Genomic DNA, 141,437 nt, shown 5'->3' on the forward strand with positions numbered 1-141,437 from the left:
ATTGAGACCAGTTAATGCCCAGAGGTGGCTAGAGTCACTGACGGGGATACTGAGGCTTTCAGGAGGTACTGGAGGACATCCCAGGACCCCACTGAGTCAGGGACAGCCTGGCTCAGCCACCAGAGCTGGCTGCTAAGTCGTGCCCCATTGGTGTTGCTTCTGCGGCAGGGGCAAAGGTTCTGAGACCGCCTCCAAGCACCAGTGCAGTGTGACACAGGCGATAGGCACACGTGCCCAGGAGGCAGCTGCCTGCAGACCTGACTCAGTGCTCTGTGGTGGCGTCCAGCCACTGGATTTTCCAGGCTGCACCAGCCCAGTCTGATGTTGCAAGAACCAGAACACCCAACGTTCAGAAGAAAGGGAGCTGGTACTCATAGTCAATCAGACACTCAAAGTCAAACAGGTACTCATACAACAAAGTTAATAGCTTGGGCACTTTTTTTTTTTTTTCCTTGCAAGGTTCTAACATCTGTATGTCAACAAAGGCAATACACCAATGAGCGCGTCTTACTTACCCCCAGATTTCCTCCACACTGAACCACAGCTTGGAATTTCACAGCCTCCCAGAGACCCCTAAGCTGCTATAGCAGAGTTCATTTCTACCCCTGAGCCCTAGGAGGGAAAGTTGAAGCCACCCCTAGGGGAAAACACTGCCCACCCAAAAGTCCGGCCTCAAGTAACAAGTCTGCGGCTGGTTGTTCCTGAATGGGGCAGGTGGGAAGCCATGGGGGGAGATCCATTATGCTTTCAAAACAATTTCATGTTCTCTCTTTATCTCCATGTCCCACCCCCGCCCCCCGCAAGCTGGGCTTACTATAGTCCCTTGCTGGCTCTTCCACCATATCACACAGCCTGAACCCTCCAGCCCCCATTTAACACCAGGGAATCTTTCCCTGTAATTATCTCCCTTGCCATTCCTCAGTGAGAAAGGGGGAGGATTTATAAAAGGTGACCAGAGGCAGCCAGCTGGCCTCAGATGACAGCTGCCTGCCTGGCTATCAGGAATGCTCCACTTCTAGGGATTAGATTCCTGCTGATGACTCAGGCCAGTCCTGAAGCCACAGAAGCCTGTGTGGGGCTTCTCAGTTATCCTGAGAGAAGAAATTAAACCTCTCTCACATCATGGGCCAGCTCAGAGAATCCCTAGAGGGGACAACTCTGAGGGGAGAACTCTTAAGATTTTCCCCCAAACTATCTCCATTTGATCAGAGGTGGCTCCATTCTCCCATCTCCAAAGCAAACCCCAATCACGTAACTTCTAGCTGCCCACGCCAGGCCACGTCAAGACAGTCTCACTTTTAGGCTTTGGGATCTATCAGGCTCCAATTTTGGGCTTCCCTGGTGGCTCAGACGGTAAAGTATTTGCCTGCAATGCAGGAGACCTGGATTTGATCCCTGAGTTGGGCAGGTCCCATGGAGAAGGGCATGGCAACCCCTTCCAGTATTCTTGCCTGGAGAATCCCCATGGACAGAGGAGCCTGGCAGGCTACAGCCCATGGGGTTGCAAAGAGTCGGACACGACTGAGTGACTAAGCACAGCACAACACAGGCTCCATTTCACCTGCAAAGAGTTCTGAGGAAGTGTTGGTCTTGCTTTTAACCCACAAAATTGGACCATTTTTCTCTACCTGGCTCAGAAGTCAGCAATGGGCATGCAAGCCCTTTTCTTCTTGACCTTCACTCCAAGGGAGCTTGTTCCTCCCAGCCCTGAGCTGGATAACATGGGTAAGAAGCTGGGCAAACTCTAGACACCCAAGGCCATTTCTAACTTTCCTGAGAAGAAGGTCCCCTGGAACAAGTAAGGACCCACTCCTTGGTCCCTGCAGGTATTATTAACTGTGCACTAAAAGTGTGGTACTCAGTATGTCAGCAAATTCGGAAAATTCAGCTGTGGCCACAGTACTGGAAAAGGTCAGTTCTCATTCCAATCCCAAAGAAGGGTAACGCCAAAGAATGTTCAAACTACTGTACAAATTGCACTCATTCCACATAGTGCATAATGCATTGGAGCAAAGTGATGCTCAAAACCTTTCAAGCCAGGCTTCAGCAGTACGTGAACTGAGAACTTCCAGATGTACAAGCTGGGTTTCAAAGAAGCAGAGGAATCAAAGACCAAATTGCCAACATTCATTGGATCATGGAGAAAGCAAGGGAATTTCGGAAATTCTGCTTTATTGACTGCTAAAGCCTTTGACTGTGTGGATCACAAAAAACTGTGGAAAGTTCTTAAAGAATTTTATCTGTCTCCTGAGAAACCTGTATGCAGGTCAGGAAGCAACAGTTAGAACCAGACATGAAACAACTGGTTCAAAATTGGGAAAGACATAGGACAAGGCTGTATATTGCCACTCTGCTTATTTAACTTATATGCAGAGTACATCATGCGAAATACCTGGCTGGAATCAAGATTGCCAGGAGAAATATTAACAACCTTAGATACGCAGATGACACCACTCTAATGGCAGAAAATGAAGAGGAACTAAAGAGCCTTTTGATGAGGGTGAAAGAGGCGGGTGAGAATGCTGGCTTGAAACTCAGCGTTAAGAAAACTGAGATCATGGCATCCAGTCCCATCACTTCATGGCAAATAGATGGAGAAAAGGTGGAAAGAGTGATAGATTTTTTTTTCCCTTGGGCTCCAAAATCACTGTGGACGTTGACTGCAGCCATAAAATTTAAAGGTGCTTCCTCCTTTGAAGGAAAGCTATGACAAACCTAGACAGCACTTTAAAAAGCAGAATCATCACTTTGCCGACAAAGGTCCAGGTAGTCAAAGCTATGGGTTTTCCAGTAGTCATGTATGGATATTAGAGTTGGACCATAAAGGCTGAGTGCTGAAGAATTGATGCTTACAAATTGTGGCGCTGGAGAAGACTCTTGAGGGTCACCACAAATGAAAATCCTGTTAGGTCTCCTGTTTGGCCCCTGTCTATTTCATCTCTGAGAGGGGCCAACAGTTTCAAACTAAACTGCTGTTATTACAAGGGTGAATGCTGGTTTCAGGCAAAAAATACCTTGACTTAGATCTGACAGAGAAAGACTTCTACTCTGTTAGGCAGGCCTACGCCCGTCCACAGCAGGAAGAAGTTACAGAAGAAAGAGACCTCTGCCCCAATTCCCAAGAAGTATCTTGAGTATGAAGTCTCTCAGGGGGGAGTTGTTAGGGGAACCACACTGATTGAAACCACCCACCCTGGCCAGGCACCATAGTAACCATTTGCATGAGTTGTTTTATGACAGGAGATCCTGATAAGGAATATGGAACTAATAAGCCACCATCAACCGGAAGAGTTCCGGAAAGGTTGAAAGGAGACACCACGTGTCCGTCCACCTCCCACTAGCATCCATCTTGGCTGAGCGATGCGTGTGCCACCAGGAAAGACTCTGAATTAGAATGATTGGCCAAAGACCACCCGGAAACTAATCCCATCACCATAAAACCCAAGACTGCGAGCCACGCAGCAGAGCAGTTCTCCTGGGTTCCCTTACCCTACTGTGCTCCACCCGGGTGCCCTTTCCCAATAAAATCTCTTTCTTTGTCAACATGTGTCTCCTCAGAAAATTCTTTCCCGAGTGTTAGACAAGAGCACACTCTTGAGCCCTGTAATGGGGCCTCCCCCTTCCTACAACAACTGGCGACCAGTCCCTTGATGGCAAGGAAATCTGACTGCAGTTCAAACAGCTGTTCAGTTCAGTTCAGTTCAGTCGCTCAGGCGTGTCCAACTCTTTGCGACCCCATGAATCGCAGCATGCCAGGCCTCCCTGTCCATCACCATCTCTCGGAGTTCACTCAGACTCACGTGCATCGAGTCTGTGACGCCATCCAGCCATCTCATTCTCGGTCGTCCCCTTCTCCTCCTGCCCCCAGTCTTTTCCAAAGAGTCAACTTTCGCATGAGATGGCCAAAGTACTGGAGCTTCAGCTTTAGCATCATTCCTTCCAAAGAAATCCCAGGGTTCATCTCTTTCAGAATGGACTGGTTGGATCTCCTTGCAGTCCAAGGGACTCTCAAGAGTCTTCTCCAACACCACAGTTCAAAAGCATCAATTCTTCGGCGCTCAGCTTTCTTCATAGTCCAACTCTCACATCCATACATGACCACAGGAAAAACCATAGCCTTGACTAGATGGACCTTAGTTGGCAAAGTAATGTCTCTGCTTTTGAATATACTATCTAGGTTGGTCATAACTTTTCTTCCATGGAGTAAGCGTCTTTTAATTTCATGGCTGCAGTCACCATCTGCAGTGATTTTGGAGCCCCCCAAAATGAAGTCTGACACAGTTTCTACTGTTTCCCCATCTATTTCCCATGAAGTGATGGGACCAGATGCCATGATCTTCGTTTTCTGAATGTTGAGCTTTAAGCCAACTTTTTCGCTCTCCTCTTTCACTTTTATCAAGAGGCTTTTTAGTTTCTCTTCATTTTTGCCATAAGGGTGGTGTCATCTGCATATCTGAGGTTATTGATATTTCTCCCAGCAATCTTGATTCCAGCTTGTGTTTCTTCCAGTCCAGCATTTCTCATGATGTACTCTGCATAGAAGTTAAATAAGCAGGGTGACAATATACAGCCTTGACGTACTCCTTTTCCTATTTGGAACCAGTCTGTTGTTCCATGCCCAGTTCTAACTGTTGCTTCCTGACCTGCATACAGATTTCTCGAGAGGCAGGTCAGGTGGTCTGGTATTCCCATCTCTTTCAGAATTTCCCATAGTTGATTGTGATCCACTCAGTCAAAGGCTTTGGCATAGTCAATAAAGCAGAAGTAGGTGTTTTTCTGGAACTCTCTTGCTTTTTCCATGATCCAGCGGATGTTGGCAATTTGATCTCTGGTTCCTCTGCCTTTTCTAAAACCAGCTTGAACATCAGGGAGTTCACGGTTCACATATTTCTGAAGCCTGGCTTGGAGAATTTTGAGCATTACTCTACTAGCATGTGAGATGAGTGCAATTGTGCAGTAGTTTGAGCATTCTTTGGCATTGCCTTTCTTTGGAATTGGAATGAAAACTGACCTTTTCCGTTCCTGTGGCCACTGCTGAGTTTTCCAAATTTGCTGGCATATTGAGTGCAGCACTTTCACAGCATCATCTTTCAGGATTTGAAACAGCTCAACTGGAATTCCATCACCTCCACTAGCTTTGTTCATAGTGATGCTTTCCAAGGCCCACTTGACTTCACATTCCAAGATGTCTGGCTCTAGATGAGTGATCCGTGAAGATCTTTTTTGTACAGTTCTTCTGTATATTCTTGCCACCTCTTCTTAATATCTTCTGCTTCTGTTAGGTCCAGACCATTTCTGTCCTTTATCGAGCCCATCTTTGCATGAAATGTTCCCTTGGTATCTCTAATTTTCTTAAAGAGATCTCTAGTCTTTCCCATTCTGTTTTCCTCTATTTCTTTGCATTGATAAGACTTTCTTATCTCTTCTTGCTATTCTTTGGAACTCTGCATTCAGATGCTTATATCTTTCCTTTTCTCCTTTGCTTTTCGCCTCTCTTCTTTTCACAGCTATTTGTAAGGCCTCCCCAGACAGCCATTTTGCTTTTTTGCATTTCTTTTCCATGGTCTTGATCCCTGTCTACTGTACAATGTCATGAACCTCATTCCATAGTTCATCAGGCACTCTATCTATCAGATCTAGTCCCTTAAATCTATTTCTCACTTCCACTGTATAGTCATAAGGGATTTGATTTAGGTCATACCTGAATGGTCTAGTGGTTTTCCCCACTTTCTTCAACTTGAGTCTGAATTTGGCAATAAGGAGTTCATGATCTGAGCCACAGTCAGCTCCTGGTCTTGTTTTTGTTGACTGTATAGAGCTTCTCCATCTTTGGCTGCAAAAAATATAATCAATCTGATTTTGGTGTTGACCATCTGGTGATGTCCATGTGTAGAGTCTTCTCTTGTGTTGTTGGAAGAGGGTGTTTGCTATGACCAGTGCATTTTCTTGGCAAAATTCTATTAGCCTTTGCCCTGCTTCATTCCGTACTCCAAGGCCAAATTTGCCTGTTACTCCAGGTGTTTCTTGACTTCCTACTTTTGCATTCCAGTCCCCTATAATGAAAAGGACATCTTTTTGGGTGTTAGTTCTAAAAGGTCTTGTAGGTCTTCATAAAACCATTCAACTTCAGTTTCTTCAGTGTTACTGGTTGGGGCATAGACTTGGATTACCATGATATTGAATGGTTTGCCTTGGAAACGAACAGAGTTCATTCTGTCATTTTGAGATTGCATCCAAGTACTGCATTTCGGACTCTTTTGTTGACCACAATGGCTACTCCATTTCTTCTAAGGGATCCTGCCCATGGTAGTAGATATAATGGTCATCTGAGTTAAATTCACCCATTCCACTCACTCCAAACAGCTGACTCGTTAGAAAAGACCCTGATGCTGGGAAAGATTGGAGGAGGAGGGGACCACAGAGGATGAGATGGTTGAATGGCATCACTGGCTCAGTTGACATGAATTTGAGCAAACTCTGGGAGATAGTGGAGGACAGAGGAGCCTGGAGTGCCACAGTCCATGGGGTCACAGAGAGGTGGTGACTGAACAACAACTAGGAATACTTAGACCCTAAGCACGTTGGCCGGCTCTCTCAGCAGCTCCCATGTTGTCTCTCCCATCCCAGGCTGGGTACCACATCTTTACAAGACCCCTGGGGAGGACGAGACCTACTTCTTCAGGTATGAGGGATGCACTTAGGGGAAGTGAAAGGGAGCAGGGAAGGTGAGAAAGCCTCTTCCCCACACCACTGGTGAGGCTGCCCACCCGATTTAGGAAGGAAGGGGACAGCAGTCTTCCCTGGTGGGGATGGTGAGGAAGGAGCCTGGGGAAGATTCAGAGGCAGAGGCAGCACAAGAAGCAGCTTGCCCACTCTCCCTGGGTCCTATAAATGAAGGACTCTTGCCCAAGGCCCTCGTCACCTGGTGTTGTAAACACCTGGGATGTGCCCGGCAGCTGTCCTCTGCCTCCTCTCAGCACAGGACCCACCAAAGGAGACAAGACCAGACTCTAGATTGGAGAAATGAAACTGAGGGGGAGGGAGGTTGCCATAGTGATGGGAGCTGGATGGAGGCCCTTTCCCTGCAAAGACATACAAAAATGGGGAACTGGCTCCATCTCTGGAAGCTAGTACACAGTCCAAAATGGGAGCCTGATCATCAAGTCCTTCTAAATAGGCTGAGACTCTTCTAAAGATACAAGAAATCTGGTGGAAAGCAAGAGCAGACTGATGGACACAGATGAGATGCTTCTCTGGGACTGGAACCAGGTTCACTGCGTTCACTGGACATTGACTTCAACTAGAAATGTACCTAGCATCTGGCAGGTACTCAGAGATACTTGGGTGAGTGAATGAATGAATGAAGAATATTTTGAGGAAGAGTGAGGCAAGCTAACACTGAGAAAGATGGCTTTGGGAAGCCCCACTTGTTGCAGTGAGGGGGACTAAAGAGAGCCAGCCACTTGAGTGAGGAGACAGTTGTGTTGGGTAAGGGGACCGGGCAGGCAGGGTGGTGCTCTGATGGGAGATGGGGCTGGTGCCTGTGTGGTGACACTACCAAGAGTTGAAAGGGCTCTGGCAGGAGAGAGCTGAGACAGGAGGGTGAGCCCCAGGTTCAAACGTCACCCTCTCGACATTCACGGTCTGAGACACAGGCATGTGCCTGTAAGAGCTCTGGCACCTCCTGCCCCAGCCCTTGCCTCAGCCCCTCCCTGAGCCAGCATCTCTAGCTCCTTGCCATGAAATGCCTCTCCGCTTGGCACGGAGTGGGGACAGAGATAAGACTGAGCTGAAAGTGGACATGAAGACAGCATGCCAGAGGGTCACCGCAAAAGCCAGGAGACCCCAGGACAAAGGGACCACCCAGCTTAGGAGGTTGCCCATGAGAGAGAAGCCCTTAATTTCTGTCTCGACCATCATACTGCCCACAGCCCAGAGCCCCCATAACCTATTTTGTTCCCCATTTAGTCCAGAGCAGCCACATTCCCCCCAGCAAGAAAGCTGGACTACCCTTACAGAAGTAGAATAGATTTAATCTATAACTCAGAACTGTCTAGATTAGCAGCAGCTATGGACATTGAGAGCTGGGGAGGAACCTGCCCCCCTTGAAGGCATCTTGAGGGGCAGAGGGGTTCCCTCAATTCACAGAAGTGTTGACTGGTATGTTAGCTTTGCGCTCAGCTTCAATGCAGTACTTCTCAGGAAGGCCGGTGGCTCTGCAGGGAAAACAAAGGGTGGGTGTAAGGGGTAGGGGTGGTGGGGCGCGGACCAAAGAGACAGCAGAAGCAGGCTTAAAGAACCTAGGGACCTGTATCCCTGAGCCTGGTCCCACCACTCATTCCCCAAACACATCCCTGTCAAGGCTCCAGCATCCTGCTAAGGAGTTACCCAGAGAGCCAACCAAGGAAGTCCCAGCTTCAGAACATTCTGCAGGAGCCCCCTTCAGAGGGCAACAGCCCATGTGAGCCTGGAGTCAGGCAGGAGGCCCTCCCTACACCCCTATCACCGTCCCTTCGTTCCCCTAACCCTGCACATTCCAGGCTGCCTCCCTGGGTAAGGGGAGAGCAACGGGGGAGGAGGGGACCCCAGTGCACCTCAGCTCCTCGAGCTTTTTCCTTTTGATGTCTTCAATGCGCTCATGCCGCTTCTGGGCCTCCTCCTTGAGGCGCCGGCCCTCGTCGAAGGTGGCGATCCGGGCCTGCACCTGCTTCTGCTGGTTCTCCCGCACCTGGCGCCGGAGCTCGTTGGCGTGCTGCAGGCGCCCTGTAGCCTTTTTCTCCTCCTCCAGCCGCTCCTTTTCAATCTGCTCTCGCTGGGCCCTGAAGGAGGGACATGGGCTGTTGAACGGGCTAGGCTGAGCTGGCCCAACCCAGGGAAGGGTCTGGGGGAGTTCCTGGGTGGGCTCCTCTAGGAACATGCTTGAGAGACCAAAGCCCTCCCTTACCGTGGCTCAGAGACCAAGCTCAAAGGCTGTTCCCAGCCAGGTCCAGGTTCATGGGCATGGGACTCCGTCATGGGCATGTTTAGAAGGGCCCCTTGCTTGGCCTAAGTCTCTGCTATTTTAATTTTTGAACAAAGGGCTCTACATTCTCATTTTTCACCGGGCCCTATAGATTTTGTAGCTGGCCCTACACCTGGGATTTCACCCACTGGAAACTATCTATTTATTTATTTTTGGCTTTGCTGGGTCTTCATTGCTTCTCGGGCGTTTTCTTTCTTTTCTCCAGTTGCAGCAGGCAGGGCTACCCTTCAGCTGTGGTCACAGGCTTCTCACTGCAGTGGTTTGACTTGTTGCCGAGCACAGGCTCTAGGGCAGGCAGGCTTCATCAGCCACGGCACACGGGCTCAGTAGTTGCAGCTGCCAGGCTCTAGAGCGCAGGCTCAGCAGTTGTGGCACATGGGCTTACTTGCCCCGCAGCTTGTGGGATCTTCCCAGACCAGGAATCGAACCCGAATCTCCTGCACTGGCAGTTGATTCTTTATCACTGAGCCTCCAGGGAAGCCCCAGTGGAAGCCATTGTCCTCCTCTGCTCTCTGGTAACAATGCCCGACTCCTCTCAGCTTGTTCTGAGATATCTTTCCCTCTCTCCCTTACATCCCTGCCATTATCAGTAATAATGACATTAACAAAACCAACAAAGACAATGCTTAGGAAGTTCAAAGAAGTAAAATCTGTGATGTTGGCTCTCCTTAATTGCTGGAAGAAGAAGGAACTTTGCCTGTTATCTCTTACTGCTCCAACTCTAAACTTCTTTCAGGAGCCTCTTCCACAAGAAAACTTAATTGAACCCTGACACCCAAGGGAAAATGGCCAATGTAGACCAGATATGTTCAGAAAACAAAAAAAAGCTCAAATGAAATGCACTCACATCTCAGAGGAAATGCAATCATAGGCCATCTTGAGCTAACATCTTCTTTCTTTCTCAGTGTAATCAAAAATAAAATGTAAAATCATCTTGGGCCAGGATGTCTCAACTGAGGTCACTCATACCCTAACCAAGAGCACCACTACCCTGACTCACTTCCTTCAGTCGTCTTCCAAGCTCCGCCGTGCATGGCGTGTCCTCTCAACTCCGAGCAACTGTTTTTGTTTTTTTTTATTTACTTATTTGTCTGCACCAGGTCTTAGTTGTGTATACAAGATCTGCACTGTGGCGTGCAGGATCTAGCTCCGATCAGGAATCAAACCAGGGCCCCCTGCTTTAGGAGTGTGGAGTCTTAGCCACTGGATCACCAGGGAAGTCCCCCAGCAACTCTCTTAACCATACAGATACCTCCCAAATGTCTATACCTTCTACAGAGGCTTCTCAGTTTATCAAAAGAAAACTGCTGACACTTCTATGAAAGCAGAAGACTCCCCCCCCTGCCTTGCCATTATGTTCCTGTATAGAAAACAGCTTTCTATCATTTCACATGATGTGAAACGGGGTGGAAATGGGGGACCTGTATGTGTCACCAGACAGCCCCTGAGGTGGCATGCAATTGGAAACCCGAACAGGAAGGGCCCAGTCATTCCACAGGATTGGGGCTAGGATCCTGGAGCCAGCTGCATTACCATCATCTGGGGACTTTCAGAACTACTGGTGCCTGGGCCTCATCCCAGACCCGTTCAGTGAGAATCTCTGGCTGTGGTCCCTGGGCACTAGTACCTTTTGAAAGCTGCCAGGCATTTCACTGAGTAGGGTAGGTCAGCTATTTATGCTTAGTCAACAGGCTGACAGTTAAAGGCATCCCTCTGTCCAGAAGCAGGAAGTCCATATATAAGCCATAGAGGAGGCCGTGCTTTTGAAGTAGGAAAAGCTCAATTGCTGGCCATGGCAGAGACGCTCCTAGCACTTGGAGACGCCCACCATGGTGATCACGTGGCCCTGGAGACACTAGGTCCCGATGCTAACCTAGAACAAAAGATGAGACTGAACTTCTCCAAAGGGCTGGTCTAGCGTTAATAACTGACTAGTCCATGTGCTCCAGGCAAACAAAGCCAAGAAGGGACAAATGGGTCAGTGGCAACAGTAGGGCTTTAATTTCTTTCCAACATGTATAGGGATTTCTTTGAAAGGACTGATGCTAAAGCTGAAACTCCAGTACTTTGGCCACCTCATGCGAAGAGTTGACTCATTGGAAAAGACTCTGATGTTGGGAGGGACTGGGGGCAGGAGGAGAAGAGGACGACAGAGGATGAGATGGCTGGATGGCATCACTGACTCGATGGACGTGAGTCTGAGTGAACTCCGGGTGTTGGTGATGGACAGGGAAGCCTGGCGTGCTGCGATTCATGCGGTCACAAAGAGTCAGACACGACTGAGAGACTGAACTGAACTGAACTGAACTGAACCCAACGAGGCAATGGCAACCCACTCCAGTACTCTTGCCTGGAAAATCCTATGGACGGAGAAGCCTGGTAGGCTGCAGTCCATGGGGTCGCTAAGAGTCTGACATGACCGAGTGACTTCACTTTCACTTTTCACTTTCATGCATTGGAGAAGGAAATGGCAACCCACTCCAGTGTTCTTGCCTGGAGAATCCCAGGGATGGGGGAGCCTAGTGGGCTGCCATCTATGGGGTTGCACAGAGTCGGACATGACTGAAGCAACTTAGCAACAGCAGCAGCAGTGACTGCTAAAGGCAGCCCAGATGTCTAAGAGCACAGAGGCTGGGGAGGGCAGATATCTAAAAGGCAACCTGGAGTCCAGGGGCCAAAGCTTTGGGGCCGTTAAGGAAAGTGCCATCTTTATCAGGCATCTGGAGACCATGGCATGACCCTTGAGGGCAAGGAGAGCTACAAAGCCAAAGGACATCACAGCCAATGGAGGTAGGCCGAGGGTCCAGAGTCCCATACAAGTCCAAGAACTTAGCTCCGGCAAAGACGACGATTCCTATAGACTGTTCTGTCTCTGCCCAGGAATCAAGGGGCCTGGTCTGGCATGCAACTAACTGGGGCAGTAGCAAGAAGGTCCAAGAGCATATAGACCAAGAAAGCTGGGCTGCTCCACTCAATCTCTACCTATCTGAGCATAATTCCGGGCTGCTCCACTCAGTCTCTATCTATCTGAGCATGATTTCTGCAGTTTGTACCACTCTGCCTCAATTCAAATTTCGTTTGTTTCCTTTATTTGTTTAATTTTTTTGGTTTAAGCTTGGCTGCACTTCACAGCACACAGGATCTTAATTCCCCTTGTTGGGAATTGGCAGTGACGTGCTAAGTCCTAACCACTGAACCACCAGGGGATTCCCCAGTTTGTTTCCTTTAATTTTTTTTCTTTTTTTAATCTTATAAGAGTCTGAACCAGAGTAAGAAGAGAGTCTTTCCCAGTTAGGCCAAAACAGTTAGAGCTAGGAGAACACCACCAGTCTGGTGGTGGCAGATCTAACTAGTAGAAAGTAGAGCCGCTGAGACTGCTGGCTGCCTTTGGGGAGGAGGAGGGAGACAGAGACAGTGAGAGATGTGAACACTTAACTTCCACTTACGGCTGGAATTATCACTGAGCCAACAGAGAGAACAAAAGTAAAAGGATAACAAGCTGGCAAGGCAGGAAAGATGGATGCATATAGGTGAGGTCCATCCAGATATGAGTCTCTAACATCCTTCCTACATGAATGGGCAAGGATGGTGTTTTATTCATCTCTAATATCAAGACCATAGCATCCAGCACAGAGCCTTGAATTTACGTGCTTAATATATATTTGTCAAATGAATGGCAAAGACCTCCCTTGAAGTCCTGCTCTGATGACTTGCAACCCAGAGCGTGTGAGTTCTTCTCTGTTCTCAACCTCTCCTGCTGCAGTTTCAGCCCAAACTTGCTGAGGAACATGGAGACAGAGACAGCAGAAGGGCCCAGAGTTATATCTTTATTCATACTTTTAATGCTCCTGGGTAAATAATCCCAATAATCCCCAATTCCTTAAACACTTCCAGGTGCTATTAATATATTTCCATTCTCTAATAAAATTCTTGGCTCAAGTGTCTTTGAAATATTTCAGTCACCCATCGAGGTAGAATGCCCCGCATCAGCGCGGTCAAGGTGGCTGCGCATCTGTCTATGGACATGCCAGAAGGCACCTGTCCACCAGTACGGACCGTCCCTGCCACAGTACTCGGAAAGGAAGCCGAGGGTCCCAGCCCCTCCTACCGGAGAATCCTCTCGAACTCATCCCGGTCCCGTTGCACCTGGACAGCCAGAGTGTGCTCCTTGAAAGCCACCTGTTCTAGTCGACTTTTCCGCAGCATGGCCTCTGTTTCCAGCTTCTTCTGCGCGTTTTCCTTTTCCTTTCTGCGCCACTCTCTGTCGGCAAACTCCTGATTGCGCTTGGCCCGCAGGGCATCCTGGGGAAGGAGAGGGTGGGGGAGGCCAGTGAGGGTGCAAAAAACACCCTCAGGTCCCTTTAGGACGACGCCTGCTCCAGCTGACCCAGCCTGCTTCGAGAAACCTCCGGAATTTCTCTAGCAACAAGATTATGCTAAGAGAGAACAAACGGAAACCTGTCATAGAACTTTCAGGTCAGAAGATACCCTGAAGGGTCATCTTGTCCTTCTCCCCCCGAACCCCACCAGCTTATCCCAGTTCTTCCCCTATACCTCAAACACCTCCAGGCGGTCCTGCGATTGCTTCTAATTTTAAAAACTGCTAATGATGGAGATGCCACTGTTTCCTCCTCCCGTGACACATTTCAATAGTTAGTTAAGGTTGAAAGTTCTTTATGTGGCAGCCAAAACTTTCCCTTGGATGTTAGGCAAGTAATGCACTCCTCAATGCTTGCTGCCATAGGTGTGTGAGCAGGCCCATCCCTCCATCCTCAAACTACTGAAGCTGAGGTACCTCGCATCCTCTCTTCTATACCCTCATCCTTGAGGCTATTTTACAGGCTGTCAAAGGACGAGTTAAGCAGGTATGAGGGGCTGAGGGAAGCCAAGATCGAACAGGTACCTGCTCTGCCTGGTAATCCTGGGCCTTCTCCTGCATGGCCCTCAGGCGGGCAATCTCCTTCTCTTTCTCCCTCCGGATTCTCTCCTGCTCAGCCTCAAACTCTGCTTCTCGGGCCTGCCAGGAAGAAAAGATCTCATAGAATGGCTCCCATCTGCCCCAGCCTTGCAGAAAGAAACTGAGCCCCTGTCTGTTCAGTATGCCCCCTACCCCTCCCTGACTCCGTTTTTTAAAATTTATTTATTTTTAATTGAAGGATAATTGCTTTTTAATTGAAGGATAATTGTGTGACTCCTTTTAATGTAGGGCAACATGACTAGCAATGCATAGCTATGAAACTAATCAGCATTTGTAAGATGCTTCACTGCTTACAAAATGTCTTCTCCTGTAATATCCCAGAGAGTCCTCGCAATGTCTCATGAGATAGATATTCGATATGAAGAAACTAATGCTCATAAAACTCAAGGGTCCTGTCCAAGACTGCACAGCTTGTAAACCACGAGCCAGATTCACCTACAGGTGAGCCCAGACTTCATGCTGGGTCCTCTACTTCACAATTTCCAAGTTGTAAGGCCTCTGGGCCAAGTTTCTAGAAATAGTAACTGTGGCTTCCTGCCTGTCTTATAAAGTACAGCAGGTGGAAGTTATCTCATTAGTCCTTGGGCAAATGGCCAGCCCTATGATGTCCGGTCCCCCAGTGGTTGGCAGTTACCTAAGGAGTGAGCCATCAAAATTAGTTCCCTTTGCCACCTCTCTGAAAGTGCAGACATAGCCCTAAAAGCTTTCTATACGCAGCGTCCCAACTACCATTCTGGGGTATTCATAAGACGAATGGCTTCACCTTGTTCTACCTGTCTAGACTCTGTGCACCACAGTGCGTTATCTGCTGTGAAGTGTGCATGGCTGCATGTGTGTCAAGCTGGTCTCTTTGCTCAGCGTTGCCCTATATGGCAGGGCAGGGAACTCTGGAGGCTTCCACCACCTATCTCTGCCTTCGGGGCAGCCTCAGCTGTAAGAGTGGAGACCACTGTGAGGTCAGGGAGGGGCTTGTGATATCCTTGGAGACTTATGGTGGGTTGTGGTCATGCCCAAGTGCCCAATCCCTTTACCAGTCTCCACCTCTCTCAGCTCCTTCTGCTAATGACCTTTCTGGGTAGGAAGGTCATACATTGTCCTTTCCTGGTCAGAAATCTAGGGCAATTCCTCATCATTCCACACTTGCGGTGCTGCTCAAGGTCCAAGGCCTCCCCAACAACTGCTCTCAGCTCTCCATCATCTCACCACCTCATTTCCCATCACAGCCACCAGAGACTCTCTGCTGCAGCCAATAGACCTGTTCACAACTCCTGCACGTGACTGGCTTATTATCACCACCGTCATCCACTCAGGAACAGTGGCTGACGTCCACATGAGGTACATGGTATTATTCTAGGTATGTTCAGCCTAGTCTGGTAACTGGACACACTGAGGCATTTAGGATCTTTTCCATCACTCAGTTACTAAGTTTGCAAGAAGTGAGTGATTAGATGAGACAACACACATGAAGCACTTAGCACAGAGCCCGTGCATAGACTAAGCACTTGATAAATGGTAGTGGTATGATCGTTATTATGCAGAAACCCATGTTCCAAGTCTTGCATTCTCACTGTTGCCTGCATATAGCTGGCATTCAATGAAGAAGCCAGAACCAATAAGCAAGCTTTGCTGAGCTTCATTTTCTGTGGTTTGCATTTGGAGTACTGAGGTATATCAAACCTGCCTTTTCCAACTGTACCAACACCCTCCCCCAGTAAGACTTCCTTAGAGAGGTGTGGTGTCATCACAGAAGCTCAAAGCTAGGAGGGGAGACAGGACTACCACATGAGGAACTGAGTAACTTTTCTCCCTTCTCTTCTGACAGAAATCCATGTTCACTCCATCTAGACCATGTCTAAAAGCTTTTCTTTGCCCTCCATTCCTCACAGACTCCAATCATGCCATCGCCCCAGAAAGAATCAATGCATTCGCGAGCTGCGTATCTCCCTGGAACTGTTCTCATGCATTGCTCTCTGCTCCACAGTGTATTTGTTCTGGTGGTTGAAGCCTCTGCTTTCCAAATCTAGCACCAAGTAAAGGGTGCCCAAGATAGGAATTTTCACAAGAAATTTACAGGGCAGCTGACTCATAATTACTGGAGATATAATTATCCAGGTCATGAGGAATCCACAAAATCTTCACCTTCACCAATAGTTTTAATTTTCTTCCCTACCTGAACCTGACCCTCATCCCAAATTCCAATCAAAGGTGTTAACAAGGATAACATGCTACTTAGGGTGTCCTTTGCAGGCTATTCTCTGGTAATGAACAAGGAGACTGGCCAGGTAGAAAGCAAAAGGAGCCAGGCCCTTGAACTAAGGACGTGAATTTTCAGGCTGATGACGTGACTGCCTTCTGTTGAGTTCACTCAGGACTCATGGCTACCCCTCCCTGAGACAGACATTCCATTCCTGCTCAGAAGTCCCAGGCATCAGAGGGCGGGTCCCTACCATCTTCTTCTTGGTGAACTCCATCACCATCTGGTCAGCCAGCTTCTCCTGAGCCAGCAGCTCTGCTTTCTGCCTCTGGGTTTCATCATTGATGCGTTTGATCTCAGCCTGCATCTTCAGCTTTTGCTGGTGCCTCTGTTCCAGGTCCTGCCACCAAAGGGAGAGAGCCTCAGAGAAGAAGAGAGACAGAAAGATACTGGCCTACCAGGATGGAGAGACACAGATGGAGGCAGGGAAAGAGATGCACGCTCTGCAGTCTAGTTCTCATTACTGGCCTTGATTCAAACTACTCTTTCCAGGATCATGAATGACCTCTTCTAGCCAAACAGCCCTTGGCAGTCTTCATCCACCTTGACTTTGTGGCAGCCTTGACACTGTTGATCTCTATTCAGTCTCAAGGAGTAAAGGCTCCTAAAATTCTACTCAGTGTCTCCCACATGTCAGGCAAAATCCTATCACTGGTTCATAATGTTTTCCTCTTGCCTTCAATTCCCTTCTCCTATTCTAACCCAAACTTTTGGTCTCTGTTCAATAATGATAATTAAAATAATAAAGTATGATGCTAACTGAGTACCTTTTTTGGGCCATGCCACAGTATGTTAGTTTCCTGACCAGGGAGGGAAACCTTGCGCCCTGGAGTGGAAATGCAAAGTCTTAACCACTGAACCACCAGGGAAGTCTCAGGGAAGTCTATTCTTATGAATAGAAAGTACTTTATATAACTTTATATAACCTACCTCTAATCCCTAAATGTATCCCCAAACCCTGAAAATTAGGTCTTGTTATCTTTCTCATGCAAATGGAAAAACTGAGGCCCAGAGTTTAAGTGACTTGCCCAGGTCCACAGAGCTAATAAACTCCAGAGCCCAGAATTTTGGAACCCGGTCTATCTTAATTAAAGTTCCAATTGTCTCTGGAACTCTGACTTGATTGCCCCAAGTTTTCATTCTCTCTGCATTTCTGAATTCCCTTTGCACCTAGGATGGTGATATACCTCCTGGGATTTGATTATATGCTGCTTTGTGGGGCCCACCCACTTCCTGAGTGTTCATTCTGTCCCAGCCAGAGGACAGGGACCACGAGTCACACGTCTTCTCTTTCCCGATACTGAGAGGAAAACAGCAAATACTCAATAACGAGGCAAGGAAGATGGGGAAGAAGGTGAGAGGCAAGTGAGAAAGGGGGAAAATAAAATCTCAGAAGCACAATGAGTAATGGAGATCAGAGTCCACATCATCATGAGTGACAAGATCCCTTCTAAGAAATGAGCTGGAGCCTCTGAAAGCACCCAGTGATCAGACCTCTTCTGAGCACATCCCCAGGCCCTGATGCGGAGGGGCACTGGGATCTCGGGCTGGGTCCTCCCTATCCTCTCAAACTTGGACTCCTTGCTTCAAACTCTCGTACCTGTCAACTCACCCCACCTCCCACACTGCTCCCAGACGCCTCCACATCTTCAAAGACTAACCCCTGCTGGTCTTCCAGTCCTATCTGCCCAGCTTCTGCCCTAATGCATCCCAGGCGATGCTGCTGGCCCTCCCTCAGCTTGGCTTGCTGCGCTGTTCAGGGCCCTTCCTCCAGGGAGCCTCCTGAACAGAAAAGCACAGTGCTGTCTGCCTCCCGCCAGGTCCGTGTGGCGCCTGAGTCATGACCGCCCGCACCCCCTCAGCCTCCACGCGCCAGCCTCCTGGCTCACTCCACAGCCCCTGTCCTGCTGCTCCAAATCCCACAGCCTCTCTTCCTCATCTCCCTTTCTTCCTTTACTTCTTACCTTTCTTTCCCCCATCAGTTTTAGGCCCGATATTGGTATTCAGAGTGAAAGCAAAAGTGTTAATCCTTTGTCTGGCTCTTGCAATTCTGTGGACTGTAGCCCACCGGGCTCCTCTGTCTATGGGACTATCCAGGCAAGGATCCTGGAGTGGGTTTCCATTCCCTTCTCCAGGGCATCTTCCCAACTCAGAGATCGAACCCATGTCTCTTAGGTCTGCCTACATTGGCAAGTGGGTTCTTTACCATCTGAAGGTAGTATTTAAACCCACTGACCCTCAAAGCTAGAAAAGCTGCTGACTTCTGATCTATGACATACATATAATCATATATTCATTACCTTACTTCTTTGCTTATTTACTTTTTTGGTTTGTTTTTGTGGGTTCATTTCATTTCCAAGAAACCAAAGAATTTTCTCTGTTTCTCATCTTTGAAGCCATTGCAAAGCAACCCCACATTGACTCCTGACACTCTCTCCATCTTGCTAGCAAGGTGGGAAAAACTGGTGGTTCAGCTGGTAAAGAATCCACCTGCAACGTGCAAGACCTGGGTTTGACCCCTGGGTTGGGAAGATCCCCTGGAGAAGGGAAAGGCTACCCACTCCAGTATTCCGGCCTGGAGAATTCCATGCACTGTTCGCAAAGAGTTAATGCAGTTCTAAACTGGTGAGGCAGAGGTTTCTATCTCTGCCCCATAATACTTCCTGAAGACTCAGGGAGTGCCTAGAAGGACAAGAAAGGGACAATGACATAACACCTGAGCAACTGTTGACTCAGCGACACCTGGAACTCTCTCAATGAGCCCCTGCGTGTGTTCTCAGTCGCTTTAATTGTCTCCGACTCTGTGCCACCCTATAGACTGTAGCCTGCCAGGTTCCTCTGTCCCTGGGATTCTCCAAGGCAAGAATACTGGAGTGGGTTGCCATGCCCTCCTCCAGGGGATTTTCCCAACCCAGGGATTGAACCTGTGGCGTTGCTTGCATCTTCTGCACTGCAGGCAGATTCTTTACCACTGAGCCATCTGGAAAGCCCCCTCAGTGAGCCCACCAATGCCCATTCCCCACAGCGAATTTGGGTTCTTCAGTATGCTGCATGTCTACCCCAGACCTATCCTTTCTGGCCCTTTCCTGAGCCAGGAGCTTGGCCAGGTCTTGTCTGTCTTCTTGGCCTTGTTGGTCCCCTTCTCAAGCAGCTCACGAAGTTGCCTGCCCCCTCATCTTCCCTAGCCACCCAGTGATCTGCCTCCCACTTCTCACACTGTACCTTAGACTGAAGGCGCTCTGAGAAGCCTTCATAATTATGAGGTCCCCTCCCCATGAGACCCAGCCGGGCCCCCTGTCACCCCTCACCATCAAGTGCACTGGGAGATGACGATTCAGTCATCATAAACATGGGGGAAGAGGAGAACAATAAAGGAATACAGGTTCCATGAGTTAAATGCACCATTAGGCAATAACCTGGCAAATCAGAATATGGGGCATTCTTCAAATCAGCTGGCCTGAGTACTTCAAAATATCAGTGTTATTAAAATCAGTGAATGGATAAGGAAACTCTGACATCAAAGCAGACTTAGGTGAATACAGTGTGTGAATCCTGATGATTCAATCCCTGACTGAATCCTGGTTTGGAAGAGAGAAAACCATGGCAAATACATTTTTGGAACAACCGGGTAAATTTGAATGTAGATTAAATATTAAATGATATTGTAGAATGGTCAGACTCAAAATTTTGATGGGGGGATGTGATAATGGTACTGCTGACAAGCCAATGTCTTTGTTCTTCAGAGATACAAGTTGAAGCATTTAGGCAAAGTGCCAAGATATGGGAAACTTACTTTCAAATACCTTAATAATAGCAAAATACGTATATACATCTAAAAGAGACAAGCAGCTCCATGGAATTAACAATCATTAAATACAGGGGAAGCACTGATGGGTGTGGTACAGTTCTTTGAATGTGTCTATGTGTGCAAAATGTTTCCAAAGTAAAAAAAATTGAGGGGAAAAGAATAAATGCTCCAAGTGCTGGCCATGTACCTCCTCTCTGAGCCAGGGGCTTTCATATATTGCAAAAGATCCAATAAGGCCAATAGAAGGGGATTTTTTTAAGCCTACTTAGTTTGAGTAGCTATGTTATTTATTTCTTATGCAATGGAGATGCCTACTAATTTTAGATAGGCTAACAGGAAAAAACGTTTGGCTTGTCCATACAATTAATGACACTGGGATGCAACGTACCTTGGGTGAGGTAACAGCAGAGAGCCTGGAACTAAAAGACAGCTGCTGTTCATGAACAAAGTATACAATATCCCAAGATAATTGAGGGAAGACAATAAAACATCCCTATGTTTATTTGTGCAAAGCATGCAGCAATATCTTTCCTTGGTGTGTCCATTTACACAGATATGTCAATCCTGGACCCCAAGTCCCAGGAAGGCAGGGACAGTATCTAAATCACTGCTCATCCTCATGAGGCCTCAGCCAAACAAGTGTTTCATATGGCAATAAAAAGTTGACGGTGATGATGTCGTGAAACGTGCATGTGTCTGACGGAACATCAGCCCACCGACTCCAACCCCACAGCGTCGGAGGGCTTTATTGCTGGCAGAACTTGGCATGATCTGTGCAGCCCAGTTACCCTTAGATCCTCCTCTTGGAGCTTTTCCATGTATTCCAGCATCTGCTCCTTCTCCTGCTCCCGCTGTTCAGCAAGCAGCGATCGCTCCTCCTGGTTCTTTTCCATCTGTTCCACAATGTGCCGTCTTCCTCTGGGAAGAAACAGTGCCACAGTGTCTTACACACCAAGAGTCCAGGTCTCTGTTCTAACCTCCACCCAAACAACACCCACGATGGGAGGCATTGTAGGGACAACGTGATGAGTGCCCCCTAAATAACACTATGTTCCACAAGCGGGGTCGGTCCTTTCTCTTCCAAGCTCCTAATTCTGGGGCTCACCCTTCCTGAGATTACCTCCCTTCATTTGTTTGTCCAAGAGTGTGCCCATAAGACACCTTCTCCTTTCAGTACCTGAGGTCTTCTGAAATCCTACCACCTCCCAAAACTTCCCAAAGTAATCAGAGGGAGTGACCTTCCCAAGCTGATTTCCCAGAGTTAAGAAGCCCACAGTAACTCCTTTCTCTGGAGCATCTGCTCTCACCCAGTGTATCTTGTCGTCCCACTCCATCTACCATGCCTAGTTAGCTAACTGTCCTTATATCCAATCTCATATTTTAAGACCATCGGCTGCTGGTGTACAGGGCTGAGTCTGCGGAATTCTCTACACTCAGCAGTACCCTTGCTCAACAATAGAAAGCAGAGAAACCAGATTCTAGAGTCAGTGCAGCCAGTGACTCCCTCTGTGTTATTGGGATGTCAACAACCTTGGAAGCATCTAGATCCCATGATCTCTGAGTAAAGGCTAGGAGAGTGGGAGAAGACACAGATGAGGACAAGTATCTGTGGGAAGGAGTAAGACACTGACATTCAGAGAGTACTGTTGAATGGCGTCATGACTCCCTATGAAATATACTAGAGCAAGGAGCAAAAAGAGTTACATGGAAGCAGGTTTAGACTCAGTATAAGGACCAGGTGAACTCATTAGAGCTGCCTAAAAAGGCAGGGATTTCCCCTTCCTTGGAACTGTTCGTGCAAAAGACGAAGAGCCATTTAGCCATGAAATAAACTTTTCATGGGAGCCTACTGTATGGACCAGGTACCTGCTAGAAGTACACAGATGAACGGCGCAAGAGAACAGAATACAAATGGGGAGAAAGAACTGCCATTCAGTGTGGTGCAAGGACTATTTATAGGGGTAATTCTTGTATTATATGGTTGGCATTCTAAATCTGGGACACTATGATTCTATAATTTACCTGCTTTGGGATTTGTCCTTTCCTGCAAACTGGAGGGGATTGAATTTATTCATTCTAACTTGTATTAGGCATTTACTACAGTCCAAACATTCTGGCAGGTCAGAAGCTGCAGAAACAAGACAGGGACCCTGTCCTCAGTGAGCATACAGCCTGGTGAGGGTGAGGGAGCCGCAGCACAAGGAGGGGCGTGTCAGACCACAAACACAGTGTAGGGGCCCCAGAGCAGGGAGGCTCGAAGCTTGCCCAGTGAAGTCAGGGAGGTTTCTCAGGGGAGGGGAGAGCAAGGCCACATTATGAAGGAAGAGAGAGCATTTTCCGGGGTGGGAGAGGAAAAAAGGAAAGAGAGGGTATTCAAAGCCAAGGGAACAACAAAAAATAATGAGATTATATGAAGACCTGGCATGCTGGGGGACATGAAGGAAAGCCTCCTAGAATGCATGGCAAGAAATGATGCAGAATGAGGGTGAATCAGGGCCGTACTGTGAAACACCTGTTGTGATCTTAGAAACAAGCTTTAAGACGTTCTACAGTTGTTTGGGATTGGACATGTACACACCGCTGTTTTTAAAATGGATAACCAACAAGGACCTACCATATAGCACATGGAACTCTGCTGAGTGTTGTGTGGCAGCCTGGATGCAAGGAGAGTTTAGGCGAGAATGGATATATGTGTATGTATGACTGAGTCCCTTTGTGGTTCACCTGACACTATCACAACATTGTTTGTTAACTGGCTATACTTCAATACACAATAAAAATTAAAAAGAAAAAAGAAGAAGTTCTGTGGCTTTCTGAATCATTCCATAAAGGTTTGTGATAATAACAAAGGATGATAATGACCATTTCTCATGTCCTTCTCTGCAAGGCTATATGGACCTAAAGATGCATGGAAAAGACTTAGAGAGGGAAATGCCACAACCACCTCTTTACCGGATTCTCTCCTCCCTCCTCTTTCTGTCTAGCTCCTCCTGCCTTTGAACAGATTTCTGCCGCTCCACCTCCATCATCTGATTCAACCGCTTCTCCTCTGCATCCAGTTCTTTTTGGATCAGCTGCTTCTCCAGAATCTGGGCATCCCGAATGGCATGGCACTTGGCGTTGAGGATGATCTGGAGAGTGGAATTGAACTTGCGGTACTAGGTCTGAGAGTAAGGATGGGGATGGGGGTGGGGGGTGGGGTGATACACCACAGGGATGTGGAAGCTGGAGTGGGGAGAAATGGGAGCAGAATCCTATCAAGTGTGCTCACAAACCCAGAAAAGCAATAGCATCTTTCAGGGTACTGGGTCTGGTGTTTGGGGCACAGGGGGGCGGTCATGGATCACTCTTTGGGAATAAGATGAAAGCTATGGGTCTTCTCCTCCATAAAATTCGCTTACATCTATACACACAAAATTTCCATAAAACTTTAGAAGTTCATGGTCCCCTTAGGGACCCCTGAACCTCAAATGAAGACCTCCCCCCAATTCTACTCTTCAGGAAAATAAACATTCTTGCAGAGGCCGAGCCACTGGATTTTTAAGCTAAAAGAGCCCAACCTGACACATAAGGAGATGAAAAAATCAGGAGCCATCAATAAGAGCTGTGGAGTAAAAGCTTTGGAAAATAAAAGGAAGCATTAAGGAGAGAAGATTTGCCTGAGAGACAGAAACTCTGGATGAAGAGGGTGGGGAGTCAGCATTTTTCCTTTGGCCAGGAAGTGAACCACATGCAAATGAGTAACACAATAGAATTCAAATGGGCCTCTGGTCTTTATGCTCTGGCTAACGGAAGCACTTTGAGAGCAACAAACAAAAAGAACCCCATTGTCTGCACCACCATATGTGGCCAGAATTGAAGGAGCAGGATAAAGATACAAGTAACATGTATTTTTCAACCCACAGTTCGCAGAGTATCTCTCATATATTAGCATATTTCATCCTAATAACGCTGCTTAGTAGTTTCACCACCCTCATTTCACAAACGAAGAAAGTTTGACTCAGGGAGTGCAAGTGACTTGCTGAAGGTCACACAGCAGGCACTCCACAGGCAGAGCTCTCCCCGACCCAATCTACGCCATTCGCCTGCCAAAGCCAGCCCCTCACCTTTCCACCCTGCACCCGATCTCTAGCCCATGCTTTCAGGCGTGTGAATAACAGATAAGAGGAGGGAGGGATTCCCTGGTGGGCCAGTGCTTAGGACTCTGTTCTTCCACTGCACAAGGCATGAATTCAGTCCCTGGTCAGAGAACTAAGATCCCGCACACTGAGTATGGCAAGGTCAAAAGAGAGAGAGATGAGAGCAGGGAAGGAGAATGGAGAGCCCACCTTTTTCATATCCTTCAGCTCTTCCTCCTGCTCCATCCGCAGCTGGTTGGCTCTCTGCAGAAGGTTCTGGGCCCTCTCCTTGGCTGCCTCCTCCAGGTCGCTGAGCTTCCTGTTGTTCCTCCAAACCATTTCCTTCTGTTTCATGATTTTCTTGCGTGTGGTCACTGTGTCCTACGGGAGCCACGCTGGCATCAGCGGGGACTTGCTCCAGCGCTCCGTGCCCTGGGCACTAGCCTGGCTGCCGTGGGTGACCTCAGATGAGTTTCACATCACCCCATCGCACTGTCCCAGGCCAGAGGTCTCCCAGCCTGGCGTCCTCACCCCTCCCTGGCCCCGCAGTTGCTCCCGCCAGATCTTTATTCTGTAACACATCTTCTTTAGCACATTCACACCTTGCTTCAGGGTCCCCTAACTAAAGCTCCCAGTCTTGTGGGAGGCTGGCCTCTCCCCAGCCCTTCTCGTCAACCCCCACTCTGCGAAGATGGGGTCGGGGTTAGGTACCACAATGGCTTCCTTCTCCTTCTTGAAGGCCTGCTCCCTGGCCTCGAGTTCTTCTCTAGTCAGGACGTGGGATGCCCATTTGATCCGCTCAAACTCCTCAGGGCTCAGGATAAGGGATTGCCCGGAAGGGTCCTTGGTGGGAATGCTGACACAAAGAATGAATAAAATTAGGCAGGGGTGGCGGGGGGGCGGGGGGTGCTCTTAGCACTACTCTGCAGGCTGCTCTGCTCTCTACCCCACCCTCATCACTGCCCATCCTGCCTCAGAGAATCGGGCAGGAGAGACAGCGGAATGGGTCCACTGGGGAGAAGCAGTCTCAGGCAAGGGTAGAGTAGCATCACCGGCTAAAATAGGAACATTTTAAGAACTCTGTCTCAAAGGTCCGGTCACACGTTACCTCCTCTGCACCCGCCCCCATGTACCCGTACGCATCCACCTCCTCCCCTCCGCTGTCCCTGCCTGTGCTGTGGGCAACGTCTGTTTGCCTTTCTAGATCACAAGCTCCTGCGGGATTCAGGCTCTGCCGTAATCCCACAGGCAGCCCGGTCTCTGGCTCAGCACTGGGCACAGAGTGAGGACTCAAAATAAAGCTGCCGAATTGAATTTTTAAAACAGATGATTCCTCAAGAATGACATAAAAAGGGCAAGGGCACGCCAGACGAGGATGAAGCGGAGGCCAGTGAGGAACAAAACCATCCCTGTGCCTCCAGCCCAGAGGGAAGCTTTGAACCCTAAATATTAATTAAAATCAACAATAGCCAGAGACATGTCTACAGACTTTCCTAGCTGCCCAACGCATTCAACAAACCAATAGGTAATTATAATGATTACAAACAGATGACATACATTAGCGATGGAGCAGGGGAGTGGGCATAAAGCTGCTTCTGGGTGGGGCGTCTAACAGGCACATGGTAAACAGACGCAGATGGTCTGAGGCAGGAAGTGAAACCTCATCCCATAAAACTGGTTGGGGAGAGGTGTCCAGGAGGTGGACACATGAGTAAGTGGACTTGAGGCTTAGCCAAGACTTTGTTTTTCCCTGGGCGCTGTGGCCCCAAACAGCCTGGTATCTGAAGTGACTAGGAATGATGTGAATCTGAGACAGCATCTCGTGTTGTTCTCAGAACCCTGACAAGTTACCCGAGACTTTGCCTCCAACGTGTTTTTAGGGCTGGACCAGTCCAAGAAGGAGCCCTTGGGACTTCACTGGTCATCCAGTGATTAAGAATCTGTTTGGCTTGGTAACAACCTAGAGGGGTGGGATGGGGACAGAGGTGAGGGGATGTTTAAGTGGGAGAGGCCATGCATAAACCCATGGCTGATTCATGTGCGTGTATGGTAGAAACCAGTGCAATACTATAAAGCAATTATCCTTCAATTAACAATACATTTTTAAAAAAAGACTCTGCCTTGCAATGCAGGGGACGCTGTTTCCTTCCCTGGCTGGGAACTATGACCCCACATTTGGCAGAGCGACTAAGCTTGCACACCGCAACCACTGAGCCTGCGCACGCTGGAGCGTGACATCCCTCAGGGCTCAAGGAAGATCCCGTGTGCCCCTACTAACACCCGACTCAGCTAAACACAGAAATAAATAAATAAAGAGAAGAAGCCCTTTCTTGGGCCACAAGCGTGTCTGCAGGGCCGCTACCACATCTGGCCCTTCAATGCCAGAGCTGACCAGACAGTGCTCTTGGACCTGTGGACCAGCCCTGCCTCCCCAGATCGCGACACAGGATGCATTTTCTGGGAATGCAAGTTTGTCGTGAGTGGAGCCATAGTTGGAAGAACGGTTTAGAGAATGGAGCACCAGCAGAAGAGCTGAACCTCTGAGTGACAGGGTTGGCTCCCTTCATGTGACTGAGCTGGGCCTAACCCCGCAGGAGGGGCCCAAGCAAGGGGGCTGCTGCAGTCAGGAAGCCGTGCTGAGCTAATCCCAAAGGAACCCCAGAGCTTTGGGGAATTTCCTCTTCTGGCCTCAGAGCCTGGGAAGAAGCCCTAGGACTAATTAGGCATCTGGTCAGTTTTTCCTTTGCTTCAGATTCTTGATGCGGCCAGAAGGAAATGACTCATCTGGACACCTCCCCGACCCAGTGCACTATTCAGGGCTCAGAAGGGACCCCCTCCCCCAAGAACCTACCATCTACCAGCCCCACAGGACCCACAGTAGCCAGTAGCTGGGAATCGAGGGCAGTGGTGGTAATAGATATAAGGCGGGGAGAAGCAGGTCAAAATGGAGAAGAAACAGGAAGCAAGAAACCAAAGGCAGGAAATGGATAGGAAAGAGGTGGGGTCTGCAGCGACAGGATGAGACCAGGTAGGCTCCCCCTCCCCCAACACATGTCCTCACAGAAGGGCTCCGTGCCCTGGGTACTCACATTAGCTCCCGGACCATGTCCCGGGTGATGAGCTGGATGCTCTCCGGCTTGTGGTCCAAGCCCAGCGCCGTGAGAGTTTTCCGAATGGCATGCTTGTCTCGGAGCAGCACGATGGGGCTGTCACTCCGGGTCAGGGGCTGGGGGGTCAGGAAGGGCAGCTTAGAAGCTGGTCACCCCACTTCTTGCTGGTTAGTGGAGGGTGGCATCTCCACCCCATCCAGCGTCAGGGGAAATCAGCTGGAGCCCAGACTGCAGGGGCACCCAGAGTAGCCAGGGCACGGAGCAAGCAGCGTGGCGGCCAGATGTGATATGTAACGACCGGCTCTCCGAGAGCAAGGCTTCTCTATAACTCGTGCAGATACTCCCAGAGGGATTGGAGGCCCAGGGAGAGTTTTGCTAGTGTGTGTCCATTCCTAACCTGAAACCATCAGGAATGAAAATTTGGGGTATTTTGGTTCTTCTCCCTCCATCATTTACAAAAGAAAAACTAATTAGCTCTCTTGGACCACATTGAGGGTCTTTAGCATACAGTTCCTTAGGGACATATTCAATCTATGATATTTGTTATTTTCAGTCTTTTCTAATTATTAATTTACTTTGATCCGCCCCCCCCCCAAAAAAAAAGCCCTATGGGGGAAGTTAGAAATATGGCCTGGTGGATCTGCCCTTAAATCTAATATGATGAGGCAGTCAGTGAGTTAGAATTCAGCAAGGAAAACACAAATTAGACACATGAGTTTTTTTCAACTTTCTGACCATGAAGGAGTTAGATAACAAGAACACAAAATCATTTGTTTCAGGGAATTGTCCACAGAGGAGAGGACTTCATGTGTCATGAACACAGTGTCTGCGATCCTGAGTGCAGGCAGGGGCATGGCTTAGGTGGAGCCCTTCCTGTCTGGAGACCGGCACTGCGCACACCCGTTCCCGGGGTGCTGCTGCCGCCTGGCGCCCGTCTCTGCTTCCAAGTGGCTCAACTCAGTCAGGTCACAGGCCGCTTCTGCCCTCTGCTGCCGGCTGGGAGGCTTCCGAGACTCTGGTCCAACAATAAGCCCAGAAGACTGAGCCAGGAATAGGCAGCGTGCCACCGCCCCCTTTGGCAAGCCGGCAGGACTAAATCTGGAGAAGCGGGCCATTTCCAAACCTGTCTTCACTTTAGCTAGAAGAGTCCCCATGGACTCAAGACAAATAAACAACATGACTGTAAGTGAAAGTGAATTGCTTTGATTTTTTCCCTTGTCAATAGGAAACAGCTTCTAAAGGCAGAAAGATACCCATCTGGAACAATCTGGAAAGTCCTTTTTGATTCACAGTGAGAAGACTGAAGGGTAAGGGTAGACATCAAAAAGACCCTGATGCTGGGAAAGACTGAGGGCAAGAGGAGGAGGCAACAGAGGATGAGATGGTTGGACGGCATCACTGACTCAGTGGACATGAGTTTGAGCAAACGCCCAGAGATAGTAAAGGACTAAGAAGCCTGGTGTGCTGCAGTCCGTGGGGTCACAAAGAATTGGATATAACTTAGCAACTGAACTGCAACAAAGGGGAGACATCAGCTCTTCTCTCCCTGGTCTACCTGCAGCTAGTGGTGTTCATGCCAGTGCTTAAACCACTACTGGTGTCTTTCTTCTTTTTCCCTTTCCTCTATTTTTTTCTCTCTTTTTTCCTCCCTTCAAGTTTTATTGGGACATAGTTGACCTACTGTTTCAGTTCAGTTCAGCCACTCAGTTGTGTCCGACTCTTTGCAACCCCATGAACCTCAGCACGCCAGGCCTCCTTGTCCATCACCAACTCCTGGAGTTTACTCAAACTTATGTCCATTGAGTCGGTGATGCCATAGAGCCATCTCATCCTCTGTCATCCCCTTCTCCTCCTGCCTTCAATCTTTCCCAGCACCAGGGTCTTTTCAAATGAGTCAACTCTTAGCATCAGGTGGCCAAAATATTGGAGTTTCAGCTTCAACATCAGTCCTTCCAACGAACACCCAGGACTGATTTCCTTTAGGATGGACTGGTTGGATCTCCTTGTAGTCCAAGGGGCTCTCAAGAATCTTCTCCAACACCACAGCTCAAAGGCATCAATTCTTCAGTGCTCAGCTTTCTTTACAGTCCATCTCTCACATCCATACATGACCACTGGAAAAACCATAGCCTTGTCTACATGACCCTACTGTTTAGGTTTAAGGTATAGTATAACTATTTGATTTTCCATCATGAAGTGATAATCACAGTAAGTTTAGAAAACAGCCGTCATCTCATATCGATACAAAATTGAAAAAAACAGACAAATTTTTCTGTGCTGAGAACTCTTAGGATTTACTCTCTTAACAGCTCCAACGTCCCTTTTCTTTCTCAATCTCTCACCGCTCTTCTCTCCGCATCTCATTCTCTCGTTCTCCTCCCTTCCCACCTTCTGAATGTCATGTGTAACCAAGATCGCTCCAAGTAACTCTCTGGCTCTCCTTCTCTAGTCATCAACCTCTTAGACTGGGTGATATTTGCAAATAAATATTTACTTGCTCATTTTCCAAAGCAGAGTAACTGTTTTAGCTGAGCAGCTGGGAAAGAAGGATGATTTGTGTTCTACTCTGAGCTATTCTTGGATGGAGGGGGGATTATGTTGAACAACAATTATGTTGTTCTATATCTGCAAGCCTGGGCCACCGACACTCAAACGTTTCCATCACAGGGCGTTCGCTGAGCAGAGCAGACACTGAGGGTTCAGCAGTTGAGCCTCCGTTCAGCATTATAACACATCTTCAAATGCTGCACAGATGTAAAGATCTCAAGGGTGGAGGAAACCAGGTAGCCTGTTTACATGAGCCCCACAAAGTGTCTGAGCTTGTCCACTAGAGCCTCAGAAACCCCCAATTCCTTCAGTCTGAGAGTTCCCTGGGAGAAGGGGTGACCTGTCCAGAGCTAGCTTTGTCCTGAGCCAACACTAGCCAGTTCAGGTCACTGCCTCCAGGTGACAGCTCCCTGGAGGGACTGAGTGACCATTACCTTGATAGCTCCAAAAAGGCTCTCATCCACCTCGGAGCTCAGGGCTTTGGTCCGATAGCGAGGCCTACTCCTTGACCTGTTGGAAGCAGTAGAGGCGGAGCTCAGCACGCCAGCTGTGCTTAATGGCTGCAAGGAGAGGCAGAAATTTGGGTTCATCAGTACTGACCGCCATCTATACCCCGGGCAAGGCAGACGCTTCGCCAGCCCGTGCTGAGGGAAGGTTGGGTGGGTGTTTGGGAAAGCACCTGGGTAAATCCTGAAACACAGGAGACGCCCTACAGGAGCAGTGGCTTCCCTGGACACCAGCCCAGCAAGATGGAGGACTTCTGAGGTTTCTGAGCTGAAGAAGTCCAAGCCCTTGCACAGCAGGGAAGGAAGGATGGCAGGAGGATGATTCAGTGTCAGCCCAGTTCTCGTTTCCCGCGAGCAGTCTCTTGTGAGGCCACATGGGCTCTCCTCTCCAGAAATGCAGTGTCGTCACCTCCAACCTCGCCATCTGAACACCAAGCCCCCTTCACAGCTGATGCTACCATCTGACCTCCTCCATGCCCCCACCATCTCACAAGGTTACGGTAGGGATCCAAGGACACTAATGCCGAGCAGCACCTTGCACACAGCCGGCAGGTGGTTGATGCCTGATAAACTTCAGTGGATGAACGACTGCCAGCTGCAATCAGGCAAACAGGTTCACCCTGAACTTGTGTCCACCAGGAGGCTCTGACTCTCAGGACTCCTTGAATGCGCATGTACATGCAAGCATGCTCAGCCACTTCACTCGTATTCCACTCTTGGCGACCCCATGGACTGTAGCCCGCCAGGCTACACTCGATTTTCCTGGCAAGAATACTGCAGTGGGTTGCCATGCCCTCCTCCAGGGGAACCTCCTGACCCAGTGATCGAACCCGCATCTCCCGCATTGCAGGTAGATTCTTTACCACTGAGTCACTGGGGAAACCCCTTGAACATGCCTGAGTCCGTTTTTAGCCATCCAGTACTCTTCTCGGTTGGATCCTTGTCTCTCCCATCTAATGAGCTGAAGGAGACAGGGATCATCTCCGAGCGTAGAAGCTGAAAACATCAGATAGCTGCCTTCCAAGCCTGGGCAAAGGACCTAGGTGAGCCATCAGCTCCCCCAAGCCTGACAATGAATAGAGAGCTAGTGATATAAGAAGGGGACGTGGAAACCCCTTCTGAAAAAGGCAGCAGTGGCAGTCACACCCTGTGTCTGCGACAATGCTGATAAGGGCACCAGGAGCAGCTGCCATGATAAAGTGCCAGCCCTGGGGGTGGCATCAAGGGTCTTTGCCAGGCCAGTGCCAGGTTGTGATTTGGGCCTCAGTTCTGGCTGCAGTTCCTGTGTGTTTTCATTTTCCAAGCCTAGCTGCCCAGCCTTGGCGTGAACTCTGTGCACTCTCCAAAATCCTCTCCATACATTCCCTTCTCCCTAAATTGGAGTTCTGGCTCTGTTGTTTATAACCAAGAACCCTGACTAACACAACCTCCATTCCCCAAGGTCAGTCTCGCTTCAGCTCAGCCTAAAGAGAAGTCTGTCCCCAGGGGGCGGTTTCTGTGAGGACTGTGGGACAACTCCAGGGTTACCCTAAATCTCATTCTGGAGGAGCCCCCATCTCCTGCAGTTCTCGGAGATGGAAGACCCTGGTGCAAAGGGCTGGACGCGTCAGGTCAACCAAGCCTGGGAATGAGCAGCCGTCAAGGGGACAGGGTGGACAGGGAAATGACCGTGCATTCCAGGTCACTAAACACTGGACGATATGTTTTGAATGCTCTCTCTAATCTGCCATGACCACAGAGAACTCCCTGCAGCACCTGTTCCACCTGTGGCAGGTTTTTGCAGCAAATCAGGCAATTATTCTCCGGCTGGCTCCATTCCATACAAGCATAGCTGAGTGTGCCCTTCCCTCCCAGCCTGGCACAGCCAGCAAAAGGCTCACAGAGGGCGCCTTGCTTTACAGCCTCTGTCAGCCCCAATACAGCAGAGCAGAAAAGCTTGAATTCATGAAAAGTAAATACAGGAGCCCCAAGGATGCCTAATAACAGACTCTGAAGGGTTATTACATGGAGAGTGGGGAGCAACAGTGCCCCTTTCCACCAAAAATAGAATAAGAAGGAATGAATAGAATCCACAACAGGTGGGCCTGAGGCAAAGCTTTAGGAATAACCTGAAAAGATGGAGGGCATCGGATCACAAGAGATGGTGTCAGTTCCAAGGGGAAAGGTACAGAGTCTGGCATGTAGCAGGACCTCGATATGCATTTGATGAAGAATGAATGAATGAAACCAAGCAAAATGACCTCTTGAGGTCTGCAGACCAGACTGAGGCAGAAGCCTTTCCAGAATATACCACCACTTCACATTTTCCACATCACGTATGTGGTCTGCGCTGGGGAAAATAACGTATGTGAAAGGGCTTTGGAGCACAGATGGAAAGCATGATTGTTGTTTTGCGTTTGTTTTCCTGTTTCTTTCCAAGGGCTCCTGCAGCCTTCCCCTCAGGCTTGGGCGTCCACCAGACTGGAGGATCCTCCAGCACTGGGACTGTGTCACCTCCCTCCTACGCCCTTGGTACCCAGGTCAAGAGGAAGTCACACAAGAAATACTCGACTGCCTGAGCCTCGAAGTCAGAACAGAGGAAGGAAAACAGATGTTGACCACAGAAAAGCAGCCGCTGGGCAGAGCAGAAGGAAGCGTTGAGCTCTGGGGTTGGGTGGCTGAGAAACCTCACTCGGGAAATGCTGACTTTGAAGCCACAAGCCTTACACCAGGGTTAGAATAACCAGTTTTGCCAAAAGCAACAAGAAGGATTAGGGAGGTCACTGCGTAAAAGTACTAGAAAAAATGAAGGAACAAGGAGAAATGGAAAGTTAGATCCCTCTGGGCCAGAAGCAGTAGCCAAGAGGTTCTTCCAGGAGGTGAAGGGCTGGTTTTATTTCTTGCATGACTTAACAAATTATAAATATCCCCAAGAAGCTGACCTGTGCCTAGAGTGCTCATCTTCCTTGAGGGAAGGCATCTCTGGTAGGGAAGGAAAGACCTTTGAGGAGACAAGGATGATTGGGGAAGAAGAGGATTGAGACAGAAAAAGATGCCAGCCCTAACCTTTATGTTTTCCTTTTGGTGACCTCGCTGACTCCTTAATTCTTCAAATAGCATCCCATCCTAGGTCTGTAAGAATTCAGCCCCTGCTGGGGGCTCCAGGAGAGACTCTGGTACAGAAAGATTAACTGGTTAACCAGAATACAATTTTTACATAATTATAAATGCAGGGTGATCTCCCTAATGTACTAAGTTTGAAAGAAAGCAGATTATAAGAAATATCCAAGTATTGCAGTAAAAACGCTCTTACGAAACCGAAATGTGGCACTGAAAGAAAGTTCACAAAAATGTTTAACAGTAATTTCAGGTGAGCATAGCATCTTAAGGTATTTCTCATTTTTTTGAATTATGATCTGCATTGAAAAGGTAACTCTCTTTATGGCTGAGACAGGGGAAGGGGGCACTATTTTAACTAAACAAAGCAGTGGACCTGGTGCCCTGACTCTGAACACAGAGAGTGCAGCCAGACGTCCTGAGATCCGGGATGTTCAGCTCAATTCCAACAAGACTGAGCTGGAACAGAGCTGGAATGGGGCTGGAACAGAGCGCTGTGGAGTTTCCCTGATGTAACTGTAACACCTGTCAACTGAACAAAGACGAAGCCCTGTCCTTTCCTGGGTGTGCTCTCCACTCAGGGATCTAGTTTCTTTCGTACATAGGTTCACCACCGGCTTCATGCTCTTGACCTGATTCTACCTCCTTTCGGTTACGAAGAAGGTGGGGATGCCCATGTACCAGGCATCTTGCCTTGCACTCAGGTCCTCCCTCTCCTCAAAAACAACCAGGTTGGTCATCTGTGGGGTACCATTTGAAGATGAACACCGAGGCCCTGTCCTTCCTTCTGGGGGATGTTATTTATTGTTTTTGTAAGGGTCCTAGAGGTATGCCTAATTGTGATCCTGTCTCCAACCATCACCTCTTCCCACTCCTCCAAACAGCCTGAAAAGCTAGTAAGTAGCACCACACACACACACCCCCCCACACACACACACACACACACATACACACACACACACCCCTAGCCTGCCAAAGGGCAGAGATCACTAACTTGACCCACTACTTCTCAAAGGTGCTCACATGCCCTGTCCTGTCCAAGGGACTTCAGAAGGGCTCAGTCCACAAACCAAAGCCCCACTCTGAGTGGCCCTTGGATGGGGAATCCCTGATTTGGGTGAGCTGAAGCCCACAACTCTAAACAGGTGCAACTCACTGATTCATTTGACTTGGAGATAAGACATTTTCGAAAGAGGAGAAAAAGAGAACTAACACTTCCTGTGAGCCCTTAGATGCCAAGTGCGATGCTAGGACCTCACAGACATAGCACCGGGCCCATAAACCTATGTGCAAAAGAGACACTAGATCCCCGGGTGGAGATAAATATGGACATCCAGGGATAAATATGCATCATAAAAAGCATAAGTGAAAGGAGACCCCCACTGCAACATTGCAGAAAGTCCTCAGAAGTTGGGAACTGCTCTCCTCCAGAGATTTGTTGCCTTTATCATTAACAAAGCTCTTCTAGAAACTCCAACTTGGGGACCCTGAATTTGAACCGCTTAGTCCCAGAAAAGCAGAGTGACCTCTGAGCATGAAGCGTGTCCACAAGTACATTGAAGGAGCTACCTTTGCCACAGGGTGTGCACCCAGAAATCCTAAGGTTATTTCCAGTAACCCAAGGCTCCAACACCTACCCTCTGCCCCATCTCACTTATCCCTCAGGGACCACACCATCCTCCCTGGATCCCAGACACTACTTTCTTACCTTCTCCCAGGCATGCTGTCCTTTCAAACCCTCATGTCATCCTGTCCACCCCAGGGAACTGCAGGCCTGCTAGACCAGTCTCAGTCCCTCCAACTGGGGTCTCCTGCATTGCAGGTGGATTCTTTACCAACTGAACTATCAGGGAAGCCCCAATCCCTTTCCAGGGACTTTCAAATCTGGTACCCTATCCATTCATTCACTTATTGGTTTGCAAATGTTTGTTGAGTACCTGTGAGTGACCCAGAGCCCCAATAACAAGAGAAAACTGAGGTTCGGGGATATTAGGTGACATACACATTGTCGCACTACTAGTCAGACATGGTGCCCTGACTTTGAACACAGAGAGTGCAGCCCTTAAAATACTGCAGTACCAGATGTCCTGAGAGCCTGGATGCTCAGCTCAAATCCAACAAGACAGAGCTGGCGCCCGGCTGGAACAGGGCAGGCACAGGGCCCTGTGGAGTTTCCCTGACTTAACTGTAACACCTGTCAACTGAACAAATATGAAGGCTTGTCCTTTTCCTGGGTGTGCTCTCCACCCAGGGATCTAATGTCTCTTTTGCACATAGGTTCATATAGGCAGAACATAACCTGTAATCTGGCCTCCTCACCAGTGTTTTTTCCACGTCACATCCCACAGTCCCCAGCCAGATGGGAGGGGTAAGCGGATTGGGACAGCATTTTTCCAGCTCCTCGGCTAGGCCCCAGATTACATTTCCAGGCGCGATCGACCCCACTCCTTATTTCTCTCTTGGATTCCCCCTCCGGACTTCCCTAACCTCTTCTAAGGCTGCCATCGCTGTTCCTGGACCTTCTGACCCCCACACCCAACTTCTTCCCCCCCCCCCCCCCCCCGGCTCAGATCCTCATTTTCCCCGCCCAGAACCTCATTTTCCTCGCCCAGAACCCCAACACAATTGAAAACACGTGAGGTCCCCATCCGAGGTTCTCCACACCCGGGACCTCACCATCTCAGCCGCACGCCCCAGCTCGGCGCCTCCACCGCGTCTGCAGCCCACACCACCACTTCCGCGCAGGGTGTTGACGCGTTACCATAGTAACCAAGAACGCGCTCCTCGGTCCAGGCCCCGCCCCCGTTTCGCGGAGGGGCGAGCGCAGTGGCTTCAGGAGTCCGAGCCTTTGCCTGTGTCCATTCCCGCCGGCCCTGAAGCAGGGAACCGTATCTCTGAAAGAACGACCCTCTCTGGAGCGCCCCGCTCTTCACTTTGCTTTGACTGAACTCTTAGGTCAAGATCCAAATTGTCAAGGGCCTAGCATGGGTCCGGGTCTAACTGCTGCCAGCCCCTCCAGGTTCACGATTTCCCCCCTACTCATTTAGGTTACCATGGTTACCGTTGCCCCAGTGTGCAGGAGCCAAGCCAAACCCTGATGAGAATTTAGTCTGCAGAGAAGCAAGCAGGATCCCCCTAAACAACTTTCAAAACAGCAGAGTCTGGTTTGACCAAAGAAAGGACTTCCAGCAGTGAGGATATATATGCAGTTTAAGGAGCAGTTCCTTAAAATGTTGACTTCAGACCTCCAGCTCAGAATTACCTGGGAAAGTTTATTCAAAATAAAATGTAGATTCTACCAGAGTATCTGAAATCGAAATCTATGGACCTGGCTCTAGGGAACCCGCCTTTTAACCCTTCCCGGTTTGTATGTACTGTTTTGGAAAGCTTTTTAGGAGTTTTACGATTTTCGAAGTTTGGTTTGGCACCTCTGCCTCCCAATCTTCCTGCAATGCAGGAGACCCCTGTTGGTTTCCTGGGTCGGGAAGATTCCCTGGAGACGGAAACGGCAACCCACTCCAGTATTCTTGCCTAGAGAATCCCATGGACAGAGGAGCCTGGCAGGCTACAGTGCGTAGGGTCGCAAGAGTCGGACAGGATTTAGTGACTAAACCCTACGCCCTCCCAACCTGCAGGGAGAGAATTGAACTGGTCCCCCCAGCCATACCTGCTCCAAGCCTCAAAAAAAACCCTTTTCCACCCGACCAATACACTGAACTCCTGGACCAAAAAGCAGCGATGACTGCAGTCCTATGAGCCTCTTCCCCACCCCTAGACGTCTCTCCACAGCCCACCTTTCTGGAATTTGCTCCACCCGGACTTTTGTGTTGCAGAGCCAGTCACTGCCTCCTGTGACACACTCGGGGTGAAGGATTGGCAGCGGAGTTAGGGTTGCAGAGGGCTGTTTACAAGCTTCAGGGGAGTGGGGGAAGGGAAGCCAGGTCACCCCCAGCTATTTTTAAAAGGACTCAACTCTGGCAAGCTTCACATTCCTTCCCCAGATTTCCCAGCCTTAGCTCCTTTGGGATCCTGCGGACAAATTGAGGGAGTGGGGCAGGCTGAAAGTGTTGGAGGTGAGATCAGAGGGAGGGGGAGGCAAGAATAGCTATCCTCCCAGGGACAATCCTCCCAGCTCGAGGGCCGGTGGGGGAAGGGTTTGGGCTTTCCTGCTGCTGGCACCCTTCCTTCCCCAGGCTCTTCCCTGGAGCCCAGAGAGGAAGGAAGATGAAGTAAGCAGTCCCCTGAGGATTGGATACTTCCTCTACATTTTCCACCCAGTTCTCACAGCCACATCTATATGGAGGTAGTTATTATCCCCATCACCAAAGAGGATACTAAGGGCAAGTGAGTTAACTGTCCGAACTCAAAAGTTCTCAACCCAGGCTGCCTCTCTGAGGAAAAGGACTGAGGTTGACTCAGGAAGAAGGGGGATGAAGGAATGCAAGGTAAAGGAATTGCCTCCTAGGATTTTGTCCCTGGTGGCTCAGACGGTAAAGAATCTACCTGCAATGAGGACATGCCGGTTGGATCCCTGGGTCAGGAAGATACCCTGGAGGAGAAATGGCAGCTCACTCCAGTATTCTTACCTGGAGAATCCCATGGATAGAGGAGCCTGGTGGGCTACAGTCCGTGGGGTCACAAAGAGTCAGATGTGACTGAAGCGACTTAGCATGGATGCAGCTTCAAAAGAAAGTTGAGGGAATTCCGTGGTATTCCAGTGATTAGGACTTGGAGTTTCCACTGAAGGGGCATGGGTTTGATTACTGGTCTGGGAACTAGGATCCTGCATGCCACACAGCCCCGTCAAAAAAAAAAATTGCTTGAAAAATGGACAGAGGATCTGAATCAATGTTTTTCCAGAGAAAACATACAACAGCCAACAGGTACATGAAAAGATGCTCAATATCACTATCAGGAAAATGCGAATCAAAACCACAATGAGATATCACCTCACACATGTTAGAATGACTATTATCAAAAAGACAAGAGCTAATAAAGCACTTATCCTTCAATAAAAAATAAATTAATTAAGAAAAAAGACAATAAGTGTTGCTGGGGATGTAGAGAAAAGGGAATCCTTGTTTACTGTTGTGGGAATGGAAATTGGTACAGCCTCTTTGGAAAACAGTATAGAGGTTCCTCAAATAATTAAAAATGGAACTACCGTATGATCCAACAATTCCACTTATGAGTATTTATCCAAAGGAAATGAAAACACTCCTTAAAAGGATATATGAACCCCATGTTCACTACAGCAATAGCCAAGACATGGAAGCAACCTAAATATCCATCAATGTATAAAGAGAATATGGTGCGTGTATATATACAATGGAATATTTTTCAGTTATTTGTTTAAAAAGAACTGAAATCTTGCTATTTGCAACAACATGGGTCATCCTTGAGGGCATCATGCTAAGTGAAATAAGTCAAATAGAGGAAAACAAATACAATATGGTATCTCTTATATGTGGAACCTCAAAAAGAGAGAACTCATAGGTACAGAGAACAGACCGGTGACTGTCAGAGGCAGAATAGGGGTAAAAAAATACAAACTTCCAGTTGTAAGTCCTGGGACTTCTCTGGCTGTCCAGTGGTCAAGACGCCACATCTCCACTGCAGGGGGCATAGGTTCTGTCCCTGACTGGGGGACTAAGATCCCATTCACCATGCAGCATGGCCAAAAAAATAATAAAAGTCCTGGGGATGTAATATACAGCATGGTGTCTCTCGTTAGTAATATTGTAGTGTATATTTGAAAGTTGCAGTATACCCGTGGCAGATTCATGTTGATGTATGTCAAAACTAATACAATATTGTAAAGTAATTAATCTCCAATTAAAATAAATAAATTTATATTAAAAATAAATAAAATAGACACACTAAGAAAAAAAAAGAAAGTTGCAGATCTTAAAAGTTCTCATCCTAGGAAAAAAATTATAACTATACATGGTGATGAATTATTGTGGTGATAATTTCACGATGAATACAAATATGGAACCACTGTAGTGTACTCCTGAAACTAATACAACGTTATATGTTAATTATATCTCAATAAAAGAAATTAATGGATTTATGAAACAAAAGTAATAGAAATGAACCATGAAATCAGTAGAAATTATTTTGAAATTGAGAAGCAAACTGAAACAAAAATTTTCAGATTATCAAAAAAGGTAATCCAATAAATGTTAGTCGTTCAGTTTTCCAACTCTTTGTGACCCCATGGACTGTAGCCCACCAGGCTCCTCTGTCCATGGGATTCTCCAGGCAAGAATACTGGAGTGGGTAGCCCTTCCCTTCTCCAGGGACTCTTTCCAACCCAGGAGTCAGACCTGGTTCTCCACCATTGCAGGCAGATTCTTCACCTTCTGAGTCACCTGGGAAGCCCCAATTCAATAAGAAGAATAGAAAAAATTTTGAACAGAATAAACACTAAAATGAGGTATGACAGTCTGGTCAATGAGTGCCATCAACTCAAAGAATATTTAAGATTACGTACTGAACAATCTCCTCAAATCCTACAACTCATATAAGAAATTGCACAGATTTCTCAAATTTGACAGCAGTGGAAAAACTGATACAACAAGAAACTGAAATGAATGAAACATTCTAATCTGTCGATAATAAAAGGGCTGATCAAAATCATGCCAGAGGAAAAACTGGTAGTTCTTGGCTGAGCTACCAGGGAAGCCCATTCTCTATAAAAAGTAATATTAATATTATAATGTGGAGAGACACATTGACATGTGGAGAGACAAAAAATAAGCAGCCAAAAAAAGGTAAAGGCGGAAACTCTTTTACACTTGTTTCAGGCAGCGACTCTGTTGACTTCAGTGTACAACGTGAGAATTGTGAGTTAAGTTTTACTGGGATAAAATGAGGAGCGCAGCCCAGGAGACAGCGCCTCAGATAGCTCCGAGAGACTGCTCAAAGAGGAAGAGGGGAAGGTCACAGGTATGTGATCTTGGTCAAGGAGGAACACAGGCAAGCAAGCCTGTTTATTTTTCAGAAAGGTTCTGCTAGTCTCCTGAAGCTTCTGCTAGTCACAAGAAACAGTCGTCACTATGAAGGATTTTAGTGTTTTACTAGATATGAGGAGATAGAAGAATTGGACTCAAGACCAATTTAGTCTAAAGACCTGTCCTGCCAGTTTTTCAGGAATACAGAGGGCCTCATTTCTGCTCTCCGCCTTGAAGTCCTTCAGGGGGTTGTTGAGGGTCAGCAGCTGCAGCGGCACATGATTCAGTCCTTGCAGAGGGGGATGGTGGGCACCCACGGCAAGAGTCAATTTGTGGCTGAGAAATTCACATGGCTCTTATGTTATTATTATGTATCTTATTCTTATGTATTCTTAACCTTATGTATCTTATTCTTCCAGATGTCATGATGCTTACGGTATTTGCCAGACTTTTTTTTAATGGATAATTTGTTGTGACTTACTATTCTAATTAAGTGTTTGCTGCTGCTGCTGCTGCTAAGTCACTTCAGTCGTGTCTGACTCTGTGTGACCCCATAGACGGCAGCCCACCAGGCTTCCCCATCCCTGGGATTCTCCAGGCAAGAACACTGGAGTGGGTTGCCATTTCCTTCTCCAATGCATGAAAGTGAAAAGTGAAAGGGAAGTCGCTCAGTCGTGTTCTACTCATAGCGACCCCATGGACTGCAGCCTACCAGGCTCCTCCATCCATGGGATTCGCCAGGCAAGAGTACTGGAGTGGGCTGCCATCGCCTTCTCCGAATTAAGTGTTTACTCCTCTAATTAAATTTGTATCATTTTTCTTAAAAGGGGCTTCCAAGACTTCAGGCCTCACAAAACCCAGCAGCTCTGCCCCTGATAAGTAGGAGGCAACCTTTCCCTTCTCAGAAAAACTTGGCTCAAATGCCCAACCATGTCCAATGGGACTGGGGCAGGCGCCCTTGCTCTCACCTCCCAACCTGAGCTGCTCCGCCAGCTGCTCCCTCACTACCCTCTTCCACCTTCTCCCCTGTGCCCTTCCTTTTCTTCCTCTCTTTTCTACTTGCTGTGCATCTTTGGGATTTCCCTCCTTCTGCTCTGACCCCCAAGCTCTCTATTCACTCTCCTCCTCTGCTCTGCCTCATCCAGCATTCTCCTGCCCAGCAAGCCGCCGAGGGGTGAGAACAATGAGGCACTGCTGGCTGCAGTCGCCTGAGGAAGAGGGCAGGTCTGGATTCTCTGCTCAACCCTAGCCCCACCTCTGGCTGCCTGACCCTTCCTACCAAGTCGCCACTCCCAGTGAAGTCTCAGAGTAAACCCTGGATTGTTGGCCAGGAGCCCAGAGCTGAGAGATTTGCTGGGTGCCTCGGGGCTGGGAGCAAAGCCCAAGGCTCAGGCTGGCTCCCATAGCTCCTCCTCACCCCACAGGACCTTGGGGTGCTGAGTTAGGCAGGCCCCATCCAGCTAGTCTCCTGAGATGCTCCCCGTGTTGGCTGAGGCAAGAGGGATAAGAATTTTGACTCTGTGATGAATCAGCACATTTAAATGGGAGGAGCCTGGGAGACAGGGCCCAGGGGAGCCATTTGGTTAAAATGAAAAGTCTGGCCTCTCAGTGGAACATGTCTCCTGCCTAAGAGCAGGAGAAAGGAGACTCTGATTCTTTCTCTGTCTCTTAGAAATGCATTTAGGAACCTGTACTTCTGAGCACAGGGATCAGAGTTGCAGACCCTAGACATGGGATAGTGGGGAGCAGGGCCACACGTGAACAATGGGCAAAAAAGATGGGGCTTCTGCATTCCTATAGAAGTTTTTGTGTTCAGTGCATGGAGTTGTGGGTTAGTAGGGGGTCTGCCACACTCCTGTTCTCTCTGAACTCCTTTGCTGTGTGCACGTATTCTGGCATTTCTCCAGGACCCCACTTCCCTCCTGTGGGAGCTTCTTCTCCATTCTTAGGGGTAACACCTGCCTGTGAAGGGAATTCTAGGAAGCCCACTCAGGTCTCACTAAAGCAAGACTGTTTCCTAGGCTGTTGAGAGCCTACAGTTCTATCTAGGGCAGCCTGGAGGGAGCTCTCCCCATGACCCGTGCTCCTGAGGCAGCACAGTGAAGAAGGATAGGAGTGACTACGTTTTGGGAGCCAGACCAACAGAGTTTGATCCCCAGAACAGCCGCTTATAGCTGAGAGGCCTTAGGTGACCTGCCCAACCCCCTGAGTCTTGTTTCCTCATCTAGGAGATGGATAATAGCCCAGAAGAGAGGGGCTGTGAAGGGCAAACCAGGTTCAAAACTCAGTTTGGATACTGCCTGGAGGCTTTCTTCCCCTTCCCTCCCCACAAAGCAGGGGGATATTGGGGGAGGAGGGAATGTCTTTTGTCTTCAGTGTCGTATAAACACAACCAAGAATCAGACTGTAAATCCTCTAAGTTGCAAGGAAGCCTGAGAGATTGTTTCACAACCCCCTTCTTCCTGGAATATTTGAACTCTCAAAATTGCCCCAAGTCTTTCTAAAGCAAAGTATGGCTTAAAACATAAATAAATACTTAAATGCATGAATTATTTTCTACCAGAAATTTACTGCCTTCCTGCTTTTTTCAAAACTCTCTTTCTCTTTCCCATTCTTAAAAACTGTAGAGCCTTCCTGCTACAACCTGTGAGACCAGGCAAGGGACAGGGATATGGGAGAGAGTTTGACAAGAAGAAATCTGGGCCCAAGGAGAAAGACTGTGAGCACCAAGGCAAGAGTGGGGTGGAGTGAAACTTGCGGAAGAAGATGGTTAGGGTAAGAGTGGAAGTGAGAACAGCTGGGTGATGCCTATGGCTGGTTGGAGTCCCTGAGTCTAGAAGAGGGGAGGGAAAGATGAGAGGGTACAGGCCTGTAGGGCAGTATCACCCTCTGATATTGGTGCCCTCCCCTCTATGGGCGGAACAGTGCCAGGGAGAGCCGCGTGCTGCTCATACCTCCCGATTCCCTTAACCTCCCTACCTGACCACAGTCCCCCTGGGCAGATAACTCTCAGGCCAAGAAGAAACTCATCAGTAAATCTGCAGCCTTCCCAACTTCAAAAATCTCATCTCCACCCTCCTGCCTGCCCCACGTTCTTAGGTCAGCATTGCCCTGGTGCCCTGGACACGCCTCCACATGCCTGGCACCGGCTTCCCCTCCTACGTGACCAGCACGGGCCCGGACTGGGTGGCGGACGCTGAGATAAGGCCAAGGGGGAGAAAACCGCCAAAGCCAGGAAGTTACACAGCCTGGTTCCCCTGGCAACCCAGCCACAGTCGCCAAACAGTACAGGGTGGGGGGGGTGGAGACAACTCCAGTTCACGGCACAGCCAGGGCTGGCTCAGACCTCAATTTCCTTGTTGGAGAAACTTCTCTCTCTGAATCTCCTAGGACAGTGCCACTGCCTAAGAATTACAGGGGGGAGCCAGTTTAAAATGTAAATTCAGAGCACCACCCCCGCTACCTTCACCGCAGATTCCTGGCCTAATAGGACTAACTAGAATTTGCATTTCCAAACAGTACCCCAGGGGATTTCAGTTCTTGGAGGGTGGCAGGGTTGGAGAAGATCCTGGATGGGGCCTGAGGCATTCCAACCATCCTATGTGTCTGCTGGACTCTCCAGTCAGTCCCATCCCCAAGGATGCTTGACATAAGTATTTTCAACACCTGGTGAGTGACCAGGAGTTCAAAGACCTGGATTCTAGTATATGCAGAACCAATTCAAAGCCATGAACTTGGGACGAGGTGCTTCTGGGTCTGGTACTACTGTTTTGAGAATCAGGAGCCATCTAAAGACATTTGAGGTGAGCTTTCTATTCTCAAAATCCCTGGGGCCCTGGACCATCATTTATAGTCTCTAGGTTTCAGTTTCTGTCTTCTCCCCAAAGGGTATAAAAATATTCAAGCCTTCCCAAGTGGTGACAAGGCTTCCTGTCCCTGGAATTCATAGATATGGAAGTGCCTTGAAAGCACAACTCTCAGATATTGTCCTTGTGGTTGTGGTAGCTTTTCTTGCTGGAGGGAAATGCTAGGTTGTCAGTGGGCTCCAAAAAAAATCAAGGAGCCTCAGGGACAGAAACCCCAAGTTACAGGATCAGGGGCTGGGCCTTGAGGTCTCTCCATTAGTTCATTTTTATAGCTGCCAGTTCTGCCAGTTCTTCATTTGCCTTCGAGAGGTGGCTGCTGGAGGGTTGAACTTTCTGCGCTCTTCCTAAGCCTGACCTCTCCCTTCCTCCCTGTGGCCCCAGCCTCCACCCACAGAAAAACCACAGTTCGTGCTGGCTGCAAATGGAGTCCCTCCCCAATGTCAGCCACCAAGCCAAGGAAGGAACACCATCATGGGGTGAGCAGTTAACTTGGACTTCTTCTGCCACGGGTATAAGTCCCAGTTCAGCCACCTGCTGGGTTCTGCAAGTTACTTTCATCCTCAGGTTCCCCATCTGTAAACTGGGAGAGAATAATATCCCATGTGTGTTAGTTGCTCAGTTGTGTCCGACTCTTTGTGACCCCATGGACTCTAGCCCGCCAGGCTCTCCTGTTCATGGAATTCTCCAGGCAAGAAAATTAGAATAGGTAGCCCTTCCCTTTACCAGGCGATCTTCCCAACACAGGGATCAAATCCAGGTCTCCTGCACCGCAGGCAGATTCTTTACCATCTGAGCCACCAGGGAAGCCCATATTTCATGACCCAGACCCAGACACCATTTGTTTAGTGGCTGAAGCCAGAAGCCTGTCTTTCTGGCTCCCTCTCCCCCTTCACTCTGCACAGAATACTAAACAATTTTGAAATGCAGTCTCTTCTTTCCATCTTCACTGGCCTTCCTTCCCTAGCTGCTCTCACTTCCGTCTGGACTGCTGCAGTAACCTCCTGGAGTCGATCTGCCTCACTCACTAGATAATTCTAGATAATTCTCTACCCTTCTTATGCCATTCTCTACCCTGCAGCCTAAGGAATTTGGCTAAATTGAAACCCAACTCTCATCTCTTCATCCTCCTGCTTAAAATCCTTCAGTGTCTCCCCCTTGCCCTTAATGAAAGTTCCAAAATTATTCATTTACATTGAAGCCCCTCTGATCCTGTGCATTTCTCAGCACCCACCCCTCCCACCTCTAAACACGCCCATTCTACTGTCTGGCCCTGCACATTCCCATCTCCAGCTCATGCCAGTGCTGAGCCTGGCTGAGAACACCACCCTCGTCATCACTACTGGCCTCTCCCATCTGCTTCTGCTGCTGCTGCTGCTGCTGCTAAGTTGCTTCAGTCATGGCCGACTCTGTGTGACCCCATAGATGGCAGCCCACCAGGCTACCCCGTCCCTGGGATTCTCCAGGCAAGAACACTGGAGTGGGTTGCCATCGCCTTCTAATTATCCTTAAAGCCTCAGTTCACACCTCACCTTCCAGAAATCTTCACTGACATCCCTCCCTGTGAGGCTGTGCTAAGTCTCCTCCTCTGGCTTCTCACCTAGACTCCCCTTAGCCCACCACAATTCTCCATTATACTACAACCAGCTCTCTGCTCTTCTCGCTCCTCCCAGGAGGGCACAGACTACACTTGCCTTGTTGATTGCTGTATCCTCCACCACCCAATAGATGCCTTGCCCTGAATAGGTGCTCAATAAATATTTTTTGAAATAGTGAACGGACAAATATAATATACAGGTTAAATCCTTAGCACAGTGACTAGCAGAAAAACGGTAGTGAATCAGAGTCATCATCACGACTGTGATGGTTCAGCCCCACACCAAGCTCTCATGGAAACAGAGCTCCAAACTCAGCCCTGCCAACAGTGGGGTGAAATGGTGTGACAGCCCCAGGGCCTGCGGCAACATGTGTGTGACCCCCCTCCACCAGCAACGTTGATCTGTGCCACTGCAATCCCTGGTTCTCACCCTGACTCGGACTCCTTTGCCCACCCTGATTCCGGGCAGGAAAAGAACAGCACCTTCACCCTCCACTGAAACTTGACTTCTCACCACAGAGCTAGTGACTACTCCTTTTTCTGGAGGAGCAACTCCCCTCAACAACCCCAACCGTCAGCCCCACTCCTCTGGACAGATCAGGGAGAGGATCCCTGAGACACACAGCCTCAGCTCACCACCGTATCGCCACCAGTCTCCACTCCAGAAATGATCCAGGACTGTGGGAGGTTGGCCAGTGATCCTCCCAGAGAGCCCTACTGGCATTTCTCCAAAGGCACTTATCGCTGGCTTTCTGAATTACCTTGGCTCATCCCCGTGTTTTATCTCCCCTACAGGATTATGCACTTTTTGAGCAAAGAGATCATGTGTTAATAATCTTCATATCTCCTATGCCTGGCATAGGGTAGAACCCCAATCACTGTTGAAGTAATGAATACATGAATGAAAAAATGGGTTATATATGAGTGGTTCCAGACAGAATTGGCCATTTTCCACATTAAGAAGATGAGATTTGTGGAGAAGGAAATGGCAACCCACTCCAGTATTCTTGCCTGGAAAAGTCCATGGACAGAGGAGCCTGGCGGCTGCAGTCCATGGAGTTACATGACTGGGCATGCATGCAGAGGGTGGAGGGAGATGAGTTGGTAGCAACAAACTGGTAGAACTAAAAAAAAAAAGAAAGAAGAAGAAGATGAGATTTGTACTATCAATGAAGGCATTCCTCCTGACCCTTAAGAGAATCCAGAGGCTAAAACACCTGAGTCAAGAGGATCATTTTTCCTTGCTTAAACTAAATTTCTCTGTGTGCAACTTCAGGGAATTGGCTTTTAATCTACCTCCCCAGCCACTGGGACTAAAACTCATTTCTTTGCAAAGAGCCGATTACTAATTTACTTTTAGCCTTCTCTTCAACAAGTTTAATCCCAGGCCCTTTATCGCTCCCTCCCTAGGGCCCTACTGTCCAGCCCTTTCCCTGTTTCACTGATCTGTGGGCCTTTTGCCAGGCTCTCAGAGACCTCCCTGGGCTGCGCAGGCAAGAATGGACCTACTGTTGTCCGCGGAGCCATGCACAAGGGCTCAGATGCTTACACTCTGCCTACACACACCTCTCCGCACCTCCGTCCCCAGTCCTTGGTAAACACATGCTCGCAGGCAGCCTCCACACACGGTCACTCCGTGAGCCCTTGTGCTGTGAATTCTCACACACCTGGATGCACATTCAGTACACAGGAACAGACCGTGCAGAACTGAGTTCTTTCCACACTGTGAATCTCTTCCGCTTCTCCATCTCCTGCTCCTCCTTCCCCTGCTCCCTGCCTCCCTGCTCCATCTCTCCTTCCCATCAGCCACCACAGGCCAAGCCTACTTCCCCTTTACCTACACAGTGATTCTCCACTTCAAGGCTGAACACAAGGAGTAAAGGAACCGAAGTTGACTCTTCCCTCTTCCCCTTGCCCTCCTCCCATTTTTTTCCTGCCAAGTCCTCAGTGCACCTTCCACGTGCACAGAGCACACAAACCACTCTCCATCCCCTTCCCAACCACCACTACTCTGGATGTAGGGAGGACTGACTTCTCAGGTTCTTACCTTTGGAAATGAACAATGAGGAAGCATCAGAAACTGACAGACAGGCTGGTTCTATTTCAGATCCCATGAGAGGCTGGGTTGGTTGCTGGGACGCTGGGCGGGCTGGGCACCATGCCATGGGATTCGGGAGCATGAGGGCCTTGTGATATTCACTCATTCATTCATTCAACAAATATTTATCCAGTACCCACAACATGCCAGGCACTACTCTGTATCAACAAAAGCAACACAAACCTGCTCTTAAAGACTATGCATTCTGTGGGTGGAGCCAGAAAATAAATAGGTATATTTTATTGGATATCAGGTGGTGATAGGAGAAAGCAGGGAAGGATGATGGGGTGCAGGTTGAGGGTGGAGTGTGTAGTTTTAAATAGGGTGGCCAGGGGAGGCAGTACTTGGAAGGTGACATTTGAACAAAGACTTGAAGGAGAGAAGGAACTGCGGTGACAGCTGGGAGGGGAGATTGTTCAGGGCAGCAGAACCCGCAGGCACAGGCTGTTGGGGAACCCCAGTGTGGAGAGCCATGGGAAATGAACTGCTAGGAGATGGCAGGGAAAGGGGGTGCCATTCAGAGAAGTTCTTCCTTCCAGTCCCAGGGCTGGGACCCATTCTGGCCTCCAGGGCCTGATGGAGAAGCAGGAAATATGAGGGGCCAGATTAGGGATGAAACTGTGACCTCAAATAGAACAAAATGCTGGAATGAAGCCATCGGAAAACCAAACAAAATGTTGAGTTGTCAGTGGATGTCATTTCCAGAAGGAAGGAGCTGAACCTACACTGAGATGGATTAAGGGGAGACATGGAGGGGCCACACACAGCTTGTTGGTGGGTAGAGGTTGCAGCTGGGAGGGAGGCTGAGCACCTCTCAAAATTCAGTCCCAGCTGGAGCAGCACAGGTCAGTGAGCTCTCAGCCAGGATGATCTGGATTCAAAACTCTACTTGTTGTTTAGTCCCTAAGTTGTGTCCGACTATTTTGCGACCCCATGAACTATAGCCTGCCAGCTCCTCTGTCCGTGGGATTTTCCAGGCAAGAATACTGGGGTGGGTTGCATTCCCTTCTCCAGGGGCTCTTCCCAACCTAAGGATCAAACCTGTGTCTCTTGAATCTCCTGCATTGGCAGATGGATTCTTTACTACTGAGCCCCCAAGGAAGCCCTCAAAACCCAGTCCCTCCACTAACTCCTTATGTGGTCTTGGGCAAGTTTCCTGTCCTGAGATCCAGTGTGTTCATCTGGTAACAAAATGAAGGAATAATACAGTAATTTCCACTTTATGCACTATCATGGGAATCTGCTGGGAGAACACAGTGGTTCTCAGTCTTGGCTCTGCGGTGTGCTGGTCCCAGAAAGTCGTGAGGCTGGTGGCCAATAATTTGTAGCTATTAATAGTTAAATCACAGAAGAGTGCAAAGGATTTTTCAGTTTAAGTATCAGTGAATTCAATGTTGTCTTTGCAATGACATCACTCTTCCTTACTGGCATTCCACAAAGCCTTCCTGAATGGGAGATAACTGGGAGATAATGGGGTGGAGTGAGAGCTAACTCCCTGGGAATTTGCACATAAGCGGCAGCCTATCTTATCTGTGCCACAACCCAAGGGAGTGCAGCAGGCAAGCAAATACTATCTCACCCATGGCTGGGGCTTGGATAAGGTGGACAGTCCCTGAGCTAATGGCTAATGTACAGCAGCGGCCTGGGGCCTGGCACACAGTAGGTGCTTCTTTGGAAGGTCTCTGGCTATCTACCACTGCACATTCTGTCACCCCCAGGCACAATGCTGCAGCTTTCTCCCGCCTCAGGAAACAAAGATAAATGGTAGTAAAAGTGGGGAGAGGGACAGTGGAGACCAGGCTGGCTGGTGGGGGTGGGAGCTGAAGTGGGGAGGGCTGGCCCAGGGCCAGATCTGATGGGAAGGCCGTGGGATTGGAAACTACAGGTGGAACATTCTTACGCAGGTCAGGGGTAGGAGTCAGGACAACCCGACTCAAAATTTGACAATTGTGGTCCAAGGCCACCCATCCAGAAGATGCTGCTAGGTTCTCAAGAACATGCAGCTCCTAAGTGTCTGATCAACAAGGCTTCCTCCCTCCAGTCACCACCAACTCCTTCCAGCTCACTCATGCCCCTGCTCACCAGACCCTCACCACTGCAACCCCACCCCCTAAGCTGGTCTGGCCAGCTCCAGCAGAAGCCACCTGGCATCAAGCCTGTGGGAGGGGCCTCCAACCCAGACACTTGTCAGGACTCAGGACTGTGGGGACGGCCAGCCCCACCTTCCTGCAGCGACTGACAGCCGTTCTGGTTGTGGGAAAGGCCCAGCTAGCTGCAGGCCCCTCTCCCCCTAGACACTACCCACATATCCTGTCATCATGACGCCTAACCTGAAGGCAGCCTTCTCAACCCCTCACCTAAACAAGTGAGAAAAAGAACAGGAAGGAAGTAAAAGATGGGGGGATACTCGCGACCTTCCATCTCAAAATCCTCTTCCCTGGAGCCACTGCCTGTACTTCCCCCACATCCCTCCCTTCCTCACAGTGGGTTCAGGCGGCCCCAGACACAGCCAGAATCCATCCAAAAAAAAAAAGACACAGATTCTTTATTTAAATCAGCAAACTCAGATTTTTCAAGCCCCAGCCCATGTGAGCAGCCTTCCCTCCCAGGCCCCCTCACCCCCACCCCTTAGCCACAAAAAGGAATGGAAAATGAGAAGCCTGGGGGCCTCTGCCAGGGCAGGCTGCCTCCGAAGTGTGGTGAGTGCAGTCCAGCTGGGGCTGGGGTGGTGGTGGCCACAGGCCCCTCCCTATAAATTAAGTCCCTGCAGTCACAGCTGTAGGCAAGGCATACTTGTGGGGGGAGAAGGCCATCAGGCAGCATCCTTGACGCCCAGCTAAGGAATGGATTAGGGCACAGGGCTCAGAGGGAAGAGGCCAGAGGAAAGAGAAGAGGTATGGTGCGGAGAGGGGGTGAGGCCCCCCCAGTCTTGGTCCCAGGGGAAAAGAGGCCAGTTGGTCCAGTTTTGTGTGTTTGGAGAAGGGAATGTATTAGTAAGCACAAGGGGGAGGCCACCGTCGGGCAACCCCGGAGAAGACAGGCCAGGCCCCCACCCTGGCAGAAGGGAGAGCGAGAGCTCCTGAGGGCTCTCAGGGAATGTCAATGCTAAAAAAAAAAAAAAACAACACAACAACATATATATTAACCATTCACGGAGGGCAGGGGCAGGGCTGCAGAGCAGATCAGAGGATCTGGCGCGGCATCCCATAGCCGGTCATGCCTGCCTGAGAAGCCCCGCGGTTGGTCCCCATCTGTAAGCCAATCACATTCTTGCCCTCCTGCAGTTGGTTGTCCGAGAAGTAGCGAGGGTTCTCCTTGGATTTCCTGGGTGGGAAGTGAATGCTGGTTAGGAGGAGGGAGGAGGCCGCCCCGGTAAATGTCCTCCCAGGGCAAAGCACAGGCTTCTCTGGTGTGCATGCTCGTGCCCGCTCTGCCTCAGAAAGCGCTGAGCTCACCGCCCTCATCTCTCAAAAGGGACTGTCCCTTGCCATCCCAGGAAAGGTGTGAGGATAGAGACAAGGGATGCCTAAGTGCTTGGTAGAGGGCGTTTCCCAGGGACAGCATGACCACCACGCTGGCCCAGAGCCTGGGCTGCCCAATGTACTCACTTGGGAAACCAGTTAGGATCCCCAGAGAAGAGCCCATCATCCCGGGCTACCGCCAGCCCGCCCAGATTCATCAGCGTCCGCTGCACACAGGCCATGTTCTTTCCTGGGAAGAAGGAGGGGTTGTATTAGCCTCCGTGGGGCTAGGGTCCAGAATGCCAGGATTCCACCTGTATCACCAGGTCAGCAGGCCCAGCCCCCAAATTCTTTTTCTCTTGATCTCCCTATTCTTCTCCATTCCAGCCTCCAACATGGTCAACTCCTCTATCGAAATGCAAACAAATGAGCACGCACACACATAGACACATGCACACTCGACTGTCCTCGGGGTGCCAGAAAGGAGATGGCTCAGGCCAACCTCTGGTCTTCTGGACAACACTGCCCTGACCCTGGCCTTGGCCCACCTTCCCAGAGGTCCACAGTCTGGAAGATGTCAGTGGTGTTGATGCCGTAGCGCTCGGCTGCTTGCAGGAACTGCGAGATCTGCTCCATCTGCTTGAAGGCCATGGTGGAGGCCTGGATCTTCTTCACTGGGGCCTGCCCCTCGGGGTACAGCCCATTAATGAGCTCACACAGCACCTGGGGGAGGACAGCAGAGGTGAGGCCGTGCCCACACAGATCACAGGGCACCACCCTCAGCTCCAGAGAACGACACAGGTGCCTCTCCTACCTGAGGACAGTTCTGACTGCACCTGGAGAAAGCCTCGAGCTCTTTCCTGCCCAGCCCCTGCCTCTGAGCCCAGAAAGTGAGCCATGCTATTCAAGGATCACTGACTAGAGCACACCTCCCCCAGCCCTTCCCCTGCAGCTCCTCCTCCTTCCTCTTACCTAAGGCTTCCACTTCCCTTGGTGGGAGGGAGGAAAAACAGGAGGGCCTCTGCTCTATGGAGATCCCCAGGCTCAGGAAAGCTGGGGACAGGGTTGCACTCCTTTCTTCAGCTGAGACCATCCCCGCTCCCCCAGAACTTCTGGTGGGAGGCGCCCGGCTCTTACCGTGCCATCCTTGAGCCAGTTCTGGAAGTTCTCGCGCCCAGGCTGGGGCCGGCCCACATCCTTGCGGCACTGGGTGGTGATCCACTGGATCAGGATCTGCTCCAGGTCCGCGTCGTATTGTTTCTCAATCTTCTGCTGTACCTCCCGGCTGAGGCCGTAGGCAGGTCCCCTGTTGGCCATTCCGGAGGGTGGCGGCAGCGGCTGTGGGGGACTGGGGAGAGAACACAGCCAGACCCTCGGTCAGCACTCTGCAGCCTGCGGAGTGGGGGGCCGCCCACGGGGACACACGCCGTATCCCTCGAGGGGGCCCCAGAGGGGAGAACAGCTGCCAAATGAGAGCATCTCGCCTTGGCCCCGGTGGGTTCTCCCACCCTTATGACAGGAGCCTGTCTACTATATTGAGGCTTCCCATTAGATTTCATTTGAATGGTTCCACTCCTACAATGAAGTATAAAACCCACTGGAATACAACATAGGGTAAATGAGGCCAGGATTGGCGGTTCAGCCCCCCATTAGGGGTGGTCAGCTTTAGTAAAGGCAAACTGGTCATTCTAACCCTAACTGTGCCTTTTCCAGTGTGGGAAGGAGAATGATTTGGAAAGAATATGCAGTGGCTGGGAACCCATGCCAGGAGTTAGAGGACTGGACAGATCTACCCTCAATAAGCCACTGGGTTTTCACTGAGCTTCCCAGGTGGGACTAATGGTAAAGAATACACCTGCTAGCACAGGAGATGCGAGAGATGTAGGTTCAATCTCTGGGTTGGGAAGATCCCCTGGTGTAGGAAATGGCAACCCACTCCAGTATTCTTGCCTGGAAAATCCCATGGACAGAGGAGCCTGGCGGGCTACAGCCCATGGGGTCGCAAAAAAGTCAGACACGACTGAGCAACTAACACTTGCATTGAGCAGCCACTATTTGCGCTGGGGCTTGCAAAAGAGACAGAAATCCTTGATTCTAAAGTTGCACGTAATGCCATCAGAGAGACAAAGATGGCACATGGGAAAGTACAAGAGTTGTACAGGATGAATATCAAACTATACAGATCATGTTATTTAGTTGCAAAGTCAACTCAACTCTTTTCCAACAACATGGACTGTAGCCCGCCAGGTTCTCCTGTCCATGGGATTCCCCAGGCAAGAATATCAGAATGGGTTGCCATCCAGTGGATCATCCTGGCCCAGGGATCGAACCCACACCTCCTGCCTTGCAGGCAGATTCTTTACTACTGAGCCAGCAGGGAAGCCCGTTTGCCGCAGGAATTAAGGGAGGAGTATGGACAGAAGCAGCCTGGAGGGCTTCCTGGAGATGTAGGTCTGAGTAGGCCCTTAACAGATTTCACTAGGCAATGGGACTTTATATGAGAAATCAGGTATTGCTTAATTCTACTTTCCTTTCTAAAAGGAGTGGGAGGCAGAATGGCTCCTGCAAAGGTGCCTATGTCCTAATTCCCAGAACCTGCAAATGTTACCTTATATTGCAAAAGGGATTTTGTGGGTGTGACTGAATTAAGGATCTTGAGATAGGGAAAGTACCCTGGGCCATCCAGCGGGGCCCAATGTACTCACAACAAGGGTCATTATAAGTTAAAGAGGAAGGCAGTTGAATCAAAGTGGGAGAATGAGAAGGAAGTCAATGATGAAGTTTCACAGGGCCGTGAACCAAGCAATACAAGTGGCCTCAAGAAGCTAAGAAAGGCAAGGCGTGGAATCTCCCCTAGGCACCCCCAGAAAGAACGCAGCCCTGCCGATCCCTTGATTTTAGCCAGAGAGACTTAGCCCTGCAAGATATTAAATGTATGTTGCTTTAAGTCACAAAATTTGTGATAATTTGTTATAGCAGGAATAAGGCCTAATTCAGGAGCCTTGGGTGGTATCAGTTTGAGGACCTCAGTCAGGAAGAACTGGGAGGGGGGTGGTTTCCTGACCACTGGCCTGAGTTGACAGCTCACACCTCATAGAGGGCAGTCTGTCCCCACCCGCCACCTCCCTGCCTAAGTCCCCGCACTCAGAGCCCTGTCCTACAACGCCACATGTCAAGGGGGAGCCAGGACCAGAGACAGCATGGGACTCAATTTCCTGCCCCTGTCCCATCCCCATGGGCTCTTCTTTCTGCTCTGAAATAGAGCTGGCTGACTGTACAGAAAAGAGGATGCCCCTGACCAGGCACCTAAGTTGGAGGGGAGGGAAGGGAGACACTCCCATGCCCCAATCTGGCCCCAGGCCAGGTCAGGCTTGAGGGATGAAGTCAGGCACACAGCAGGTTGAGCCCCTACTGCCTCCTCCCTGCCCCTCCGGGCAGGTCACAGGGACAGCAGCTGCCTCAACCTCCCTCACACCTCAGTCCCTGCGGGGGCTCAGTTCAGGCCGCCCCTCCCCACACTCCAACAGGGCTGCTCTTTCTGACTCCAACTTATGGGGCTGCACTTTTCCGTCAGAGATCCTCCCCATAAATCAGCTATTTTTAAACCTCATTAAGAGCAACCCACCCCCACTTCACCCAGCCTGAAAGCCCAGCCAGATAAATGTCAGTCTGGGCCTTGACCCACACACCAGCCACACACACACTTAGCTGGGGGAGGGCAGGCTGGTTGAGCGGCTGAGGTCTGCAGAGAGAGCAGACAAGATTCCCTGCCCCCAGCCCAGCCCCAATGGCTCAGCCACCACTCAGCCTCTGTGAGCCTGTGACCCTGCCGCATAGGCTTGGGAGGCTTGGAAGGAAGGAGAGGGGGCCGGAGGCTGCTGCCACCAGGAAGCCCCCTTGTCCCAGCCCCTTGTCTAGACCTCACTTCTGGGAGCAGCTTCACTGTGGTCACCTGGGCCTCAGGGCGTTGTCTCCATGGAGCCAACTGGCCTGAGGCCCAGGTATCGCTATGGCCAGGAAAGCACAGGAGAATGATTAACCCGGACACTAGGGTTACAAAGGGAGAGCAGGGCCGAAGCCTGACCCCTCCAGTGTTGCCTATGGAGGAGCAGGACAGACTCAGCCCCCCAGGCCCACCTCCAGGTGGATGGTGAGCCCTCCTGAACTCTGGAGCCAGGACACAGCTGGCAAGGTCACAGGCCCCAGCTGCAGTGTCTCAGCTCCACTTGGGGCCACTGCCCTAGACCCTGCGGTGTCAGAGCCATGAGGCAGAGCTCTGGCAGGAGGGCGAGCCATGAGGCAGCCTGCCCACAGCTGTTCTCCCCACCCCCACGAGCAGACAACCTCTGAGGAGCCGTGGCTGCTGGGACTGCAGTGGCGCACCCGGGGCTCACCCCTTAAGGAGGGAAGGTAGCCACTTGCCTACTGGAGTGGGGAGAAGCTGTGCCGGAAACGCCCAGAGCTGGGGGTCCAACGGGAAGACAGCTGCACAGCTTGAGGGGTGGGCTGGCAGTGAGTAAGGTGATCTCCAGAGGTACTCCAGACAGCGGTGGGGACAGCCCTCACCCCCACCCACGAGGTTACAACAGCTGGGAGAGGGGAGGGGCTGCAAAAGGCACTTCAGCCCTCAGCCGCACCCAGACCCTGGCTGGACCAGGGACGCTTACCTCACCCCACCGAGCTGAGGAGCTGATGCCAAAGAAAAGGCGGACGTGGGGGTGGGGTGGGAGGATTCCAGGGCTCCGGGCAGGGGTGTTGAATTGTGAAGACAAAGGGACTCTCCATTCATTGTGCAGAAAGGACCCAGGGGGACTTCCCAACCCAGAGTTGGCATTTAGACTATCCTGAAAAAGCGAAGTGGGAACCCTTGCCTCTAAACTGAAGTGCCACAGGGAGCAGGGGCGGTGGGAGACCTACGACTGAGGGGCCACCTTGGGGCAGCCCCCTTGCTGTCGAGTCAGGGAGCAGAAGAGAAAGCTGAAGCTGCACAAACAGGAAGCCACAAGGCTTGCAGGGGAGGAGGGGTATGGGGGGGCCGTTGCCATGGCTTCTGTGTACCAAACACAGGAATGGGGCAAGGTCGGGGCACCAGGCAGAAACATCCACTAAGTGCAGAAGTGGTCAGGAGGCGCTAAGCGGGAGCAGAGGCAAGGCAGGGCATGGGGAGCAGAAGTGGGATCCTTGGAAAGGGGTCGCTTCACAGGTACAGACAGGTGCAAGGGATTCCTCAAGGAAGCAGCTGTGGAGGGAACAGAAGAATGTGGAGAAGGGAAGTTACAAGTGTTGGGGATTAGAGGCCAATCCCCAGGGGGGCTGGGGTGGGGCGTGGGGGAAGAATTGCACTTGGACAGACTCAGCTGTTGATTCTGGAAGGGTAGGGGACCGCTGGCCTCACCCTACCTTGGCCTTCTCTGCTGTTTGAAGTCTTCCCTGTGGACTAGGAAGGAGAAATTGGAAGTACGGTTACAGACCCGGAGCTGTCCCTGTCTGGTGCTCTGGAGTCAGAAAATTAGGAGAACCACGGGTCTTCTCCTACCCCGGATCCCCGTACTAGTCCATTCTCACCTCTACCCTGCTTCTTTCTGCTAGCGGATACCAAGCTTCCCCAGAACCTCACCCGTAGAGGCTCCAGGAGACTCAAGGAGGCCAGCAAAGAGCGCGGGGTAGGGGGGTTGGGGAGGTCTGCAGCAGCCGATTTCCGGTCCTGCTGGTCCGCCCCCCCACAGTCGCCCCCACTCGCCACACCCTAGGCCGTTACTGGGATGAATCACCCCCCGCCCGCCGCTGGGGTGACGCAGCGGTCTGGGCAGCCCGCCTGCCCGCCCGCGGCCACCACCGACTTTCCCAGCAGCAGGGGGCAAGGGGTGGGGGCGTCGGCTCCCGTAGAGGCTGGAGGCCTGGAAAGCAGCCATCCTCCCCCAACACCGCCTCCTACAGGCAGGGCACCCCGAGGCGCTGTCTGGGCTGCAACCTCCCAGATGCTTAAGGTCGAGAGACCTCCTGGAGAGGACTGGAACTTCAAGTCCCCGCCCAAACCCGAGGCCACTGCGGGACCCGAGCACGGCGGCCCCTCGCCCCAACTCGCGACGGCCAGTCCCCAGAAAAACGAGCTTCAGAAACGAAGAGGGCAGGCAGCACCCACACGTGCTCCTGCAACCAGGAAGTGAAGGGTCGCCTGGGAAGCCCCGGCGGCGCGGAGCTGGCCAAGGGTGGGCGCCGGGACCCTGTACCCTGCATCACTCTGGGCCAGCCGTATAATCCGTGACCCCCCTCCCTTTCTCGCCCCAGCGAGACCCGGGACTGGAGCCGGCGGGCGGAGCGCAGTCCCAGAGTCTCCGATCCCAACGAACGCCCCGTCAATGCACTAGCAACACCGCCTGACCTCATCGCTCAACAATGCAGGGGTCAGAGCCTGGGGACGGACCTGACAGCCCAGGGCGGGGCAGGGCAGTCAACGGACCCTTGCCTGCCAGCCCTCGATCCGCAAGCCCGCTGGAGCAAGCCGCAAGCTCGGGATTCTTCCTTTCTGGAGACCGCGCACATCCCACGCCCTCAAGGACCCTTCCCTCCAGCTTACGGTTCACGTGGGTCGGAGAGTTGCGCACTCGAGGCGGGGGCCGCAGCGCGAGTGGATCGCCCGGGTGGGGCCGAGGGTTTTCAGCCTGCTCCCGCCTCGGACGGGGCGGACCAGGGGCGGGGCAAGGGCCGAGAGAGTTTAAAGGCGCAGCAGTGCAGCTGCTGAGGGCAGTGCTTAAGAGAGAGAGGGGCGGTGGACCAGACCCTGAGTTAAAAGACCTGGAGGCAGTGGCCTCAACCCTTGAGAACCTCCAGCCCTACCCCAGAGCCCTTAAACGTGTGCCCCAGTGGGAAACTCTCTGCCTAGGTTAGCGCAAGACTGTGGGCGTTTTTATGTGGAAAGAATCCTTTTGGCTTAAATAGGGTGGTTAGGTAAATGGAGGCACAGGAAAACATTCCCCTAGACACAAGTGACTAGGGTGTGGCAGAACTGGAACTAGCAGGCCGGGACAGCTCCCGCACGTGGTCTTGCTCCCCACCTTCTTCAAGCCTGGGCAGAAACTAACAGTGAGGTCATTCCTTGCCCAGGGCCCAAGGGGTGTGATCAGCTTTCGGACCCAGGGTTCAGACTTGACTCCTTTCTCCTTCATTTCCTCCCCTATGACCTGGCACCTGTTTTATCCTGGAGGGATCAGAAGAGGCTTCAATGGAGGAGACTAGGAGTTCTTCTGTCTCTGAGGATGGAGGAGAGCATCCTTTGGGGGTTGAAAGAATGCCCCCACCTGTTTTCAGGCTTCAGTTGAGCAGTCCCTCTAGGGTGGAGTCGCTGCTTATAGCCATCAGGGGAGCTCTTCATATATGATAGAAGCCCCCATTGAAACTTGTTTTCAAGCACATCAACAACCTGTGGCTTCTCACTTTTCCATTCTCTCTTGCCCGGCCCTCCCTACCTCTATATTCCGGTGATTCCCTGGGATGCCAAGTGTTTTTACTCCTCCCTACCTTCACACAGGCTGTTCCTCTGCCTGGGATGCTCTCCCTCCCATGACTGACTTCTCACTGCTCTACCCATCACCAACTTGGTGGCTTTGGGGCAGATTACTAAAGCACTGAACACCTCAGTCACCTAGTCTATAAAATAGAGCTAATAGTACTACCTACCGCAGAGTGGTAGACAATTCAACAGTACCTGTACAAAATTTAGAGCAGTGCCTGGCTATTGTTCTCACTTCCTGTGACACGCCAGTCCCAGCACAAGCTGTAAGCATTCACTGTTTGCAGACTCCTCCCTTCATGCTACCTTAATAACCAACAGACAGCTTTATCACAGAACTTATCACAGCACACTGTAACTATTTCTTTATTTTCCTGCTTCACTGACTGGAAAGAATTCCCCCAAGAGCAAAGATGTCTTGTGAACTTTGTATTTTTTCAGCACCTAGCTCAATGGCTGGACTTCAGCAGCTGACCTCAGGAAGCACTTAATAACTGCTTTTGGAATGGATCTTGAATGTATCTCCATTCTTTCACAGAGTCCCCTCACTGTTTAGGGTGTGGGGATTTCTTTCTACTTCCCTCTCAGATTCAAAGCAGATGACACACAGAAAGATTTTTCACTTTATTTACCTGTAAAAAAAAGCCTCACCCACACCACAAACCACACACACACACACACACACACACACACACACACACACACACACACACAGAGGCAGACCTAAGATCACCGTTGCAGTCCTCAGACTCGAGGGCCTCAGTCCGTACACCCCTCAGCAAGCCCACTGTCAGGGTCTCTGACTGAGCACCAAAGGGGCAGGGGCAGCATCCCCAGCTGGAGAAAGATCTTGCTGGGGGCTTCCCCTGCAGGGTCTGTGCGCCTTCACCCTGTCTCACGTTAGGGCATTCACAGCAGAGTGGCCTGTTCAGGGTGGAAGACGGACTGTCGATAGGCTGGTGGCCGGGACCTAGCGGCATCTCGGCGCCGGCGGAAGGCCAGGAATTCCTCCCGAAGGGCAGCACAGCGGGCCTCAGGGCCAGGAGCGTGGGCAGCACTCAGGAGGCAGCTCTCCTCTGGAGTCTTCACACCTGCAAAAGGAAGGACAAAAGGAAGATGTCTTAAGGTCCCCTGGGTGAACTCTTGGGGTTCACCAGTACCACAAAGCTCTCTAGGGCCTGCCAGTGCAGAGGAGTCAGAGGAGCGGGCCTGGTTGGGAACAGGCTGAGTCCTAAGGCTGGGGGTGCCTGCCTTTCTGGAAGGCTCTCACACCTAGCTCTGGCTCAGCTTCAAGTCGGGATCGAGGGCCAGCCAAGCCCACGTGCAGAGTCTCCAGCAACTCCATGTCCCCTGGGAATTCTGAGTCCCACTCATAGTTCTCATCCACAGATGTGTTCCTCCTGTGAAATGAGACAAATGTGTGGTGTGGGTAGAGGAATAGAGGGTAGCCAGAAAAGCCTGAACTGGTAACCCCAAGCTGAGGGTGGGCCATGGCTTTCCTCTGAAGATCCCTGGACCTCAGCAAAAGCTTCAAAAAGGAGACAAGCTCTCCTGGTCCCAAGGTAGGGATGGAGCAGGGAAGGCAGAGGGTGCAGGAGAGGGGTGGGGAGAATCTGTCCAGGGCAGGGCAGGGCAGGGCAGGGCAGGGCAGGGACTGCCCTCACCTTTTGCTGACTGTCACCACATGCTCCCTCCGGGGCCACCTCTCAGGGCCACTGGCCCAGCTGCTGGTGTCTCCTGGAGCGGGGCTGAGGTAGCTGCCTCCTGCAGAGGGGGCTGTGGAGGGGGGCCGGAGGAAGGAGGCGCTGCCCCGCCCACTGCTCTGGCTTGTGAGGCTGCCTCGGGGGGCAGCAGGGAGAAGGCTTGGCAGCAGCCGCTCCCTCAGTGTCCAGTCAACCAGTGCTGTGTACGGGGGCTCTGGGGCGGCCCCAACCCCGACCATGGCCCCGGGAAGTGCTGCCCTGGGGGACTCAGAGTGGCAGTCCAGGGGCTGGAGGTTACATGAGGTGGGGCAGGGCCGGGTATCCATGTAATCTGGGGGTGGAGCAGGCCCGGGTTCCTCCACGGGGAGCCAGTCCCCATCTACATTCATCTCCCTGAAGAAGGGCAGGCTCAGGTACTGGAGCAGGGGTCCTGGACCTGGCAGAGGACTGGGTGGGGCCGGTCGAGGGGGCCCCACAGGGCTGATGTCTGCGATGCAGAGGGGTTGGGGCATCCCACTGGGGCTGCTGCTGCTGCAGTCATAGGACCTGGCCTGACGCCGAGCTGGGGTCCGAGGCTCGGACTGCTCAGGGCCTGACTTGTCTCGGGAGGTCCCCACCTGGGGTCCCATCACAAAACGCCCATCTGGTCCCCGGCAAATGGGCTCCAGGGGTAAGGGCCCCCGGCTAGGTGGAGGATCCGGAGGGGGGCTGGGGGGTCCAGCGGGTTCCCCCCAGAGCAGACTCTGGCGCAGGCTGGGGACTGGGGAACCCTGGAGCTTCAGCTTCGCCACGCTGTCAGGACTGCCCGAGCCCGGAGCAGAGCTGGGGAAGGACAGGAGATCAGGGTCTGTGGTAGGGGGCCAGTCCCCCTCCCAGGAGCCAGCGTCAGGCCTTGAGAGGTTTGATGCAGAACAGAGCAGAGCTAGGGAGAGCAAGGGAGAGAAGGACCCACATGGTGGAGGGGTGGAGGGAAGGCACGGGCGACACAGGGCCGGCCCCCAGGCTGGGGCCTCTGCACTTCCATCCTCATCTCCCTCTCACTTCTGTTCCACCCCTTCTACCCCTCCCCAAGGTGCAGAAAAGGAAGGTGCTCACAGAAGGCAGAAGGAAGCCAAGGAAGCGGAGGCACTTACTGGAGAGCTGACTTTCCAGCGGGAGAGAAGATAAGAGGTGGATCTGCAAGAATAAGAGGACAAGAGGTGACACGGGCGAAACCGAGCCCCACCAGGGCCCAGGGCACAAGCCTCACTCCACACCAGACACCACCCCATCTGCCTGGGGAAAGTGGAAAAAGTGGGAAGCAGGGGGAACACACCTGGCCCTGCCAGGGGGTTGGAGCTTCTCCAAGTAGGAGGTGCTTATAGTGGGCGGGACCCCAAGTGACCTACCTTGGCGGAGGCGTTTGCGGCGGCGACGGGCAGCTCGGCGCCGGTTCATGAGGCAGGCGGCCAGGATGCTCACGAGCACAGCCACGCCCAGAAAGCAAACCCCGCCCACCACGCCGGCCAGCACTGGCTGGGGCAGGAGGCCTGGCAGCTGTGTGCGCGAGGGGTAAACCTCCAGGCCTGGGCAAGGGGACACGAGGGAGGGTCGGTGTCTATGACATAGGGGGCTCCGAGCCCCCCCAATCCCCAGGGTTCTGCCCTCCTGCCAGGTTCTCACCAGAAGTGGAGACGTTGGCTGTGTTGCTGGGATCACTGACATAGCTACCAGAGAAGGCCACGAGGCGGAATTCGTAGAGAACATCCTGGGGATGGGGGTCCAAGAAGGGGGTCAAAGCTCAGCACTGCTCACCCCAAGCCCATTTGGAAAGACTTTGCAGTTGGAAGGTACGGGTGAAGTAGAAAGCCAAGCGGAGGTGAGGATGGTCAAATCAGGGTGAGCCCAGGTTTGGGGAGTGCAACAGGGGGCTGGAGGGCCACTGGCAGGACCCACACCCCTGCCTACCCACCACACCTACCTTGATAAGTCCTGGCACCAACAGCTGCATTTCAGTGCCTGCCACGGCCCGATCCAACACCTCCCAGCCCTGGGAGCCCTGCCGGCCCTCCAGGATGTAGCCATCCAGCCTCTTAGGGACCAGTTCCGGGGGATCCCAGTGCAGGAGTACCCCCCGGGGCGTCCTCACCGCCACCAGACCTCGTGGAGGGGACAGGGGAGGCGACATCTCTGTCGGGGGAGGACTGGGGGCAGCTGGTGTGGTAGGAAGCCCTGAAGGGGACACAGAGGCATGTAAAGATTGCATTCCCCAGTGCCCCTCCCCTGCTCCTCCACATCCCCTGGAAATGGAAGTGTTCCCCACGGACTGCAGCTCACCAGGCTCCTCTGTCCCTGGAATTCTCTAGGCAAGACTACTGGAGCGGGTTGCCATTGCCTTCTCCAGGGTATCCTCCCAACCCAGGGATCGAACCCCAGTCTTCCACACCGTAGGTGGATTCTTTACCATCTGAGCTACCAGGGAAGTCCTTCCACAACCCCTGGTGCCCAACTATTCTCCCAGAACCCCTAAAGTCAAGCCTTGATCATCTTCCACAAACCCTTCTGGCCACTCCCACCCAGACTGCCCCCGTCTGGACTCTCCCTGCAGCCCTTCCCCATCCTTGTCTGCTGCTCTGATCGCTCACCTTCAGGGGCAGACAGGACAATCTCGCTGAAGGGCCCGCTCCCCAGCTTGTTCTGAGCGAGGACACTGAACTGGTACTGGGTGTGGGGCTGCAGGCCTGGCACTAGGAGGAAAGCAGCACCCACAGGCACTGCCAGGGACACCCAGTCATGGTGGGCTCGGTCAGGACGCTTTGCCCTGGAGGACAGGAGGAAATGGGGGGGGGGGGTGCATTTCATGAACTAGGAAGAGGAGGAAGGTTGGAGTCCAGAGAGCTGACCTCCCCTGTCCCCTCAACCACCCCAGCTCTCAGGACCTGGGCTTTGAACCCCTGAGATTCTCTGAAAATTGGACAGCAGAGTCAGGGCATGGGCTGGCACAGAGAGGTAGGAGAGAGGGCAGAGAGCCAGAGGGACTCAGGTTGAGGGGTAAGAGGGATGGCAGGGGCAGGTCACTCACAAGGGGGTGTACCAGACACTGAATCTCTGCAGATAGCCACCATCAAAGCCAGGCTCCCAGGAGACATTGGCACCCTTGGGCAAAGGTACCACAGACACATTGGTGACAACGTGGGGGCTGGTGCCTGGGTGGGGGCAATGGAGGGATAATGGTCAGGATCCTGAGGGAGGGCGAAGAGTTCAGGGGATCCAAGCCTTCCACTTACCACCCATCATCCCAGGGGCTCCCCACCTAAGATCCCCATCTGGGGCCCCCCAAACGATTCTTTCCCCTGTGTCCTCCCCACACGGCTGCCTCCAGCCTGCTCTGCAGCCACTAACCCAGCACGTAGACATTCGTGGAGGCGGCCACTCGGGCCACAGCATTGCTGGCCGTGCACTCCCAGCGTCCGTGGGCCTCCTTGGTCAGTGGTCGCAGGATGAGGCTACTGTTGCTGTCCACCTGGGCCTGAGCCTGCAGCCCCCGGCCCACCTACAGAACCACTGGTCAGCCCTGAGGACACACGCAGCCACCCCTCACCAAGGGCGCCACTCAGCTCTCGGGGCAGCTCCAGTTTCCTCCCCAGCCAGCCCTCTCTTCCTCACCTCCTCCCCACCTCCCCTCTCCCCACAAACATCCAGGGGCACAGAGAGGCAGGGGTGCGGCGAGTGTGAAAACAGGTGTGAATACAGGTGGAGTGGGGTCAGGAGCCTTACCTTGGCCCAAGAGATAGTAGGTGAAGGGTCTCCCCGGGCAGAGCAGGGGATAAGGAGTTCTCGCCCTACTTCTTGGAAATATTCTTCTTTGGGACGTTCCAGAAAAGCTGGGGGAGCCTGCAACCCAGATCTGGCATTGGGTGGGGGCTCTCTCACACTGCCGCCTGAGGGCCATTCCCCCCCCTTCTCTGGGGCCACCATCTGTCTGCATCTCTCAGTGTCTCTCTAGCTCGCCTGTCCCCAGCAAGGGGGCTGGAGGGACATTATTGGAGAGACCAGGGCTGATGGGCAGAGGCCTCTCTGAAGATGTACAAAGCTCTAGAGAATACCCTTCACCCTCCCCTTTGCTTCCTACTCTCTTCACTCCAGAGAGGGAGGCAGCCTGTTAAAGGGTTGAGGCGGGCAGGGGACCGTCCTCCGCTGTGGCATCTGATGGCTGCCACTACCATGGCAAACAGATGTGGAAGCCCCGCTCCCCACGCGTCTGTCCCACCCACCTCGGCCTGGTGTCAGTACCAGCCTTGCATCTTCAGCCGCCTGACCTGCTGCCACTCCCCCCGCCCCCAACCCCCACCCCAAGCCGCACCTTGAGCAGAACACGGGTGACTGGGGAGGGCCCTGCAGTGCCAAGACTGTTGTAGGGGGTGCAGGAGTATTCTCCCAGGGCATCCTCGTTCCCCAGGGCAATGATCAGGGAGCCTTCTGGGCCCTGGGACCAGCCGGGGAACTGGAAGCAAGAGGAGATGACAGCCAGACAGAGACGCTCAGCAGAGGCCAGACCAGAGATGGAGAGAAGCAGTGCACGGGAGAGACCCACGTCTACACGGAGGCGGCCGCAACCACCCTTAGGCTGGCCCCTCTCTGAATTCCACCCTTCCACTCTCTTTCCTACAGGGGGCCGCTACCAGGGGTGTGAAGGCGGCCTATTGATAGCTCCGGGGCTGTGAGCAATGGAGTTTGTCAGAGGAATGGAGGCTGACAAACTCCAGGGGAGCCACTCAGAGGGAATCTGGTGTGAATGGCACCCCGTGGGGTTGAGCCGTGTGAGGTTCTCTGCCTGCTGCCTTCCTAGCCCTCCACGATTACATTCCCTATCTTACACCCCACATCAGCTCTTCTTCCTGGCTTCCCCAGTTCTGTACAGTCAAAGGCTAACATCTGACTCCTTACTCTGTCTCACGCCCCACATCTGTCCTCCTGGGAAGGCCTTTTGTTCCATCCATCTTCACGTCTATCCCTCTAACTCAGGCCTCGTAACCTCTCACCCACAATCTCATTTCAGCAGCCTCTGCACCACAAATGTCCACTCTCTTCCCCTTCATTTCTCTGACAAACTCAACTGCTCACAGCCCTGACACTATCATATAAGCTTCCCTGGTGGCTCAATGGTAAAAAATCTGCCTCAGTGCAAGAGATGCGGGTTTGATCCCTGGCTGGGGAAGATCCCCTGGAGGAGGGCATAGCAACCCACTCCAGAATTCTTGCCTGGAGAATTCCATGGACAAAGGAGCCTGGTGGGCTACAGTCCATAGAGTTGGACATGATTGAAGCAAGTGAGCACACTCGCATGGACACACTGATGCTATCACACCATTGCTCAAGCAATTTCACTGGTTCCAAATGCCTTTTGACTTTTTTTTTAACCTTTGAAAAAATTTATTGAGTACTACTATGGTTCGAGAAGCCCTGGGGTGACTAGGATTAAAAGATGCAATACTAACCCACAAGGAATTTATTGTCTTTGCAGACAAACAAAAAATCTCAATCACCTTGGAATGAGGTAATATTAACTTGGCATCCATATTCTTCCCTTTGGTCCCAACCTGTCTTTCCAGATTCTCTGCATCAGTCATGTCCCCACAGGAATCGTAGCTCCCACCCAGCTGGATGACTCATTATGCCATAAACGCCCTATACTGCTTCCTGCCTCTGGGCCCTGGTTTCTGCATGGACTGTCTCTCTGCCCTTCAAGGCCATCATTCGCATCCCAGAAGCCGTTGCTGATCTGTCCTCAACCAGCCCTAAGAGGAAGGTGCTCGCCGCCTCCTGCCTCGCTAGCCTTCCAGCAGAGCGTCTGTGGCTGTGCTACCCCCTCGAGGCACGGATGTCTCTTTGCTCCTGTTCCTGCCAGACACCAGGCACAGCACCCGATAACCACGGATGTCATTACTACTTTCCCAGTCTGTCGCATCCTCCCCTTCTTCCCCCGGTGTCTCACGTCCATGACTGCATCTCTGTTCTTGCCCTGCAAACAGGTTCATCTATCCCATTTCTCTAGATTTCATATATGTGTGAATAGACAATATTTGTTTTTCTCTCAAACAGATGGCTAGTAGGAACCTGTGGTAAAGCACAGGGAACTCAGCTCGGTGCTCTACGATGACCTAGAAGGGTGGGATGGGAGGGGGATGGGGTGCCAGGGAAGCTCCAATGGGAGGGGATATATGTATACATAGAGCTGATTCACTTTGTTGTATTGCAGAAACTAACACATTACAATGTGATTATACTCCAATTAAAAAAATAAAAGAGGTATACGATCTCCAGTCACTGTATTGATCAAAGGCCACCCCAGCTGTCTTGGCTAGAATAACACCAAGCTAAGCCCTCTCTTCCCTGCCCCAGGCCTGTACCTTGTCCAGCTGCAGGGCCTGCCCATCCTTGGTCCAGCTGACAAAGAGCAATGGGGGGTTGGCACGAACGGGGCATCGGATCACCCCCCGCATACCCACGGGCAAGGGCGTCTCAGGAGGCATGGCGGTCACCTGCGCTGGGTCTGGGGGAAGCAGTGGCAAGTTGTAGGGGAGGAGCTGAGCCTGGCCCAAGGAAGTGAAGCAATCTGTCGAGGGAGCCGGGGTGGGGCTTACAGAGCACAGTGAGGTAGGCAGAGGCTGAGGGCGGGCGCAGGAGGCCGTTGCTGGGCACACAGGTGTAGCGGCCGGCATCATCAGGCTGGGCGGCCTGCAGCCGCAAGCTGCCATCCACCAGGATCCGCACTCGGGGCTGCAGGCGGCTGCAGTATGGCATAGGGGCGGAGGGGTCCAGGCCTTGCTCAGCCAAGGGACTCCTCAGACTGCTCACCAGTTCCCCACCCCCACCCCACCCCACCACACCCTAGCACACGCAGAGCCCCACCTGATGTGGAAGACGTTGGTGCTGTCCTGGAACCAGCTGTAGGTGAGGTTAGCAGGGTATGCCTCAGCTCGGCAGGCCAGAGAAACATCCTGGGAGGCATTGACTGTGCTGTTCTTGGGGGGCACCACGATGACTGGGGGTCCTGGGAAGGGGGAAGCACAGGGGAAGGAGGGGCCTCAGCCCAGTTTCCCAGGAAGCCTGAGGTCACTTCTGCCTCTCTCCCTAGTCTGCCCTCTAGAATACAGGGCTGGTTGCTACAGGGCCTCAGGAATGGAAACAGGCCCTAACCCTTTTATTTAACACAAGTTCCTCCTCTGCTCCAGCAAGCTCGCTGTCCTACCAGGGACAGCCACATTCACCCAGTTTAATCCTCTGCTCACCCATTACAGCATCACCTTTTCCACCCTTCATCTATCTACACCATCTACAACACCTCTGTGTCTCCTATCTTAATCCAGGCACCCAATACCTTAACCCAGGATGCTGCAGCAATCCCTGACTCCATTCATGGCCATTCATGCAAAAACGTCTCCACCCACCCACTCTGGCCACAGAATTCTTCTGCTCAAGAATCCACAGCAGCTCCTGGCTCCCAACACATTAAGCTCAAACTTCTTGACCCAGCCCTGTGGGCCCTTGTGATCCCACCGGGCCAACCATCTCTTCACACATCAAGCCTTCCATATTCTTTCAGGTCAGTATGGGAGCTCACTGGGCCCATGCCAGGCAGTCTTGAAGGCTCTTCCCCAAGAGCCTGACTAGGCCACAGAGACCCTGCCAAACCATCTTTTAACCCCACTGCTGTCTCCCTTCTCCAGGCTCCAACTACATGAGTGGCCAGTAATAAGAGGTAATGATACAAGCGGGAGTGCAGAACACCTCCAGGCGCGCCAGGTGGGACTGACCTGACCTGCATTTAATCCTCTTAAGAGCCTTTTGTGATAGAAATTATTGTCTCCACTTCATAGATGAAGACATGAAGGCTCAGAGGCAGACAGATTGTAAGGCGACTTGCCCCAGATCAGTGGGAAGGCAAATTCACATCAGGCCTTCCCGACGCCAGACTTCACCCTGCACCACTGCCCAGCGCTGCCTCCCCCACAGCCCCCAGGAGAGCAGGGCTTCACCTCTGCATCTCATTCCCGAGGTCACCATGGGGCTCTATGAAGGCAGAGTGTACTTTTCAGCTTTCCTTCTGAAGGGAAGGGCTTGACCACAAATTACTGTGCTCGGCTGAACCTAAGTCTTGTAACAATCCTGAGAGGCAGACAGGAACTTCTTTGTATAGATGAGGAAGCTAGGGGTCAAGGGGGTTCCGGGGCTCAGTCTGACACCAACACCCCATGCCCTTCCCACTGTACCACACTGCTAGGCACTAAATACCTGCATTCACTGATCCTTTTACAGGCAAGACGCTGGTTTTAGAGGCATTGGGAGCTCCCTCCCTCTCCAGGGGCCCCTGCCTCAGGCCCAAGTCCGCCCCCCAAGCTGTGTGCACCCCCAGCCACAGGTCAGTCCTCTCGCGCTATGTCCAGCTTCCCGGCCCTCCCCCGAGACAGCACCTAGCACCAGCAGCTGGGTGGCGTGGGTGGCGCTGCCCTCGGTGCTGGAGGCTTGGCAGGTGTAGACCCCGGCGCTGCTTCGCTCCACCCTCCGGATCCGCAGCGTTCCGTTCAGCACCTAGAGCAGGAGTAGCGAGCGGGACCCAGGCATCTCCTCGCCCACAGCGGGCCTCAGACGCCCCTGCACTTCCAAGGCCAGCCAGCAGAGGGAGGCAGCAGGCCAGGCTCGGGGAAGCCCGGGCCAAGCCCCTCCTCCGGCGGTTCTCGCAGCCTGGCCTCACCCGCTCTGTCCTGCAGCCTGTTCCCAGGCCGCCACCTGCCCCACACTGTCCAGCCGCAGGACTCACCTGCACTTGACTCTGGCCCTGGCCGAGGTCCTGTCCTCGGAGCTTCCAAGTCACCCGAGGTTGGGGGTTGCCTTGGGCCACACACCGCAGGGTGACCGGCTCGAGTTCCCACACTTCGAGCACCTGGGGAGGCGTCTCCAGGAACTGAGGGGGCGCTGTGAGGAGAGAGGCATCAGGGGGTGCCAGAGGGGCCCCCAGCCCAAAGAGTTGCATCCCAGGACCAGAGAGGCAGATCAGGGCTGCAGCCCTCAGCTCATCAGGCTGACCACCTTCAGGGGAATCCCCAGCCCTGGGCCACCCTGTCTGCGGCACCCAGGGCTCAATGAGGACACACCCGCCCATCCCCGCACCAGCCTACAGAGCTGGCAAGGGAGCGGAGCACAGGATGGGCGTTCAGAGCTGGGAGAGAGCCAGGTGCCCTCTAGAGTCGGGAGGCCTGGGTTTTAGACTCTGCCGCTAATCAGTGGCACAACCCAGTTTCCTCATCTATGACATGGGAATACTTGTGACCTCCTTCCTTCTTAGGGTTGAGACAGAATTCATGAGGTACTGGGTTAAAAGGGGTTTTGATAAAACAAAGTATTGTATATATGTGACCAATGTTTCAGTCGGGGTTCAATAACCCCTTATCCCCTATCCATTATGCTATCCTGGTCAGGGAAGCAGGAGCAGGGAAGAGACAGGAAGTTCCCAACACAGAGCCAAGAAGGCTGATTGGTTTTAGGTGTGAAGAATGGAAAGGGCAGGAGTGGGGGTGGGCGCGATGAGATGTAAACAAGGGGTGTCAGCCGAGTGGGGCTTCGGGACTGTCCTTCCACCCTCCCCCTTCCACGCGACCCCCTCCTTCACCACAGCCCCCAGCTGCCTACAGTTGACAGTGAGATGCACCCAGGAGCCGTTAGCAGAGTCTTCCTCAGGGCTGTGCTGGTCTAGGAAGAGCACGCGGCACTCGTACCAGCCCTGGTCTTCAGCCCGGAGCCCCTCGATCTGGAGAGATGCCCCCTTCTGAAGCCGGACACGCCCTGGGAAAACAGCCCTGGATCAAGGGTGCTGAAGGGACTGCATGGGAGCCCCAAGCCCCTGATCACACCGGTCATTCTCAGACGTAAAGAACAGGCTGTCTCTCCCAGCCACCCTACTAGAGTGGGGTCCAGAGAGGCACAGATGGGGTTGGGGTCACTGAGGGCAGATCCCTCCCTTCAGCCCCTCGAGTCATTCCTGCCTTTCAGCAGCTGGGACCCAGCTTAGACAAAGAGAAACCAGAGCGGCAGCAGGCGGACAAGGCACAGAGCTCAATGACGCCTAGCTTCCGGGACTGTAGGGAAAGGGGCTCAGAGAACCAGCTCTGTGTCTCCTCTGGAGTCATACAGAACCTACCCATCCATGAGCTCTTTTTGTAAGGGAGTTCCCGGGAGTACTCCTGCCAGAGGACTCTGTCCCCAGAAACCACAGCAGTGTTTGGGGCCCGAGCAGGGATCCAGACCTCGCCTACCAAAGCCCCTAATCCGCCGGGGTTATTATCAGTGGCCTAAGCGCCTTAGGGTGGCCAGAGTCCAGCCCAGCCAGGCAGCAAGGTCAGCAGCCTCCTCACCCCATTCCCTCACGCTCCAGGGCATCCAGGCTGTGGCTGACAGACTTCATAGAGCTCCACAGTGCACCCAGCCCCAGGGCAGCGCCCTTCCGCCCTCAGCATCCTCTCCTGGCAGAGTCCTGCACCACAGACAGCTTCGTGGGTCCCTGGCAGCGCGACCCAGTGAGCAAGCCACACACTGCAGCCAGAGAGACCTAGCGTCCAGCTCTGCTATATACCCTCTTGGCTACACCACTTAAACCTCTCTCTCAACATCTGCTTCTTCATCTATAAAATGAGAGAGAGAGAAAAAATCCAAGTGGGGTAAATGGAAGGCAGGCAGCACAATGCTTAGATAAAATGGTTGAACAAACGAATGAGCTCAAGATTTGAAATCGCAGACTGCACTCAACCTTGGCTCCATCCTTCACCTGACAACACACCGTCTGCCCCTTCTCCCCTGCGTCAGTCAACAGCAGCATCACGCATGTCCAGAGACCTGGGGTCATCTTCACTCTCACATCAGCTTGCTCAGTTAGCCTTTGGTGTTCTCTCTTTCACTCCCACTTTAGCTTGTTCAGTAAACCTTTCAGACTCTACTTCCTGAATACTGTTTCCCTCTCTATCACCTTCAATTTAGTTTAGTCACATATGCAGAGAACATCATGAGAAACGCTGGGCTGGAGGAAGCATAAGCTGGAATCAAGATTGCCGGGAAAAATATCAATAACCTCAGATATGCAGATGACACCACCCTTATGGCAGAAAGGGAAGAGGAACTAAAAGAGCCTCTTGATGAAAGTGGAAGAGGAGAGTGAAAAAGTTGGCTTAAAGCTCAACATTCAGAAAACTAAGATCATGGCATCCAGTCCCATCACTTCATGGTGAATAGATGGGGAAAGAGTGGAAACAGTGGCTGACTTTATTTTGGGGGGGCTCCAAAATCACTGCAGGTGGTGACTGCACCCATGAAATTAAGATACTTACTCCTTGGAAGGAAAGTTATGACCAACCTAGACAGCATATTAAAAAGCAGAGACATTACTTTGTCAACAAAGGTCTGTCTAGTCAAAGCTATGGTTTTTATAGTAGTCATGTATGGATGAGAGAGTTGGACTATAAAGAAAGCTGAGTGCAGTCCATCCTAAAGGCGATCAGTCTTCAGTGTTCATTGGAAGGACTGATGCTGAAGCGGAAACTCCAGTACTTTGGCCACCTGATGCGAAGAACTGACTCATTTGAAAAGACCCTGATGTTGGGAAAGATCGAGGCAGGAGAAGGGGGCGACAGAGGATGAGATGGTTGTATGGCATCACCGACTCAAAGTACATGAGTTTGGCTAAACTCCGGGAGTTGGTGATGGACAGGGAGGCCTGGTGTGCTGCAGTTCATGGGGTCGCAAAGAGTCGGACTCGACTGAACGACTGAACTGAACTGAACTGATTGCAACTCTCAACTGGGTTATGCAAACAACCCACAAAGGGGTCCCACTGCCTTCATGTTCATCAGGTGCCCACCCCACTTTGACTTTGGATAAGGACAAATGACATTTTCTAAATATTCTGGGTTATGCAAAACAGATGAAACCGGACTATGCCTTTACTTAGCCCTTCCTCTGTGTGTTAGTCGCTCAGTCGTGCCCGACTCTTTGTGACCCCATGGACTACAATCCACCAGGTTCCTCTGTCCATGAGATTTTCCAGGCAAGGATACTGGAGTGGGTTGCCATTTCCTCCTCCAGGGGATCTTCCCAACCCAGGGATTGAACCTGAGTCTCCTGCACTGCAGGCAGATTCTTTACCAACTGAGCTACAAGGGAAGCCCCCTAGTACCAGACAATCTGAAGCCGTTGGCACACTCACCCACTCCAATCTGCTTCCTTTCTACCTCTAGGGTCATCTTTCTGAAATAGAATCAACCCGTGGGGGCCCTGATGCCACCAGGGAATGAGAGAAGTATCAGGCTGAGGCTGGCTCTGGGATCTCAGGCAAGAGTCCTTTTTCTTCTAAGAACAAGGTTCAGGGGTGGGGATTCTTCAGAAAGGGTGGAGCTGCTTAAAGGGCTGGGTGCTTAAATCCCCACCTAGATAAGCCTGGGTCTCTCAGGTAAACATTGAACATGATCCCACCCTTTCTCCCACCAGTGGGATTCCTCAGTAACCCTAACCTGCCAGGCCATGGAACCCCGCAGACTGCACTGCGCCCTCTTCTAAGTCCCATGTGATGGTAACTTTTGATTACAGTGATCTTCAAGTGCTACAAAGATGGAAGAAGACAGAAGGGAACTCAAGTTTGGGATACGCGCCATGTAATATCAGGCAATGTCACCATACTTAATCCTCTCAAGAATTCCAGTAAAGGAACTGATGTTAAGCTTCTTTCCAAAATCACGTGGCTATTCAGCGATACAGGCAGGCCTGCTTTCTCACGATGCAGTACGTTCTCCACTTGCTCACTGGTGTGAGGACCCAGTGACGCTCAGGGCACTCCTCCCTGGGCTTAGCCCGTATATTCTCACTCGGCATGTGTTGGTATCAGCGGGTAACAGCTCCAAATGTCTGTTGATCAGAATATCCAATAAAGCACACCGTATGTCCCAACTTCTCTGTGAGGTATGGATGGCTAGACTGGAAGTGTCACAGAAGAACAGGAAGCTGGCCAGGAACAGGTGTTCCTGTGCCCTCCCAAGTCCTGGGTCCCCCTTCTGGAGGCCCATCCTCTACCTACAGAGCCAAAGTGAGTGTCCCCCTCTCCACATGCAAGGGTGTGCAGAGGAAGGAAGAGACACAGTCCCCACTCTTGCAAAGCTCTCCAAAGGCAGAGCTCTCTCTCTCATGTACAAGTGCAAGTTCACATACACACAGAAGTCCAAGAAACAGGCCTAACTGTGCCCGGATACTCCAAGAAACTAAGAAGCAAGAGGCGTACAGGAGGTTTCCAGGAAGAGGTGACTCTGCAGAGAGTGAGAGTTACACAGTTAATCGTTCAGCCCTGTCCCCGACTCTTCGCGACCCTATGGACTGCAGCCCGCGAAGCTCCTCTGTCCATGGGATTCTCCAGGTAAGAATACTGGAATGGGTAGCCATGCCCTTCTCCAGGGGATCTTCCGGACCCAGGGATCAAACCTGAGTCTCCTGCATTGCAGGCAGATTCTTTACCGTCTGAGCCACCAGGGAAGCCCAGGGGATGCAAGGATAAAAGGTGGTGAGGAGAGAGGACTCTTCTAAATGGAGGACAAGAAAACTGATTTCCTTTTCGGCTGTTCATCACGTGAGATCTTAGTTCCCCGACCAGGTATCTAACCTGTCCCCTCTGCATTGGAAGCATGGAGTCTCAACCACTGGACCACTAGGGAAGTCCTTGAGATAACTGATTTTTATCAAAGAACTCAGGACAGAGAGAAAACTCATGTCCCTTCTGCCACAGGGGGTATTTTGAAACTCTCAAGAAATGTAGCATGAAAGTCAAAGACCAAAACTGGCCCTATGAATTGGAAGAGCTAATCTAAGATCCACCCCAGGGAAGCTGGTATAGAGGAAGTGGACCCTCTTTTCTCTCCACACCTAGGATTTCACACCATGCAGGCGCTGTCCGGGGTTCTTTACACACAGCAGCTAATTTCATTCTAGGATTTAGTCCTGGTTTATTTTATACTGCTTTTACTACTTTTGCACTAGTCCACAAATCCAGTCTCCTCTGCTAGATGGATTCTAAAGTCATCAAAGATAGGAAGCCTTCCCTTCAGTGTAATCCCTGAAGGCTCCAAACAGTCTCTCTCGTGGTTCCTCCCACATTCTAGGCCATGGGCCTCACACACAGTCCCAGGCCATCTCCCCTTCGTTTGCCCAGAGGGTTTATGACAGGACACCATTGTCCTTAGCAACCTCCACCTCCCGTTGCCTAGCAACTGCAGTTCAGAGTCCCCTGCACAAAGGCTGAGAGGCCCATTCCACACTGGGAGGCAGTAAAAGGGTTAATGGGTACAGGGGCCTCTCCCCAGGGCCCTGACTCCCCAGATCAGCTCTGCCTTGACCAGAAGCTTCAGACCCAGGGGAGGGGTGGGCATGAAGGGCAGGGGTAGGAAGAAAGCCCCCGAGGTTACTGCTCACAGCCGGGCAGCTCAAAGGAACACCACAGAGACGAAAAGAAAACCCACAGGTAGCAAAGTTGCTACCTTCCAGACAAAGGGCAGAGGGAGGGCAGGAAGGAGAGCTGCACATCACCACCCCTCAACTCCCCCATTCCCACCCCTGCCCAGAGGCGATCCCCCAAAAGCCTCCCCCTAACCCTGCCCTAGTGGGGCAACGTTCTGCATCCACCAGCCTCAGCCCAGCGGCTCCCCAGCCCGGCGGGCAGAGGCCAGGATCGGGGGCTGGGCCCGGCCATTGTCTCTCCACTTGTCCTAAGTGGGGCCCCGCTTTCATCAGTTCTCCCAAGCGGTTCTCCCCAGGCTTGTGCAGACACATACGCTCCCACCAGGCTGTTTGCCAACAACTGCCCCCAGTTTGAAAATAAACCCTTCCCTCTGCACCACCTGCCTGAGCCTCCTCCCCTCTGTGCTCAGCCTGCCCCGCGGTGACAGCTTAGCCAATCCTGTGGCTTCTCCCAGGATTCAAACTAAAGAGGGAAAAGGGAGGGGGTCCCCCTACCCCCATCGACGGCCTTCCAGGTGGCCTTTCCTGGGTTTCCCCTATGAGGAGGCAGCCAGACTCTCGCCAGCCGCCCCAGCCCCAGCCCTGGGTTCTCCCACACTCTGCCCTCAGAGACCTGCACTAAACCATTCAGATTAAGGCTCCCCGGAGATTAGGAGGAAGCTGAGCCTTTTCAGGGAGCAGCTGGGGCACAGGAGAAGGCCCCCAGGGAGGCCTATACACTATTTTAAGTCCATGTTGCAGCCAGCTGAAGCAGGAACCCAGCCCAGCCGCATCTGTTTGCGGATCTTTCGGGGAGCCTGGTTCCCTCCAGCCCTGCTCCGCTGAACTCAGAATCAGACAGATCAGAAACCCCTTGACCCTGCTGCCCCATCAGTCCACTCCCTAGAAGCCTGCTGCTAGAACCCCCCAAATCAACATTTAAGAAAATAGGAGGGGAGGAGGGCAAGGGAGTGAGAAGATAGCAGAGCCAAGCGCCAGGAGAGGGCCAAGTAGGGGGAGACCAGGGAGGATCAGGAGGAGCCTGGGAGGTTCGTGATGAGCTCTAGAAAGAGGGATTAGAGAATTAGGATGGACACTTGCAACAGGGCTGCAGGATCTCCTTCGGAACAGGCCAGGTGGAGTTCCAAACAGACCGTGCGCGTGCGCATGTGTGTGTGTAAATGAATGAATCCTTCAGTGAATGAACACTGCTTGGGAGCAGAGCCATGCTTGTTATGCAGAGTTCAGGCAGTGGAGCTGGAGATGAGGTTGGGGCAGGGACAGAGCTGTTAAGAAGAGGCCTTGTTCCCACTCTACCCAGCCCACCTTTGTTGGAGACACCTCCCAACCTCTCAGCTGAGGACAAGTCTTACCCACGTAATCAGGGTCGATGCGGGGAGAGTAGAGGCCAAACTGGATGAAGATGGGAAGCAGGAATCCAAAGCGCAGCCACTCGATGACATGCAGAGGGGGCCGGCCAGCCGGGGGCAGCAGGTCACAGCCCAGCACCGCACTCTCCCCGGCCCGGCCCACCACCGACACCACCTCAGGCTTCCCTCGACCTGCAGGGCGGGCAGGGCGGGCAGGTGGGTGGCATGAGGACCCAGCAGGGACCCAGAACCAGGGCTGGGAGGGGAGATACCCTCTCTGTCTCGGTGGGTTCCCCGGGCCTTGGTGATGGGGTTGAAGGAATCTATGACGTTGGCAGAACCTGAGCTGCTCCTCCCCTCCTCTGACTTGAGCACAGAGAACCCCGGGGGGACCACCCCTACGCCAAGGCCAACAGGGAGTTCTGGAGCCCAGGGAATCCAGCTCACCGTCAGCCCCTTGGCTGATGATCAGGCTGAGGATAGCCAGACTGAGGCACCAAACCATAGCCCAGCTGCCTGCTTGCCCGGCCCCTCCTCTCCACAGGGGCCCAGATGGAGGGGCCCGGGGACTTGCAGAGCCCAGCAAGCCCCTCAGTCCTTCTGATCAGGTCACAGGGATCAGCGCTCACTCTTCTGGACAATTAGGGCTTGGCTCACGTCACACCTGAGAAAGCCGTTCTCTGGAGCACCACCAGATCTAGATGCAAAATGCAAGGCAACATGCAAAGTGGGCCAGTGTTGGAAACCAGAGGAACCCCTCCCTCCTCCCGGAGTTGGAGTTAGAGAAAAGCCGGAGGTGAGCAAAGGTAGAGAAAGGGAAGAGGAGCGCAGATAAGTGGCGGAAGGGCGAGGGAGCGCTGGGGTGCGGAGACCAGACAGGTAAGGACATGTGGGAAGCAGAGGGCTGGAAAGATCATAGGAAAAGCTGAGGAATTCTGGGGATACCCTCTTTACTCAAGCTCTTGGAAATTTGTGCCACGAGGGAACTGGGGTTCCTCTATACTTGGAAAAGGACTGGTCAGTTAAGTATGGGAGATACAGAGCCCCCATGGTCCAGCCTTCTCTCTGTCCTCTGTCCTTAGTCCTGATGCTAATTAACAAGGTAGCAAAGAGCAAGATAGAACCAGTATTATCATCTCCACCCCACAGTGACATATAAGGACAGTGAGGATCTCAGAGAAACCTGCTTAGGTGTACACAGTCAGTCAAAGGCAAAGTTGGGATGAAAACCCCTAGAAAGTTCCCCGCACAGATCCTTGCCTCATTTCTGCAGCCTCTGTGAACCCTACGAGCTGGGAATCTTGTACCTCTTTCTCCACTCAACCTCCCAATACTGCTTTAGCCATGAATGCGTCAGACACTTGGGAGAGGAGCTCCCATTCCATCTGCTGGTTTGGGGGTGCCCAGGCAGCATTCTCCAGGTCTGGGCACGTCCCAGGGCTTGTGAGCTGGCGGCTGGTGCCACTTCCTCTTCCTGATGCTGCCAAGGCAGCCCTCCGTCTTGCCAGACACCATGACCCAAGTTCCTCCCATTTTTCTCTCCCTCCAGCATCCTCGGGGCCCAAGGTTTGCCAGGCTCTCGCTTCCCCAACCCCAGAGGCATGGCCCATATGAAGCTAAAAAGCCCGAGTCCCTAGGGTGTACAGAGTGAGCCCTGGTGGCTGGAGGGGAGGAGGTCCTGACAGCCCCAGGGCCTAAGCATCTAGGGAAGTCACAGTGGGGTGGTGCTGCCTTGGACCTGGCAGACCCAAGTGGACTCTGCTCTATAGGCCTCCACCCCGCTCCTGGCCTCACAGGTCAAGACAGGCTGTAAAACCTCCCCCATGTCCCCCAGCCTGATCCCTGCCTCTACTGAGGGGCCCTGCACATCTAACTCCTGATAAGTCACCAGCAAGCAGCCCCCGGCTTCCCACTGCCCCAAGTTCTCCCATACGTCACAGACATATCTTCTTCTAAATGCATAAGAACTCCCAGTTCCCTCCTGGCTCAGTGTTCCGAAAACCCTAGTAAACCCAGGTTTGCCCAGAATCCCTCTGTTTTTCCTAAGAGCTTTCCAACTCTTCTGCCGCCACTAGGCTTCGCCTGCTCTCCCCACCCAGCACCCTCTCATTCTCCCATCCCAGTTATCCCCACTTCTCTCAACCTTCCCCACCCCCCACAATTCCCACTCTTCGCACCTGATCTCCAATTGCACCAGATCCTCGGTGCTTCGAGGAACTCCCGGTCTCCCCCAGAATCGCCACCCGCCCACTTCTCCCATCCTCTCCTCCGTGGAATGCTCCTGCCTCAGCCCACAATACACTTCTGATACCCCGCCCTCAATTCTCTTCTCCCTTGCCGTCTCCGGACCCCTGGAACTCCTCCTTGCGTCTGGAACCCACCAAGAACGAACCCCCCTCCCCACCTCCACACACACACACACACACACTACTTCCGAACTCCCCCAATTCTCCGGAGTCACCATCCACCCACCAAGAATTCCACTTCACTCCCCAGAACTCCCCTAGTTCTGCTCCCCCAAAGAATTCCACAATTCCCCCGCTTTCTCCTGTCCCCCATAACTCCCGCACTGTTCATCCCCTCGCTGGCACCCCCATTCCACTGCCCCCAGAACACCCCCGCCCTCACCTGCTCCGCACCGCTCGGCCTCACTCTTCCAGCTACACAATAGGGGGCGGGCCCGCCTCCCCGCCTCGGATGCCCCGAGCGCCTCCCGTCGCCCTGGAGACCGCCAATCCCCCTCCCGCGGCGGCCAATTGGAGCTAGCAGAAGGCGAGGCGAGGCGGGCGCGACCCCCGAGCGGCCTGGGAATTGTAGTTTCGGGAGAGCAGGGCTCCGTGGCACGTGGGCCCGGGTCGCCCCCTGGTGGAGCTCGATACAACGAAGCGTGGAAAGACCGATCGGTCGGCCGCTTCCCGCTGCAAGCTTGCGCGGCTAAGCGGGTCAAGGCCCGGGCTCCCGGGGTCGCAGGAGCCGACCCGTAGCTGGTTCCTTGCACTCCTTCCTTCCTGGGTAAGCCACCTTAGACGTCCTCCCTTCGCCTAACGGGCTTAACCGCAGATGCGGCAGCTAGGGTTGAAACTCGAACCTGGCGGGCAGAAGCACCAGGCAGGGAGCAGGACTCCCCGCCCTCCTCCCAGAGGATCCACCCCGCCCCTCTGATCTCCTCCCCCATCCCCATCGCCACCTCCACCTCCACTTATTCTTCTCTGGCCGGACTGGAAATACCTGTCTGCACTGGCGAGCTCCCAAATCTTGCCCAGGCGCCTCCCACTGTGTGCAGAGGGGAAGGCAGCGTTCCCAGCCTGAGGTTGCCAAGTCAGCTCCCAGCACCAACCACCCAGAGAAACGAGTCCAGAGGGAAGAAACTAGAGAGAGACATCCTGGCACGGGAGATTGGGAGAGGAGGACTGAAATAAACGATCACTTATTGAGCCCCTGCAGGGAGCCAGACCCTGGACTACATGCTTCAGGACTCCTATGTGACCTGTACGGAAACTCTGTGAAGTATGTAAAGCTCCGTGTGACAGATAAGAAAACTGAGGTAGTACAGGGTGAAGTAACCTCCCCAAGAACACAGGGCAGAGCTGGAGTGAATCCCAGCCTAGACTCCGTCAAACCCACCCACCTTGGGGACTTCAAACTCAGGCAGAAATACATCTTGCATGTCAGCCCTGCAGCCTTCTCTGCTTCCTCAACTTGGTGCTGTCTTGGGGATGCAGGGTCATGACTCCTTCCCTACCACAAATCTGAAATTTAAAGATGCTTGCTCCTTGGAAGAAAAGCTATCACCAACCTAGATAGGGTAAAAGCTGAGACATCACTTTGCCGACAAAGGTCTGGATAGTCAAAGTTAGGGTTTTTCCAGTAGTCATCTATGGATGTGAGAGTGGGACCATAAAGAAGGTTGAGCGCCAAAGAATTGATGCTTTCTAACTGCAGAATTGGAGAAGACTCTTGAGAGTCCCTTGGACTGCAAAGAGATCAAACAAGTCAATCATAAAGGAAATCAGTCCTGAATATTCACTGGAAGGACTGATGCTGAAGCTGAAGCTCCAGTCTTTTGGCCACATGATATAAAGAGCTGATTCACCGGAAAACACCCTGATGCTGGGAAAGATTGAAGGCAGGAGGAGAAGGGGGTAACAGAGGACGAGATGGTTGGTTGGAGTCACTGTCTCAATGGATGTGAGTTTACGCAAGCTCTGGGAGATGGTGAAGGACAGGGAAGGCTGGTGTGCTGCAGTCCATGGGGTTGCAAAGAGTCGGACACAACTGAGCAACTGAACAACAACAAAAGCCTGTCCTGGCGCTCCCCTGGAAGCCTTCCCTAAAAGCAGCGTGCTAATCTCACCCCGGTCTGAACTCCTGCCACTCACAGAGTGCACCAGGCATTTGATTCCCAGTCGTACCCATGGCACCAAGAAGACCCAACAGGATGGGTCTGACCACAGCTCACACCAGTATCCCTTCCACATCCTCCCTTCCGGGTGGTCGTCCAGCCCTTTCCGACTAAATTCTGGCCTAAGAAGCTTACCACCCCTTGTAGTAATTCATTCCATCTTCAGGGACTTGACTGCTGGAAAGTTCTAAAGGTGTAAAGATCTGGGTGCTTTTCACCACCTGAGATGAAAATGTGGGAAGGGAGTGAAGGAGGGGAGCAGGCAAGAGCAATGGAATGATTTCTCTCACTATCCCTCCAGCAGAGTCTCTCAAAGTGGCCCTTCAAATGTTACAATGTGACAAACCGACCTAATGGTGCTGAGACTCTAATGAAAACACCTAGTGAACACAACAGGAAAGCAAGGCCAAGTAGAATGCCTGGAAAAGATGGTGGAAGAGTGTGACATTTGTTATATCTTGGGCCCTCACCAACTAATACAAAAGATCTCCTTCCCCTGTGTTAGAATGGGCTCCATATCTGGTTCAAAGGTTTCAATTCCACTGTCTCCAGTATTTTCTTGAGGATAAGTTAATTTCATTTGGACATTAAAATAACTTTTTTGTAAAACTGGGATTTGAAATGGTTTTCAATTTTTTTAAGTTTAAGATACAGTCTTTTCTCTTTTGGGGTGGGGAGATGCTAATTTTGTATTTTATTATTATCATCATTTTGCTCTGATTCAGGTGCATCTTGACAGCTTTCTGGTAAGAAAAGGAACCTGACCCTAAGTTGCTCCCTCATCATGCTGGAAGTGAAAGTTGGTTAAAAAAAAAAAAATGTCCTATCTATAAATATTATTCTCTGGAAAAATTTGTTCAATCGACTAGGATTCTACCTAGCATCATTCTACCAAAGCTTAAACTAGCCCACATATTTTTAACTTGTTGACAGGAAGACTAGACAATGTTGTCAATTCCAGCAACTTTGCTGACTATATGCTACGAGCACTGGTCCTGTGACCAGATCAGAAAAGAGTTACCATTCATCATTGACTGTTTCCTGGCTGTTGGCGTGCCTGTTTTCTAACCTGGTGAGACCGAAGCTCCTTGTGGGTGTGGACCTGGTCTTGCTTCATCCTTAAATCGCTGCCCCCGCCACCTCAGCCCTTAGCCTATCAGAGGAGACCTGCCTGCCTCTCCAGACGACCCATTCATCCCAGGGTGCAGCACATGGCCTCCTAGTCCCTTGAATTCACGGTGCTTGTTCACTTATCAATGGCTTTCTTTTTATCTTCTGTCTGGCTGCTGCTGCTGCTAAGTTGCATCCAACTAAGTCATGTCCAACTCTGTGCAACCCCATAGATGGAAGCCCACCAGGCTCCTCTGTCCATGGGATTTCCCAGGTAAGAGTACTGGAGTGGAGTGCCATTGCCTTCTCCGTCTGTCTGGCTACAAAGTCCTTTTTCTCCCTTCCCTGGGAACTCACTGGCAGTCACAGGTCAAAGTTCTGTTTACCTCTTCCCTCCAGGACACCATCGCTGACAACTCCCACCACCCGTAGGTCCTCACCTTCACCCGCAGCCCTTGTCACACCTCATTGTAGTTACATCTAACACACCCCACAAAGAGTTCCAAGGGCGGAGAGTACCTTTTCCACCTCTCCAGTGCAAGCCCAGTGCCTGACACTTCGGTGCTTAAGTGTTATCCTCCTCCCCTCAGTTTGCTTTTCACCTGTTTCAACAGAGCAAACTTTGCAAAAAGCACAGTGTTACCAGCTGATTATTATCCCAGTTTTCTGTAGAGGAAGAGGCCTGAGTCTTTCTAAGCTTGTATTCCACCTGCTTCTAAGTCCGGATGTTCCGCATCCAGGTGCTCTGGGCTGGTTGGAACTGAGACCTCAGCCTTTCTCCGTTCAGACTGGGTGTGAGAGGTGCTCCCCTGTATTTTAGGGAGAGCCATCAGCTGACTGTACGGGGACCATTCCTTCCCTTATTGATCTCCTGTGCCAGACTCTGAAATTCATAAGAAAAGAACTGCCCCCATGTATGCAAGACGGCTGTTGGCCTTTTCCACTCAGTTACCAGAAAGGTATTAAAGAAATTAGAGGAGTTGGGGGCTGCAGGGCTCTAGATCTTCATGCCTTTTTGGAGGTGAAACTGCTCAGGCCAAAGCGAGGCACAGGGACTGCCTTCCAGCGGGACGAGGACTCGGGCCCTCAGGGAATAGAGTGGATCCGTTGCTAGTCTTAGGACCTCTTTGGGGAGTGGACTTAGAAACTAAACTCTCTTTTTTCTTTTTCTTTTCCCACCGTCACCGCCTCCTTCCCAGGCCCTACAGGGCTCCGTCTCCTGCCCAGTAATCGAGACAGGAAGCACCTGCTTACCTCCTGGCTCTGCTTCCTTCCGTCCCTGGAAGCCCTGGCTCTTGGTTTCCTCCACGCCCCTTGCTGGAGGCTTCCTCTCGGGGCGTCCCAGTGCCTGGTCCATGTGCGCCGTTGAGGCATGTAGGATCTACTTCCCCGACTAGGGATGGGGCCCAGGCCCCCTGACTGGGAGCATGGAGTCTCAGCCACCAAACCACCAGGGAAGTCCCCTGTGTCCCGTTTCCTCCGAAGCCATCCTTGGTCCCTACGGTCCCCAGTGAGTCCGTCTGCCCCTCCACAGTCTCAGCGTTCTTTTCCTTGGGACGTACCTTGGAGGTCAGTATCCTTCTCCTCACTAAGAGGGGAAGGCGAAATGCAGAGAGGTGTCTGGCATGGCTTCTGCCACACAGCCCTGTCTTTACCCCTCATTCCCTCCTCTACAATTCCCTGGGGTTACTAGCCCATCCCGCCCCTGTCAGAGCCAAGGCCTTCCCTTAGCCTTGGAGCACCAGTCAGCGGTACCTGTGCCTGCTCTGTTCAAAGGGCGTGTTTCTAGTCGAAAGGGACCGTGCCTCCGTGGACATCTGCTGGACCATGTGTCCCAAGCCAAAGGCCAGTGGCAGAGCACAGCCCAGATCTCCTGGGATCCCACCCAGGGCTCTCCCTACAGTGTCAGGGGACGCTCAACTTTAAGGGATCCAATATGTTGTTTTCTTCCTTTGTGTGCCGTTTCTCAAGGACTCTCTGTTCCTTATCAGTTCCTGGGAAACAGGAATGAGCAGAGCTGCACGCAGTTCTCAGGACTGAGATCATGGGAAAGAGCACCTGCTTGGATTCCCTTCAGTGACTCCCTTCAGCGACCTTTCAGGACTATCCATTTTGTTGCAACTGGTGGAATTTCATTCTTTTTAATGGCTGAGTAATCATTTTATTGAAGACATATAAGCATGCATTTCTGCAAATAACGGACCCTTGTTTCACTCGAAACTTGGGACCCTGCGTCCTTCTTCTCATCAACTCCAGTCCCCAGGTCCCGGTCTACGAAGACCACGACACTACAGTATCCCACACCACCCTCCTCCAGGTCACTCACTCCCTCAGCACGTCCTGTGGCATGAGCGGCTTTCAGTCCCCTCCCCATTTCACCCCCGACTCCATACCATGCCACAGCAGCTACATTAAGTAGCATTCACAAGATCTGATTTGGGGAGGATGACCAAGACAAGCAGAGGATGAGGAATTCATACTGATCACTGGGCTTGGGAAAGAGCAAGAACATAAAATTAAAGGTCTTTGCCAGGAGAGGAGGGGGAGGGGAGGGTAATATATGTGTAGGGGGCAGGCATTAATCCAGGCCCGATAGAAGGTGTGAGATGTGGAAATCTATGGATAAGGAATAGACAGGACTCTAATACCAATTACAAGCAGAGGTCAAGAGTCTCGACCTCTGCCGTTTTTTTTTTTTTTATATTTATTTTTATTTTATTGAATTATTTGGTTGCACTAGGTCGTAGTCGCCACACACGAGATCTTTGATCTTCACTGATGGATGCCACCTCTTTAGTTGCAGCTTGCAAACTCTTACTTGCAGCATGTGGGATCTAAGTTCCCTGACCAGGGATCAAACCTGGGCCCCTGCACTGGGAGCATGGGGTCTTAGCCACTGGATCACCAGGGAAGTATCCAGACCTATGCTATTAATCCAACTGAGCTGCCATCTCTATGGGGCAGGCAACAGAGGCCCAGAGCAACTAGCATCAGGGAGATGACGGGAAGGTCACCAGGCTCAACTGAGACCCAGAGTTGGATTGCACTGGGATGCTTCATAGCTCCCTGTGCAAGACAGTCGGTAGATTAACGTCGGGTGAGTGAGTCACTTAGTGAACTCATTGGCCAGGGTGTAAGGAGGGTATGAAAGCAGAAGAATTGGCAGGAATAATAGGAATAATACGGCCCCCATGCAGAGTTCTTGGTGCCTGAAATTTCCCATTCAGGAGTCACAGCTTCATTTAGATTAAAAGGAATCTCTCACTCTTCTTATTGAAGTGTAAATCTTATGTGTGTTGGTGGGGAATGGATTAGGTGTGAATAATAACATACGAATACCGCATTGTGAGGAGGTCTTTTAGACTCACTTTCTTTTCCAAAGGCAGTTGTGGAAAGCAGGTGGCATGGAAGGGGTCACCTAGAAGGGAAGGAAAGGCAGGAAAGCAGGTTTTGCCAGAGTCACCCAGTGAAAGATTACACAGCTCCTCCAGAGTGGGGTCACCCGGTTTGACTTCATTGCCAGACAATCTTCCCTCTGGGAGCATGGCCCTTTGGATGCCCGCCCCTTGATCCCCTGGGAAGAGATGAGCCTGGGGAGAAGGAAGATTTCCCTGGGGCTGAGAAGAGACAATGCTCAGCACAGGGGCCTCCAGGGCCATCAGCTCAGGCTGGGGCCAGGCTGCCACTTCTTTCTCAGTCTCATTCTGTCTCTCTTGAGTTTCTTCATTCTTGGTACTTTGCCTCTTGTCTGGACTCGGATGAACCAGGAGCCCACGGCCAGTGTTCCAAAAAGCAAGAGGATGAGCGATCCCTTGGCCAGAAGACAGAAGGAAGTGGAGGCCTTCTCCAAAGGATAGCCAGGATCTGGGGCAGAGAAGGCAAGGACAGAGGGGCTTACCAGAGGGAAGATCTGGATTTAGGGGAAGACACCCATCCCAAATTCCACCGAGGAGGTCTCAGGTTCACTGTCAGTTGATGTTCCTTGGCAAATATCTCAGGGATATATATTCTTTTCACACAGTCTCAGAGGTTGTGATCTAGGGAGTAATCTCAACCTAGAAGGGACTAGAAGGGACCTTCCCAGCTTCCAAGCTGTGAGCACAAGGAAAAGGGAAGCCCCTCCCCAATCCAGGGGTCAACTCTCTACGGGAGGGGTTAGGTTCTAGACTCCACATTCTCTCCTGAGGAGAAGGGTGTGGTAACCCTGAGACCCTGCAGTGGCCCAGGGGCTTTCTCTGGGACCCTGGTACCTGCACAGAAGGACCCAGCTCGGATGGGACGAGAAGTGATGTTGCTGACAGGGTTGCTGGCCCTGCAGGTGTAAGAGACAGCCTTGTCCCCAGGCCTCCAGAATGCTCTGAGGATGGAGCCTTCATGGGCTGTGTCAGCGCCATCTTCCCAGGATATCCAGGTGTAGGTCACATCCAGGCCTGCATTCTCTACAGAGCATATCAGGGACAGATTACAGGCACCTCCTTCCCCAGGGATCCCAAAGTTCACTGTCATCTGAGGCTGTGACAGGCGTCCTGGATGAAGGAGAAACACAAAGCCCCTCTGAGTGATCAGGGACTGGTTCTGTTTTTCTAAATTCTTCGACACTGGGGTACTGATGCTGCCCGCTGAGACCTGCTTCACCTAAATGAGGGAGGGGCCAAACTAACAGCGCCCAGCCACCATCCAACCTGTGGTTCCCAGGGCGGCTGCCAAGACGACGGAGCTGCTGTTGACATCTTCTACCACCCCTTTATGCCTTGCCTTCCTTCTCTTACCTTTGCACCCCACCTTCCTTCAAACTCTGTCCTGCCTCTTTGATCCCAGAAAATATTATCACCTCCTGAGGCACTTACAGTTTAATCAGTGTATGCACAATTCAAGGTAGAATATCAGTCAATGTCACAAGCATTAAGAGGGAATTTGGGTTCAAGTAGACAGGAGACCCTGATTAGTAGCCCTCAAATCAAAGAGGAGGACAAAATGCTTAGGAATAGAGGTGGCAGGACTTCCCTGGTGGTCCAGTGGTTACGAATCCACCTTCCAATGCCGGGGACTTGAGTTTGATCCCTGATTGGGGTACTAAGATCACGCATGACGCGTGGCAACGAAGCCAGGCCACCACAGCTCCTGAGCCCGCCTTCTAGAGCCCCTGTCCTGCAACAAGAGAACCCCCTGCTCACTGCCGTGAAGACCCACTGCAGCCAATTTAAAAAAAAAAATATGGAGGTGGCATTCATGGCCACGATGCAAAATCTCATAGGAACAGAAAGGCTTCCTAAGACATCTGTAGGCAAAGCCCTGACCGCTTTCACAACACATCCACAGACACTGCTCAGAGCCCAGGGCCTTGCTACTCCAGGTCACTTTACCTGCAGCTGAGGTCAGACACACTGGAGACAGAATGCTTTCCAGTCCCAGGCCCTCAAGCCATAACCCCGAGTCCTAAGACCCTTGGTCCTTTGTGTAGGAATCTCAGGAGAGTCAGGAAAGGCAGCACTACGGTTCCCAGTAAACTCACGATAGATGCGTAGATTGTAGCGCTGCATGGTGGAGACCTGGGATGTCCTCAGGTTGACTTGAGCTTGGTAAGGTCCTGAATCCTCCCAGCTCAGATTTTGGATGTGGAGGGAGTAGGTGGGCTCCAGGAAGTTTACTCGGCCCTCACAGCGAGGGTCGGTCACCATGATGGTAGCCGGATATCCCTCTTTCGCTGGCACCACAGTGGCAAGCCTTTTGTGGGAGGACCAGATGATGTTCTCAACCTCCTCATCAAATGGCATTTCCAGGGGGAGGCTGATGGACTCGTGAAAGATCCCAACCACTTCCTCAGGATCCACACCATCTCCAGAGTACCCTTCAGCTGCAGATAAAGAAAGAAAAGATTAGGACTTCCTTGGTGGTCCAGCAGTTAAGGATCTGCCTTGCAATACGGGGGATGCAGGTTCGATCCCTGGTTGGGGAACTGAGATCCTACATGCTGGGGAACAACTAAGCCTGAGCACCACAACTACTGAGTCCATACGTCACAATGAGAGAGAATTCGTGCACCTCAACACAAGATCTGCATGACTCACAATGAAGATCCCATGTGCTGCGACTAAGACCCCATACAGCCAAGTCAGTAAATAAAGAAAGAAAACTTCAGAAAGATGGAAACAACACGAGTGGTGTCTCTGGGCTGCTGAGACTGGCAGTGGGCCGTGGTCTCAGCCTCAGTTGAGTAGTGTCTGCGACCCACACTCAGTCTCATCCCCCATCTGCCTCTTCTGGCTCTAGCTCTTTGCTGCACCTGACTTGAGCACCCACCAGGGTTTGGTTTCCATCTGTACCTCACCCTCCAAATTCTCTCTTCTCCATCTGCTGTCCTTGGGGTGGCTCCCCTTCCGTGTCCACAGGTTTCCTCATCTCTTTTTCCTGCACTAAAGTCACACCCTAGTCCTCTGTACTCCAGAAGAGCTGAAAGACTCAGTCCCAAAGGCAGCGACTTGCTAGGCCAAGGGCCCAGCAGAACAGGAGCACAGAGAGGAAATGAGGTACTCCTGTTCTGGAGCTGGCAGTCTGTCTCACCTTCCTGGGACAGCACGAGGAGGAGCAGCCACGGAAACGCTCCCATGCCAGTAGCCTGTGTCCTGGGAGTGTGGCCTGGTCAGCCCTGAGGGCTGTAAGGAAGGCGAGCTGACGGGGAGCTGCTGGAAGCAGACTGACAGTCCCGGGGAGAGGGAAGTGGTCCTCCCGCAGCTAGCCGCCCTCCAACTTCCCCATCTCACCAAGCCCCTCCCTGTCCATCTTGGGAAGACATCTCTCTCGAGCCTGATTGGCAAGGTGGTTTACCCCCTGCCTCATGTTTCCTGTCCATAGCACTCAACTGAAATCCCACTTCCTAAGTGAACCCTTCCTAGATCCCTGCCCCCTGTATTCCCAGGCTTCCCAGGCACACCACCTTCCCCAAGCTCTTCAAACAGTTTCTATCCAACCCTGCCACTTGGTTCTCAGGATACTCTGCCTCAGATCTCCCTTGGCAGTTCCTATGTTGCTGTGATGATGTGATCTTATAAATATCTTTATCTCCCCAGGCAGACTCCGTATTTTGGGACATCTCTCTATGTCCTACTGATGCTGGTTCCCATGCTAGACACATTTAGCACCCAACTGATATTTTTGACATGTATGAATGAATGCAGTCTTTCTATTTCAAGTTAGCTAGGTTCCCATTTGAGAGACTATTCATAAGAAGAGAAATTTTGACTCCTTCCCCCAACCCCCAGTTCCATGGGGTTGCAAAGGGTCAAACATGACTGAGTGACTAACACTCAGTTTAGACCAGAAAGCCTCCCTATGTTGTCAATATTATCAAAAGATATTAAATCATTCTGTGAGAATATGAAATGAACTAAAGCTCTAGGAAACCTGACGATCAGAGCTGTCCAGGACACAATGGGTAGCCTTTGAGGGTAATTTCTGTCCCTCGTATTCAAACTAAGATTGGACAGTCTTGGATTGTTGGATGTTCTACAGCATGTCTGACATCCATGGGTGCTCAGATGGGATAATCTTTAAGTTTCTTCTAGTACTCAATTCTGTGAGTTTTGTTGTAATCAGGAGCTAGAGTGATACTCTCAAGATGAAGGGCACAATTACAGGCAGATATGTGCCAATATCCCATACCTTAGATTATCAGATTTGATACTCAGTTAGGTATTTATTGAGTAGCTTCCTTGGCCCAGGCTCTGTCCTAAGTGCTGGGTGATTAGCAGTGACCAAGAATTTTAGATCATGGCTTTAGGATAGCAGAGGCCAACAACTGACCACAGCCAAGTAACCGCAAGTTTGATGAGTCTTACCAAAGGGAAATTGGGGGGACCTGTGACAAAGGGATTTACCAAAGCTGAAGTCAGAAGGGTTGGGGAAAAGCTTTCAAGGAGAAATTATATTTAAGCTAAGACTTCAAGGATGAGTGAGATATGCTAAGGGAAGACAAGAATGAAGTAGACAGTTCTTAAAGTTCAATTTATATAATTATCAAATCTTGGGGGTTGGGGTTTTTTAAAAAAGTAGATCAGGTCTCAGTCTGAGTATGAAAACTTTTTAACATAATCTCATTTAAAAATAGTATTAAAGCAAAGAAGAAAAAAAATCAGTTGAAAAGATAAGCATATGAGGTAGGTTCTCTGAGAAGCAGATGATGGAGTTAGGAGTAAAAGAGGTTTAATCTGTGTGGGCGAGGGAGGGTGAGGGGAACATAAAAGATAAAAGTGGAAGGAAGCAGAAGTGAGCAAGGAGAACCTGACACCATGATGCTGAGCAGACAGTCTCACTAACTCAGCAGCGAGCCCTGGAGTGGAGCTCCCGCATCCTCACTGTGCACAGCCATTGGCTGGGGCTGCCCAGGAAGTGCATGGGTCTCTCGTGGGTCCTGCAGGTGCTGCAGCTGGAGGCTGCCAGCTAACTGCACCCCTTGAAGCTGAAGACGAGTTCTCTCTTCAAAGGAGATTCAGGGGCACCTTCATGGCCACTGTAGTGAATATGCTGATCAGACAAAAGTTGACTACGGGCAGATTGATTAAAAACCTGTCTCCATAAATGGTACATGATACTTATTGAGCAGAGAGAAATAATTGTCATCACTTCCTCCCGCCCCCAGCCCACACTCACTAAGACCTCCAAGTTCAGTGTGGAGAAAGCCCTTTTCCAAACATGATTTTCAAGTGCTCTGGAAGTCTGATTTTTCATTCTGGCTCATGGATTTTTACCCAAATGCAGCTCCATTTCCATCTCTCACTGCCTCTTCAATCTTACTCAGTGGGGTGGTCTTCCCCTGTGACAGATGAGAACCTCGGCTTCGGTTTTCTGCTCTCAGTTCAGAAATGAGAACTTCTTTCCCATGTAATATACAAAATTCTTAACTTACATAAAATTGAGCAGTCTCCCCTTGCCCTGGCTTATGTCTGTTTCAGGCTGGAAGCTTACACAGGAGAGTGGGAGAAGCCCTGCTCTCTGCTCAGCTTCCCCCTCCCTCTGCTCGCTTCAACTTGCCCCCCCTCCCCAATTAATGTTCCCTAGCTCCAGGAGGGTGGGCAGGGAGGGGAGGGGGTGGAATCGTTCTCACCCGGCTGAGTGTCTTTGCACTCTGTGGGTCCGGCAGATGGTTAAGAAGGACTCCACTGAGGAGCAGTTTTGTGGGTTTTTACACGTTTCTGCTGGTTCCTTCTCTCTCTTCTTGACCCAGGAAGGATGCGTCTCTATTCTGAGTCATCCTTTAAAAGTCTTTCCTCAGCCCCTGGACATCTGGTTGTACATCTCATCTCCACCCATCACCCCTTCAACTGTCCCTATTGAATGGCACTCAGGCCAAGCAAGCAGCAGGCTGTGTCTCTTGGTGGTCCTCAGTCGCCCACCAGAACATTCCTAGCCCTGACAGATTCTGAGCTCTACAGCACAGCACCACCCTCCTGACTGCCACATGGGAGTCCCATCTTACTCCACAGTTGGTTTTAATTCTCCAAAGCCTGACTGAAGCTCCAGTCCCCTTGGACTCTCACCTGCAGGCATGCATTTCGAAGCTCTCGGTGTCCTTTCCCTGAAGACCCTCCTTTGGCTGGTGGTCAGACATAACATCATCTGTCCTTTAGGGGATAAGGTGGGGTGTGTGCACGCTCAGTCACTCAGTCGTGTCTGGCTCTTTGCAACCCATGGACAGTGAGCCACTAGGTTCCTCTGTCCATGGGATTATCCCAGCAAGAATACTGGAGTGAATTGCCATTTCCTCCACCACAGGATCTTTCCCACCCAGGGATCAAACCCATGTCTCCTGCGGCTCCTAAACTGGCCAGTGGATTCTTTACTACTGAGCCATCTGAGAAGCCCATGAGATGGGGAATGACAAAGAAAAGTTATTTCTAAAGAAATCTCTTTCTGGCACTCCCTGGCGGTCCAGTAATTAGGACTCTGAACTTCCAACGCAGAGGGCAGAAGTTCCATCCCTGGTTGGGGATCTAAGATCGCACAAGCCATGTGGTGCAGCCAATAATAATAACAAAATAGAAAAAAAGGAAACCTCTGTCTGAGCTCCCTCTCTCCATGGATGAGGGAGTTTCAGAGAGCGATGACCCGGGTTCTCCTTCATTCTGGTTGTAAATTTCACAGAGGAAGGTCCCCCCATGTTGCCTTTCATCTCTCCATTCCTGTCCCAGGGACACCTCAGTGAGCCACGGCAGGGAGAGTTCCAGCTAACACAGAGGATCCCCTTACCACCGTCTTTGACCCAGCTGATTTCTGCAGCACACTGGTGGACAGTTCCAGGACTGCGACCTCCACCCTGAAGTATGTACCTTTGCTTTTCCGTTTCAGGGTATTTCTCTGCAGCAGTGGAATTGCATCAGTCCAGATGCAATGCAGCCAAGAAGTGCAGGGGAGTGCACAGACCCCATAGGTAACCCCTGGAGTCAGTGGAACGCTGAGTTGACAGATAAATGCCTCAGCCTCCCTGCCCTTCCTCCCTGCCCTTTCTTTATTCCCTGCCCAGGGATAACCCTGAGGCTTGTTCTTCAGGGTTTTTCAGCCCACAGCAATAACCAACCATGAACACAACTGTTATGGGCTTTTCTCCCTTCCCCATCTCATGTTCCTCATCCTTTCATATTGGCCTCCTGGACGGTCTCCCAGAAAGACGACCTCCACCCAAGTTCTTGCCAAAGGTCCCGTTTTGGTTGAACCTAGGTTGTTGTACTATGATATATGATAAAGTAGTTGAGCCAGTCAAACTTAGATCCACTGTCTCCTCTGCCTGGGTCTTTAGAGGAAATAAGTTAATGAGAAATAAGCCTCCCATTCTAATTCTCTTGATGTAACAGCCTTGGGGAAAACATGGGCTGGTGAAAAGCTGGTCCTGCTCTGATGAAAGGATAGGGGGATAATAAAGGGTCAAACCTTTGATCAGGCTTTCTCTTAGCTTCTCATCAGATCTGGAAAGGCTAGGACCCACACAGCAGAGCCATTAGCTGTGTGGGTAATGGCTGTGTGGGTAATTAGCTGTATGGGTAAATTTCCTCTCACAGCAAAGCACATTGAGACCTACATGTGTCTTCCATTCCATCAAGGGAGCTGCCTGTATGCTCGATACAATATTTACCTTTTAAAACTTGTCGTTGTTGCGGTTCAGTCACTAAGTCATGTCTGACTCTTTGTGACCCCATGAACTGCAGCACGCCAGGCTTCCCTGTCCTTCACTGTCTCCCAGAGTTTGCTCAGACTCACGTCCATTGAGTCAGTGATGGTTTTAAATGTCAGGGTTAAAAGAGTGATTATTCATTTGAAGGTGGCTGCAGAGAACAACAGTCTGAAAATTGTTGAAGGGCAGCCAGAGGAGCCACTGTGATACAGAGGAGAAAGGAGTGTCCCTTGTGAGGGACCAGCCTGGGCAGGATCCCTGGGGTGGGAGAGGGCAGAGTACTCGGAGCGTCCTGACCAGGCGGGGCCAGGGGGAGGCGGCGAAGAGCAGAGAGGGGGCTCCGGAGGCACCCTGGAGACAGCTCACCTTAGAGCCTCAGAGACCTGCTCAAGAGCTTAGAAATCATACTCTCAAAAAGCTTACTTTGACAGGCAGGAGAAATAAAGGCTAGAGGTGAAGGGAAAAGAGGGTAGAGGGAAAATTTATTGCTATAGTTGACTTAGAGTGTTGTGTTATTTTCTGCTGTACAGCAAAGTGATTCAGTTATACCTATATATGCATTCTTTCTCATATTCTTTTCCATTATGGTTTACCAAGGATATTGAAAGTTTCCTGTGCTGTACAGTAGGACCTTGTTGTTTATGCTATTGACTCTTTTTTTTTTTAATGGAGAGATATGAACATATTTAAATGCTGAGAAGAGAAGAAAGTGGGGAGTGGAGTAGCAGAAAAGAAAGGAGATGGTCAGTGGAGCTAGGCTGCCCCCATCGCCCCCAGAATATGACAAGGAGCTGGAATTCAGAGCCCAGAAAAAAGAACCAGCCTTAGACTGCAACATGGTCCTTCTTTACACTAAGAAAAGATGATCAGAGACGCAGGTAGATTTGTCTGTGGCAAGGAGTGAAGGGGAGTCCTGTCTGGCGGTTTCAATTTTCTCTGTAAAGTGAAGGTGTCAACTAAAAAAGGTGCACCACGTGAGAGTTAAGTTTTACTTGGGGCAAAATGAGGGCTGAGGGCTTCCCAGATGGCACCAGTAATAAAGAGCCTGCCTGCCAATGCAGGAGACATGAGAAGCAGGTTCAATCCCTGGGTCGGAAAGATCCCCTGGAGGAGGGCACAGCAACCCACTCCAGTATTCTTGCCTGGAGAATCCCATGGACAGAGGAGCCTGGTGGTTTACAATCCACAGGGTCAAAAAGAGTTGCACAACTGAAGCGACTTAGCACGCACGCATGAGGGCTGTAGCCCAGGAAACAGCACTGAGAGAGAGCTCTGAGAAACCCTCCAAAGAGGTAGTGGCAGAAGGTTAATATACAAGATTTTGGTGAAGGGGGAGTTCAGTGCAATCAAGCACTCACTTCACAAAAGGTTTTCTGCTAGTCACAAGGAGCTGACGTCATCATGAAGGGATTTAGTGCTTTCCTACCTATGAGGAGATGCATGAAATCAGTTCCTGAAAATATCTGTCTAAAGGCCTGTTCCACCGTTTCCCTGGAGCACAGAGTGCCTCGTTCCCCACTGTGAACTCCCTTCAGGGAGTGTCGAGGTTCAGCAGCTGCAGCAGCACAGGGGTCAGTCTCCGCAGAGGTAAATGCCCTTGGCAAGCACCAGTTTGTGGTTGACAGAGGCCAAGGTCTCTGCTGAAACCGAAGGTTGAAGTGTCTGTGTCAAGGGCAGGACAAAGTTTGAAACATGCAGTGACTCTGTGTCCAGGCTTCTTGGGACAGCCCGAGTTTAAGTCTGCTGTCCTGGGCTAATTATTAATCATGTCCCTTTTCACTCTTAGAAAGTATCCTGGTTTGTAGGGTAAATTATGTGATTACTCTAAAACAGGAGCAAAACCTTAAAAAAAGAATCATAGTCAAATAGCTAACCTCTAAGAGCTCAAGGCCACCCTTAGCTTTTCTCGTCACCAAGCTTCCCTGAAGATATGAGGGAAGGTAGCGGGGTGGGCAGGGCGAAATGAGAACACATCTGGGACCAAGCTGCTTGTGCTGGAAACTTCATCTGCAGAATGGGATCCACACAACATCTGCTTTGTGGGGCAGTTGTGAAAATGAGGTGAGATGATGCCTGGAAAGCCCTTAGCACAGACCGGCACACAGCGAGCTCAAAGAATGTGCGTTGCGGTTGTGACTAAAGGTTAAGTGCTGAGAAGGTGGACTTGGGAATTGTGAAGAACTGCAGCCTCCTCATACTGGGCCAGGGTCTGTGTCTATTGAAGAGAATAATACAGAGGAAGTTTCTCACATAAGACACGTGAACAGGTTGATCTGGGACTGTTCCCCGCAGCATAAATCAGCCCCTGGTCTGAGGACACAGAGGGCGTTGCTGCTGGCAGGTTCAGCCCAGCTTGTGTTTTCCATGGCCCCTGCCTGCACATTATGCACAGAGAGACGCAGCATGCTGGGCTGAGTCCCTCGAACATCCAGATCCCTGAGTGGTTCCTACGTACACACACCCTTCCCTCAACTTGCCTTTTCAGGACCATGCGTCTGCCTTTCTTAAAATCGACTCCCTGCCATATGTTCCGCTTCCCTCATGCTTAGCATTCTCAACGTGTAGCTTTTGCATCTTCTGCATCAGATCATGCAGGGGGCTGTTTACAATGCAGATACCTTGGGCCCCCACTCCAGATCCAGGGACTCAGGACGGGGTCGGGAGGGAGTGATGGCTGCAAATCCACCTGTCCTTGCAGGTCCCCAGGGGATTCCGCTGTGCACTACAGTCTGAGAAGGCCCTACGCTGCCTGCTCTTCTGTTTCACTGAAACAGAGAGGAAGTTTCCCAGCCAGAGCTGCCTTTGTCTCCAATTACAAAAGGTTTCTTTCCCCCTGAGCAGAGCCATGAACCGCTGCCCTGTGGGGCTGGGCTGCCTAGGACATGAGATAACTCTGGGCGCTTGGGGCCTGTCCTCCCGGGAATAGGAAGCGCTGTGTCCAGGACTGAGAAGGAAAGCAGGCCCAGGCCGGAGAGCCAGCCCAAGACGTCCACCCACGTTTACTCCTTGACATGTGAGCGTGCTGATGCAGAACTTGCCTGAAAACAGGAAAGAAAAAAGTTCACAATCTACTTATCTTGTCCAACCTCTTGTTTAAAACACAAAACAGAATGAGCGGCGGAGGAACTTCTGCAAGGCCACGTGGCTGAGGCTGAAACCCAGGTCTCCTGGAGCCTTGGGGGCAGGACTTTACCTGATGAAACTAATTTTGGATGTAACTGAACTCTGTCTGTGATGTCCCAACACAGAAAACCCTCAGTGAATGCTAGTATTGCTAGTGTCATTATTAATTTGTATTTGTATTCGTTCGTTATTGTTAACTTGTATTTGAGACTGGAGGCGCTCAAAGAGAGCCCGAGGCGAACAGAGGGGGATGGCCTGAGCGTTGCCAGCTGGACGCCCAGGCAGCTCTGCACAGAATGAGTGATACTCTTCTCAGCAAATTCAGCACTGATCGGCAGACCGCAGCCCCCAAACTCCAGTTCATCGATGTGCCAGGGATGATCAGAATCTGGGAGGCTGCTTCATCTTATCAGAACAGTCATCAGCTGATACATAAAATCAGCCACTCATCCTACAAATATTTAGGAAGTTCCAACAAAGTACCAGGCACTAGATGCGCACCACAGCAGTGAGTAAGAAACATGGAGTTTACATCCTAGTTCCGGGTGGGTTGCAGGGAGATAGGCAGTGTACAACACACATATACTCAGCAACAACCAGTGATAAAGTACCGCAAGGGAAAGCAAAACAGGACGAAGCGACACAGAAGGAGCTCCCAGGGGTGGGGGAAGGCAAGAAATATACTTCACTGAAGGGGTTCTGATCAAATGGATCAGTTTCAGCTGCACTACCCTGACATTTCCTCCCTGTACAAGGTCAGTCTGAGGAGCTGTGAGCGGGAGGCAGCCCCGGGGAGCAAGAAGAAGACAAGAGGTGGTGGTCCCTGGTGGTCCAGTGGTTAAGACCCCCTGCTCCTAATGCAGGGGCCCAGGTTTTATCCCTGAGTCAGGGAACTCGATCTCACATGCCACAATGAAAGATCCTGTGCGCCACAACTAAGATCCAGAACAGCCAAATTAATCGATCAATTAATTTTTTTAAAGACCACAACAAAAAGAAAAGAATATAGGAGATGAGCCATGTTGCAAGAATTTGGTGACAAACATCCATCACTCATGTGAAGGACTAAGGTTAGTTAGGGGAAGCTGGATGAAGGCTGTACAGGCGCTCCGTAGATCTGTAAGTCTAAAAGGATACCTCAAAATAACAAGTTTTTTAAAACCTAAAAATAAAATGTTTGCCGACAGCCTGTTGCATCCATCTCTGTAGTGAGCTCCTCCTCCACTGCTGTCCAGCTGACATTTTCTAAACAAAACTCAGGTGGCCCTGTCAGGGTTTACTTTCGTGCCCCTCCTTGCAGTGAGTCGCAGGGAGCGTCCTCCATACCACATTTTTCTAAGAAGGTAAATACTTTCATTTGATCGTTTGTTTCTTTGGAATAATTTGCACATCTCATCTCTGATCCACTAAGTATTGACTTAGTAACAACACTTTTGAAACTCAGAAAGCAGTCTCGCTTTCTCCTTTTCCGTGGCGACCAACACCACCTCCCACCACATACACATTAGCTGCTTTTTCTTTTTAAATTTTTATTTATTTATCTTTGGCTGTGCAGGGTCTTTCTCTGCTGTGGCTCGGGCTTTCTCTCCTTGTGGCGAGCGGGGGTGCAAGGGCTGCTCATTGTGGTGCTTCCTCTTGTTGCAGAGCATGGGCTCTCGGGCACTTGAGCGTCAGGAGTTGTGGCACACAGGCTTGGTTGCCCATTGGCATGTGGAATCTTCCCTGACCTGGGGTCAAACCCCTGTCCCCTGCATTGACAGGCAAACTCTGCACCACTGGAACACCAGGAAAGCCCAAGATGTTTTTCTTGATGAAGGCTGCAGGTCTTCCTTTATCAGATATAAAGTACTTTCAACAGGAAAACCTCCCTTTCCCTATCAAATTCCCTCAAAGAGTTTACCTCTTATAACTGTTTCTTGACACCCCACAGTCAAATCCACTGTCAGGGTTCAATCTTTCCTCCCAGGGGAGAGAGGTGCTGTCTGAAGTCTTGCCCTCACAGCACTGAAGGTGGCTTGAATCTCAGCCGCGGGATTGCGCCGCAGGAACCCTGTGATCTGAGAGCTTTCCTTCGTCTGAGGGGAAAGCAGCCTGCTGACAGAACACCAAGAATGGAGACATTTTCTCCCAACCTGTGGAAATGGCTAAGGAGTTGGGGAAGGCCCCGGGGATCCCCTCAATGCGCGAGAAGAGGAAATAGTGACAGAGAAGGGGAACCAGAGAATTAGGAGCAGGCCCTGCTAGCAGCCGCTCTGCGGGCGGGGGAGGAAGCAGTGGAGAGGAGACTTGTCTGGACTGCCAGTTCTGACGCTGGGGTAGGCAGGCTGGTGTTTCCCAGGGCAGTGACCAGGAGTACTGCCCCTAACTCTTTGCTTGTCTAAAGCTCATCTGATGAGGTGTTCCCTAACAGCTATGCAATCCAGCCCTTCCTTTAGAACAGTGGTCAGTGAACTTTAGAAATATCCACACAACCCCTTCCTCAGAGGAAATATTCCGAGAAACCCAATACATGAAACAGACAAAGGTGCACTACTCTGGCGGAAGTTGGAGGATGGAGCCTCCCTCAGTTTAAACCCCAAGGCCACTCCTTGCAGCCCTGAGGGTTCTACGGAGTTCCTCTGCTCAGGGGTGGCAGATGGGCCAAGAAATGGGACAGAGTGAGCAGGCGGAATAGCCATTCCCTTCTCTGGGGTGTTTTCCTGACCCAGGGATTGAACCCCGGTCTCGTGCATTACAGGCAGATTCTTTACCATCTGAGCCACCAGGGAAGCCCTTCGAACTTCTAACACATTTCAAATAGAATGGCTGGAATTTCACCTACTTAGTTACCTACTGGACTTATGAAAAGATAGTCTGTGGGGGAAAAAAGACTTTCCTTTTTTAAAAAAAGTGTCTGCTACTCAAAATCCTTTAAAATAGTGTTTATCACCCAACATGGAGCCTTGAAAACACAAAAGGGTACCATATGCTCCTAAAAATAAGCATGATTTGCTTTGATAGAGGTCCTCAAAGTTGGGCTAAAGGGATTTTGTCCCCACTGAGAATTACTAACCCCAGTTAAGTGGGATGATCAGAAAACTGAACCCCAAGCCACATATATATATGGACCCACTGCAGGGCCAGTAGCCTGTGTGGACATTTCTTATAAAGTAGGAATATTCAATGGGGCTATGGCAAATGGGGCTTGTGGTTTAGTTGCTCAGTTGTGTCTGACTTTTGCAACCCTATGGACTGTAGCCATCCAGGCTCCTTTGTCCACGAGATTTCCCAGGCCAAGAATACTGGAGTAGATTGCCCTTTCCTTCTCCAGGGGATCTTCCCCACCCAGGGATCAAACCCAAGCCTGCATTGCAGGCAGATTCTTTACTGCTGAGCCCCTGGGGCAGCCCTGGCACATGGGGCTATCTGTTGCTAAAGACACTGCTCACTACTGGCACACAGTGTCATCTTGGGAAAAATGTCTCCCAGTGCCGGGAATGGCAGGGCCCAGGGCTGTTTCCCTGAATGGTCTTGTAACCGTAGAGCTGACCTCACTGTCCGCTTGGAGTTGCTGCTGTGAGAGTAGAGAGCCGCTTGGGTGGCCTCTCATGGCCAGGATAGAACATAAAGCATGCAATTTGGATACCGTCTTTGTTCCTGGCACAAGCTTATCTTCCTACCCTGCTTTCTTTTAATCTCATTCTCCTAACTGATTAACGTCTCATCTTGCCATGTTGAATGCATTTTGTAAAACATGTGTGAGAGTTTAGTCAAGCATACAGTTAGAGAGAACACAAGGCCAAGACCATCCTCCCTTCTCACACCAATTGCAAATTTCAGAGGTTCCCCCAAACCACTCTCAGTTTCACACACGGAGAGCTTTTATACTCATAGGTTAAAATCAGCCTAGCAAGGACGTGCAGAGGCCCAGGAAAAGTACCAAACATGTCCTCTCCCTGTGAAATCCTAGGACGGTGTTATGCTCTTGGCATCAGTATGTGACATTACTCACAGAGAAGCTCAGCCAAACCGTGGTGCCATTTTTCTGGTGTCTTGATGACATACAGCCCTCATGGCTGACCTTTAGTTTCTAGTCCTTACAAAAGTTAGGGGAGAGAAATGATAATGCATGGCCCAAAGCCCTCATCATAGATCACACTGTTAGTCTGGTGGCCAAGGTCCCCGTGCAAACAAAGACATGCTTATCAGACCTGATATTCTAAAGGTCCAAAGATTGTTTCCCAGTAGCCAATAGCAAAGACCAGACATCTCTTTGGGAAAGTTAATTCTTCATGACACAGTGTGTTAAATTCATTTTTCCAGCAAGGAAAGAAGGAATGAATCAACCAATCAAATTGAATCTGTCCAAACATGACCAGACTCCTGAGTACAGTCCCCTACTGAAAATAACACCACAGGAACAAATCAAGGTGAGGGTCTCCAGCAGGGACTGGAGCCCACAGCCTGAGCCCTTCCAAGGGCTGGTCATGCTTCTCGTGGTACCCAGGACTGGAAGAGGGAGCCAGGGTTGCTGCTCTACCCTGAGTGAGGGGAGGAGAGACAATGCCCTCTGAGGCCAGAGCAGGCAAGGGAATGCTGATGTGGAGGTGGGTTCAGACTGGTGCCATCTTCTCCAGGCAGAGCAGGCTAAGATAAGCACATAATGCAGTAAAAGGTAGGGTTTCTGGCAGCTTTGCAGAACTGTTTGGGAAGGATACCGAATCAAGGTCACAGTTGGCATTGAGAGTCCAGGGTCTCAAATCCACTCTCACAAGCCTTCAGGCAGCACCTGGGCAAAGCAGCTGCCATTTCTCCCCTGCTACTCTGGGGAGCCCCAGGAAGAGGAGGCCTGTGTTTCCTGAAGTACATCCAGGCCATATGGCCGCAAGGCCCCCTTTGCCGGGAGACATGCAGACGGTGTGGCAGTCCACCCCGGCAGCAAAGGGGAGGAGGCAGCGCCGCCAGTCCTGGGGAGAGGGCATCAGCAGGCCCAGGGAGCAGTGGGGCCACGCTGCGGCTGGGGGGCTTCGCGTGGGCCTCTGGAGCCCATCCGCACCTGGGGCTCCAGTGCCTGCCTCTCTTACCACATCCCTGTGCGTGCTTCCGCTGAACTCTCACCCTCTGCTCTCTCTCTAACACACGCTGTCTTAGCTCGGGCTCCCATAACAAAATGCCACAGACTGGGAGGCTTAAAGATCAGAAATGTAATTTCTTACAGTTCTGTGGGCAAGAAGCCCAAGATCAGGATGCCAGCAAGGTAGTTTCACGCTGAGGCCTCTTCTCTTGACCTGTAGGTGGCTGCCATCTCGGTGTATCTTCACATGACATTTTCTTTCTGCAAGTCTAGGGAGAAAGAGCAAGGAGGGGAGGGAAGAGGGTGAGGGAGGGGAAGAGGAGGAGGACGGGAGAGAGGTAGAGGGAGGAAGCTTTCTGGTGTCTCTTCTTACAAAGGCACTAATCACATCACGAGGGCCCCACCCCCATGATCTCATCCAACCCTAATTACCTTCCAAAAGCCACATCTCCAAATATCACCATATCAGGGGATAAGCCTTCAACCTATGAATTTGAGGGTTACACAAACATTCAGCCTATAACACACACCCTATGGCCTATCCACAGGAGACAAGTTGTCTGTGTCTCACACCAAAATCCACATGGCTCAGATTTAGTGAGATCCCAGGAAAATGGTTCTCTAGAGGGTCCATAACATCTGCAAATGTAAAAAGAGGGCCCATCTCACTGCTTATTTTCATGTGACCTGTGGTTCTTCTCCTTCCTCGGTCCAAGCTCCCCATGCTCTGGGCCCAGCATGGGCCATGGTGAGAGGAACACAGAGGAGTGAAGTCTGACTCTAGTCAGCTTGCTGGGCCTCAGAGACCAGCTGGGGGACAAGACCTACCATCCACGAGTGTCTCGGGCTCACTTGTCTCCCTGGAGACACTGTTCCCAGCCTCGCAGGAATAGTTCCCAGCATCCTGCTATGACATCACCAGGAAGAGGAAGGAGGTGGCTCCACCATGGAGAGTCGCATGGTTCCACGGGATGTCCCCATTGAGGTGGGATGAGTACAGGGTTGGAGGGGAGCCCCTCTGGACCTCACAGAGGAGCTCCACCTCATCCCCCACAACTAGGCTGGTGGTTCTCAGGGTGAGCAGGGGATGGGACACAGGAGCTGAGGAGCACACAGTTGGGAAGGACAGCTGGACCAGCCAGGCTCCTCCCTTAGGGACTCCCCCACCCCAACACTCCCAGGGGCCCCACTGCCCAGGCTTCTAAGTAGTGTCTCCCCTCCCCCAGTTATGCCACACCCTGATCTCCAGCTGAGGGCTCTGTTTCTGGACCCCACCACCCTCAAGGGCCATCTCATACCAGTAAAGCCTGGAGTCTCCCTCCTCGGCTGCTAGGAGGCAGTTATGTTAAGGAGGTAGAATCTAGAAAGCTAAATACATATAGATACACACACATATATGTGTGTATAAAACACAGCAAAAGAGCGAGAAACAACTAGATGGTTTAGTAATGGGGACCTCAGCTAAACAATTATGGCCCAGCTGTATAGTGAAATACTATGTGGCCATGAGGAAGAGGTAGGTCCGTAAATACCAAATGGAATGAGCCCCAATATAAAGTCTTAGTGAAAGAAAATTAACAACAACATGTGGATCCTTGTGTACAATGTACCTCTACTCGTATAGATATAGATATAAAAAGGAGAAGGCAATGGCACCCCACTCCAGTACTCTTGCCTGGAAAATCCCATGGACAGAGGAGCCTGGTGGGCTGCAGTCCATGGGGTCGACTGAGCGACTTCACTTTCACTTTTCACTTTCATGCATTGGAGAAGGAAATGGCAGCCCACTCCAGTGTTCTTGCCTGGAGAATCCCAGGCATGGGGGAGCCTGGTGGGCTGCCGTCTCTGGGGTCGCACAGAGTCGGACACGACTGAAGCGACTTAGCAGCAGCAGCAGCAGATATAAAAAGATATGCATGTACATACTCACACGTCTATAAGTTTGTGTAGCCATATAAGATCTTTAGAAGACAGGGGGTAGACTGGGAACTCGTGGACTAGGGTTGGGAAAAAACAGTTTTCACAACGTGCTTCCTTGTTCTTTATAAATGTTTTCTAATGCTTTTATCACATTCACATTTTTAAAAGATTTATTTTAATTATTTATAGCCGCGAGGCATACAGGATGTTATTTCCCAAACCAGGGATGGAACCAGAACCCCCTGCAGTGGAAGTGCAGAGTCTCAACTACTGGATTGATTGCCTGGGAAGTCTCAACCTGTTTTAACAAAAGGCTAAGTAAAACAAAAGATTCTAACTTTTATTTCTGCTTTTCCATCCTCCCATAAATCCCTGCCACCTGAATTGCCTGAGCAGAGATCCACTTCCTGCAGCTGAAGATCTGGGAGCTGAGTCACTAGGTGAACAGGGCGGATGCTAGGAAAGAGGCAAGGAACAGACTGTGAGCCGGGCAACCCCAGCTTGGGCAGAGCAGGATGAGTAGCTGAGCAGACTGACAGCTGATGATAAGCTCGCGTTCTTGCTGGTGGCAGAAGACAGGGGAGACACAAAGCAGAGGCGGGCCTGTGTCCCTGGAGTTACAGCCGAGGTCCCAGGTGAAGCTGGGAGACACGCAAGGTCCGTAGACGCAGTCTTCACTCAGAGACACAGAGAAGGGTTTATTGCCAGACTTTGGTTCTGGCATCTTTCTCTCTTCAGTTATGGGAAACATCTGTTGTGTCCTGTCCGCTGAGCTCCCAGCAGAACCACTCACAGCTCCAGCTGGCAGGACGGGGACTTCAGTTGGAGAGGCCTGGGGTGAATGGGATAGAGTGGCTGAGAGGGAAAAGCTGAATGTGCGTAGGCGCAGATGTTTGTCACTGGGCTCTCAGAGGAGGGGGAGGTTCAGGCCATTTGCAGGAAGGAAGAGACCCTGAGACCTCCCTGCCTTGACATATGGCACACAAGCACCAGCTCAGCACTGTAGGGCCAGCCTTACCGACTGATCTAGAGTCGGTGGCCGCAGTGACCTCAGTCAGACGCCTTTCCCCTCAGACATTTCCACCCAGGGTTATCAGAAGGGGATGCGAACGCCGCCATACATACAGAAACAACAGGGACATGAAACTAAGGATGCCCCAAACTTTCCATCATAGGGCTCTGCAGTGGAGAAAAGTAATGGGGGTTAGACCTGACGATAAGGACTTCCTGACAAAAGAGACTCAACATGGGAATGGTGGGTCCTGGGGGATGAGTGAGCCCCCTTACTCCCTCTTCCTACACAGATTTGGAAAGTGCTGGCTCCCACTACTGCACCATCCCTAACTGGCTATGGCTTCCCAGGAGGCGGACTACAGTCCATAGGGTCACAAAGAGTCGGACACGACTAAGCATCTGAGCATGCGTGCAACTATGTTTCCTGAGATGCTTCACAGGAACATTTCCGTACAGCACCTGGTTGTCCTGGCTTTAGGGTCTCCAAGGAGCAAGGGTGTGGCGAACCTCTCCCCACTCCCCATCTTCCCTGCTTCAGAAGGAATGAGGCAAGGAAGTCAGATGGGACTTGACAACCAGTCCTCTAAGAAGTGGCAAGCGGGATAAGGCTTGAGGTAGCGGTGGAGACTTTAGAAAGGAGAAGTGATTTGGGGGTCCGTTACAAGAGTAAATGTGGATCTTCATAGAGGACATCAGATCTGATGAGGTGGCTCTCAGCAGGCAGAAAGGACTTCTCATCTCTTAGGAGCCTGGTTCCAACTTGAAGGAGAATAATGGATGTTTGCAGTTACCTAGGTGACAGATACTAGGATGGCATACGCACAGGCCAGGAACTAAGAAGGGAGGCAGCTAAAAATGCCTAAATTATATCTTATAAGACAGATTCCTGGTACTTTTTAAGTTTCCCTTTTACTTACCCTGAAAAGAAAGTGAAGTGTTAGTTGCCAGTTGTGTCTGACTCTTTGCCACCCCACGGACTGTAGCCCGCCAGGTTCCTCTGTCCATGGGATTTTGCAGGCAAGAATACTGGAATGGGTAGCCATCGCCTTTTCCAGGGGATCTTCCCAATCCAGGGATCGAACCCAGGTCTCCTGCATTGCAGGTGGTTTCTTTACTGTCTAAGCTATCAGGGAAGCCCTTTACTTACCCTAGTTGCTAGTAAATTCTTGTCTAAAGGTTTCAGCCCAGCTCAGCCATGTGTTGAAGAGGAAGCAGAGCTCTCCAAAACTCAGTGTGGTGGACACCAGGAATGATAGCCAAAGAGAGGCCCCAAGAGAAGGTGAACCTTGAAAGGAGAAAGAACCTCAGGCTGTGGCCCAGTTGTCCCCCCGCACCCGCCTGCCCCACGCCCCCACCCCCAACCTCTGCGCTGTAAGATTCTTGCTGCAGACCCAACTTCAGCGATTATGAAGATGCAGGTCAAGCAGTGGCTGGCTCTCTCCTCTTGTAGGAAAGGGAGTTTCTCTTACTCCAATTCATCTTCTTTCCAAGCTGACCCCAGAAAAGACTTCATTTGACTGTGTGAAAATACAGATTACACTTGGTTTTAAGGAATAGACGATTCACTTGTGCTTATTTATCACGAGGCCATGACCTGAGCCTTGAATGCCATTAAATACATCTCATCAATGCTGTCAGTATTGTTTCCTTTTATTAACTTCTGTTTGGTCTTGTTTGGTTTTCCAAGTTTGTGGTTGTTACTTGGTGTAACTGTTGAGTAGAAACCCTTGCAAAATCAGTGTAGTAGGAGGAAGCTGTTATATTGGTTACAAATCAGGAGAAGTAGAAGGCTACCTAGGTGGTAAAGTTTGGGTTGTTTTAGAGAAACTCTTCTCTCAGACCCCACCCCCAACATGAAAGTCCATTGATTCCTTTTCTGCTTGTCACTACTTTCCTCCAAGTTCTTCTTTAATATGCAAATACTGCTAGGAAGATGAGAGGAAACCTCAACATAGCTCTGTTTAAAAACTGTTCTAATATGTTTGTAAATGTTCAAGGGAAAAAATGTAAATCTCCTTGGGTAAGCAGGCTTAGATGAAACTATGAGCTCATTTTGGTAAATGTGCAAGCTTAGGCATTTAAAGCAAAGAGATTTACATCAATCTAAACTTCCAAGGCCAGGAGTTAAGCATCAAAGTATGGTAGCCAAAAAATATTTTATTAACTAGAAGAGACGCTCATGGGACTCTTTATCACGAATGACCTAGAGAAAATAACATAAGGCAATATTTTTTCTACTTCAGTTTAACTCAGCAAAGATGTACTTCATTCTACTATATGTAGGACTATGGTGGGTGAAACTAGGGACACAAGATTGCAAATAACAGCCCTCTTTCCCAGAGAGTCTACTTTGCAGGACAAACTACAAACAGAGATACAAAGCAAAGTGTCAGAGTACTAGGAGAGCTCAGCGAGGGGAGAGAGCCTGCCCAGTTGCAGGGCTCAGCTGGTATCAAGAAGGGATTTAGAGGCAGTTATCAGGAAAATAGATTGTATGTGAAAGAATTGTCATTAAGGAGGACACAGAGATAGGGAATCACAGGAATATTCTAGGCCATATTAGACGGTCAGGTCTGGATGGAACATAGAGTAACAATGGGAAGGTAGCGGAAAATGAAGATGGGAGAGAAGATTAGAAACCTCTGAGCAAGACCGATGCAAAGGAAGTTTAGGGCCAATTTACAGTAAGTCTTCCGTTCTTTCCCATGTCTGCTTCCGAGAGCTCGTCCCTAACCACCAGTGGAGCAGTAATTCCTAGCACACTTCCAGGACGGGCTTCTGGGGCACCTCTCCACCATGAGCTGAGTCTTTGGTTCTGCCCTTAGAAAGACTCACCTCACATAGCTCAGTGCCTGTCCTTTTGCCACGCTTCCCAGCCTCTTCCCATCTGCCACATCCCAAACCTTTCCACAAGCCCAGATACCTCTCAGCCTCTTGTCCTTTCAGCCATGACTACCTTTATCCTCTCTTTAAAGTGACTAGTGATAGAAGGTACCCAACCCCATGGCCCATGTGCCAGGCCCTCCTTTGATAGCCAACAGAGTCTCCTGAGGATTACGTGCTACTTGGAGATCTCAGCCCTATTTAATATGTATACCTCTCAGTCCCCAACTCTTATGTCCTTCTCCATCACTGTCTGTGTCCATGTCTCCTGGACCCTCTGATTCTCCTTTCCCTTGTAAGATGGCAGAAGTAGGAATCACTGGAAGGAGCAGCAACACATACACCAAAGGACTAGGGCCTCTAAATGTGTGAGAGAGTTGCATGGATGAGACACCCTCTGTTATGTGCAGAATTGTGCCCACCCTCCCCACTACTCCATTCATAACTGAAATCTTAACTGCTAATATCTCAGAATGTGGCTGTATTTTGAGGTTGGATTTTTGAAGAGGTAATTAAGGAAAAATGAGGCTCTTAGGGTGGGCTCTAATCCAATATGACTGGTGTTCTTATAAGACAAAAAGGTTAGGACCCCAAGGCTGCTTGTGCACAAGGGGATGACCCTATAAACAAGCAACAAAAGTCTGGCCATCTGCAAGCCACGGAAAGAGGGCTCAGAGGAAACCAACTGTGCCAGAACCTTGATTTTAGACTTCCAGCCTCCAGAATTGTGAGAAAATAAATTTCTGTTGTTTAAGCCACCTAGTCTGTGGCATTTTGTTATGGAAGCCCTACCAAAACAATAGACCCTCCCAAGACCGTGTTGGAGTGGATGGACTGGAAAGATTTTTTACCTTATCAGTGTCTACAACATCCATAACATTCTTCAGACGAAATCAGTTCTGAGGACTTCCCTGCTGGTCCAGTGCTAAAGAATTTGCTTTCCAACAGGTCTGATCCCTGGTCAGGGAACTGAGATCCTACACGGTGCAGAGCAGCTAAGTCCATGTGTCACAACTACAGAGCCCTAAAGCGCTAAAGCCCTTTCACCATAAAAAGAGAAACCCTTGCCCTGCAGTGAAGACCCACCACAACCAAAAAGAAAGAAAGAAGTTAGTTCTGTCCTGGTACACCAGCAAAATTTGCCATGCCCTGAGGCTTGCTGTCCTGATACCCTGGGCACAACTGACTGGACCGAGGATCACGGTCTTAGACCCATGTGTTTATGGGAGGGCTTCTATCATAGAGTACTAGGTTTCCCAGTTAGATACTCTCTAGGAGGTGTTTTTTTTTTTTTTTAATTGAAGATAATTTCAATATTGTGTTGTTTTCTGCCATACATCAACATGGATCAGCCATAGATACATATATGTCCCCTCCCTCTTGAACCTCCCTCCAAACTCCCACCCCATCCCACCCCTCTAGTTTGTAAACAGGAAACAGTAAAAGAGCAGGGAAGGCAGAGGTGATAGAAATAGGAATGTGAGAAGAGAAGACAGGAGAGAGAGACTGAGTAAGGGGAACAGCTACATCTAGGGCGGAAGTTGGCTTCTGAGAGGATTATCAGAGCTGCTGCTGAGTAATTCCCACTATCCTGTGAGGCCTGACTATGAGACTGTTGAGACAGTTTCCTTACTTGTCCTTGCATCCTTTAAGTGAATCCCTGTCATTCAGCTTATTTAACTTATATGCAGAGTACATCATGCAAAATGTCAGGTTGGATGAAGCACAAGCTGGAATCAAGATTGCCGGGAGAAATTTCAATAACCTCAGATATGCAGATGACACCACCCTCATGGCAGAAACCGAAGAAGAACTAAAGAGCCTCTTGATAAAAGTGAAAGAGGAGAGTGAAAAAGTTGGCTTAAAACTCAACATTCAGAAAACTAAGATCATGGCATCTCTGGTCCCATCACTTCAAGCAAATAGATGGGGAAACAGTGACAGACTTTATTTTGGTGGGGCTCCAAAATCACTGTAGAAAGTGACTGCAGCCATGAAATTAAAGGACGCTTGCTCCTTGGAAGAAAAGCTATGACCAACATAGACAGCTTATTAAAGAGCAGAGACATTACTTTGCCAACAAAAGTCCGTTTAGTCAAAGCTATGGTTTTCCCAGTAGTCATGTACAGATGTGAGAGTTGGACTATAAAGAAAGTGGAGTGCCAAAGAATTGATGCTTTTGAACTATGATGTTGGAGAAGACTCTTGAGAATCTCTTGGACTACAAGGAAATCCAACCAGTCAGTCCTAAAGGAAATCAGTTCTGAATATTCATTGGAAGGACTGATGCTGAAGCTGAAATTCCAATACTTTGGCCGCCTGATGTGAAGAACTGACTCATTGGAAAAGACCCTGATGCTGGAAAAGATTGAAGGCAGGAGGAGAAGGGGACGACAGAGGATGAGATGGTTGGATGGCATTACCGACTCGACGGACATGAATTTGAGCAGGCTCCGGGAGTTGGTGATGGACAGGCATGCTGTGGTCCATGGGATCACAAAGAGTCAGACATGACTGAGCAACTGAGCTGACTGCCATTCAAGCTCTTTTTTAAGCCTGAGCCTCTCTTTTTCTTGCAACCTAAAAGAACCTACCCACTATGATAGTGTTTTAGTTTGCTAGCACCACTGTGACAAGTGCCACAAGCTGAGTGGTTTATATAATCAAAATGTCCCGTCTCACACTGTTAGAGGCTGGAAGTCCAAGATCAAGGGGTCGGCAGAGTTGGTTCCTTCTAAGGCCCCTGAGGGAAGGATACGTGCCTCTCTTGGCTTGTACATGGCAGTCTTCTCCCCATGTCTTCCCTTTGTACATGTCTGTCCAAATTTCCCTTTCTTATAAAGGTATCAGTCGTGTTGGATTAGGACCCACCTTAATGACTTCATTTTAATGTAATTGCCTCTTAATTCTATACCCTAATACGGTCACATTCTGAGGTGCAGGGAGTTAAGACTTCAACATACGTATGAGAGTTGGGAGCGTGTGCACAGTTCAGCCAATAACAAACAGGTCTTTAATTTTTTAAAAAATGTTTCAGCTTTATTGAGATATAATTGACAGATAAGATTGTACTATATTTAAGTGTACAATGTGATGTATGTAGGTGATGTTTCACATGATGGAATGATTCCCACAATCAAATTAATACATCAATCACCCCACAATGTTACCATTTTTTCCGTAAGAATGTTTAAGATATACTTTTAGCAAATTTGGTGACTCAGACAGTAAAGAATCTGCCCCCAGTGTTGGAGACCTCAGTTAGATCCCTGGGTTGGGAAGATCCCTGGAGGAGACAATGGCAACCCACTCCAGTATTCTTGCCAGGAGAATTCCATGGACGGGCTACAGTCCATGGGGTGGCAAAGAGTCGAACACGACTGAGCTACTACCCCTTTCATTTTAGCAAATCTCACGTATACCATACAGTTATTAGCTAATTTTTTTAAAAGTAAACATATCTTTCAGTTAGTTATAAGTTTAGAGGATCGAGTGCACAGCATGGTAGCTATAGTTAATAGCAAGTAGGTCTTTATCTAAAACCAAGGCACTTCCAGCAGGCTTCCTCCCAGCCAGTCAGCTTTCCTCCCTTGACTTTCCCCCAGACAAGCAGCCATTCTGGGGTGATGGCCCTGCTCACCGACCAAGCTGCTCCTGAGGCCCAATGTTTAATGCTTTTCCAGAGAGGAATACTGATGTACCTACCTACCTCTAACCCATAAGCACAAACAAAATAAAGCATAATAGATCTGTGTACAGTGATACAAAAGGATTTGAAAGACAATTTTAAGTGAACAAACAAGTTGGAAAACAATCTGTTCAGCATAAGCACATTTATGCTTAGAAACAAACCTGTGTGTTTCGTATGCTGTGTGTGCTGTGCTTAGTTGCTCAGTCATGTCTAACTCTGCGACCCTATGGCCTTCTGTCCATGGGGATTCTCCAGGCAAGAATACTGGAATGGGTTGCCATGCCCTCCTTCAGAGGATCTTCCCAACTCAGGAGTTGAACCCAGGTCTCCCGCATTGCAGGCGGATTCTTTACCAATCTGAGCCACCAGGGAAGCCCTTTGTATATGTACGTAAAATAATGTTAAGTGCACAGAGAATAAACCAGGTGATAAGGAAATAGAGAAGAGGGCATGAACATCTCAACCAGGCTGTAAAGGAAGGAGAAAGTTGAGGGGAGGTAACAAGCTTGTAGCTCAGTTGATAAAGAATCTGCCTGCAGTGCAGGAGACCTGGGTTCGATTCCTGGGTTGGGAAGATCCCCTGGAGAAGGAAATGGCAACCCACTCCAGTATCCTTGCCTGGAAAATCTCATGGACAGAGGGCTACAGTTCATGGGGTCACAAAGAGTCGGGTATGACTGAGCGACTAACACTAACTAACAAGCTTGAAAGAAACTTTAAATGATGGAGTCTCACTGAGCACATTGGTGAATGGGGGTGGGGGAGGATGAGAGATGCTCAGTAATTGATAAGACAGAACCCTTAATTAAAGGGAAAAGAATGGAATTAAATGTGAAACTGATCAAGCAGCACAAGAAAGAAAAAGAAAAACAGAAACTGGGCATGTAAAAAAGTCCTGAGAAATAGGAAAGAAAACTGGAAACACTCCTGACAAATGACCTCAGTCTCAGGAAAATAAAAGTCATATATTCCACTGTTGGGGGCTGCATTATGTCCCCTGCAGATTCATATGTAGACATCCTAACCCTCAGCACTCCAGAATGTAACTATATTTGGAGATACGGTCTTGAAAGGAGGTGATTAAGTTAAAATGAGGTCACTAGGGTGGACCCTAGTCCAATGAGACTGGCTTTCTTATAAGAGGAGGTTAGATCACAGACACATCTGGAAGAAAGACCATGTGAGGCCGCAGTGAGAAGGCAGCCAGCTGCAAGCCAAGGAGGGAGACCTCTGAAGAAACCCCTCTGCTGACACCTCGATCTTGGACTCATACCCTTCAGAACTTGAGAAAACATGTTTCTGTTCTCTGGGCCCCCAGTCTATGATATTTGTTACGGCAGCTCAAGTTGACTCATACACCTCCCAAGGCTGTGGCGTGCTCAAGAAGAGGAAGACTTCACGCACCCGCTGGACAGAGGGAGGGACCCCCAAGCACACACCCAGGAGAGAACAGCCTACGCCCTTCCAGGAGGCCGGCAGAAAACAGCCTACCCAGGCCAGAGGTGCTAATGAGGCCAGCTCCTCGTTCACATCTTTCTTCTGTTTCCCTGCGACTGCCTTGGTTCAGACGGGGCTGTTACAGTCACCTCTGTGCTGGGAGAGGGACCCTCAGGCGTGCTGCGAGAAGCCTGGGTTTGGGCAGCCTGCAGCCGCGGCCCCTCTGGGCGTGTCAGGTCTTCATCCCGAGGCCACACCCCCCACGTGGCTCCCAGCCAGTGAGGAGCTCAGCAGAGTGCCAGAGACGGGCGTTTGTGCCTGATGTGGAGCGTTGCTGTTGGGCGCCCCATCAGCCTTGCCTCGCCTCTCCTCCTTTCACAGGTGTCACAACTACATTACAAAGGCTCTCCTCTACTCCTGTTCCCTCCTCTTTATCCATCACAGATGTGGCATTTCCCCCCAGTGACTTTCCTTTTGTCGTGGTCTCTGCTTCTGTTAACCAATCTCATTGCCCCTGGTCTCCCTTCCCTCCACCCATCCTCCACACTGCTAGACTCCTCCTTCGCTTCAAATTCAAATCTTGCCCCACTCTCTGCTTTCATCCTTTCCTGGATGCCTGGTCACTTACAAGATGAAATGAAAAGATTTAAGCCTGTCTAGATTCAGCCTGCCCTTGACTGTCCATTCTCAGACTCCCTACTCCAAGTCCGCCTCCTGACAGCCATAGTAACTCTCTGCACTTTTCTGAATTCCAGTTCATTTAACATCAAGACTCTTGGTCATAAAATTCCTTCCTCCTGGAACATTCTCCTCCATTCCCAGCATACGAGCACCACCACCCCCAGCATACAAACACACACTACATAGTGAGTTTTGAATTCCTATCAAGACCCACTTTAAATGTCCTGGACACACCCAAGCAGAGGAAATCATGCCTCTTTTTGCACTGCTTTTATACCTAATACCAACATCTCTTATGGCATTTATCAAACTGTCCTGCAATTCCTTGTCTCTTAGGAAAAAGTTTAAGGTAGAATAAAGTCATTCTGTATCCTCAGTACCAGCACAATACCTAACACATAGTAGGTGCCCAAACTTTATGTAATGTTAAGTAAATCTATATGTGTCCATAAGCACAATATTAAATATAACACATGAAAGCAGATGCCTTGGTCAGTCATCTGCACCTTGGCCAGGCTCCTCTCTTATTGACTTACCCTCCCACCAAGGATCTTCATCCCAGGGCAATCACAGGTCTGTGATTCTTCATCTCAGGCGGACTGAAGTGCATGTGGGTGTTGGAGGAGCCATGGGCTGAATACCACAATCACTGCATATGTGCTGGGAGTCAGAGGTGGACGGGGGAAAGTTCCCTTTCCTGGAGAAGGAACCCTCAGGTTGCCAAGAAAAACAAGATCATCTCAAGAAAAGACTTTTCTGGCCACTTTTTCTTTATTCCCTTAAGTTCATTCAAGTCAGCTTCTATGACTTGCAAACAAAGGAATTTCATGAATTCACTTGAATAGCATTGTTGGGAAGGAAATGACTGGCTTGAGAGGTGGAGTTTGGGTGGAAAGTCAGTGTTGGCTAGTGGAGCAGAGTGGTGGGAGGGCAGGGGTGGGCTAGCAGAGCTTGAAGAGCTCTCAGAGCCCTTGTGAAAGGACAGAGGTACCTCCTCTGGTCAGTGATTTTGGTCGGACTCCTCCCTCCACTCCCCCAAATGAGACGCTTTGCAGTAAGAAGGGCTCACAGATCACCAGCTCCCTCAGAGGAAGAGACGCATGGAAGTCCTAGCAGGGTCATTCACAGCAGCAAGCGGCCCGGGAGCCGGAGAAGGCTGTCTCCCCTCGTCCCAGCAGCAGCCAGTGCTTCAGGCTTGATGGAGCGAAGGAGCTGGTCTCCTCTAGGAGCAGAGTGGGCCGACCAACACAGACGATGCGAAGAGGAAGTAGAAGATGTGTGGTCTTGGAGCAGTGTTTTCTCTACGTGACTATGAAAACAAACTTCCCTCTCTGTGGGCTGAAGGGTGTTCCCCAAGAGGCCCAAACCCTAATCCTGGAACCTGTGTTACCTTATTTGGCAAAAGAGACTTAACAGACATGATTAAATTAAGAATCTTGAGATGGGGCGTTATCCTGGATGACCGGATGGACCTGAGATAATCACTAGGGTCCTTGAAGGGACTCGGGAGAAGTCAGCGTCAGAAGAAGGCCATCTGATGGTGTGACGAGAGAAGCTGATCGGAAACAGAAGATGCTGTACAAATGAAAGTCGCTCAGTCGTGTCCGACTCTTTGTGACCCCATGGACTGTAACCCCCCAGGCTCCTCTATCCATGGAATTCTCCAGGCAAGAATACTGGAGTGGGCAGCCATTCCCTTCTCCAGGGGATCTTTCCAACCCAGGGATCAAACCCAGGTCTCCCAAATTGCAAGCGGACACTTTACCCTCTGAGCCACCAGGGAAGCACGCTATACCATCGGCTTTTTAACCATGCAGTAAGCGGGCCTTATTTGTATGCTTTAGTAGACAGCAACTACCTCAGAGTATCACTATGAGAATTAAATGATTTAATATATAGAACAGTAGTTGTACAATGAACCGAGGTCTCTTATGTCTCCAGCATTGGGAGGCTGGTTCTTTACCACTAGCGCCACCTGGGAAACACAATAAATGCACCCTATTATAAGCATCCTTGGATTTCTCAGAGCTGTACTATCCAATGAAAGTGAAAGTGTTAGTCCCTCAGTCATGTCCAACTGTTGGGGACCCCGTGGACTGTAGCCCATAGCTTGCCAGGCTCCTCTGTCCATGGAATTCTCCAGGCAAGAATACTGGAATGGGTAGTTGGAATACTGGAACCCCTTCTCCAGGGGTTCTTCCTGATCCGGGGATTGAACCCACGTCTCCTGCATGGCAGGCAGTTTCTTTACCATCTGAGCCTCCAGGGAAGCCAAAATGCACGTGTCAATTAAGAACTTGGAGTGTGGCTGGTCTGAATTGAGTTATGACACGAGGGTAAAATATACCCAAATTTCAAAGACACAGTACCAAAAAAAAAAGAGAATGTAAAATAATTAAATAATTTTTATATTGATTACAGATTTAAAATGATAATATTATGGATATAGTGGATAAATATAATGTGTTATTAAAATTAAATTCACCCATTTCCCTTTCCCTTTACATTCCCTTTATCAAATGGCTCTTTGAAACTAAATTTCTGTGTGTGGGCATTATGTTTCTACCAAACAGAGCTCTCTGATTCTCTGAACCTTGCTGAATGGAACACACAAAAGCAAGCCTGGAGCACTCAGGGAAACCAGTCAAACACGCTGACTTCTTTATGAATGCCCCTGGCATTCATCTGCTCCTTCTCTTTTGTATCTTTAGGATGCTGCCCAAGAGACATTCCTGGGATCATCTTTAATTCTTAGCCAGGTCCAGCTAAGCCAACAGAGTAAGTTCAGTTGACCTCAGATGGCTCAGGTCCCTGCCCCAGGGCAGAAGAATGTAGCCATCACTTTCTCTTTGAGGCATCCAATGGGCTCAGAGCACCATCTTCCCAAGTGGCTTAGCAAAAGTCTGCTCCCCACATACTATACACTATTTTTAACCCCTACCAATCTGTTCCACAAAGTTTCAAGGGGTCATCATTTAGGTGCCTCTTTTGGATAGAAAGTTCAACTCTGTCTAGAAATGGTGCATGGGTCTTACAGCTACTACACCTCAGCAACTATCAGGAATTCAACTTGCTTTCCTCTCCTCACCCTCTCCCCAAGAGTGGCCCTACACCAGGAAAAGACCTTCCAGCTCCCTTCAACTGTTCCCCAAAACATGCACACAGCTGGCTCCACCTTAAAGGCTTGAGTGCCAATCATTACAGTGATGCTGATGACCTTATCAGTTGCAATTAAGCAACTGAGCTTAGTTGCTCAATCGTGTCTGACTCTGCAACTCTTTCGACTTGTAGCCTGCCTGGCTCCTCTGTCCATGGGATTTTTCAGGCAAGAATCCTGGAGTGGGTTGCCATTTTCCTCCTCCAGGGGGTCTTCCCGACCCAGGGATCAAAGCTGCAGCTCCTGTGCCTCCTGCATCGCAGGCAGATTCTTGGCCTGCTGAGCCACTGGGGAAACGATGGCAAAAATAGCAAAACTTAGCAAGCTGCAAGGGCTCCAGAATTTTACTCAGGTCCCACAGCCAGGCCCTGGGTGATGGGGTCTCAGGTAGACTCCAGGCCTTGCCCTCATTCCTGAGCACGGGGTTCACCACCCCACGCCTAAGGAGCACACAGGCTCCTTTCCTCAAGAAGCCCCGACCCCACTTTGCGAGGCTGCAGAGGCTGCAGGGGCAGATACACACGGCTAAGAGGACAATTTGCCCCTAAGAAGTCTCCAAACTGGGTGATGCACGCCTCACGGGTTCTCTGCCCATACCTCGGGGTGCTGCTCACAATCTTTACCAAATAGAATGACCATATATCGAGCAATTCTCCTTTGGGGTATATATCCCAAAGAATTGAGAGCAGGGACTTAGATGGATCTTTGTTCACCCACGTTCAGAGCAGCTGTGGCATTGTTCACAATAGCCAAAAGGTAAAAGAAACTCAAATGTCCACCAATGATGAATAGCTAAGCAAAATGTGGTCTGTACACATGATGGAATATTATTAGCCAGTCTTTAAAAAGGAAGCATATTCTGATACTTTCCACAACATGAATGAAACTTGAGGACATTATGCTAAGTGAAAAAGGCTGGTTATGAGAAGACAGAGACTATGATTCTACTTATATGGCTAAAGTAGTCAGCTTTCGAGACAGAGAGTAGAGTACAGGTTTCCAGGGTACAGGGGAAGGGGTAATGGGAACCTCTTGTTTAATGGGTGCAGAGCTTTAATGTGGGAAGATGAAAAAGTTCTGGATGATGGAGATGGATATGCCTGTACAACAATGTGAGTGTATTTAATGTCACTGAACTCTACACTTTAAAAATGATTAAATTCATAAATTTTAAGTTATAGGTATCTTGCTACAATCTATAAATAATACCTCTAACTAAGAGAAAAAATAATCTGTGTTTCTACAACATCTCTAACCAGAGCCGGGTTGTGATCAAACATGCCCCCAAATTTCCTTGCCTTCCCTGGTGAAGGAACCTTCACCAGGGGGCCCCCAGGCCCCTCTCAGCACCACCAGGCAGAGCCCAAGGGTGGGCTTCACTCAGATGTTTTCTCTGTCTCTCACTGGAACTTGTGGGCTGCTTGAGAACACAGATTTTCATGAATTCACAGGGGAAGCCTGAAGCGTGGGGCAGGAAGTCTGTCCAGGGATGTTTGCAAACATATTTGGCTGCATAGTTGACAATAGAGACTTTGTTAGTAATAATGCTGATATTTTGGGGTCTTCCTTGGTGGTCCAGTGGTTAAGATTTTGTGTCCCCAGTTCCAGGAGCATGGGTTCAATCCCTAGTGAGGGAACTAAGATCCCACATGCCACAGGGCGCAGCCAAAGTATGCTTAGTTGCTGTTGTCTAGTTACTAAGTTGTGTCCCCGTGGACTGTAGCCTGCCTGGCTCCTCTGTCCATGTGATTTCCCAGGCAAGCATACTGGAGTGACTTGCCATTTCCTTCTCTGGGGATCTTCCTGACCCCGGGATCACACCCACATCTCCTGCATTGCAGGCAGATTCTTTACCACTGAGCCATCAGGGAAGCCTGCTGCTGCTAAGTCACATCAGTCGTGGCCGACTCTGTGCAACCCCATAGATGGCAGCCCACCAGGCTCCTCCATCCCTGGGATTCTCCAGGCAAGGACACTAGATCTAGATTAGATATGGAGATGTAGATAAAGATATCTATAGATATAGACATAGACAGATACAAAGCTGATTTTTTAATCTTCATTTTCTAGCCGCTGACACTCTGACTTGGTTGGACCAGAATTCAAACAGGAAAGAGAGTAGTGTTACTCACTGACCACCTAAAATCCCAGCACCGCTGGGATTAGACAGGAGGCCAAGGGCAGGGTTTTCTACTGGACCTAGATTTCAGCAGACTTAGCTAAGAAAGGTGTATGCTGGTTATCAAGCTATTGTCTCTAGGTTCCAAATCTACCCTTTCATATTGTGTTGTGATGATGGATACAGGACTTTGGAAATTACATTCCCCTTTGCTGGCTTGCAGCTGTTACGTTCTGCCAGGAAGGATGCTAGAGAGAGACTGGAAGGCAGGAGTGAGGAAAATGTTCTTCTGATCTGCCCAGTCCTCCTGGCAGGTGGGCCTAGCAACAACCCTTCATCCTGGTAGCAGGTCAACCTGGTACAGCATCTTTCCACACCTCAGAGGTACCAGCCCCAGCCATACAGTGCCCCTCCTCAGAGGTCTGAACTACTGCTGCTCCTCCTTGAAAAACAGGGGTAGTCACAGGAGGGGCTTTACTCCAAGGTTAAGGCTCAGCCATGTGGACTTCTCCTCTGAGCTCACAGGTCCTAATGACCCTGACCTCATCCCTTATCCCCCAGCAATAGAGGTAGCTGCTTCTTGCACTTGTTTCCTTTCTTACCTCACTATTTCTTTTTTTGTTTGTTTGTTTTATTTGATTTATTTATTTTTGGCCGTGCTGGGTCTTCATTGCTGCACACAGACTTTCTCTGCTTGTAACGACCAGGGGCTACTCTCTATTTGTGGTGCTTGCGCTTCTCTTGTTGTGGAGCGGGAGCTCTAGCGTGCACAGGCTTCAGTGTCTGCAACTCCTGAGCTCTAGAGCACAGGCTCAATAGTTGTGGTGCACGGGCTTAGGTGCTTCACGGGCTTAGGTGCTTCACAGCATGTGGGATCTTCCCAGATCAGAGACTGAACCCGCGTCTCCTGCATTGGCAGAAGAATTCTTTACTACTGAGCCACCAGGGAAGCCCTCACTATTTTTTTTTAAACGTTTTTAGTTGTCTAATAACTATTTCAACAATTTCCTATGTTAAATGTTTTCTGTTAATGTGGTTACCATTTTCCTGACTGGGCCCTGATTGTTTTGGGGGTTAGGGTATGTGAAGATAGACCTTTAGGGTGACCCTCATGACCCCTGCCCCCTGGTGTCCAGGCCCTGTATAATCTCCTTTTGAGTGTAGGTGGGACCTATGGTTTGTGTAGAATATGGCAAACCGAAGGAATTTTTCGGAGATAATTAAGGTCCTCAAACAGTTGACTTGAGTAAATAAAAAGAGTGATCATCTGAGACGGGCCTAACCTAATCAGGTGAAAGGACCTAAGCGAGGACTAAGCTTTCTGAGGTCAGAGAGACTCTCCTGGTTGACTTGATGAAAGTAAAAGTTGCTCAGTCATGTCCGACTCTTTGCAACCCCATGGACTATATAGTCCATGGAATCCTCCAAGCCAGAATACTGGAGTGGGTAGCTGTTCCCTTCTCCAGGGGATCTTCCCAACTCAGGGATTGAACCCAGGTCTGCATTACAGCAGATTCTTTACCAGCTGAGTCAACTGGAAAGCCCAAGAATACTGGAGGGGTAGCCTATCCCTTCTCCAGGGGATCTTCCTGACCCAGGAATTGAACCCAGGTCTCCTGCACTGCAGGTGGATTCTCTACCAGCTGAGCTACTAGGGAAGCTCTGACATGATGAAGCCAGAGCTGTCTTGAGGAGGCTCACGTGGTAAAGGACCACTCAGAATGGGGCCCTCAGCCTTACAACCACAAGGCAATGAAATCTGCCAACAAGCAGAATGAGGTCAGAAAGTAGCTATTCATGGTTGAACCTTCAGATGAAAGTGCAGCCCAGGTGAAACCTTGATTGCAATCTCAGGAAACCCTGAGCAGAGAACTCTGCTAAGCCACACCTGGACTCCTGACCCACAGAAACCATGAGCTAATAAATGTATATGTTTTCTTAAGCTGTTCAGAGTATGGAAATCCTTTATGAAGCCATAGAAAACTAATACCATGTCTACAGACTTTGTATGAGACAAATTAAGCATAGTGTTAAAATTACCCTTGAAAATCTTCTAAGAGAGCTGACACTGATAGCTAGATATTTTCTTCTACATTGGAACTTATGGTACCAGTTGAAGTAGGTGGCTTTCATTTAGGGACCATGTGGTTCCAAAATACATATGCTTTTAAACATGAGAATCACACTCAGCATACTAAGATACTCACACACAGAAACTGAGACTTATGAAAATAAAGCCAGTTTGTGTCTCCCTCTCACCCTCATTCAGCGGTACATATTCATTAAGTAAGAAAGCAGGTGGAAATTGCCTTACTATGGAAAGTGTTTTCTGGCTCAGTTTATTGTTGAACTTAAGTTCAACAAGTATATAATGTAATTCTCCTTTATTTGAGCTTCTGTGTTTGCATTTTTAACTTAATAAGACATTTGTGTCAAATTTTGGAGAAGCTTCCTTTATAATTTAAGATCCCTCATTTAGCCAAGAGTCTATTGAGTCTGCCAATAACCCATTATTAAGAGAAGTAAAAACCTCTCAAGATGCAGCTGCAGTAGAACAGGACATATTTCTTTGGGTCCTCTGTGAAAGATGGCCACAAAAGGACTGAAAATGCCCTCTACCTCTACGGGGTCCAGAAATAATGCCAGTAAAAAGGGAAAAACAGCACCTCTGTTACAAAAACAATCTGTATCTGGGAATTAGGCAAAAGAGATTTTTCTTGGGTCCTTTTAGTGCAGTGCTGAGCGTGGTTTCTATTGATGAGGTTATTTTACAGTATTTATGAAGTTAACTTGTAGCTTTTGGTCCACTAAAAATAATGTGAATAATTTACTGTATAATGGAACAGATGACCCCAAGATTACAGTTTAAAATGTTTTGTATCTAGAACTAATCCAGCAATCTTACCTTAGTATTTCTTTATTTAATTGCATATCTTGGAGATCCAAACAGCCCATCCTAAAGGAAATCAGTCCTGAATATTCATTGGAAGGACTGATGCTGAAGCTGAAACTCCAATACTTTGATGCAAAGAACTGACTCATTTGAAAAGACCCTGATGCTGGGAAAGATTGAAGGTGGGAGGAGAAGGGGACAACAGAGGATGAGATGGTTGGATGGCATCACCGACTCAATGGACATGAGTATGAGTAAACTCTGGGAGTTGGTGATGGACAGGGAGGCCAGGCGCGCTGCAGTCCATGGGGTCACAAAGAGTTGGACACAACTGAGTGACTGAACTGAACTGAACTGCTCTTGGGGTTTTCCTGGTGGTCCAGTGGAGAAGACTCCACACTCCCAATGCAAAGAGATCATGTTTGATCCCTGATCAGGGAACTAGATCCCCCACATGACAATTAAGCCCACGTGCCACAGCTAGAGAAGTCCATATACCACAACAAAAACCCAGCACAGCCATGATAAATATTGAAATTTTTTTTAAAATTAAAACATTTTATAAAGAATGAATAAATTGCATAGCTGTATCTCCGTATCATGAGCTCATCTTCTCCTCTGAGAACTCCAGAATTACAACTCGCTGCTGAACAACTGTCGACAGGAGAATGTTGGATCCCACCAAAAAAAAAGATAACCCCACGTCTGAGGGCAAAGGAGAAGCTCCAGCAAGATGGTGGAATCAAACCGCATACCCACCAGAGATGCTCAGAGGGCTCAAACAAACCTTGAGTACACCAGGACCCAGAGATCCCACAGACACTGAGACAGAACTGTGTTTGGGTGTCTCCTAGGGAGGTATGGGTCAGAAGTGGACTGCTGCAGGGGCAGGGGCTCTGGGTGCAGTAGACCGGGCTATGGCATAAGCCCTCTTGGAGGAGGTCACCATTAACCCCACTATAGAGCCACCAGAACTTACACAGGACTGGGGAAACAGACTCTTGGAGGGCACAAACAAAACCTTGTGTGGACCCAGGAGAAAAGAGCAGTGAGCCCACAAGACACTGACCCAGACATGCCTGTGAGGGTCCAGGAATCTCAGGCAGAGGCATAGGTTGGCGGTGGCCTGCTGCAGGGTTGGGGCCCTGAGTGAGGCACTGTTTACATGGAACCTTTTGAAGGAGGTTGCCATTATCTTCATTACCTCCATAATAGTTTGGCCTTAGTTCAAACAACAGGGAGTGAACATAGCCCCACCCTTCAGCAGGATGCCAGGTTTGCCCACCCATCACTAACTCCCAAAGCCTGCTCAGACTCATGTCCATCGAGTCAGTGACACCATCCAACCATCTCATCCTCTGTCGTCCCTTTCTCCTGCCTTCAATCTTTCCCAGCATCAGGGTCTTTTCCAATGAGTCAGTTCACATGAGGTGGCCAAAGTATTGGAGTTTCAGCTTCAGCATCAGTCCTTCCAATGAATATTCAGAATTGATTTCCTTTAGGACTGACTGGTTTGATCTCTTTGCAGTCCAAGGGATTCTCAAGAGTCTTCTCCAACACCACAGTTCAAAAGCATCAGTTCTTTGGTGCTCAGCTTTCTTTATAGTCCAACTCTCACATCCATACATGACTACTGGAAAAACCATAGCTTTGGCTAGATGGACCTTTGTTGGCAAAGTAATGTCTCTGCTTTTTAATATGTTGTCTAAGTTGGTCATAGCTTTTCTTCCAAGGGGCAAGCGTCCTTTAATTTCATGGCTGCAGTCACCATCTGCAATGATTTTGGAGCACCCCAAAATCAAGTCTCACTGTTTCCACTAATTCCCCATCTATTTTCCATGAAGTGATGGGACCAGATGCCATGATCTTAGTTTTCTGAATGTTGAGTTTTAAGCCAACTATTTCACTCTCCTCTTTCACTTTCGAGAGCCAAGAGGCTCTTTAGTTCTTTGGTTTCTACCATGAGGGTGGTGTCATCTGCATATCTGAGTTTATTGATATTTCTTCTGGCAATTTTGATTCCAGCTTGTGCTTCATCCAGCTTGGCATTTCGCATGATGTACTCTGCATATAAGTTAAATAAGCAGGGTGACAATATACAGCCTTGACATACTCCTTTTCCTATTTGGAACCAGTCTGTTGTTTCATGTCCAGTTCTAACTGTTGCTTCTTGACCAGCATACAGATTTCTCAGGAGGCAGGTAAGGTGGTCTGGTATTTCCATCTCTTAAAGAATTTCCCACGGTTTGTTGTGATCCACACAATCAAAGGCTTTGGCATAGTCAATAAAGCAGAAATAGATGTTTTTCTGGGATTCTCTTGCTTTTTCAATGATCCAACGGATGTTGGCAATTTGATCTCTGGTTCCTCTGCCTTTTCTAAATCCAGCTTACCTGGAGAGGGTGTGGAGAAAAGGGAACCCTCCTACACTGTTGGTGGGAATGCAAACTAGTACAGCCACTATGGAGAACAGTGTGGAGATTCCTTTAAAAATTGCAAATAGAACTACCTTATGACCCAGCAATCCCACTTCTGGGCATACACACCAAGGAAACCAGAATTGAAAGAGACACATGTACCCCAATGTTCATCGCAGCACTGTTTATAATAGCCAGGACATGGAAACAACCTAGATGTCCATCAGCAGATGAATGGATAAGAAAGCTGTGGTACATATACACAATGGAGTATTACTCAGCCGTTAAAAAGAATTCATTTGAATCAGTTCTGATGAGATGGATGAAACTGGAGCCGATTATACAGAGTAAAGTAAGCCAGAAAGAAAAACACCAATACAGTATACTAACACATATATATGGAATTTAGGAAGATGGCAATGACGACCCTGTATGCAAGACAGGGAAAGAGACACAGATGTGTATAACGGACTTTTGGACTCAGAGGGAGAGGGAGAGGGTGGGATGATTTGGGAGAATGACATTCTAACATGTATACTATCATGTGAATTGAATCGCCAGTCTATGTCTGACGCAGGATGCAGCATGCTTGGGGCTGGTGCATGGGGATAACCCAGGAAGATGTTATGGGGAGGGAGGTGGGAGGGGGGTTCATGTTTGGGAATGCATGTAAGAATTAAAGATTTTAAAATTTTAAAAAATAAAAAACTAAAATATTTTATCTTATCAATAAAAAAAAAATGTAAACGACACTATAAAAACCATAAAAAAAATAAAAATAAAAAAAAAATAAATCCAGCTTACCATCTGGAAGTTCACGGTTCACACACTATTGAAGCCTGGCTTGCAGAATTTTGAGCATTACTTTGCTAGCATGTGAGATGAGTGCAATTGTGCGGTAGTTTGAGCATTCTTTGGCATTGCCTTTCTTTGGGATTGGAATGAAAACACCTTTTCTAGATCTGTGGTCACTGCTGAGTTTTCCAAGTTTGCTGGCATATTGAGTGCAGCACTTTCACAGCATCATCTTTCAGGATTTGAAAGAGCTCAACTGGAATTCCATCATTTCCACTAGCTTTGTTTGTAGTGATGCTTCCTAAGGCTCACTTGACTTCAAATTCCAGGATATCTGGCTCTAGGTGAGTGCTCTGCTATTTCCTTCTCCAGTGGACTACATTTTGTCAGAACTTTTCACCATGACCCTTCTGTCTTGGGTGGCCCTACATGGAATGGCTCATAGTTTCACTGAGTTAAACAAGGCTGTGGTCCATGTGATCACTTTGATTAGTTTTCTGTGATTGTGGTCTTCATTCTGTCTGCCCTCTGATGGATAAGGGTAACAGGCTTATGGAAGCTTCCTGATGGGAGAGACTGCCTGAGGGGGGAACTGGGTCTTGTTCTGATGGGCGGGGCCATGCTCAGTAAATCTTTAATCCAATTTTCTATTGATGGGTGGGGCTGTGTTCCCTCCTTGTTGTTTAATCTGAGGCCAAACTATGGTGGAGGTAATGAACATAATGGTAACTTCTTTCAAAACGTTCCCAAAAGCGCGGTGGCTGCGACAGACCATAGGGCCAAGAGGAGCTACCCCACACCCAAGGTCAGGGGTGGCAACTGAGAGGAGCTACCCTACGTCTGAGGTCAGGGGCGGTGGACGAGAGGAACTACCCCATGTCAAAGGAGCGCCGGCTGCACAGGTGCAGGAGGGTGGAGAGGAGCTACTCCAGGTTCAAGGTCAGGAGGGTCGACCTCATCCAAAGTAAGGAGCAGCAGCTGTGCTTTGCTGGAGCAGCCGTGAAGAGATACCCCACGCCCAAGGTAAGAGAAACCCAAGTAAGACAGTAGGTGTTGCAAGAGGGCATCAGAGAGCAGACACACTGAAACAATAATCACAGAAAACTAGCCGATCTGATCACACGGACCACAGCCTTGTCTAACTCAGTGAAATTAAGCCATGCCCTGTGGGGCCACCCAAGATGGATGGGTCATGGTGGAGAGGTCTGACAGAATGTGGTCCACTGGAGAAGGGAATGGCAAACCACTTCAGTATTCTTGTCTTGAGAACCCCATGAACAGTATGAAAAGGCAAAATGATAGGATACTGAAAGAGGAACTCCCCAGGTCAGTAGGTGCCCAATATGCTACTGGAGATCAGAGGAGAAATAACTCCAGAAAGAATGAAGGGATGGAGCCAAAGCAAAAACAATACCCAGCTGTGCATGTGACTGGTGATAGAAGCAAGGTCCGATGCTGTAAAGAGCAATATTGCATAGGAACCTGGAATGTCAGGTCCATGAATCAAGGCAAATTGGAAGTGGTCAAACAGGAGATGGCAAGAGTGAAAGTCAACATTCTAGGAATCAGCAAACTAAAATGGACTGGAATGGGTGAATTTAACTCAGATGACTATTATATCTACTACTGTGGTCAGGAATCCCTTAGAAGAAATGGAGTAGCCATCATGATCAACAAAAGAGTCTGAAATGCAGTACTTGGATGCAATCTCAAAAACGACAGAATGATCTCTATCCCAAGAGAATGATCTTCTATTCCAATGGTTTCCAAGGCAAACCATTCAATATCACAGTAATCCAAGCCTATACCCCAACCAATAATGGTGAAGAAGCTGAAGTTGAACGGTTCTATGAAGACCTACAAGACCTCTTAGAACTAATACCCAAAAAAAATGTCCTTTTCATTATAAGGGACTGGAATGCAAAAGTAGGAAGTCAAGAAACACCTGGAGTAACAGGCAAATTTGGCCTTGGAATACAGAATGAAGGGCAAAGGCTAATAGAGTTTTGCCAAGAGAATGCACTGGTCATAGCAAACACCCACTTCCAACAACACAAGAGAAGACTCTACACATGGACATCACCAGATGGCCAACACTGAAATCAGATTGAGTATATTCTTTGCAGCCAAAGATGGAGAAGCTCTATACAATCAACAAAAACAAGACCAGGAGCTGACTGTGGCTCAGATCATGAACTCCTTATTGCCAAATTCAGACTTAAGTTGAAGAAAGTGGGGAAAACCACTAGACCATTCAGGTATGACCTAAATCAAATCCCTTATGATTATACAGTGGAAGTGAGACATAGATTTAAGGGACTAGATCTGATAGACAGAGTGCCTGATGAACTATGGACAGAGGTTCGTGACATTGTACAGGAGACAGGGATCAAGACCATCCCCATGGAAAAGAAATGCAAAAAAGCAAAATGGCTGCCTGAGGAGGCCTTACAAATAGCTGTGAAAAGAAGAGAAGTGAAAAGCAAAGGAGAAAAGGAAAGATATAAGCATCTGAATGCAGAGTTCCAAAGAATAGCAAGGAGAGATAAGAAAGCCTTCTTTAGCGATCAATGCAAAGAAATAGAGGAAAAAACAGAATGGGAAAGACTAGAGATCTCTTCAAGAAAATTAGAGATACTGAGGGAACATTTCAGGCAAAGATGGGCTTGATAAAGGACAGAAATGGTATGGACCTAACAGGTGGCAAGAATACACAGAAGAACTGTACAAAAAAGATCTTCACGACCAAGATAATCACGATGGTGTGATCACTCACCTAGAGCCAGACATCCCAGAATGTGAAGTCAAGTGGGCCTTAGAAAGTATTACTACAAACAAAGCTAGTGGAGGTGATGGAATTCCAGTTGGGCTATTTCAAATCCTGAAAGATGATGCTGTGAAAGTGCTGCACTCAATATGCCAGCAAACTTGGAAAACTCAGCAGTGGCCACAGAACTAGAAAAGGTCAGTTTTCATTCCAATCCCAAAGAAAGGCAATGCCAAAGAAGCTCAAACTACCGCACTAACTGCATTCAAACTAATTGCACTCATTTCACATGCTAGTAAAGTAATGCTCAAAATTCTCCAAGCCAGGCTTCAGCAATACGTGAACCATGAACTTCCAGATGGTCAAGCTGGATTTAGAAAAGGCAGAGAAACCAGAGATCAAATTGCCAACATCCGTTGGATCATTGAAAAAGCAAGAGAATCCCAGAAAAAACATCTATTTCTGCTTTATTGACTATACCAGAGCCTGTGTTTGGATCACAATAAAGTGTGGGAAATTCTGAAAGAGATGGGAATACAGACCACCTGACCTGCCTCTTGAGAAATCTGTATACAGGTCAGGAAGCAACAGTTAGAACTGGACATGGAACAACAGACTGGTTCCAAATAGGAAAAGGAGCACATCTAGTCTGTATATTGTCACCCTGCTTATTTAACTTATATGCAGAACACATCATGAGAAACGCTGGGCTGGAAGAAGCACAAGTTGGAATCAAGATTGCTGGGAGAAATATCAATAACCTCAGATATGCAGATGACACCACTCTTATGGCAGAAAGTGAAGAGGAACTAAAAAAGCCTCTTGGTGAAAGTGAAAGAGGAGTGAAAAAGTTGGCTTAAAGCTCAACATTCAGAAAACGAAGATCATGGAATCTGGTCCCATCACTTCATGGCAAATAGATGGGGAAAAAGTGAAAACAGTGTCAGACTTTATTTTGGGGGGTTCCAAAATCACTGCAGATGGTGATTGCAGCCATGAAATTAAAATACACTTACTCCTTGGAAAGAGAGTTATGACCAACATGGACAGCATGTTAAAAAGCAGAGACATTACTTTGCCAACAAAGGCCTGTCTAGTCAAGGCTATGGTTTTTCCAGTAGTCATGTATGGATGTGAGAGTTGGACAGTGAAGAAGGCTGAGCACTGAAGAATTGATGCTTTTGAACTGTGGTGTTGGAGAAGATTCTTGAGAGTCCCTTGGACTGCAAGGAGATCCAACCAGTCCATTCTGAAGGAGATCAGCCCTGGGATTTCTTTGGAAGGAATGATGCTAAAGCTGAAACTCCAGTACTTTGGCCACCTCATGTGAAGAGTTGACTCATTGGAAAAGACTCCAATGCTGGGAGGAATTGGGGGCAGGAGGAGAAAGGGATGACAGAGGATGAGATGGCTGGATGGCATCGCTGACTCGATGGATGTGAGTCTGAGTGAACTCCGGGAGTTGGTGATGGACAGGGAGGCCTGGCGTGCTGCGATTCATGGGGTCGCAAAGAGTCTGACACCACTGAGACTGAACTGAACTGACTGATACATTGTTGTTATATTGTTTTTATTGGTCATTACAGGTGAACCTAATTCTAACTGATGAGTCTTTCCATTAGGCTCCACTGGTATCTGCATATTCATGTAACAAGGCTATCAAATTAGATTTTAACATTGTGACATATTTTAATATGTGACAATGCAGATACTTCTCTTAAAATATTTTGCCAATTATTCTTGTCTGTTATTCTTCTTGGTACATTTTATGATAAGTAAATCAGTTCAAAAACAAAAATTTCCTTCGGAATTTTGATTAAAATTGCATTAAATTTATAAGTCAGTTTAAAATTACTATTATTTTCATGATTTTACCATCCAAGAATATAGTACATCTCTCTTAAAGTTTTTTATTATATTCCTCGGTATAATTTGTCCTTGTATCAGTTCATACACTTTTTAAAATTAATTGAGTTATTTTGGGCTCTGAGGGTCTCTGCTGGTGTGCACAGGCTTTCTCTAGTTGCAACGAGGGGGCTTCTCGCTGCAGCGGCTTCTCTTGCTGTGGGTTACAGGCATAGGGCACGTGGGCTCAGTAGTTGGGCCTTGTGGCTCTAGAGCTTGGGCTCAGTAGTTGTGGCTCATGAGCTGAGTCGCCATATACTTTTTTTTTTTTTTTTTGCCATATGCTTCTTATATTTACTACTGATTTTTTAAACTGTTTATATTGCAAATAGAACTTACCCCATGAATTATTACTCTAAAATGTAGTTGGTTTTTGCAAATTTATATTGCATAGACAGTAGGAAAAAAACAGACAAAAAATTCAACTCAGCTACTTCTGCTTCCTACGGGAACATCATAACTCACCTCTGGGGTTCATGGTTGTCTGTCTTAAGAAAATGCCTCCATGGGCACTCTGGTTGAGAAAGTCAGTTATAGCAAACAAAAAAATTGGGGTTTTGTTGTTCAGTTGCTGAGTCGGGCCTGACTCTTTGTGACCCCTATGGGCTGCAACATGTCATGCTTCCCTCTCCTTCAGTATCTCCTGGAGTTTGCTCAAACTTATGCCTATTGAGTCAGTGATGCCATCCAATCATTTGGGTTGGCTAGACTCAAAGAGGCCTGAATGCATTATTATAAAGTGGGAAGGATTTCAAGTGTCTGCAGGGAGGCTGGAAGAAGGGTTGAGGGGCCAAGAACAGAAAGGTAAGAGGAGTGTGAGGAATGCCTAGAGACAGAATGGGAGTGGGACTGGAGAGAAAGCAGTGGAGATACAAGCGTACTTGGTGGTGATCAGCTCCTCCAATTTTTGCTCCTGATTCTGAACTGAGCAGGACCCTGTGGGACTCCTGGATACAAAAGCCTTTCTGTGTTCCTGTTTCTTGTGTTTGGGAAATAGGCTTCCTTCAGCCTCCATGACCTTCCCTGAGTTCCAAAGGGCATGTTCATACAGTTGCTACTCAGGGAAGGAGGGGATGCAGAGACATGGGAGAAGCAGCCAAGAAACAATAGTACGGGATTTCCCTGGTGGCTCAGTGGTTAAGAATCCACCTTCCAATGCTGGGGATGACGGTCTGATCCGTGGGCTTTCCAGATGGCTCAGTGCTAAAGAATCTGCCTGCCAAGTAGGAGACCCAGGTTCTAAGCCCTGGGTTGGAAAGATTCCCTGGAGGAGGAAATGGCAACCCACTCCAGTATTCCTGCCTGGGAAATCCCATGGACAGAGGAGCCTGACAAGCTACAGTCCATGGGATTGCAGAGTCAAACTCGACTTAGTGACTAAACTACCACCTGCCACCACGGGGGACTAACACCTACATTCTGTGGGGCAACTAAGTCCACACTCAACAACTAAAAAAGTTCCCATGCACCTGCCCAGCCCTCCCCCCACCTCCAAAAAAAAAGAAAGAAAAGAAACAATAGTGCAACCATGAGCCAGGGCCCTGGTTCCCACCCAAGAGATACTCACAGTAGTATCTTTGAGCTGTTTTGCAGATACTGAACTTAAATGTATGCTACCCACAAGCACACAGACTCTAGACTGGTTGGAACAAGAAGGTTGAAGATGCTGACTCACACTTACCTCATCACCAACCAATCAGAAGAATGTTCACGAGTTGACCATGCCCTCCTCTTGGAACCATTACTACCTCCTCTCGGTCAGGACATACAGTTTTGAGGGCATAGTCTGCTGTGTCCCCCTTTGCCTGGAAAAGCAATAAAGCTATTCTTTTCTACTTCACCCAAAACTCTGTCTCTGAAATTTAATTTGGTATCAGTTTACAGAGGCCAAATTTCTGCTACAATTCCAGCTCAAGACCAACCAACAAATATACTGCCCAAAACAATCACATAGGATGTGTCTAGTTAGCCAACATCCCCGTGCCAACAATCTTCTATCAAAGCATATCTGAAACCTTCCACCTCTTGTTGAGTATAAACCTTTCCTGCTTGCATTTGACTTCCACCAAATCGAGTGAATGTGATTGATTTCCCTCCTACAGCAAGTTCTGAGTAAATAGCCTCCTAATTGTTTTCACTTGGGTAGCCTTTGTTCATTTCCACAATACTCTTGGGTTTTACAGGCAGACAACTATGTGAACTGCGATGAAGACTTCTCTTTTTTCAATACTTATACATTTATGCACTTTTTCTGTCCTGTTGCATAGAGTTGAAACTACCACAACAATGTCTTCTAACAATGGCAATAACAACTATCATTATCTTACTCCTTGCTTTATTGGGAAAGTCTAAAGTTTTGCCTTTAAATACAATATTGGCTAATGGTTTGAAACGGATATTCTTTCTTCTATTAAATAAGTCTATTTTCATCTCCAGTTTATTTAGGCTTTTCTCTACTAATATCAGAAAATGATGTTTTTAGTGTCTATTGAGTTGATCTTTTTATTTTTCTCCCTATGGGTAATAACATATTAATAGATTTTCTAATTTTAGTCCTTGTAGTCTTATAAAAATAAACCTACTTGATCACAGTGCATTATTCTTTTAACACACTGCTGAGTTTAATTGGCTAATATTTTATTCAGAATTTTTGCATCTATATTCATAAGTCAAGCTAGTCTGTAATTTTCTCTTTTGGGTGCTATTTTAGTCAGATTTTTGACTTGAAATCTATTTCATCTACTGTTAATACTGTAGGTTTTTTGTTAGCATTAACAACTGGCTGTTGGTTTGAAATATATGGTTTTTGTCATGCTGGGGATTACACCTAAACCTACTATGTTTGGAGGACGGATTCACTGGCAATGATTCCCAATTTATTCCCTGTTTGTTAGTCTTTTCAGGCCTTCTACATTCTCTTAAGTCAATTTTGATACTTCTTATTTTCCCATAAATTTCCCATTTTGTTTAGATTTGCAAATAAGTTGACATGAGTTTTTACATAGACTTAAAAAAATTAATCTGATATGTTAATCTTAGATCTTTAGTTTTAATCTGTGGCTATAAAATCCCATTTTCAATTTGGTATAATTTTTTTCCCTTTATGGGTATGAGAGGAGGCGTGGGTCAGTGGTGGCCTGCTGCAGGGTCGGGGCAGTGAGTGAGGCACTGCGTGCACGGGACATTTTGAAGTTCAGTTCAATTCAGTCGCTCAGTCGTGTCTGACTCTTTGCAACCCCATGAATCGCAGCACGCCAGGCCTCCCTGTCTATCACCAACTCCTGGAGTTTACCCAAACTCATGTCCATTGAGTCGGTGATGCCATCCAGCCATCTCATCCTCTGTCGTCCCCTTCTCCTCCTGCCCCCAATCTCTCCCAGCATCAGGGTCTTTTTCAATGAGTCAAGTCTTCGCATGACGTGGCCAAAGTATTGGAGTTTCAGCTTCAGCATCAGTCCTTCCAATGAACAGTCAAGACTGATCTCCTTTAGGACTGGTTGGATCTCCTTGCAGTCCAAGGGACTCTCAAGAGTCTTCTCCAACACCACAGTTCAAACGCATCAATTCTTCAGCGCTCAGCCTTCTTCACAGTCCAACTCTCACATCCATACATGACCACAGGAAAAACCATAGCCTTGACTAGATGGAACTTTGTTGGCAAAGTAATGTCTCTGCTTTTTAATATGCTGTCTAGGTTGGTCATAACTTTTCTTCCAAGGAGTAAGCGTCTTTTAATTTCATGGCTGAATGTATACACAATAGAAATTTATTTTTCTCTCCTTTATTAGAAGTCTAAAGGCAAGCAATCCACAGCTGATAGAAAGTCATCAAGATCTCCTCAGACACCAAGACTTATTCTATTTTGCAATAATGCTCAACATGTAGCTTCTACTTACGGTCCAGAAAGGCTGTCAGAGTGCTTGTCATCACATTTACATTACAGTTGTCAGAAATGAGGAAAAGACCTAAAGAAGAGCATGGCCCTTCTCATTCAGGATATATCTTGAAATTTACAAATAACATTCTCCTTGTATCTCAGTGAGCAAAATAAGCCACATGACAACACCCATCAGCAAAGGAGGCTGGGAAACATAGTTTTGATTTAGGGGAATAAGGTATCCAGGTAAATTAGAAAGTTTTATTACAAAAGATGAAGGGGAGAAGGGATATTGGGATGTCTCTTGTAGTGAAGCCCAGATTGACGTACACATGAACGTTTAACATAATCCCTGGAGGAGGGCATGGCAACCCACTCCAGTATTCTTGCCTGGAGAATCCCATGGACAGAGGAGCCTGGCGGGCTACGGTCCATGGGGTTACAAAGGGTAGGACACGACTGAGGACTAAGAACAGCACAGCACAGCATACTGTAGAGGTGGCATTTACATCAGTAGAAAAAGACGGATTATTTGATAAAGGGTGCTGAGATATTTGGATAGCCTTTAGGAGAAAAGTTAAGCTAAAGTTTCCCCTCATTCCTTAAATTCCAAAAGGAATAAGGAATTGAACATTTAAATAGCTGAAATCATAAAAAGACTAGACAAAAACCTATAATCGTGGGTTTTGAAAAAGTTTAAAAGAACTATAATATCAAATGTAGAATCCATAAAGGAGTAGACAGATTTGACTGCATGAAAATTTAAAGTATCTCTTGGTCCCAAAACACTAAAAGTGTTTTAGCCAAAAGTAAAAGCAAGTGACAAATTAGGACAAAATGCCTGCAATATATTAACCAACAAAGAGTTACTATTCTTATTTTATGGGATCACAAAAATCAATAAGAAAAAAATGAACCCTCTAATAGGCAAAGGATAGAAACAGACAATTCATAAAGGAAACAAAAACAGATGGGCAGAAAAGTTACAACCTCACAAGTAGTGATCAAAAGTGAAAATAGAAATGGTTGTGTGCTCTTTTTTTAAACTATAAACTGTGAAAAAATATGAAATAGTGTTGATACTCAGATTGAGGAAAGAGTTGGTTTTTTAAAGTAACATTGCTATTGGATGTGCACTCATCTCCTCCTGCGAGAGCACCCAAACTGCAACTAGCTGTTGAACAACCATCAACAGGGGGACACTGGACCCACCAAAAACAGGTACCCCACATCCAAAGACAAAGAAGAAGTTGCAGCAAGATCGTAGGAGGGACACAATCATGATAAAATCAAATCCAATACCCCCACTGGGTGGGTGACTGGAAAACAATAATCCCAAAGAAGTTCTCCCACTGTTGTGAAGGTTCTGAACCCCATGTCAGGCTTGCTCAGCCTGGGGATCTGACAAAGGGACTGGGAATCCCCAGGGAGTCTGCCCTGAAAGGTCAGAGGACTGGGAGAAACAGAGACTCCAATCTTGGAGGGCACAAACCAAATCTTGCATATACCAAGACCCAGAGGAAAGGCGCAGTGACCCACAGGAAACTAAAGCAAAACGACCTGCTTGTGTTGGACAGGAAGAGGCTCACTGCAGGGATGGGAGCGCTGGTGGCAGCAGGCTGGGAAGGTCGCCCTTGGAATAAACCCTCTTGGAATTTGACTTTAACCCTGCCATAGAGCCCATAGACCCCAGAGCTGGGTCACTTCAGACCAGACAACTACCTGGGAAGGAGTGCCACTGCACCAATCAGCAGATAATTGGGTTAAAGCTTTACTGAACAAGGCCTCCCGTCACCAGTCCCTCCCACCAGGAAGCTTACACAAGCCTCTTCGCCTCATCCATCAGAGGGCAGACAAAAGAAGGAAGAAGCAGCACAATCTCACAGTGGCTAAAATAAAAACCACATTACACAAAGGTAATCATGATGAAAAAGCAGAAAGCTGTGTCCCAGATGAAGGGACAAGATAAAACCCCAGAAAAATAACTAAATGAAGTGGAGATAGGCAACCTTGCAGAAAAAGAATTCAGAAACATGACAGTAAAGATGATCCAGGATCTCAGGAAAACAATGGAGAAGATGCAAGAAATGTTTACCAAAGACCTCCAGGAAGTGAAGAACAGACAGAGATGAACAACACCCTGCTGCTGCTGCTGCTAAGTCGCTTCAGTCGTGTCCAACTCTGTGCGACCCCATAGACGGCAGCCCACCAGGCTCCACCATCCCTGGGATTCTCCAGGCAAGAACATTGGAGTGGGCTGCCGTTTCCTTCTCCAATGCATGAACAACACACTAGAAGGAATCAATGACAGAATCACTGAGGCAGAAGAACAGATAAATGAGCTGGAGGGCAGAATGGTGGAAATCACTGTTGCAGAGCAGAATATAGGAAAAAGAATGAAAAAAATGAAGACAGCCTAAGAGACCTCTGGGACAACATTAAACACACCAACAGTCACATTATAGGGGCCTCAGTAGGCGAAGAGAAAGAGAAAGTACCTGAGAAAATATTTGAAGAGACAATAGCTGAAAACTTCCCTAACACAGGAAAGGAAATAGTCAAACAAGTCCAGGAAGTACAGAGAGTCCCAGACAGGATAAACCCAAGGAGGAACACACTGAGACAGACAGTAATCAAACGGACAAAAATTAAAAGTAAAGATAAAATATTAAAAGCAACAGGGGAAAAACAACAAGTAACATACAAGGGAACTCCCATCAGGCCATCAGCTGATGTCTCAACAGAAACTCTACAAACCAGAAGGGAACGGCATGACATATTTAAAGTGATGAAAGGGGAGAGCCTACAACCAAGAATACTCTACCCAGCAAGACTCTCATTTGGATTTGATGGAGAAATCAAAAGCTTTCAAGACAAACAAAAGTTAAGAGAATTCAGCACCACAAATGCTAAAGGAACTTCTCTAGGCAGAAAACACTAGAGAAAGAAAAGACCTACAGAAAATAAACCCTGAACAATTAAGAAAACAGTGATAGGATCATACATATCAATCATTCCCTTAAATGTAAATGGATTAAATGCAAGAATCAAAAGGCATAGACAGGTTGGGAAGATGAAAACTTGTGTGTGTGTGCACTGACCACATCACTCTGCCTGACCCCCCAAACTGTATGTAATTATTTTATATTGTTAAGTTAATCATTCTCCCACTATGGCTTGCAATTATAATTATCTTTTATTTTGTGTCTGACTATTGATTGTGAAAACTGATAAACATTTTTACTATTGTGATTATGTTAACTATTACTCAGAACAATTGTATCATGATTGGTCAACAGAAAAATGACAGAAATCTGTATCACCAAAACTGTCATTTAACAGAAAACCCTGTAATCACTTTAAAATCCAGATGGATATCAAAATTATCTTGAAATTTTTTGAAAAATACAAATGACCAGGTATTGCTTTTTTTTTTCCCTCCAGAGCTCCAGATGTTTCTAATGAGAAGTTATGTTTAAAAACAACTGGATTATATCAGGATCTTTTACTTTTATCTAGTTTGTCTCACTTTTTCTCCTTCATATTCAGTGCTCCCATTTCATTTAGTTTATATTTTCCAATTTCTCTACCTCTTCTTTTTTATATTATTTCTCAAGCCTTTATCAAGTGTAGTATAAAGCCTCTGTATACACATATATATAATATGTATAATATATATATTTCAGAAAATAGGAATTTTTGCTTAAAAAATCTGACATTTTGATTCCAGTTGTTTGACTTAGCATGAATAGAAAGCTAGATTTCTAATTAAAAAATAGATATGCAACCAGCAACAAAGATTTACTGTATAGCACAGGGAACTATAGTCAATATTTTATAATAACCTATAATGAAAAATAATATCAAAAATAATATATGTGTATATGTATAACTGAATCACCTTGCTGTGTACCTGAAACATTGTGTCAACTATACGTCAAGAAAATATACATATTAAGAAAAAGAATAAGGTAACATCACTACCTCTTTTGGGGAAGATAATAATGCCAGTGAAATGTTCTGAAATACTTCTCTTCCCTTGTAAAATCCACTTCTGGGATATAAAGGGAAATAACTAGAGATGTGGGTAATGCTGTGGGTACAAGGATGTTTATTATAGGTTATGTATATAACTTAGGAGCAGGGTGTCTACCTAGACCCTGGGGGAATAAACTAAGTTCTATTTCACTGCATTCCCGCTTGTACCATAATTATTGTGGATTTATTAAATGTTGTCTTGATTCTTGTCCTTCTTTCAACTGTGCAGCTAATTCTAAAGGGTGCTATAAATACGAGGTTGAATACCTGGTTATGTGAAAGAGTAATGATATGCAGGCATGCTGTTGAAGCTTTTTGCTCTATGCATAAAGCTGACTACAAAATTCTTCAAGCACAGTATATCCTGGTTCTCCCTAATGTCTGCTCCCAGCCTCCACTCCCAGCTCCTTTGCTCCCTTGCCACCCCACTTTCCTCCATGCTTCATTTCAACCAAAGCAACCAAACCCCAGGGTGTTGTTAATAGCATACTGTTACTGGAGGGTTGAGTCATGGAGCACAATTACAGCACAAGGCAAGCAGGAAATCGCTTCACATTTAATATCAGACACTATCTGCCACAGGGAATTCCTCACTAGTATTCCTTCACAGAATCTACCCTTCCTATGCTTCCACTGTTCCTCCCCGTTGCCCTCCTCACATTCTGCATGCTCACCCACCCCTCACCCCAGTCTCTTGAGCTGCTAGCTCAAGCTTTCCTCCTGTTGGGAGTAATTTATTTGTCTTGCCCTGGAAGGGAGTAGGGTTTGGAGGTGTCCACCATTCACACTTTATACAGACCATTAGGAATGCTTCTAAGTTAAAATAAATCTTTCTTGAATGAGATAAAACCATTTTGCAGCAACACGGATGGACCTAGAAAGTGTCATACTGAGTGAAGTAAGTCAAGCAGAGAAGGAGAAATATTGTATGCTCTCCCTTATACATGGAATCTAAAAAGAAATGATGCAAATGGACTTACTTGCAAAATAGAAAGAGACTCACAGACTTAGAAAATGAATTTATGGTTGCCACAGGAAAGGGATAGTTAGGGAGTCTGGAAGGGTCACGTACACATGACTATATTCAAAATAGATAACCAACAAGGACCTATTATATAGCACAGGGAACTACTCAATATTATGTGCCAGCCGGGATGGGAGGAGGGTTTGGGGGAGAATGGATACATGTATATATATGGCTGAGTCCCTACACTGCTCACCTGAAGCTACCACATCGTTGTTAATCGGCTATACCCTAATACAAAATTAAAACTTTTAAGTTTGGAAAAAAAAAAATCTTACTTGAGATGAATTCTATCATCCTTCTAAAGGCAGAAGCAGCTGCAGTCCTGTGAATGTATATATATATAAACATGTCTCCTTTTCTAGACACATCCTGTTTACATGTGCATATGGTTAGAAAGACTGAAAAAGTACACTCCAAAATGTTAACAACAGCTCATTCTGATTGTTGGAACTACAAGAGCATTTGCCTTTTTTTAAAGTTTTTAATTTTTGGCTGCGCTGAGTGGTCATGGCTGTTCATGGGCTTTCTCTAGTTGTGGCGGGCGTGGGTGCTTCTCTCCAGTTGCAGTGAGCAAGCTTCACACTGTGGTGGCTTCTTTCACTGCTGAGCACAAGCTGTAGGCACATGGGCCTCAGTAGTTTCATGATGTATTTTGATGTATTTTTCTAAGTCTTCTGCAATGTGTGTATAAATTCATTTTATATTTATGAACCTTGTGTTTTTAAGTAATCATCTGTAGCAACAAAAATATTCTTTTGTTACAAAATTTTACTTTTCAAACGTAAATACCTTCCACATTATCTTAGCTTCCTTTAACCTCAACGCTCACCAGTACATTTAAGGGGAAAACGGGTTTATAGACAGCTATTGTTACAGTATAAAATCCTAAAGATGAAAGGAAAAGCAACCATGAGCTGATTTGCAGCACTGATCCTTAGGTTCAAAATGTGGGTGAAGACTGGGCTGGATTTACACCAAGTATTTCCTGGATTTATACCATGGGTTGCCTCACAGCAGTGTTCAATCAGACTTGCAGGCATTTGGCCAGATTCATGGCCCATGAGTTTTAATCAGAGATAAAATCTGGTAAAATCTATCAGCCTTGATCTTTAGGTTTATAAAAATATTTGTATCAGCCATTTGTCTATGTAAAGTACATAAGGAACAATAGACTGTTAGGCTGAATCAAATATGTAATAATATCATATCTGGGGGAGGGCACAGTAAGTTGAGTGCAGATGTACTCAGTCGCTTCAGCCGTGTCCGACTCTTTGCAACCATATGGACGGGAGCCCTCCAGGCTCCTGTGTCCATAGGATTCTTCAGGGAAGAATACTGGAGTTGCCGTGCCCTCCTCCTGGGGATCTTCCCAACACAGGGACCGAACCCACATCTCTTAAGTCTCCTGCATTTGCAGGTGAGGCTGGACCACTGACTCCACCTGGGAAGCTCGGTAAGTTGAATAGTATCCTCCAAATTCATATCAACCTAGAACCTCAAAGTGTGTCCTAAAAATGCACAGATATAATTAACTCCTCCATTGGTTGTGAATTTAAAAGAGAGTGAGTGTAAGACAAAAAGTGTAGTTAATTAGTAGGAGAGATTACACCAAGGTCCGTAGATGCAGGAGATTCTCACTGGGGTGCTCTCGCCATTAAAGAGGAGAGGGGATGTGAATATCATTGAGTTGGAGGAATGAGCACTTGGGCTTCAGTCTGGGTGCCATTTAGTCCCAAACAATATGATATTCCCTTAAAGAAGAGAGCAAGAGAGTACAACTGCACAGCCTTGGCAGCCCTGCCTGGCTGGATGAGAAGCGCTGGGGCCCCAGGGATCAGGCTGGATGGGCAACTGAAGATTACCGACTCCCATCAGAGAAGAGAAAGTTCAAGAAGTCTGAAAGGTGTGTCGGTGATGAGAGAGCTGTGTGGATATTGGAACAGTCTAAGCAGAAGCTCCCCAGCTTTAGGGTCCAGCTAGAATGTGATTAGTATGGTACAGGCCTATTTGAAATACTAACCCAAGGGTGCAAGAATCTAACCCACCAATGTCACCATCTGCCTTACCTGTCTCTGCAGAAAAGACTGTGAATAACTCAGGGTCAGATGCTGTTTCTATATTTAATACATCCTGCATGGAAAGTATTCAGTTCATAAATGATGATAATGCAAAACCTTCTCATCTTCATTGCAGGCAGAGCCAGTAGCCACAGGACCAGGTGGACTGGGTGCCCGACATTGGTAGCACCCGGCCTGGGAATGGTTTACCCCAGGTTCCTAGATTCAGAGAAGTTACCTGATTAAGATGTTTCCAACCAAATCTCAGTTAATTGCAATTGAAAATGTGGATTATTCCCTTTATGGATCATGAATAGTTTTCTTTTTTTTCTTTTCCTTCTAAGCAGATTTGTCCCTATCATCCCAGCAGAAATTTGTGAAATGATGCCTGTGTTCAAAAAACCCAAAATGATTTAATTAATAACTAAAGAAAAACATAAAGCAAGAGGTTAGAAAAAAAGATCTCCCGGGAAAAAAGGATCTATGTGCTAAAAAGGAAAAATGGAGTGCAGTAGTTTAAAATGATAATACCATTACTCTGTTTTTATTACAGCTTTTGATAGAGTGATTCTACTTTTCAGGTGTGCTCCTATTACAGTCTGGGTCGTTGAGTCTCTGTGACAGACATAGGGTGGGGCCTATACTGTATTCTCTCTCTCCTGGCTTTGAATGTGGATTCATTCCCTTTCTGTAAAGAACCCGTGCTATTACAGATACCGCCGCCTTCCCAACGGCCCTCCAGTCTTTCTGAGGAACCTTGATTTAATGGGGAGAGTGGCATGGCTCCCTATCAGGCATGCTGGCTGTGGATTTCTCTGGCTCTGGGACTCTCTGGGACTAGGTATGGTGAGCGAGACCTCACCTTAGGTACAAATTTCAGAACTGCCCCCAAACTCAGTAATCAAGATCGATAATATTTTGATGCAATATTTTAAAAATCTTAAACCAGTGCCCCCCCCAATTCTTTGTGAACAAAATATCAAAATTTGAAGATAGGATCAATATTATCCATTTTTCCTTTGGTTTCCAGGTTCCAATACAGCTCTGTTGATCAGTTGCTCAGTCACGTCTGACTCTTTGTGACCCCATGGCCTGCAACACACCAGGTTGCCCTGTTCTTCCCTACCTCCTGGAGTTTTGGACTTGCTGGTCTCCATAATCTCAAGAGCCAATTCCTTATAATAAATCTCTTTCTACATATATCTTTAAATGCCCATATTTATATTTTAATTCTAATAGTTCCAACATGTATGGTTTTCTCCATACCTCCAAGCAATTAATTCTGACATTATCTACTCAGAAACAGGTCCCACAGGTCAAGTCCTCAGTCCCATAAGACTGCTCGCCACACCCCCCCGCCAACCCGAGCAGACTTCAGACAACAATTGCAAGTCCCGATCGTCACCTGCGC

General features: G+C 49.3%; 4 protein-coding genes and 2 long non-coding RNA genes across 18 annotated transcripts; 1 reads left to right on the forward strand and 5 right to left on the reverse strand.

Annotated features, from left to right (window-relative positions):
• Positions 1-8,012: 8,012 nt before the first annotated feature.
• CFAP45 (cilia and flagella associated protein 45) lies at positions 8,013-50,672 on the reverse strand. 6 transcript variants are annotated; one of them, XM_042256285.2, is made up of 12 exons: positions 47,903-50,672; positions 30,272-30,397; positions 27,270-27,406; positions 24,892-25,036; positions 24,391-24,561; positions 23,015-23,193; positions 20,851-20,980; positions 16,448-16,594; positions 13,926-14,039; positions 13,131-13,324; positions 8,595-8,819; positions 8,013-8,216 (listed from the first exon to the last, which is right to left on the reverse strand). In XM_042256285.2, exons 1-12 carry the CDS (start codon positions 47,927-47,929, stop codon positions 8,138-8,140), a joined length of 1,674 nt encoding a protein of 557 aa, XP_042112219.1. In that variant the 5' UTR covers positions 47,930-50,672; the 3' UTR covers positions 8,013-8,137. The 6 variants fall into 6 exon arrangements, with proteins under 6 accessions (XP_042112219.1, XP_004002703.1, XP_060271149.1 ...); XM_004002654.5 differs by lacking the exon at positions 47,903-50,672 and adding an exon at positions 36,116-36,157; XM_060415166.1 differs by lacking the exon at positions 47,903-50,672 and adding an exon at positions 30,517-32,057.
• On the reverse strand, positions 50,482-58,044 carry TAGLN2 (transgelin 2). Of its 6 annotated transcripts, XM_042256341.2 has the most exons (7): positions 56,980-57,098; positions 56,815-56,851; positions 55,837-56,653; positions 52,552-52,762; positions 51,963-52,137; positions 51,562-51,664; positions 50,482-51,277 (listed from the first exon to the last, which is right to left on the reverse strand). In XM_042256341.2, exons 4-7 carry the CDS (start codon positions 52,729-52,731, stop codon positions 51,136-51,138), a joined length of 600 nt encoding a protein of 199 aa, XP_042112275.1. In that variant the 5' UTR covers positions 52,732-52,762; positions 55,837-56,653; positions 56,815-56,851; positions 56,980-57,098; the 3' UTR covers positions 50,482-51,135. The 6 variants fall into 6 exon arrangements, with proteins under 6 accessions (XP_042112275.1, XP_042112271.1, XP_004002705.1 ...); XM_042256337.2 differs by lacking the exon at positions 55,837-56,653 and having other exon boundaries at positions 56,980-57,133; XM_004002656.4 differs by lacking the exons at positions 55,837-56,653; positions 56,815-56,851; positions 56,980-57,098 and adding an exon at positions 57,992-58,044.
• On the forward strand, positions 56,746-66,929 carry LOC121820657 (uncharacterized). Its single transcript, XR_006061305.2, has 2 exons — positions 56,746-60,486; positions 61,700-66,929. It is a non-coding gene; the product is annotated as an uncharacterized LOC121820657 (long non-coding RNA).
• On the reverse strand, positions 59,536-79,168 carry IGSF9 (immunoglobulin superfamily member 9). 3 transcript variants are annotated; one of them, XM_042256300.2, is made up of 21 exons: positions 79,128-79,168; positions 76,947-77,196; positions 76,503-76,691; positions 70,297-70,449; positions 69,428-69,582; positions 69,081-69,198; positions 67,519-67,660; positions 67,251-67,396; positions 67,017-67,159; positions 64,970-65,110; positions 64,384-64,500; positions 64,009-64,159; positions 63,689-63,812; positions 63,252-63,427; positions 62,588-62,838; positions 62,290-62,374; positions 62,016-62,192; positions 61,761-61,803; positions 60,589-61,449; positions 60,197-60,324; positions 59,536-60,015 (listed from the first exon to the last, which is right to left on the reverse strand). In XM_042256300.2, the coding sequence occupies exons 2-21, from the start codon at positions 77,002-77,004 to the stop codon at positions 59,834-59,836; spliced, it is 3,540 nt and encodes a 1,179-aa protein (XP_042112234.1). In that variant the 5' UTR covers positions 77,005-77,196; positions 79,128-79,168; the 3' UTR covers positions 59,536-59,833. The 3 variants fall into 3 exon arrangements, with proteins under 3 accessions (XP_042112234.1, XP_042112236.1, XP_042112241.1); XM_042256302.2 differs by having other exon boundaries at positions 78,677-79,168; XM_042256307.2 differs by lacking the exons at positions 76,503-76,691; positions 76,947-77,196; positions 79,128-79,168 and adding an exon at positions 71,019-71,058.
• A 6,501-nt stretch (positions 79,169-85,669) lies between these two features.
• On the reverse strand, positions 85,670-88,618 carry SLAMF9 (SLAM family member 9). Its single transcript, NM_001302661.2, is given in 4 exon segments — positions 85,670-85,875; positions 86,262-86,537; positions 87,524-87,865; positions 88,573-88,618. Coding segments are annotated over 4 exon segments (870 nt in total).
• Positions 88,619-101,463: 12,845 nt separating this feature from the next.
• On the reverse strand, positions 101,464-102,489 carry LOC132658252 (uncharacterized). Its single transcript, XR_009597614.1, has 2 exons — positions 101,879-102,489; positions 101,464-101,617 (listed from the first exon to the last, which is right to left on the reverse strand). It is a non-coding gene; the product is annotated as an uncharacterized LOC132658252 (long non-coding RNA).
• Between the last annotated feature and the right edge of the window lie 38,948 nt (positions 102,490-141,437).

This window comes from Ovis aries, chromosome 1 (assembly GCF_016772045.2).
Source record: "Ovis aries strain OAR_USU_Benz2616 breed Rambouillet chromosome 1, ARS-UI_Ramb_v3.0, whole genome shotgun sequence".
Classification (NCBI taxonomy): Eukaryota; Metazoa; Chordata; class Mammalia; order Artiodactyla; family Bovidae; genus Ovis; species Ovis aries.

Coding starts and splice junctions, on each gene's coding strand:
- CFAP45 (XM_042256285.2), bottom strand. CDS start 47,929: ATGCTTCCTCATTGTTCATTTCCAAAG. Junction 25,037..27,269: donor GACATGGTCCGGGAGCTAAT/GTGAGTACCCAG, acceptor TCTTTGTGTCAG/CATTCCCACCAAGGACCCTT. Junction 24,562..24,891: donor AGGAGAAGGAAGCCATTGTG/GTACCTAACCCC, acceptor TGGCTCCCGTAG/GACACAGTGACCACACGCAA.
- TAGLN2 (XM_042256315.1), bottom strand. CDS start 57,957: ATGTGCGCGGTCTCCAGAAAGGAAGAATCCCGAGCTTGCGGCTTGCTC. Junction 52,138..52,551: donor ACTGGCTCAAGGATGGCACG/GTAAGAGCCGGG, acceptor GTCCTCCCCCAG/GTGCTGTGTGAGCTCATTAA. Junction 51,665..51,962: donor GACTGTGGACCTCTGGGAAG/GTGGGCCAAGGC, acceptor CCTTCTTCCCAG/GAAAGAACATGGCCTGTGTG.
- IGSF9 (XM_042256300.2), bottom strand. CDS start 77,004: ATGGTTTGGTGCCTCAGTCTGGCTATCCTCAGCCTGATCATCAGCCAA. Junction 64,160..64,383: donor CTACTATCTCTTGGGCCAAG/GTAAGGCTCCTG, acceptor GTGGTTCTGTAG/GTGGGCCGGGGGCTGCAGGC. Junction 62,375..62,587: donor TGGTGCCAGGACTTATCAAG/GTAGGTGTGGTG, acceptor CCCCATCCCCAG/GATGTTCTCTACGAATTCCG.